Source organism: Ammodytes marinus (genome assembly GCF_949987685.1).
Source record: "Ammodytes marinus genome assembly, chromosome: 9".
Classification (NCBI taxonomy): Eukaryota; Metazoa; Chordata; class Actinopteri; order Uranoscopiformes; family Ammodytidae; genus Ammodytes; species Ammodytes marinus.
This window is the reverse complement of record NC_137213.1, coordinates 20,499,322-20,612,851: the sequence shown is the minus strand read 5'-3', so window position 1 is coordinate 20,612,851 and position 113,530 is coordinate 20,499,322. Positions and strand designations below refer to the sequence as shown.

The following is a 113,530-nucleotide window of genomic DNA, read 5'->3' as shown; positions in this document are numbered from 1 at the left end:
TGGTCCTGATTGAAAACCACTGCACCTAGACTCTTCAAATCTGGACTAGAATATCACAGTGAGGCTATAGATTATAGAAAACATAGTTTCTGATTTGTGAAACTTTTACCCTATCTGTGAAAATGCAATAAAGGCACATGTCAACGCTTTTTTGGGGTCTAGACCGCATTAGAACTGGTCCTGATTGAAAACCACTGCACCTGGACTCTTCAAATCTGGACTACAATATCACAGTGAGGCTATAGATTATAGAAAACATAGTTTCTGATTTGTGAAACTTTTTTTCTATTTGTGAAAATGCAAAGAATGAACATTTTACTGGTTTTTAGGGGTCTAGGCCACATTAGAACTGGTCCTGATTGAAAACCACTGCACCTAGACTCTTCAAATCTGGACTAGAATATCACAGAGAGGCTATACATTATGGAAAACATAGTTTCTGATTTGTGAAACTTTTTTTCTATTTGTGAAAATGCAATAAAGATACATTTCAAGTTTTTTTTGGGGTCCAGACTGCATTAGAACTGGTCCTGATTGAAAACCACTGCACGTAGACTCATCAAATCTGGACTAGAATATCACAGAGAGGCTATACATTCTAGAAAACTTAGTTTCTGATTTGTGAAACTTTTATTCTATTTGTGAAAATGCAAAGAATGCACATTTTAATTGTTTTTAGGGGTCTAGGCCGCATTAGAACTGGTCTTGATTGAAAACCACTTTACCTAGACTCTTCAAATCTGGACTAGAATATCACAGTGAGGCTATAGATTATAGAAAACATAGTTTCTGATTTGTGAAACTTTTTTTCTATCTGTGAAAATGCAATAAAGGCACATGTCAACGCTTTTTTGGGGTCCAGACCGCATTAGAACTGGTCCTGATTGAAAACCACTGCACCTAGACTCTTCAAATCTGGACTAGAATATCACAGTGAGGCTATAGATTATAGAAAACATAGTTTCTGATTTGTGAAACTTTTACCCTATCTGTGAAAATGCAATAAAGGCACATGTCAACGCTTTTTTGGGGTCTAGACCGCATTAGAACTGGTCCTGATTGAAAACCACTGCACCTGGACTCTTCAAATCTGGACTACAATATCACAGTGAGGCTATAGATTATAGAAAACATAGTTTCTGATTTGTGAAACTTTTTTTCTATTTGTGAAAATGCAAAGAATGAACATTTTACTGGTTTTTAGGGGTCTAGGCCACATTAGAACTGGTCCTGATTGAAAACCACTGCACCTAGACTCTTCAAATCTGGACTAGAATATCACAGAGAGGCTATACATTATGGAAAACATAGTTTCTGATTTGTGAAACTTTTTTTCTATTTGTGAAAATGCAATAAAGATACATTTCAAGTTTTTTTTGGGGTCCAGACTGCATTAGAACTGGTCCTGATTGAAAACCACTGCACGTAGACTCTTCAAATCTGGACTAGAATATCACAGAGAGGCTATACATTCTAGAAAACTTAGTTTCTGATTTGTGAAACTTTTATTCTATTTGTGAAAATGCAAAGAATGCACATTTTAATTGTTTTTAGGGGTCTAGGCCGCATTAGAACTGGTCTTGATTGAAAACCACTTTACCTAGACTCTTCAAATCTGGACTAGAATATCACAGTGAGGCTATACATTATAGAAAACATAGTTTCTGATTTGTGAAACTTTTACCCTATCTGTGAAAATGCAATAAAGGCACATGTCAAAGCTTTTTTGGGGTCCAGACCGCATTAGAACTGGTCCTGATTGAAAACCACTGCACCTAGACTCTTCAAATCTGGACTAGAATATCACAGTGAGGCTATAGATTATAGAAAACATAGTTTCTGATTTGTGAAACTTTTTTTCTATTTGTGAAAATGCAAAGAATGAACATTTTAATGGTTTTTAGGGGTCTAGGCCACATTAGAACTGGTCCTGATTGAAAACCACTGCACCTAGACTCTTCAAATCTGGACTAGATTATCACAGTGATGCTATAGATTATAGAACACATAGTTTCTGATTTGTGAAACTTTTTTTCTATTTGTGAAAATGCAATAAAGGCACATGTCAACGCTTTTTTGGGGTCTAGACTGCATTAGAACTGGTCCTGATTGAAAACCACTACACCTAGACTCAACAAGAGAAAGAGCAGGCTGCAGCCTTCACAATCGACAGAGGCATTTGTTTGGATGCCAAATCAGGAACTCTTTTTTTTGACGTCGGCGAGACAGGCCGCCCTCAGGGCGTGCTTGTCCCAGTTTCGTTTGGGGGCCAGAGTGACCTGGAGATTCAGCCTCGACTCTTTGGGTTAATGGCAGCCACGGTGCACATTGTGTCCATGGCCCTTCTGAACATGCGCCCAGTGCAGCGTTGCCTCCTGAGCCTGGGTCTTTGTCCACAGAGAGATCTGCATGCCAGAGTGTTGGTTTCACGCAGACTGCGCATAGCTCTCCGCTGGTGGGAGGAACCAGCCAATTTAGCACGGGGCAATGCACTGGGGCCGGTGTTGCGTCGCCAGGTGGTGTCCGCCGACGCCTCCCTGGTAGGCTGGGGAGCCGTACACAAGGGTCAAGGCATCAGTGGCCAATGGCACGGACCCTGGTTGACACAGCACATCAATCAGTTGGAATTGCAGGCTATCCATTTAGCTCTTTTGTACTTCCTGCCAGAGCTGGAAAACCGCCATATACTGGTAAGAACAGACAGAACAGCAGCAGCGGCATAGCCTACATAAACAGGCAGGGGGGCCTGGGTTCCCCGCGCCTTTGCAGATTGGCTCAGATAATATGGGAGTGGGCGTATCCACGATTCAAGTCCCTCAGGGCGATGCACATCCCGGGTCCAGGGTTTTTCCTGCATAGAGAAATTTTTGGCGCCCCCCAAAGAGGATTTACCGAGCGCCAAAATGATACAATTTGAGAATAAATATAGCCATTTAAAACCTCTCCAAATTCAGACCAATTTAAGTCATCCTTTTGAGGGACTAGGCAATCACTTCAATTTCGATTACTATTACGGCTTCCGTCAATCATGAAAACAAAATAATCATAATTAAACTGTCATTGTTCCGCACGCCGGGGCATGCAGGCTGTTACATGCAGCGAACCCTTTCAGCCTTGCGCTCCGCTCGGCCCCTCCCTCACATGATAGTTTAGCTATCGGCTGGTCCAGAGAGTAGGAGGGAGATGTTGCGCATTGCTGGGTGTTTTGAAAAACTTCGGAGGACGGCAGTAAGTCAGCCTTTGTTCGAGAGGAAAGGTAAAACTAATGGTGTTGTCTGAAAACACTTCAGACTCACAACAGACTAAAATAATGTGCAAGATATGTCACACGCGGACACGTGAGTCACGTGACATACGCGACCGCCAGAGAGAGAGAGACAAGGCATATGCGACCATCTCTGCACCTCAAAACATCCCGACCAATTTGTTAATTCACTTAAAGTCGAATCAAAGTGGTCTATGACCAAGCAATATAAAGGAACAAAAAACACAGGAGTTTAAAGCTCCTTGACTCCTGCCACAACAACAAGGCCCGCCGACACAAATGCCTGGGCCCCTGAAAACCTCCAGTCAATGGGCCCCCCTTACTCATACTTTACGTGTATCAATGTGTGTGTGTGTGTGTGTGTGTGTGTGTGTGTGTGTGTGTGTGTGTGTGTGTGTGTGTGTGTGTGTGTGTGTGTGTGTGTGTGTGCGTGTGTGTGTGTGTGCGCGCTCATCCCTAAATAAACACATACATGTATTTGTAGAGAGACAAACTATCTTATCAACCAGGGACGTGCAGCGAGAGTTTGGGGAGCAGGAGCTCAAGTGAGAAAAAGGACTCTTTTGTGATTATTATACTGTATATGTTTTTAAAAATAGTAGTACATTTCTGACTTACTTACCAATTTATTGTAATACCCTAAAACTCACACAATCGCTTAATATTCAACAGATTTTTACAAAATAACATTGGTTTTCTTGAGTATTCACTATGTTTATCACAGGAGCAGGCAACAACAAAGGACACTATTACAGATATGGCCTATGCCGCGGGCCGCCCCTGAGGTGCAGTAAAGAACAGGTCAGACATCCTTATGGTGTGAGTCGTGACACCTGGGCTTGGTCTATGCAGTATGTTCAGTATGCGACATGAAAGTCATGGAACATTTTTCAAATGGTACCTGGCTGCTGGTGTCAACCTGAAGACATAGGTCAAACACTTTAGGTGTCATTGTCCCCAAAGGGAAATTCTTTAACACAAAAATGTACGTTAAGACATATTTAAACCTGTTTGGAAAACAACAGAGTAATAACCCTGTTTACTTTATAAGAATGAAGAAGAACAACAAAATGAACACCTGTTTTCTGTTTTACCTGAGGGGGCCAAAGACGTTTCACAATTCATAGAATAAAACCCAGACACAAATAGCAGGACCACTCAGGTAAAATAATCCATATGCCAAAACTGTACAACAATATATAAAAACCACCTTTTGTAACCATATGGCACACAAAAAAGGAAAGGAAATTCATGCATAATTGAATTAAAGAACTACACTTATCTGATATGGACACACCTGAATCATCAAGGAAATCATTTTACTGTAACTCAAACTTTAAAAAGCTCTTCAAGACTAGATTATTTTTTGGGAGTTCAAAATGAAGGGCTGAAAGATTCTACAATTCCTGGAAGAACAAATTGATATTCATTTTGTGATGTTATCAGTCAGTAAGCTCCATGGTAACACAGCGATTGACAGGCTAACCTAAATGCTCTGTAGCTGGACAGAAACTGCCCTCTCCCAACCCCACAACCCTCTTAAAATACAATAACGCTTTGCCTTTACTGTTGCACAGTCGCGAACACAAAAAAAGTTGGTCTGCGTACTGTCCCCCCAAAGGCCCATTCTGAGCCAGGAAAAACCCTGGGGTCAGGTGAACCTTGCGGCGGATCGGCTCTCCAGAGGAAAGAGGATTTAACCAGCGCCAAAGGAAAATCACCAGCGCCAAAATGATAAAATTTGAGAATAAATATAGCCATTTAAAACCTCTTTAAATTCAGCCCAATTTAAGTCATCCTTTTGAGGGACTAGTCAATAACTTCAATTTCAATTTCGATTACATTTACGGCCTCCCTCAATCATGAAAACAAAATAATCGTAATTTAACTGTCATTGTTCCGCACACCGGGGCATGCAGGCTTTTAAATGCAGCGAACCCTTTCAGCCGTGAGCTCCGCTCGGCCCTGTCCTCACCTGATAGTTAACTTTCAGCTGGTTCAGAGAGTAGGAGGCGCATTGCCGGGAAAAACTTACTGCCGTCCTTCGAAAAACTTCGAAGGACGGCAGTAAGTCGAGAAGAAAGGTAAAACTAATTGTGTTTTCGGAAAATAGTTCAGACTCACAACAGACTAAAATAATGTGCAAGATATGTCACACGCGGACACTCAACTCACATGACATATAGGCCCAGGGCCGACGGACTGGGGGAAAAAGTGATACAGTCGTGGGGGGGCCCAAGGCAGAGGGGGGCCCATAAAAAAAAATATATGTTTTTTTTTTTTTTTAACAAGCTAAATGTGGGGCCCCGATCTTTGAAGGCCCTGAACAATGCCATTCCAAAAAAAAAAATTGACTGGCTCGTGATAGGCCCCTGACCCTTGCAAGGAGATCAGGGGCCTGCGCATAAGGCATGTATGCGGGAGAGTAAGCAGGAGCAAGCCAACATTGAATTGAACTGGTGGCGAAAATAAACGCAGCGATGTTTCTATGGGGATATTTAGCTGTACAGAAATAAGTGCTGGCACAGTTTAAGACTCCACATCACTGTGGCAACACAAACTATCTATCAGCTCAGACAGCGCAAAGAAAAGTCTGATGAATACATGAGAGTGATGGCCCCTGCAAGTTTCAGTAAGTTTAAAGAAGTGCCACACTGTTACTCTTTGAAATGCATTTAGACATTTTAAGGGGAAAACACATTGTATTTATTATTTCAATTATTGAGTTATTTGTAGAACAGCATGCTAGTGTAGGCCAACAAGATTTTTTTTCTGAATTTTCAAAGCTGCTTTATTTTTATGTTTTAAATTGGGAAAGACATGTTCCAAAACGACCTGTATTTAAAAAGAAATCAAGCAAGTAGGCTAATAATAACCATTAATGAATTATAGGCTATCGCATCACAGTAGGCCTATTGTCCACAATAATCACAGCCCCCCATCCATAAAGGAACTTTAAAAAGTTGAATTTGCACTTGATGTGCCTACACAAGTGGTCTATTATTTGTATTTAGTGTGTCTGCATAGTATTGCACCAAAACAGTAGAAGTTTTCTTTAATTGTGTTTTGTACTGTCTGTAAAATTATACCTGCACATAGCAAACAGAATTGCACAACTGTATTCAAATAAACAGTTGTTCATTTCTATAGTGCACATTGGCATCTTTGCTCTCGGCGCCGCACCTCCTGTGAACCTGGCCAGTGAACCTGGCCAGTGACCACCTTCACTAAGACATGTTCTGGGGTAAACACGGTAAAAGTAATGATTTGGTCATTCATCAGATGAAATATTGTGGAGTTGTCTGGCTCAGAGAGCCATGTGTATTGTAAGACCGCTTTTCAGGGGGCCCATCAGGACTTTTTGTATAGGGGCCCAGAATTTGGTGCTACGCCCCTGTATAGGCCTATGCGACCGCGAGAGAAAGAAAAAAAAATGCATATGCGACCATGTCTGCGCCTCAAAACATCCTGACCAATTTGTTAATTCACTTTTAGTCGAATCAAAGTGGTCTATGACCAAGCAATAAAGGAACAAAAAAACACAGGAGTTTAAAGCTCCTTGACTCCTGCCACCACAACCAGGCCCGCCGACACAAATGCCTGGGCCCCTGAAAACCTCCTGTCAATGGGCCCCCCTAACTCATACTTTACTTGTATTAATGTGTGTGTGTGCGCTCATCCCTAAATAAACACATACATGTATTTGTAGATAGACTAACTATCTTATCAACTAGGGACGTGCAGCGAGAGTTTGGGGAGCAGGAGCTCAAGTGAGAAAAAGGACTCTTTTGTGATTATTATACTGTATATGTTTTTAAAAATAGTAGCACATTTCTGACTTACTTACCAAATTATTTTAATACCCTAAAACTCACGCAATTGCTTAATATTCAACAGATTTTTACAAAATAACATTGGTTTTCTTGAGTATTCACTAGGTTTATCACAGGAGCAGGCAACAACAAAGGACACTATTACAGATATTGCCTATGCTGCGGGCCGCCCCTGAGGTGCAGTAAAGAACAGGTCAGACATCCTTATGGTGTGACACCTGGGTCTGGTTGTCTATGCAGTATGTTCAGTATGTGACATGAAACTCATGGAACATTTTTCAAATTGTACCTGGCTGCTGGCGTCAACCTGAAGACATAGGTCAAAGACTTTGGACCTTATTGTCCCCTAAGGGAAATTCTTTATCTCAAAAATGTACGTTAAGACATTTAAACCTGTTTGTAGACTAAACAACAAAGTAATTACCTTGTCAACTTTATAAGAATGTTTTCTGTTTTACCTGAGGGGTCCAAATACTTTTCACAATTCATAGAATAACACCCAGACACAAGTAGCAGGACGACTCAGGTAAAATAATCCAGACACAACTGTACAACAATATATCAAAACCAAATTTTGTGACCATATGGCACAACAAGTAAAGGAAATTAATGCATAATTGTATTAAAGAACTCCATTTATCTGATATGGAGACACCTGAATTTATCAAAGAAATAATTTTACTGTAACTCAAACTTAAAAAAGCTCTTCAAGACTAGATTATTTTGAGAGCTCAAATTAAATGGATGCTGCGCTGAAAGATTCTACAATTCCTGGGAGAACAAATTGATATGTATTTTGTGATTAACACATTACTACAACTAGGTGGGAAGCCAACAAGGCATATACTGTATAAGGGGTCAAATTATAAGTTATACAAGTTCCCTGGCCAGCCTCCATTCCCCTTCAGCTCAGTTTTGTGGTACCCAGTCCACCTGCCCTGGGTAAGAGTGGGGGAGTACATCATGTTATGATGTTTAAAAGGCATAGCTAATCCCTAGCGAATACTTGGCGAATGTTTGTTTATGTTTATACTAACCACGTTAATATTTGTCTCTCAGAGCCAGTGCCCCGCCTAGCCTGTTCCCCGAAATGTCAAAATCGTAAATATAAACAGCTAATGGCTCTGAGCCAGGCTTTTTAAAATTGGTGTTAGTGACTTTTTTTCAGCGTGCCGTGCACACAGGACGGACATAAAGTGGAGGGTAGCAGAGGAGTAGATATTGGCATTTTACCCAAGTTACAATATTTTAAATGTTTGTTTTGTCGTTATGGTTGTGCAAGTTTTAAATGGTTATAGTGAATATTTCTGTTAAAAATAATTTTAGGCTCAGTTAGGTTCTTGGCCTCTGAAGACCATGGGCCACCCAAGGGTTGGGCCCGAGAAAGCTTTCCCACTTTCTACCCCTTATGGGCGGCCCTGATCACAACAGTCAACACTGTACAATATCCAGCCAGCTCCTTGAGACATAAATAAATGATGCCCTCACATCCCTGATAGCAAAATACGTCCCCTATCAACACCATTTGCAACGGGTTATTTTTAATTTGACATATTTGTTTTATTCAATTATTAAAAATATGTTTCACTTATTTAGCCTATTTCTATGTTCATTGTTTTCAGTTCAACTAGGCCTATGTTTAAAGTCCAAAGTCATGGTGTAAATAGAAACAACCTTGTTAAAAGTTAAATAAATGGACTGAGGTGTCTGCCCCCTTGGTGCCACTTACCCTGCCAGGTGCCATGTGAGATTTGCCCCAGTTTTGTTTTTGCTTTTGTTTTTTATGTATTTGTAGCTTGTTTTCTTGATTATTTTGTCTTGTTTGTTTGTTCTTTATTTTTGTTGTGTGTCTTTCTTGCCTGTTTATGTGAGGGAGGGGGAGGGGGGTGGGGGTTGTGTGGGTATTGTATGTGTCTACTTGTTTGTTTTTTGTCCATATATGTAAAATCGTAAAACCACAAAAAAATAAAAATAAAAAAAGTTAAATAAATGCATGATGTTCTTAAATCAATGATTAACTGTCTTTAATAATCGTGATTACACAATGTCAATCAAAATAATCATGATTATGATTTTTTCATAATCGAGCAGCCCTTCCTTCTTGCAATTTCCATGGTTTAGATCAATTAGAAACAGTCATTATTAGTATTTTGACTTCATATCTACAGGTTCTTTATTGTGATGTTATCAGTCAGTAAGCTCCATGGTAACACAGCGATTGACAGGCTAACCTAAATGCTCTGTAGCTGGACAGAAACTGCCCTCTCCGAACCCCACACCCCTCTTAAAATAAAATAACGTTTTGCCTTTACTGTTGCACATAGTCGCGAACCCCAAAAAAAGTTGGTCCGCATACTGACCCCCCCCAAAGGCCCATTCTGAGCCAGGAAAAACCCTGGTGGTTAGCACTCTACAAGGAGCCCGGGCTCCATCAACGAGGGCGGCATACGCTTATCGTTGGGGAGGGTTTCAATCATAGTGCAATTCGAGACAGGTGGATCCCCTCGCCTGCACGGCCCATGACATTCTCCAGTTCCTCCAGGAAATGTTGGAGGTGGGAAAATCTCCCTTGACATTGAGGGGAATAGTGTCAGCCATAAAGGCAGCCCGTGTTGGACCTCGGAAGCTGGCAGAAGGCTGTTGCAACCTTATTGCTCAGTTTCTTAGAGGCGCTCGTAGGGTTACTCCACATCGCAGAAGGCCAGCTGTCCCCCCATGGGATTTGGAGGTGGTGCTGTCGGCCTTGCAGAATGAGCCATTCGAGCCCCTGGATAGAACTAGGCTACAATGGCTTTCTCTCAAGACTGCGTTTTTGCTCGCAATTGTGTCTGCTAAGAGAATGGAAGAGCTGCATGCTCTTTCAGTGCATGAGGACTGCTGCCGCTTCTTGCCAGGTGGTGCCGGGGTGGTGCTGCGCACGAACCCTGCATTCCACCCTCAAGTCTGGTCTGAGTCCCACGCCGGTCGATCTATTGAGCTGCACCCTTTCCACCCTCCTCAGGAAGGTGAAGCAGGGTGGAGTAGGCGGTCACTACTGTGCCCAGTCAAGGCCCTAACAGTGTATCTGCATCGGACACGTGGCCATAAGACAACGGGCCAGCTCTTTGTCTGTTACAAGCCTAACCGTCTTGGACAGCCAGTCTCCAAGGCCAGGCTTGCCCACTGGGTTATGGATGGTATCCAGCAGGCATATGAGAGGGCAACCAAGCCGACCCCAGTAGGGGTGCGGGCTCACTCCACACGGGGCATTGCTACGTCATGGGCCCTATGGCGAGGGGCCCCTCTATCTGAGATTTGTACGGCGGCCTCTTGGTCGACCCTGTCAACTTTTATCCGGTTCTACTGCATGAATGTGGCAGCCAGCACCCCATTCTCGCAGCGAGTGCTGGGCTCAATGCAGCAGGACGGTGCGCGTTTGGGCTAGGCCGTCTACCCATTCATGGCTGGCTTTAGGGTCTTGCAGGGCCAGCTTAGCCTTGGTAGCGTCTGGCGCCTTGGCGATGGGTGTGTACATAATGTATAATTGTAAATAGTTCCTTTATACTGGGCACATGGGTGAACACTCTGGTGGTGGTGACGTGTCATTCGAACTCAACTGCCTTTTTTTATTTAGGCTCCCGCAGGAGCAGCTGGGTCTGCTTGGTTTCCTCGCGGTGTGCCTTACAGAAGTCCCCATACATATGAAATATGTAGGGTGGAGAGATAGTCTTGACACGATAGAGAACGGTTGGTTACGTTGTAACTCAGGTTCTCTGAGTGGAGAGACTATCTCTCCAGCCAAGATGCCGCTCAGAAACGCGTTCCAATCAAGGTTCAAACCGAAGAGGCCACGCATGCGTGTAGCTTATATAGCCACGGCTGGCCAATCATGCGTGGCCGCCACGGCTGGCCAATCATGCGTGGCCGCCACAAGTGATGTGTCTTAAAGAGTATCCACGTCAACTATGTAAGGTGGAGAGATAGTCTCTCCACTCAGAGAACCTGGGTTACAACGTAACCAACCGTTCTCTGCATGTCACTCCCCTCCCTGCCCCATTTCAACTCTGTCTCTACACTGTCAATAAAGCATAAAAATGCCCAAAAAATATCTTTAAAAAACAAAACAAAAAAAAACAAATATAAAGACATCAGCTTCAATCAGGACCAGTTATAATGCGGTCTGGACCCCTAAACACCATTAAAATGTGCATTATTTGCATTTTCACAGATAGAAAAAAAGTTTCACAAATCAGAAACTATGTTTTCTATAATCTATAGCCTCACTGTGATATTCTAGTACAGATTTGAAGAGTCTAGGTGCAGTGGTTTTCAATCAGGACCAGTTCTAATGCGGTCTAGACCCCAAAAAAGCGTTGACATGTGCCTTTATTGCATTTTCACAGATAGGGTAAAAGTTTCACAAATCAGAAACTATGTTTTCTATAATCTATAGCCTCACTGTGATATTCTAGTCCAGATTTGAAGAGTCTAGGTGCAGTGGTTTTCAATCAGGACCAGTTCTAATGCAGTCTGGACCCCAAAAAAACCTTGAAATGTATCTTTATTGTATTTTCACAAATAGAAAAAAAGTTTCACAAATCAGAAACTATGTTTTCTATAATGTATAGCCTCACTATGATAATCTAGTCGAGATTTGAAGAGTCTAGGTGCAGTGGTTTTCAATCAGGACCAGTTCTAATGCGGTCTGGACCCCAAAAAAACATTAAAATGTGCATTCTTTGCATTTCCCAAATAGAATAAAAGTTTCACAAATCAGAAACTATGTTTTCCATAATGTATAGCCTCTCTGTGATATTCTAGTCCAGATTTGAAGAGTCTAGGTGCAGTGGTTTTCAATCAGGACCAGTTCTAATGCGGTCTAGACCCCAAAAAAGCGTTGACATGTGCCTTTATTTCATCTTCACAAATAGAGAAAAAGTTTCACAAATCAAAAACTATGTTTTCTATAATGTATAGCCTCACTGTGATAATCTAGTCCAGATTTGAAGAGTCTAGGTGCAGTGGTTTTCAATCAGGACTAGTTCTAATGCGGTCTGGACCCCAAAAAAACATTAAAATGTGCATTCTTTGCATTTACCCAAATAGAATATAAGTTTCACAAATCAGAAACTATGTTTTCCATAATGTATAGCCTCTCTGTGATATTCTAGTCCAGATTTGAAGAGTCTAGGTGCAGTGGTTTTCAATCAGGACCAGTTCTAATGCAGTCTGGACCCCAAAAAAACCTTGAAATGTATCTTTATTGTATTTTCACAAATAGAAAAAAGGTTTCACAAATCAGAAACTATGTTTTCTATAATGTATAGCCTCACTATGATAATCTAGTCGAGATTTGAAGAGTCTAGGTGCAGTGGTTTTCAATCAGGACCAGTTCTAATGCGGTCTGGACCCCAAAAAAACATTAAAATGTGCATTCTTTGCATTTACCCAAATAGAATAAAAGTTTCACAAATCAGAAACTATGTTTTCCATAATGTATAGCCTCTCTGTGATATTCTAGTCCAGATTTGAAGAGTCTAGGTGCAGTGGTTTTCAATCAGGACCAGTTCTAATGCGGTCTAGACCCCAAAAAAGCGTTGACATGTGCCTTTATTTCATCTTCACAAATAGAGAAAAAGTTTCACAAATCAAAAACTATGTTTTCTATAATGTATAGCCTCACTGTGATATTCTAGTCCAGATTTGAAGAGTCTAGGTGCAGTGGTTTTCAATCAGGACCAGTTCTAATGCGGTCTGGACCCCAAAAAAACATTAAAATGTGCATTCTTTGCATTTCCCAAATAGAATAAAAGTTTCACAAATCAGAAACTATGTTTTCCATAATGTATAGCCTCTCTGTGATATTTTAGTCCAGATTTGAAGAGTCTAGGTGCAGTGGTTTTCAATCAGGACCAGTTCTAATGCAGTCTGGACCCCAAAAAAACCTTGAAATGTATCTTTATTGTATTTTCACAAATAGAAAAAAAGTTTCACAAATCAGAAACTATGTTTTCTATAATGTATAGCCTCACTATGATAATCTAGTCGAGATTTGAAGAGTCTAGGTGCAGTGGTTTTCAATCAGGACCAGTTCTAATGCGGTCTGGACCCCAAAAAAACATTAAAATGTGCATTCTTTGCATTTACCCAAATAGAATAAAAGTTTCACAAATCAGAAACTATGTTTTCCATAATGTATAGCCTCTCTGTGATATTCTAGTCCAGATTTGAAGAGTCTAGGTGCAGTGGTTTTCAATCAGGACCAGTTCTAATGCGGTCTAGACCCCAAAAAAGCATTGACATGTGCCTTTATTTCATTTTCACAAATAGAAAAAAAGTTTCACAAATCAAAAACTAGGTTTTCCATAATCTGTAGCCTCACTGTGATAATCTAGTCCAGATTTGAAGAGTCTAGGTGCAGTGGTTTTCAATCAGGACCAGTTCTAATGTGGTCTAGACCCCAAAAAAGCGTTGACATGTGCCTTTATTGCATTTTCACAGATAGGGTAAAAGTTTCACAAATCAGAAACTATGTTTTCCATAATGTATAGCCTCTCTGTGATATTCTAGTCCAGATTTGAAGAGTCTAGGTGCAGTGGTTTTCAATCAGGACCAGTTCTAATGCGGTCTAGACCCCAAAAAAGCATTGACATGTGCCTTTATTTCATTTTCACAAATAGAAAAAAAGTTTCACAAGTCGAAAACTAGGTTTTCTATAATCTATAGCCTCACTGTGATATTCTAGTCCCGATTTGAAGAGTCTAGGTGCAATGGTTTTCAATCAGGACCAATTCTAATCCGGCCTAGACCCCTAAAAACAATTAAAATGTGCATTCTTTGCATTTTCACAAATAGAATAAAAGTTTCACAAATCAGAAACTAAATTTTCCATAATCCATAGCCTCACTGTGATAATCTAGTCCAGATTTGAAGAGTCTAGGTGCAGTGGTTTTCAATCAGGACCAGTTCTAATGCGGCATTGACCCCTAAAAACCATTAAAATGTGCATTCTTTGCATTTTCACAAATAGAGAAAAAGTTTCAAAAATCAGAAACTATGTTTTCTATAATCTATAGCCTCACTGTGATATTCTAGTCCAGATTTGAAGAGTCTAGGTGCAGTGGTTTTCAATCAGGACCAGTTCTAATGTGGGCTGGACCCCAAAAAACCATTGCAATGTGCATTCTTTGCATTTTCACAAATAGAAAAAAAGTTTCACAAATCAGAAACTATGTTTTCTATAATGTATAGCCTCTCTGTGATATTCTAGTCCAGATTTGAAGAGTCTAGGTGCAGTGGTTTTCAATCAGGACCAGTTCTAATGTGGTCCAGATGCAAAAAAAAAGCAGTGAAATCTCCCCTCTCTTTCTTTTAAACAAACTTAATAAAGGTTACATCAATTTTAAACTGTTTTTAAAGAATGGTTAGACTCTCTTAGATAATCTAGACTAATTAATGTGGCTTTACCGCGGTGATTTAGGAGGTTAAACAACGGAAAATCAGTCGCTCCGCTGCTCCTTAAGAATCCCTTAACTTTTCCTTAACTGCCGAATCGGCTGCTGCGAATCAGCTGCCAACTTCAGCGTCGTGTAACACGGTGGGTTTATAGCGACATCTACTGGTGGCATGCTTTTTATTCTATTTTATTTATTCTAACAAATAAGTTCCATTGCATGATTAAGAATTTTTCAAATTGCATCAATCTAGCTTTTAATTCGAACACTTAATGTAGCCAACTCTACTGCACTAGTTAGATTTCTTAGCTTACTTTTTACATCTGTAGAAATTGTGTGCATTTAGGCTATGTTTTAAATTGTGGTTGGGATGCACGTAACAGAAAGACTGTTTGTCAATGATATAATGGATAAACAAAGCAAAAAGATTATGAATTAGCAAACTGTAGGCTACATCAAACTTGTATTACTTTCAATTTATATAGGATATCTTGCTTGAAAGTAATGGGCAAAAGGTAAGTGATTTATTTGAACATGCTCTACACCAGCACTCTGTCAAGGTTTACAACACAAGTATGACATTTTCACTAGTTTAAATAGATCTCCATTAGTGAAAACAACACAGATCATTAGTAATTTGCCTCCTGAAAGCCTTCTTTATCAATCGATAAAAGTCGGTTTGGTGCAGTCAGAAGAGTTACAACCATAAAAGGAAAATACTTAAAATGCTTACACAATTGTAAGGAGATCTGCAACTTAACCACAAGAGCTGCCAAAATGTATGTGATATAAAGACTGAGGGCAACACACCATTTGACCTATTACCCAGGTCATTGCCATTTAAAGTGAATCAGTAACCATATTAATCAGAAGGCCAGATGTAAATGTATGTTGAGTTATTGACCTGCATGTCAATTTTTTTTTTACTGGAGAGAATGTCCTGCCATTCCTAAATGGAGCTGCAAAGGAAAATTAAAGTAAAAGAAAGCTATATTTAAATGACAAAAAGCCATCACTTTTGTCACACATCTGAAAGAGCTTAATGTATGTCTTTACAACTTTTTCTTTTATTGATTGCATATTTTCTCCTTGTTTGTTTTTGTAATTTTAAAAACATACTGTGCACAGAACAAACATATTTCACATTCAAGACATGTAGTTTACGGTTAAGGCATCGGAATACATAAACAAACAAACAAACAAACCTTAAGAGGTTGTTGTACCAAACACCGAGGTGTAGAACACTAAAATGTACTTTGGAAACTTTTTTGGACGTATGCTACATAACAAGTAGAGCCACTGTCACTGAACGACAGTCTCAGATGAACATGCTCAGTGCAGTGAAAGCCACACAAATCAGACTTCTAGACTAGATTACATTTTATACATTCTTCAGAAATAATCATAAAAAAAGTAAAAAAAGAAACGAAGACCATCCCTCCTTCTCCCCCACAAACTTTAAGTGGCCATGAGTGTATACTGCTCTTTCACACACTACACCAGATCAGAGGTCAGTATGGGTTTCCACAATGGTTCCATCTGGTATCATTAGTAGGGTGCCATTGCCATCTCTGTGGGTGGATCTTTTTTTGTCCCGGACACTAGGAATGGTTGGGACGACGCTGGTACATGTGGGACATTTGTGAAAGGTGTGAGTTCCTGCGAGTTCGCCTGCGCAGACGCCGCTGATGCATCAAAAACTGCAGGCGCTCGAGCTTGTTGTGCAGTTCTTGGTTCTCCAGTGTGGACGAATGGAGGGGGTGACTCTCCTCACCTACACAGAGAAGGAGAAATTACAACTTGTGTTCATAAAGAACTTCGGTAACTACTGCGGTGTTCCAAGAATAAAATGTTATTTCACAGTTGTGTATAGCTCACCTGGGGTTATACTGCTGTGCTCTGCCCTCTGCGTCACTAATGTTTTGATTTTTGCTTGGCTTTGCTGCTCTGCTGGGTGCAGTGGGTTCAAACCAGGACAACGGAGGGGAGGGGGGGCAGGTGGAGCCCACTGGTGCTGGCAGGCAGCTCTGAGGAGGTCAGTGAGGATTTGGAGAATGATAGAGATGCCGTTTCGGGGATGGCTGATGCTGCTCTGACTGCAAGGGACCAGAGTGCCTGACGGGAAAATGAGAGGGCAGGGGAATAAAGAAGGGGAAGAAACCAAGTCTCTCTCTCCAGTGATATATTGAATATATACATATAATGTATGTACTCTGATATTATGGACCAAAACAAATTACTTTCTACTACTAACTAACCGCAACACGCAACAACCAATATTTGTAAGTTAATTTCCAAAAAAGAACAAGCCCAAAGTTGCTTATAAAAAGCAGACGTGGCAATGCTGGAGGCGAGACCAGACACAATAGATTTGAAACTATCCCAACCCTGTGTGATAGTATCTTGCAGCCGTCTTATAAGAGCCCTTCAATACTTCCTTGAGGTTCAGGAAAGCACCTTAAATATGAAAGACTTCCTCTTCCAATGCCAAAGAAAGGACATCCCAGGGCTTTAAATAACTACAGATCTGCAGCACTTATAGACCATTGAGAGGCTGGTTTTACATCATGAGGACAGTGTTCCCAAATCGCTTTTCATAAGCGACTGTCTTGCTTTTATTCATTGCTCATTTAGGTTTGCCACCTTGTCCAGGGTATCATCCAGATAGAGGAAGTAGAGAGGGTGGACTCATACAGTAACCTTAGTAATAATAATGTTGTTATTGATAATAATCTATAAAAACAGGAGTGGACAGTGACACACAGCACTGTGACCTTCTTCGGGGAGGGACGGAGCACACTGTTCTTCCTAAGGAGACTCAGATTGTTCTATGTGTGCAAAAGGCACCTGCAGAACTATTACCAATGTGTAGTATCCAGTTCTCTGTTCTTTGTAGTGCTGTGCTCCATACTGTAGTTTGCGTCAATGCCGGTGAGACCACCTGACTTAACTCTCTTAGCTCTTATAAAGGCCAGTTCTGTGGTGGCCAGGTCCAGAACTGGACAGTGTGGAGGCAGGTGATGGTGAAGGACAAGATCAAAGCCATCCCTGATGACCCCTGTCACCCTCCCCTGATGAGCTGTGGCAGATAGGTGTATCATCCCACCCAGATGAAAAACAGAGCACCTCAGGCCACAGTCACGTTAAGTTGTAATTTTTAATGCTATGTATAGTGCTCAATTGTACTTATATATATTTTTTTTATAGTTGTTAAATATAATTGATGTTTTTTTTCCATTTCGATAGTGTCTGTACTACTCTGAGGACGAATTAAGTGGTATGAACTATGGTATTCTCACTTACCAGAGAAAGTCCCAGAGATGACCCCTGAAGAGTGGTTTACAAAACTTTCTATGACTGCTCCTTGCTGCTTGCATGGCTCTGTGGTGGATGAGGCATGAACTTTGCTCTGCAAAACAAGAGGGAAAAGACAATCTCAAACAGAAACACAAACACAAACTTCTACGACTATTAAAAACGGAACCTTTTGAAATCTAAACTGGCTTGTTATGCAAAACTATTTTAATAATGCATGCTTATAATACATAGTGGTGGATGGGCTTTTGCACAATATGTGGTGCTAACCTCTTTCGGTTGGAAAGTTGAGGCTGACGCAGGGCTGCAGGGTCCAGGAATGGAGGCTGTGGTAGCATGTGAACAACACACTGGAGTTGCTGCTTGTAGTAGACTGCTGGGATGTGGACATCCAGAAGGCAAAGAAGGAGATGGTAGAATAAGAGAAGAAGAGTGTTTCGAGTTGGGAGGACAGGAGGACTGATGTGGAGACGAGCAGTGATGGCAGTTCACAGCAAGGGCAGTGGTGGATGAGTGGGAGGTGTTCGGAGGAGCTATTGAGTTACAGGAAATCCTTGGTCTATGAGGGCTAAATTGGTTTAAGGATGTAGTGTCAGTAGTATTTGTGGCTGGAGGGGAGGTAGTGGATCCTGCTGTGTTGCTGGAAGACCGGACTGAAGCCGAGTCAGGGTGTCTGACGGCAGTGTTCAGCCCAGTTAAACAGTCACTGCTGCTCCCCGCTGTCTGGTCCCGGTGGTGCTGCTGCAGCTCTGCCACGTTCTGCTCTGACAGCTGGAGCTGCACGTTCATCACGCGACTCATACCCAGTCCCAGGTTTACTGCCAGAGGGGAGCGCCCAGACAGGAAGTCACTGATCTGCAGGATAGCAAGGAAAGAAACACTTCAGGGTTCAATCCTCAAGAATTCAGTCCTAGTCCTAGTGGCTGGCTGAGGGCAAAAAAAAAAAAAAAACTTTGCCACAGTCCAATATTGGTTCTGGTTAATTTTGCAACAGTGGTTTAATACCATAGCGCTCATTGTAACTATGTCGAAATACACCAGTCTAGATACACTAGACGAGCAACAGTTCATAGCACAGTCAAAATAGCTCCTCTGCTGTCAATTTGAATGGTGGGAATGGTGTAGACTACATGGGATACAGTATGAATGTACATGCAGTGAACAGGAATTGCAGACAAAGAGTAAACCATGAAGAGTGTGTATCAAAAGTGTGTGCGATTTCATGAAAATCTTTAGGGTTATGAACTTTGGGTCACGGAACTCTGATTTACTTCCCTCTTCGAGTGAAGCATGTCTGGCTGTTTGAGTGTGACTGTCAGTGATAGGGTATGTGTGGGAAGGACATGATGCAATGATGTTTAGATGTGTATGCATACAAACAAGCATGTGTTGGGTTTTCTTTTACCATACAGCTGTGTAGTGTACAGTACGTCCCTGACAAAGTAAAATCATGTGTCTCCAAATTTAAATCTTTTGAAAATGAACAAGAGGATTAAGTTTATACTTCTTTGAAAGATTAACATAAAAAAAATCATTTGGGGGCACCCTTAGCTCAGTTGGTAGGGCGTCCCCCCCATGGGCCTCGGCCAGCAGCGGACCCGGGTTCGATTCCAGCCCGCGGTCGTTCTCTGCATGTCACTCCCCTCTCTGCCCCATTTCAACTCTGTCTCTACACTATCAATAAAGCATAAAAATGCCAAACAAATATCTTAAAAAAAAAAAATAAAAATAAAAAATAAAATCGTCTGAAAAATGCATTGGCACAAAACTTTAAAAAAAAAAAAGTTGATTTGATATGCTGGAGATTCATGGTTTTCACAGGACGGCTGTGAGATTGAGGACAACTCAGAGGGCATCATTTGAATTCATTTATATTTTCCTCACTTTATTCATGTCCTCATTCGGTGTCCGTTTACTTACAGCGTAAGTTAGAAAGACATTGAAACAAACTCTTACCTGGACTTCTGTCAAACTTTCCAAAACGTCCATCATACTCCTCTCAGTTTTGGCAGTGGAGCACTGAAATAGAACAAAACTGTTCACTATAGGCCTACATGAAGTAAATGTGTGCATGGAAGGTGAACATTGGCTTACTTACTACTTGACCAGCTTCAATGACAGGTACCAGGGTCAGTGTGCTGCCATCTGCTACACCCAGGTCAAACAGTTTTCCTGCAGTCAGCTGTCTGTCACATACACATCATGTAGTCAGTATTTGACTAAATAAAAGGCTACCAATTGAAGATGAAATGTGTTTGTGTTGTGTGTTTGATTCTGCACGGAGCACAGCATCAGTGCGAGACACAACTCACCTGTCTCTATGCAGGAGGACGATTCTGTCTGTTTGCAGTCTGAGTTTTCGGGAGATGTGTGCCCTCAGTCCCTCCACAGTCTCTCCTCGGTGGACAGTCAGCTCCACCGGGTTTCCGGTTGTCGAGGTGATGGACAGACGCATTGTAGGCTATACCGACAGGTTGAAATCCCAACCCCCCGCAGCATGCAGACCTGCCCAGGGTAAAGCTTCTCACTCCTGACTTATTACTTCGTGTGAAAGGTCCGGGTTTAAACTAGATTCTGGTCGCTAGATTGACTGAGCGAACCGCGACAGTAGCTTAGCCTAGTTTTCTTTTCGGTCTTGCTCCTCATTCCTCGGTGAAAATTAAAAATGAAGAATACAGAGCGGTTTAACCACAACAGGCTGCAACAGTTCTCCTTTCTGGTTGTGACACTGACAGACCGACGTAGCACTACTCCACCACCACCGAGCGAGCGTAAAACACCACAACCCTGTCAGCCTACGCCCCGCCCACAAGGACACACAGCCAATCAGCTAGAGCCCAATCAAAACCCACCCTGTTTAGTGCCTCACTCCCTGCTCATTCCCCATTCATAAGTGATGCAATCTGCACATTACTAAAAAAATTATGTACAGGATGTCATGTCAACATTTCCTAAGAAAGACTATATAGTAATGTATTGTATTTCAAACGGTAATTCACAATAATAAAAGGTAGGCAATGACTAGCCAAAGTGAAATGACAATATTTCTATGCAAGTTCTTTAATGACCCATAGTCTACTCTCCACAAAACACCAAAACCACAATAGGCCTATAGGCTATTGTTAGAGTTAACCTTCTGTGATGATCATGATGGCCCTATAATCCTAGGCCTGTGAAATTGTGACATCAACCACTTGGCCTACTCATCTACAGTATATCTGTGTGGCTTACAATCACACACTGTCATCTACTTTGTGTGAAGCCTGAACTTATTGATCATAACACTGCACAACTGTTTATTATCCACGATACTCAACGACGGCACTTAAGTTTAGTCAGCTATCGTCTGCTACCATCTAAAGATAGAGGGAGGTCATAAGTGTGACACATTGTAAAGCCATCAGAGACAAACGTGTGATTTTGTACCACATAAATAAAGTTGAATTGACTTTTAATTACACAACTACCAACTCTAAGGCACATTTGTGTAGCTGCGAATTACAACAGTGTAAAACTACAAGAATACAATGTCTGCAACAAGATGTAGGCTATAGTAAAAGAAAGGTAGTTTTAGTCTTGTACTTTTATATAGGCCTAGTGATTAAAACTACTCAAACACAATAGACATTGGAGCTGCCCAGACATATAATAAAAAGTAGTGAAAAGCTCAAATCACTCATTTAAATTAAATAAATGTGTTTTCAATGTTTTAATTTCAATGAGGTTTTGATCAAATTCACTCTATTTAAAAAGGGGTTTCAATAAATATTGTCTGTCACTCTCCCTTTTTGCCTTATAAAGGTCTGTATGGGTGCTCAAAGCTTTTCCAGCATGCACTGTGCCCCCGGCAGAGAAACACCCTGACTGGTCCATCACATGCACACCAATGGATGCTGTATAATCTCCCTGTTCGGCTGATGGGGAGAGACGCTCACATACAGCAAACCACCCTTTGTGTTCTGCAACCAATTTTCCAGCCTCTGCTGTTTAGTATTCCTGTCCTACCCCCCTGGTCTACGGAAGGGTCTCGGGCTGGACCTGTCACATGGTGCACAGCGGAGAGGAGCAGCTTAGAGTAAAGTGACGTAGGAAAGCTAGGGGTGGGCAGAGAAATGCAGCTCTTATGTGTCTCCTATCGCTGGCTAAAAATAGCAACCACCACAACACCCCCACTTTAGCCAGGCTGCGTCACTCCATTGCTGTATCACCCACCAGCCTCCCTTCCTCGCCCCACACCCACTCCTCTATCCTCTCCACACTCTGCTAAATACAGACGTTGTTGGTTCCCTTTGTTTCTTTTCTGTCTGAAAACCACCCGACGTGTGCAGAATGTGAGATGAAACAGCATCTTCACCTGTTTATTTTCTGTTTTCCTCTGCAAAGCAGTTTACAGTGTTGTGGTGTCTATTTGTTTTGTATTTTTTCTGATTGTATGCCCAATTTATGAAAGCTATCCTGAGATTTCCTGCAGCACATACACACAATGAATCAAATTTAAAAAGTATAACTTCATCTTAATATGTTGCTGAGCTTCACTGGAATTCCACACTGATCCCTTCTTGGTCATTTTGTTGTTTTGCTTTGGAGTAACTAGATTAACTTAATATTTAGAGGGACACCCTGCCCTCCCCGAGCCTCCCCAACATTTCTATGGAAGCAGCGTTTCCCAGAGACAAGCAAGAGGGGAGAGGGAGCTGCTTTACATTCTTCAGACCTCGCTGTGGACAATTCCACAGGATGTCCTGCTCTCCAGAGCATGCACAGACGCAGCTCTGACGTCAAGAAAGACACACACGCAGCATGCATGCACTCTCTCTTTCTCTCTCTCTCTCTCACATACACACACATACACACACACACACACACACACACACGCACACGCACACGCACACACACACACACACACACACACACACACACACACACACACACACACACACACACACACACACACACACACACACACACACACACAGATTCCAAATTGCACATACACAGCTTCTCTTGGCATCATTTCCCAGATGTTTCAATCGCCTGTTACACCTTAGACTCCCTGGATTGTGTGGGGAAAAAAAACATTGGTATGTTAGGAATCCCCACTGCATATTTGAACACGAATCTCATTGAGGAAATCCCAAAATGGCTGTTGAGCTGTCTGAAAATACAAAACACACAGGGGGGAGGGGAGCATTCCGTGGCTGTTCGTTGATCTAATTGCAGTAGTTTACACCCTTAACAGGGATGAAAATCTGATGATAAGATGCTTAGAATTGATTTCTAATAATTGTCTTCAGCCACAGTGAAGCCCAGCAGATGCCACAAATACTACTTATTTATTTAACCAATGCCGTATGGCAGCATGTAGAGCCCAAAATTCCGTCCTTATTTGGGCTTTTAAAAATGCACAAAACTCAACAGAAGAAAACATACATTAATGGCACAATACACAAACAGTGATGCAATAAAGCGTATTATCTCTGATGCTGAGCTTATGATTGTAAACATTACTGAGTCAGTATAGTAGCATTTCTATACATTTTATCAGTTAATAAATTGCTTCAGATGATCTTTGCAAAGATAGTTTTTGGGCGTTTTTTCGCTTTTGCTAGACAGATTTTGAGAGACAGAGTTGAAATGGGGCAAAGAGGGGAGGACATGCAGAGAACCGACCACGGATTCGAACAGGGGCTGCTTCGATGAGGACTGAGCCTTTAGGGGGACGCTCTAACCATACACCACTTTGCAAAAATGACTCTCTTTGTAAAGACGGAACATTTCTTTAGAGTATTAAAGCTGTTATAAATATCCATAGTAAATGTATCTTATTGTTAGAATTATAATGTGGGGGTCTTTTAAATGTACTTTATTATTATATTTATATGCTGCACCTTATCTCTACACTTTTTGTCTGCACTGTATCCTTGAACTACTTTAGTGTTTAGCCTCAGGTGGCTCTCTTCACTTGTTTTTTTTCTTTCTGCTCTATATTGCATTGTTGAGAGGAGCTTGATGCTCGATAATTTAATTGCCAATGAATGCTGCTGTAATTGTTGTGCATATGACAAATATACATCTTGAATCTTGAATCATACATAAAAGCCATTGCCCCACCATATTTAATATTCTGCAGTATAAACAACCATGTGTTTATGTATCAGATGTTTCAAGAGGTCTCTCAGGCTTTTGCTCATAGGAGCTCAAAATGCCCCCTCTTTAAAAAAACAAATGTACGAGATAGCCCTGGCCTAGACATTAACGCAGACATTGCATATGGGACATGTGATCACATTCCTGGACCAACAGCATCTCTTCTGCTTCCATTCGAATAATGTGTCACCTCATTCCCCAAATGGGTTCTGTTGTTTAAGGTAACTTTGGAGGCTCTAAACCGACTCCCCCAGTCCAACCAAAGCAACGAATCATGTGTGCAGTAATTTTTGCAATCAACCAGCTGTTCCAGTTCCACTTTTAAGTGCTAACTCAGCCCCACAGCCGATTATTCTAGAATAGAAGAATTTGTCTTCTAAACAAAGACAAATAGAAACATGATACACATTCGCAAGGCCTACAGTTATAGATAGACTTGCCATGATAGCATAGCTTTTTTCAGAGTGCATTTGAGGTGAAAACAATATTGCTGGGACAAATCCTTCATTACAAATGCTATTGTTATTGTGTCAATCTCTTTGGACAATTTATTATAACCAACTTTGAAGTTACTTATTCAGCTGAGGGTCCTCTGTGAACCGTGGCATGGACCACTGAAGGTCTAGACTGGTTTTGTCTTTGAAAAGAAAAAAATAAGCTTCCATTTTAAGTGAAGGCCCATTTTACCTGAAAACAACAGTAGGCTACAACATTGCCACCATGTGGTGAAACGCGGGATTACGAAGAAATCTACAAAGCCCATCGGTGGAAGGCTACGTAGCAGACTATTGAGCTTCTTGTCTCGCAACAGGGGACTAGCGGCAGAATAAAACGCAGGAAATGGAAAATACGCAATCAAAATATTGATTAGAATGTTTAGGTAGGCTTGGCCTATCAAAAAAGAAAAAGAAAGAATGAAATAGGCAACCAATCATCTACACTGCCCCTGACAGCAGCTGCCATTCATAAGAAATTGCTATGAATGGGGACGGGTTTTTTCCTCCATCTCGCATCATCATCACCACCATCACATCATCACCAGTGTCACGTGGTGCGTCGGGAGCGGGGCGGTGGGAGTGTCCAAACGCGTGTGGTTTCATTCATAAACTACAGTCTTCATTTGAAGCCCAAATTAAAGTATGTTATGCAGACTGTGGACCACTTCAAACGGAGTAGCCTATAGCCAGCCCGGTGAGTCCGACCTGTGTCCTGCTCTCATCAGCACCAGTTAGTGGACCTACAGGCATGTTCACGCTTTAATGTGATACTATAGGCTATCGTTATGTAAGCTTTGGAACAGGTGACACAGCCAGGTCCATCAGAGGTGCCTTTTGACGCGGAGGGACCACGGCAGAGCACAAGAAGGCGCCCGTGCGACTTAATCGTCATTTAGCCTGTTCCTCGCAGGCTGAGAGCAGACAACGCAGAGATGTGGGCCAGCACTGATCGGCGGGGTTTCGCGGGAGAGGGGAAGATGCTGCTGCTGCTGATGCTGAGGCTGCTGCTTCTGAGCGCCGCCGGCTACAGCGGCTCGCTGTAGTCAGCCTGCACAGAGCGGAGGGAGTGAAGCCTCTTGAACACCCGCCTGTATAGACCGTAAGATACCACCGCACATCTGGAGATCATCACACGTCAGGGGAGACATGCAGGGGGTCCCCCAATGCACTAGGCTAAGTAGGCTATAGAAGGTGCTTCTGCAGGCACCATGAACACCTCTACAGAACGCTCATGGAAAGAGAGAGAGAGAGAGAGAGAGAGAGAGAGAGAGAGAGAGAGAGAGAGAGAGAGAGAGAGAGAGAGAGAGAGAGAGTGTGTGTGTGTGTGTGTGTGTGTGTGTGTGTGTGTGTGTGTGTGTGTGTGTGTGTGTGTGTGTGTGTGTGTGTGTGTGTGTGTGTGTGTGTGTGTGTGTGTGTGTGTGTGTGTGTGTGTGTATGTGTGTGTGTGTGTGTGTGTGTGCCTAAGCCGCCTCGTCCATCTGTCTGCCTGCCTGGGGATGGTGTATGTCGTTAGAGCGAGAGATAATGCGAGGATGTAAAGTATAATTGGACCCATACTAAACCAAGTCGCGCGCGCACCCACACATTTATTTAGTTCCCCACCAGTCGGGGTCAGTTTTCAAATTTAAATTTCAATCTTTCCTTTTGTAGCCTATAACAGGCAAGCTAAGAGGTCAATAATTGATAATAAAGCAATTATTCATTTAGGCTACTGAAAATCAATAATTATTATCATAGGCCTATAGACTAGTAGCCTAAGCCATATAATAATAATAATAATAATAATAATAATAATAATAATAATAATAATAATAATAATAATAATAATAATAATAATAATAATAATAATAAATCAAAAGAAGAAGAAGCGGAAGAAGAAGAAGAAGAAGAAGAAGAAGAAGAAGAAGAAGAAGAAGAAGAAGAAGAAGAAGAAGAAGAAGAAGAAGAAGAAGAAGAAGAAGAAGAAGAAGAAGAAGAAGAAGAAGAAGAAGAAGAAGAAGAAAAGAGATTGTAGAGTACAATTTTGATGGAGTTTAAAATAAGACTATTAGGTCAAAGTTATGAATAGATAATTAAATATTAAATAATTACATTCATCATCATAATGTAACAACTATGTTAGGGACATCAATCTACATCAGCATAATGATCCATGTTAAAACCTCCTAAAAATGCATGACTTGATCATCTTATTCCACACACGAAAGTAAAAGACAAATACTTCAGAACATTGTATTCCAATAGGCATATGATGTTTACACCAAGTGAAATATTCAAGACTGTGTTTTTATGGTTGCACATTTTGTAAAAAGAATATTGTAGATGTCACCTATGTTTGAACACAAGTTGGCTTTGAGTTTTTGTCTATAACTGACCCACCGTGGATTAACATAGTTGACATGTTATAAATATATATTTTGCGTCAGAAATATACGAAAGAAACCACAATGGATGGATTGGCGGTATAGGTTATTTTCTGTGTTGTTAGTGTAATAAAAAAGAAAGGTGAAAATATGAGGCCACCAGCAAGTACAGTTTGAGGAACAATGTAATGCATATGACCATGTCATTTAATGCTTCCAAAACCAACCAAAAACTGTTCTTTAGTCTCGTCTTCTATTAATTATTCAGGCAACATTTTTTTATGTTAAATCCCTCCGTTACTCATGTATAATCAGCATATAAACATGCAATATATAGATTAGAACATATAATGTAGTTGTGAGCAATGTGTATTAATGCATTTGTTAATGACTATAACTCCTAGATAATGAATGATAACACAAAGACACAGCTTTAAAAATGAACGGTGACTATAGTACAATTTGTATTTATGTGTGTGGTTCTCTATTGCCCCTGTGTTCTTTGCTATTCAGAGCTTCTTCTATCAGAGTTACCTTGAGCTCTTAGCTGGAAATCTTACATAAAATATGACTCTCACATGGTGAGGGAGTGTGCGGCAGTAAGGTATGCAGTCATGGATTGATGTTACACAAGCTGCACTCTGTGTAAATAATGATGTACTGTCATCTGTCTTTCTCTCACTACCCATCTCCTTCTCTCTGCCTCACAGATTCTAATTTTACAGACACTGTAATGGAGAGACAGTGATGAGGGTTGATAGGAAAGTATTCATGGTTTTTATACAGTAGTTGCCCATCTTCAGGATATTTCAGTACATCTTTAGACACATTGGGGTTAATGCAGAGTAAGGTTTACGTTGCTTCAGTGTGCTAAAGGGGCATTTACCCCAATTGTATCCAAGAAGATCGGTTTACTCATCACATGGAGTACTTACTGTACCGTTCAGCCTGTGAAAGCAGTGCTGTGTAATGTTTCCTGCTATTTCAGAGGAGGGTTTTTTTAAGGTCTGAGGAAATACTCCAAGTGATGTTTTGAGGGCCGTCTTTGCATCTGATGGATGACGTGAGAACTGTAACTGAAAGTCTTCTGGACAAATTGGGACTGTGCTTGGATGTGCGTAATTACTTATCACGCATGACTGGTCTAATGAAAGACACTCTCAAAATGATGTTTGAGATTAAAAGTCAGGATTTCTATCCCATTGCTGAACAAATTTGGGCTTTTTTTTGTATCTGTCTAATGCAGGTCCCCCAATTTTATAGAAATGCAATTCCTGGGGCACCACTAGCTGGTAGAGTATGTACTAGTTAAGGCCAAGTCCTTACCGTAGCGGCCCGGGTTCGGGGGGGCCCTCTGCTGTATGTCTTCCCCGTTTCCTCTATAACTCTCTCATATCATCTGTCTAATGAAGCATAAAAATGCCACAAACAAACATTAGTTATTGCCTATAAGTCCAAGCTTTGTCTGATTTTACTTTCTTTGTCCTCTACAGGGTTGACTCACACTGGCCTGGACCATGAGCAATGATTTCCCTCTTCTGACTAGTCTGACTGAGAACGCCACTGTGAGTATTGCTGTGTCGGATTCCCACACCATCAACACGTACTCTCTATGCATTAACTTCAGCTATCGTCTGTAGTAATGTGGGATAAATAAAATAAAATAAAATAAAATAAAATAAAATAAAATAAAATAAAATAAAATAAAATAAAATAAAATAAAATAAAATAAAATAAAATAAAATAAAATAAAATAAAATAAAATAAAATAAAATAAAATAAAATAAAATACTTAAGAATTGAAACAACAGTGTTCGAGTAACAATTATAATTTCCCAGGTGGGGCAGTAGTGGAGGAAAGACTGGGTGTGTGCTGCTAGTTTTGTGTGCCATGAAGCCTCCAGAATACTGTGGGGGATATCTGAGCCAGCTGCTGTGATTATTGGACAGTTAAAGCTCAAGTCTGCATGGAGGGACAATAGAGAGTCATGTGCCCATACAATCTGTGTTAGAAACATAGCCTGCAGAGGTTTACTGCTCGGGCTGATAGGTCTTGTTTTTCTTCCTGTTTGGCTGCGCTTGTAAAATCAGTAGATGTCATTAAGCTGCAGACGCTCTGAAAAACTGTTTGTGTTCTGCACACACCAACGTGTGTGCACGCTCACACACGCACACAAGCATAACTATGGGTGTATCGATGTGGCAATACAATTATGCAGAGATGGAGCTGTGTATTCTTATACGGACACACAGCTTCTAACATGTTATACTGTATCTCCCCAGAGGCTTGAGCAGAATGTGGGCCACTACAACATCCAATGAAAGTGAAAATGTACAATGTGTGCTGGTGCATGTGAGAAATGGGACTTTGCCTGAAGCAGGTTTCGAGGTTGATTAAAAAGGAAAAAACAGGACGTTTTCATTTGCTCCAATGCACAATATAGTCAACCTCTTCTGGTTTTATAAGTATAAAATGACAGCCCTCTAGTGTTCAGCAGTGCTCTTTCCTCTGTGGAGCAACTAGCTGCTGTTAGATTGAGCTTGTGATTGAAGTTGACACAGACGGATAGATGCTTAGTCTTACCTTTTGCCTTTACAATCAAAGCCGAGTCACCAGAAAATCTGCTGCATTTGCTCTTTATCACACAACCACACACACCCTCCCTTTTCCACATCACCTCCATTAGTCGATCCACAGAAAAATAATTCGGCAAAATGATTGTTTCAGTTTTAGTCTGTAGTGCTTGCTGCTTTCCTTCGTCTTATGTTACTGTTTTTTGTGGGACTGATTGTCAGATCAAATAAGACAAATTAAGAATTAAGAAACGTATAACTGTTTTCTGACAGTTTATATACAAAATTATTAATTGAGGAAGGAACAAGTTGATTAAAAGATAATAAAAGTAATTGTTTTTTGTAGCCCGAGTGCTTTTAGGCATACTGTACATCAGGTCCACAGCAGGCTTAGAGTTTAGGAAATGGAATTAAGGGTCTCACTGACGTTTCATTCTGCATCCCTGGGCTTTCTCAGCCAAGACAGAGTATTAATAAGAGAGAGTAGAGAAGAGGGCAGTTGTGCTGTCTATGGTTGTGTGTGTATGGATAAGAATCGCTGTGAGTAGGCAGGGCCTTAAGAAAGTCTTTCAGTGATATTTCCCCTCCTTATTTAATATTGAGGTGCTTATCTGACAGCGAAATGCAACAAACAGGTTGCCGCGTTGCTCAAAAGGAGAAGAATCAATTACTGTCCCAGCAAGACTAACGCAGACAACTCCCAACCCGACAACAAAAAATGACAACACATAACAGTAGCGCAAAACAGATATGTGAGCTCCTGCCTTATTGTTCCAGTAAAGGAATGAGTTACAGTCTCCAGCATTTTGGGTGCAAGCAATGGAGATTAAATTGATGCTGTGCAAACCCCAGAGGACAGGGAGCAGGCTGATGTTTTTAGTGACACAGATGTCATTTTCTTGGAACATTTTATTTCTCAATTGTATTCTTGTCTGGAGGGACCAGTTTTGAGGTTATGTTTCAACTAATATTTCTGCGTAACTATCTTTTGTTCTGTGACCAGTGTGTGTGTATACATGGAACTTGGTGATGTGGGAAAAGGGGTTGGGATCACTGAGCATTTTGGGTTTGGTATTTGTTTTTTTTAAAGTCACTCTGCCTCAGCTGGTAACAGGCCAAATGACTCTCAGTAAAACTTGCAGAAAATGATGTACAGACATTGGTAAGCTCATGACAGATTGTATGAAGTACTGTAATAGTACACTACTGTATATGAACACATAATAGTAAACGTATAATATATAGTCTTGCATTTTGCTTGTAGATGCACTAATTAATATGCTGAATTAATAGTAGATTCAATGGTAGTGGGTATTATCAAATGGTCATTGTGATGACCCCACAGAGAAAGGCTATAACACGTATTTTCAACGTTGTCCCAAGATGTTCAAAGTGAACTAAACAGTATGTTTGCGCTGCGGTAGACTAAAATGAAAACACTTATGTAGGCTACCTCGGAATTGTATACTCAAGCTCTGCACTTGACTAAATGTACTGGTGCTGTGGTCCTAAAAGCTATTTTATTGGCTGATCTCCGTCAGGATGTGCCTGTGTCTGCGGGCCGGGCGGAGAACTATGTGCTCCTGTTGGTGCTGCTGAGTTCTTTCGCCGGGGGGACGCTGGTCCTGCTCTCCCTCCTCCTCCTCTTCTGTCACCGCTGCTGCAAGGGTGGACGACGCTACTCCAGGTGGGTGCACCCTGCTGTGTGACACTCAGACCTGGGAGCTGGAAGGCCTGGTTTGTCTGCAAACAAACATGGATTGCTGGAGCCACCATGATTGAGTGAAAGTGAATGTGACGGCACAGAGAGTAAAACTTCTTTCCCCCCTTTCAGGGCCAGCGATGACCTTGAGAAGACGAACACCACCTTTGCTGAGGATTCTCAGCCCACCCAAGGTCAGAGTGGTGTATGAAGTTCATGCAGTATGCACTGTACATATTTTCTCGTTCACTGTTGAAACTAACTCAAATATTTCTTTCCCTCGCTTTGTCCTTTTCCTCTTCGTCACTCAGAAATAGTCATTCATCTCGATGAATCAGACGCTCTCTCTGCTTCGAGCTGTCACGATGGAGAGTCAGAGCGATTTGTCTTCACTGGGTCGACTGGCCGCAGAGTCTCCTTCAATGAGTCTGCTCTTTACGAACAGAAGACGACGCAGGAAAAAGGGCGCAGGTACCGTTGAAACGGAGCTAAAGTTTAACACTGTTATAGTTTTGATAAACTGTTGAATGAATTAGATTAAATCGGTGATTCAACCTTTGTCTCAGGTACACTCTGACTGAGGGAGACTTCCACCATCTGAAAAAGGCCCGGTTGACCAACCTTCATCTGCCTCCGGCCCCCTGCAGCCTGAAGATCCTCACCATCATGGAGTGTGACTCAACAGAGAGCAGCACCATCAACATCAGTGAGACTGCAGCTCCCAAACTGCCCCTCACCATCTACCAGGTAACTTGGCAATATGTCTGATTTTATCTCAAAGATTTCACCAAATCATGTGTTTGGTCTCTCAATTCTTTCCTGCATTTAATTTCTCTCTCCAGCCCACTGAGAGAAGAGTCGCCGACTGGATGGGACAGAGCCTGAGTGGAGGTCTGCCAGGAGACCCGCACCACTCTACCATTCTAGACCAGGGCCCCAGACATCTATCATCAGCCATGAAAACACAGCACAAAAGGTCCCAGACGGTGAGTTTCAACCTTTTTTCACTTTGCATTGAGAGTGATCATATTATTAATAAATGATAGTGGTCAATAAGCTTTTCACCATGCTAGCAGCACAACTCTTGAGATCGCAATGTGGGGTTGAAGGTCTGTCTGTCGACCACTTTGGTTCAGAATGAAATATCTCAACATAAACTGGATGGAATACCAATACATTTAGAATATTTAGACAATCAGGATTCATAAACAATGAATCCCTAAATACTCTGATCATCCCTTAAATGTTACTCTAATGCCTCAAAATGAAATGTAACTTTAGTGGTACCTGACTTTTCATCAAGCAACATGATGAGGCCAAGAAGTACTTAATCCAGGATTTTGAATTACCTGCTAAACTAATAAGCCTCTTCAGTACTTAGTGTTTAGTGCTAATTAGCAAATGCCAGCATGCTAACATGTTAGACTGGTGGTAGATGGTTACAATGTTATACATACCTGCTTAAAGGTGCTGTAAGCGGAATGGTTCTTTTAGCTAACTTCCTGTCAGTTACTGCAGTTAGCACTCCCCTCCCTCATCCCTACGTCACCACATTGATGCACTGCGGTCTTCAAGCAGCGAGTTATCTAGCATCATCTCAGATCCATAAGTGTGATAAAACATGATAAAAACCATCAAAACAGACATTGGGAAGGATTTTCACCTGCTCCGCCATTGTATGTGCATAAACATTCACCCATCTGTCGCTCTGGTGTGCACCGGCAGTGAGACCATGAGTGAGATGGGTGTCGGTTTGTAGCGTTGTCTCTTGTGATTGGATATTAATTTTGGGATCCCCGAAACGTTTATTTGCCGATTACATGCAGAGCAACTGACTGAGAGATCGGCTTTATGAAACGTGCACATTTATGGAAGGGATCACTGTATGAGTAAAGAGCGATTTAACACTTATAAATATACCGCTTACTTCACCTTTAACATTAGCATGATAGCATTGTCACAAGCCAAAGCATCTGTGTCCCTGATAAGGCTCACAGAGCTGCTAGCATGGCTGTAGAGTCTTGGTCTTGATTTATAATGTCCTCAAAAAGGGATGAGATGCTGTTTTTTTTTTGTTTTTTTACATTTTTTTTATCATGTTTTTAGAGACAGATCCTCAATCTTTAACTTCAATTAGAATTTTACTTTTTTAAAGTAAACCCAACTAAGTATTTAAGTAAGTAAGTAAGTAAGTAAGTAAGTAAGTAAGTAAGTAAGTAAGTAAGTAAGTAAGTAAGTAAGTAAGTAAGTAAGTAAGTAAGTAAGTAAGTAAGTAAGTAAGTCTGTCTGCATTCTGAGTGTTGCCAGAAACACACTGGCACAGATAGATTCTTTATTGCTGATTGATCCACTTGTATCACACACAAACAGAGCTGTGAACAGCAGACACATCAGAGCTACTGTTACATCAGTCATACCTGCAACTGAGTGACAATATGACAAACTGCAATCCCCCGAGGGCTTTGCCTCCAACCGTCACTATTCATCTGAGCAGGCTTGGTTTGCCTGAACGGCCCCTTAATGTCTCATCACCTCCCTCCATCCTCCTCTCCTTTCTTCTCTTCTGTCAGATGGAGGATGTTATGGACCAAGAGACTGATAGCCAAAGGGTGATGAGAGGAGAGTTGACTCAAGCTCCGGGTCAGGCTTCAGTTCTACATTTCTTGTCTAAACTGCGGCGCCATGCCAGTCTGGAGGGGGCGGGGCCTTACTTCAGGAGGTGGAAGTTTGACAGCAGTCACCGAGCTGCCAGTTTAGATGCCAAAGGTTTGAAATAGTGTCATAAACAGATGAGTGAGCTTCGATTTGTGGAGGAAGTCTAAAGTTGTAAGGGTAAATGTGAAAAACATTAACTAGACCATCTTTTGGTCTGATTTCTACCAGGATCCCCCAAGAGAAGGCCCTTCCAGAGACAGAGAGCAGCAAGTGAAACCACTGATCACGCCGAAGACGACTCTACTCTCGGAGATGAGCTCATTGAATCTTTCCCTCAGACTCCCATCCAGACCAGTGGCCTCCATTCCCTCTCTGCAGAGTCGCTGTCACGTCCTGCCACCACACCCACTTCCTCAATCTTCTTCAGCAGGTACAACTCTTCCCATAATCCCATGACTTGCAACATTGCATTTCATGAGCTGTTGATTAACTGACTTTCTCCATCTGTGCAGGCTAAAACTGGAGGCCATGGTGGAGGTAGGTGGTAGCAGCAACGCCAGAGCAGATGATCTCTGTGTGCTTACAAATGATTGTTATGCCCAGAGGCAAGAGGAAGCCACCGTCAATGGAACAGGAGTAGAAAAAGAAACAATGTTTGGTGCTGTTATAAGAACAGAAGCAGCGAGAGTCGGGCTAGAATTGGTAGAAGATGATAAGTTGTTCGGGGAACAACAAGAAGCCACCATGCCCGAAAGGTCTGAAGACGTAAGGAGAAGCAATGAGGTAGAGGTAGATGACGGAGAGAAGGTTTTATTAGGAGCCGAGGCCAGACAAAGGGCAGACTCAGGCTCGTCTCATTCCTTCATGATTTGCCAGGAGAACTTGGAGGCTCATCCCTCCCTCTACAGAGACATTTGGAGCTTGCGAGCCTCTCTAGAACAATACGCCTCCTCAGACCAAAGCAGCACCGATAGGGAGTCCATCCGCAGCGATGTAGATAGCGTCTCATCCTTTGGTGGTGCAGGAGCTCGCCCCGGCCTAGACAGCAACTTGTCCCAAGACCTGGACGATGAGCCTGAAGCGGAAGGGGAGGGAGCAGTGTTAGATGGAGTAGTCAGAGGGGTGTCAGGTTGGGACAGTGAGATCGGAAATGGAGCTAGTGGGGAGAGTGAGGCAGGGAACCGGAAGCTCCTCCAGATGGACAGTGGCTATGCTTCCATTGAAGCACCATCCAGGGCCTCTGAGGAAATGCGGCTTTTTGGGACTCCAGGAACTCCTAGAGGGAGGACTGCGTCCGAGAGAAGGTGGTTCTTCACCAGCTCCGGGAAGAAAGGTTCCGTCTGCGAGAGCATTGAGGACAAGCTGTTTCAGGAGGAGCTGGAAGATGAGATGCACAGCACAGATACAGAGAAGAGAATAAAGGATATATTTCAAACTGACCACAAGTCTCTTACCATTCAAGAACCATATCAACTTCCGAAATCCCTTCATCCTCAGAAACCTCCAGAATCACAATCACAGCTGATTTCACAGGTCATGAAGCAAACTCCACAGGTCTCTAAACCTCATCCACCTCGTCTCCGCCGCCGCGACTACAGCATCGACGAGAAGACAGATGCTCTTTTCAACGAGTTCCTCCGTCATGATCCACGGTTTGACCAACAGGATTCTCCACTGCGCTCCAGGCACCGATCCAGAGTTCACCTCCGGAAACAGTGGCAGAGACATAAGCAATACAGCGACCCAGGGTCAAGCACTGGCGGTAGATATTCCCCATCTTTGGAGAGGCAGAGGTTCACTCCACTGCGGAGAGGGGACAGCGCCGGTTACCCTTTGGACACCAGGTATCACAGCACACTCTCACGCATTGCGAGTGCTGCCGATGAAGAAGCCAGTGAGGTGGCGGCTTGTGAAGAGGCAGCCAAAGAGAGCACAGAGAACAGAGATCCATTAAATGAGGGAGCTGCGGGGGACGCCACTGGAAGTACAGCTTACACAACCTATGAAGGCACTGACGCAACCAAGAGTTGTGCAGAGTCGACTAGTGAAAGTAAAGGCTGCCAAGTCTCTACTAAAAATGACCCAGAAAGCACAACTAGCCAGGCTTCCACCACAGTCATTCCACAGAGCTACATGGATCCGAGGGTCAACAACAGAAACAACAACAGTAGCCAAGCTATTCTAACAGATGTTACCCTGCAGGCAGAAAGCAGCCTGACAGACAAACTGGTTGTGTCAGTGGAAGAGAGGCTCTACAGTGGCCTGCGCGGTGCAGAGATGCTCGGCCAAGGTGGAACGGAACGCGTGCTTACCGTGTCTCACACAACCTCACATGGCTTCGATCACATATAACCAGTTGACAATCCCATATTCATCAACTTTACTTCAAGTATATTGCCTTCAGAGAACAAGATGTTCTATAGCACTTCAAACGTCATCGTGTGTTTGATTCTTGGTCAATCCTCAAAATAAACATCGAATAACGGATGCTCAAAGCAAATATATTCTAAAAGGACAGAAGAACCTTCTTGATGGCCAGTCTTTTCTTTCATATACACTGTGACATCATGTGACATGTAATGCCACCCCCACCCCCCTTTTTTATTTGTTATTGGTAACCATTCTCAAAATCAAATGCATCACATAGCTTTGAGAAATAGGCCCATCTTTAGAAGAATTCAATATTTTCAGACTTTACTGTGACTTTTCAGCATGCTACTCTATGTCCAAACGATGTGTATTTGAAAACTGTACAGTTTTAACATTAAACAAAAAGCACTTTGATGGGAGGAAAGCTAATGATGAAGTTTCTGTCAGTAATTTCTCTCGTTTTAAAACCATATCCACCTTAAGAGTCCTTCTTGTCTTAATCATCATGAAATCATGTGGTTTCTGTATTTTGGGATAGGAAGAACAGAACTGACCATATAAAGAAATACATTATATTGCTTCGCAGCTTACATCCCTCTGTTATTAACACGTTATCACCAGATTGGAAGTATTCACACACTATATTGTAAAAGTGAAAATGAGTGAGACTACATTGCAGTAACAATATGTGCGTCAAAATTTTTATACTTAAAGTCCCCCTTTTTTAGGGCTTTTGTTAGTAATTTTCACCTGTTATCCAACATAATTAAGAAGGCTATATCAAGGAACTGCCCTTTGGACTGCTGGGGCTGGAACAGGGGGAAACTGACAGATGATACTTAAAGTGACGGTAACCGGAGCCTCTCAGGCTTTTGACAGATGGTCAAGTTAGAATTGAAGCTGTGAAAGCCAAGGTTTAACTAGCAGTGGCAGGTTCCCCGAAACTGCTCCCCAATTCCATCCGAGAGTGATATACTCATACCATATCACAAAATAAAAGTCCTATGATATTCTTCTTATTGTCAACAAGTGCCACAAAATGAAATGACCTAAACAAACAATAAAAACAAATAAATGGTTGATGACCAACACATTCCTTCGAACACGTTCAAATCAATTTACTTTGAGTGAATCCCAAATCCATGGTCCTCCTGCCGTGAAAATGCACTGAACCACAAAATATGTATTCATCTTTTTATAGGTCCATGGAATTAACCCACAGAAGAATATAGTGCACCAAATATGCACTAATTATCCTGTTTGAGTAATGCTTTGGTAACAACAAACGTGCCCTACTGCTTTAGGATATTACTTAAACATTTAAAAAAGAAAAGCATATCATGTAAAAAATATTATATTGAGTAAAAGGCATGGGGCTAAGAACCACATATGGATTGGAGAAGTCAGTAAGTATTTGGAAAAACATCTTTTTTCTTTTTATGACGTGTTGACATCAAGAAAAATATAGACCGACAGCATTAACCTTTCAGTAAATTTGGCACACATAATTTTCTTACTTATTAAACATTGGCCATCTCACAGGCAGAACTGCTCACTTTGCACTCTCTCTATTAAAGTATAGAAGTTTAGTGTAATTATCCTTTCCGCATTTGTCAATTGCATCTCTTCAACATGAAAAATTGATTTATGTCATAATGCGTGAAGAATTTACTGGGAAACTGGAAAGGTACAGGTTGCCCCTTTTCACACACAGTACATGTACTGTATGTGTGCATCTTATGAAACTCAAGTATTTTTCTTTATTCATGGTGAACCATCTGCTTCATTGTCAAACAACAATTTTCAAATGTCTCTCAGCCCTGACAAACACTGGACCTTGTGGGAGCAACTAGGCACATGAAGATGGGTGACATCCCTACCAATGGTTTTATATTGTAATGTGATTCATATTGTAGGATGATCTTTGTTCAACTGTAAAAACAGCCAAATCTTAAAATAAGAGCACAAAGCTAAAAAAAAAAAAAAAAGTGTCCTTGCATACTAATCACCCTGCTGAAATATTGTTCAGCTCGCGACATCACTTCTCGTGCGTCTTTTTGATCGGAGAGCTGCTGTCGAGCTTGCTGACGTGATAAGGGCTGCTCTCTCCCTCCCTCCCTCAGAGCAGTGACTCACCTGCACTCTGATCTATTCCCAGCGAGGGGCTGACAGTGTGTCTGGCTGCGTAAGAGAGGGGCAGTCCTCCAGCTTATGTGATCCACACAATAAAGAGCATTGCAGCAAAACAGGCCACTGGGTAAATGACTGCAGATGGTCTGCAGCTAAGCGCCATCAGCTCTTATTCTAGGATATGACTAGTAGTCGCAGGCACCAGAGAAATACATGTGTAGTATTCCTATTAAAGAATAACTTGGTTAAGGATGTGTACAATTATAATTATAAAAAATAATAAGATAATAATAAAACACTTAGGTATACTGCATAACTAAAATATGCTCAACTCAAAACAAACAGAAATGATCATCCAACAAAACAGGCTGTTTGGGACATATTTTATATAAATAATAATTAAAAAATATTCATTGGAAAAAAGAAAGAAAATAAACCTAAATGGAAATCAAAAATCCCCAACAGGTCAGTGGATCTCAAGGCTTCAGTCTGTCCACAAACCAAACACCTTCCCTTTCTTCCAGCTCTGTACAGCATGCATTTTTTTTTAAATGTTGGTGGTAGTAGAGTACTATCATAATTATTCTCATCATAGATCTAAATATAGAATTATTCATAACTTTTGCCATCTTTTTTTTCCTCTTTAATTTTTTACACATCACAATGTGTCTTTAAAACTGCCATTAGGGTTCTGTAAAACCAATAATAGTCAAAGAAACAGTAGGTTGGGTATGATGGGAAGGTGGGGGTACAGGGGTGATGGCGTTTGTAACGTATGGTGCAACACTTGGCCCTCCTAGGAGGATGAGAGGATGGAGAAGGGAAATGACTAGATCAGGGGTGTCCAAACTTTTTTCACTGAGGGCCACATACAGAAAAATCTACGAAGGCCGGGCCACTTTGCAAAAATAACACATGTATCAGGACATGTAGCTGCTCTGATGTTTAGTTTCATAGTGTCTTCGTAAATTGTAATCCTTCTTCACGGCAACACTTTACTTGCACATTAAAAAGATACATCCCCCCTCTTGTTAAATGCCATTGATACACCCAGTGTTTTCTGCTTTTACGTCTAATGTCCAGCTTGGTGAAAATAGTAGCCAGCTGAGATCCCGCCCCTCCAAGGGGGATCCGGGGGTATGCCCCCCCGGGAGACTTTTTTAAGTTTTTAAAGTGAAATGCATGAATCTGGTGCACTTTGAGAGGGAAATTAAGAGGCTAAAGCTGAAGAATTTTGTATGAAAAAAAATGTAAACACTGTGTCAGATGAATTAGAAGCTATTGGAGAAGGACACATGGATTTTCCATTATAATATTAATTTAAATTAAAATATTATGCAGGGTCCTCTGGGATGGCCTTGGTGCTCTTTTTTTTTTATGGGACATATTTCTCTGTAATATAATGAGTGCATTTAGATTATTTAAAAATTAAAAGGGCCATATTACATTATATTTTTAAAATGTGCCAAGGGCCAATCAATCAGTTTTGACACCCCTGCACTAGTGGGTTAACTAAGAAATGCAAAAAAAAAAAAATCAGCCGCGGGCCAATAAAAAGCGGGCCGCGGGCCGTAGTTTGGACACCCCTGGACTAGATCAAAGAACTGGATGACAAGAGCTAAAAAGAGCCAAAATATGGGAGAGAAAAAGACCCCAGAACAAAACACCATCTTCACAGCCTGTGCCTCAGTCTCAGAGCAAAAAGAACATTTCATGCTGTCCTCCTCCTCCTTCCCATCACTCATTCCGCATCTTCAAAAGACTTTGCAGGCCAGTGGTCCAAGGAGGTATGGGGGCATTAACGTCAGCAGGCTTCCTTCACAACTGTGAGGACTCCGGACACAGAAGGACAGGGACAGATCAACCTGAGAGGAAGAGATGGTGACAGACTATAAACACACATCTGGTGAACTTGCTCTTTTTTTTAAACTTTATTTTATTATTAATTTTATCCCCATAAGGTATTACCGTAGTAACAAGTATTCTTCCTGAGGTCCACGCAAAAGATTACACAAAACATTCAACATTACATTAATACTTCCGTATTGTCAATAAAACAAAGAAATATGTAAAAAAAAGGTTAAAGGCCTACTTCACCGGTTGGAATATGAAGGTGTATTGAACTCGGAGATCCTATGAAGTATAAATGTGCAAAAAAAATTGAAATCGGATCATCCTAGCCTGAGAAAAGGCAGAAAGAGTGTTTTATGGTCTCACTGTCTAACCCTACATTTCTCTTTCTGTGATGTCACTTTTTTTTTTGCACATTTATACTTCATAGGATCTCCGAGTTCAATACACCTTCATATTCCAACCGGTGAAGTAGGCCTTTAAGTACTACTGTTATATTCACATTTCCTTCTTAAAAACGTTTGAGAAAAGCAAACCATGGACACCAGTGTCACTCTAGTGTCCCCACTTAGGTAAACGCCACAAATGTAATCCACATTTACATACAAACTATCATACACAGGTTAATATGATTTATTTGGACTATTTGCAATTTTTAGTTTCTACTTAAGACTGATCTCAATTGTAATCTCTGTGAAATGCATCACATTTAATGACCGAAACCGAGTTAAAAGTGGATAGATAATATACAACAAGAAAGTTATTGGTGCCGTTAACATGGAAAGAGATCGACAGGGGGAGAAAGAGAGACAAACATCCCACAGCCCACTTTAGCTCATCCGGGGTGAGTCATCGCCAGAATAAATGAACACAGCATCTCCTCTGCAATGCACCCAGAACAAACAGCCTCACGCTATGAGTGGTTTGTACGTGCGAGAAGATTGAAAGAGCAAACTGTGGGTGGTAACTGGAGAAAGAGGACAACCTGTTAAATTGGTGGTGTGCACTTGCAGCATAAATCTCACTTCTTTGACTGAAAGAGGGGATGTTAACAAACCCACAGAAGGTTATAATCATGATTACAGAGAATAGATGATGGCTTAAGACCCAACCAATCCAGATCTAGGTTTTGTAACTGTAAAGGAAACCGCCCATGTGTTTGCCTGGGGAATGGTGGTGAGTCATAGTGCTGCTGCTTTATGAATATCAACACAGATTCCCGCTCCCCTCCCTGGTTTCCTCTTCCACTCCTCCTCCTGCCGGACATTCATCTCTAAGTCTTTGTCTGTTTGGACCTTTCTCATCTCATCCCCTTTTATCTTTCCATCTGGATCTGCTCTAGCCCTCTCTTTACTCATTAATCATCATAATCTTGTTCCACTACTCCTGTATTAAAAAGGTGCTCCCTATGCATTTCTGGTGCAACATTCAGTTACATAAGTCCACACTCACCAGGTGGGTTGTTGCAGAGGGAGGAAGGGGAGGGGGTCATTGCTGTTTGCAGGTGGAGAGCTTGCGGATCTTGCTGGCTGTAGAGACTCCTTTACGTGAGGGGTTAGATGAGGAGGAGGATCGGCGCTCAGCCTTGGCCTTGCTGTTCTGTCCCCCGTCCGTCCCGTTCACACAAACTGGCTTGGCCATAGCTGGACTCTGGTCTGCGTGTCCCTCATCCAGATCTTCTTCAGCTATTTGTCCTAAAGAAACACACATTAAGTCAATACAAATCCCTCCCACTTTCGCACAGTGCTGACTCGAGACGCTTCATTGAGCGAGCGGGAAGTAAAAGCTCAAGCGTGCACGCTAAGGGGGTAACATGGATAGAAATAACCGCAGACCTGCTGCTGTAAAAAATAAAATAAAAAGTAAGCATGTTTTTGTTTTGTTTCTAAGAGGGGACGTTTAGAAGGCTAATTTGCCAGCAGCATCAGCAAAAGGTCAGGTCAGGCAACAATGAGGAAAACAAGAGAAATAGAAAGAGCAAATCTTTCAAGTGAAAAATTACACCCCAGCCTCCCACACTGAAAAAAACAACAACAACAACAACAACAAAGAGGGGAATATTAAAGAAGATGAGACGTAGTTGCTGCTGAAGAAAATATCAGGTTAAACCATTTTCATTCATATGAAGCATCTTCTGTGTGACAGTGCTCAGCATGTGTGGGTGTTAACCCTGGAAGACCATTCACACATTCAAAACCATATCAACTGGCTATTTTTAGATCAATCACATTCTGCAGCTCCATTTGGTTTTTATGTGGGACACCAATTCTAGATACACAACATCGACTAAATGCACGTATTATTACCAGATGTTGCCTAGCAACAGATAAAGGACCTGAATTCTGGGGGAATTGGATGAAAGAGTTGGGAAACAAATGAAATCGTATATAAAGATGCAGTCATTGGGTCATACTAAAGTCCTTCAACACTGGTGAAGTCTGACAACAAAGCTAACCACTAGAGACATCTTTCCTAAATGTAAGTTAAACAGGATTCGACATGAGGTGTAGCCTGTTCCTCTGAATCTTTCACTTGTTTATGGATTCCTCATACTGCAGAAAACAGTCAAGCAATCAGAGCTTAGCTTGTGGGATTAAGAATGGGTAAGTCATCTTCTTATATAGCTACCCATCAACCTCCATTATGAGCAGACAAAAAAAACTGAACAAAATGTCAGGCTAAAGGAATTAATGAAGTGAAATGTATTTAAATTCAGTCTGACTGTCATGCTGCATGATGAGACATATTTCTACGAAGCCTTTGGTAACATTATTGTGTAGCAGTTTTTGTGAATCGTGGAAGTGACACTTTCATTTTGTGTTATGTTGGACTGAACATAATTGAACAGGCTATGCAAAAACAAATGGTTTGTTGTTAAAAAAAAACAAAAAAAAACAGACACATCGGAATCCATCTCAAGTTCAAGAGTTAAAAAAGTGGGGACTGACCTGGCACTGTGAAGTCCTGAGTGTATATGATCTCATCCTCTCCATCGTAGAGCTCGTCGTCGTCCTCCTCCGTGTAGCCGTGCAGATCCTCCAGGTAGGGCACCACCGTCATACTCCTCCAAGGATCCCTGCTCTCTGCGCTGGCAGGGATGGGCACAGGGGGCTCAGAGGGAGGGTGTTTCTTACGCACCCAGCTGGTAAAGGGACGAGCATGGAGAAAATGTTATCAAATCAACTGTGAAAGATTTTTTTTCTAAATACCTTTTGTAGCTCAGAAGTCTCAAATATATGTTTAGTTTTTTTATATATACCATTTTGGGATACATGCTCTACAGTAAAAATCGCTCACTTGTGTTGCCTTATGTGCTGTATGGAAAACCTCTTCACAGGGTCGTACTCGAGCATTCCTGAAAAACAAACATAAAAAAAAAAAAACATTAAAAAAGGTCAATTGAATCACAACAATCTTGAACAGTGTCTCCAGCTCATATCTCATTCTGCCAAGTGTCTTAACATTAACACCACAGCAGTGAAGGGTCGGCTAATGGCAGAGAGGCGGTGAACTCATTCAACTAACATTCATTAATGAGTATAATAATCTCATTAATCACTGTGTGCCAAGACATTCTACGAAGCTTAAGGAGTCAATGAGGTACAGTTAGGAATCATCAATATGAGTAGCATAACATCTGTAATAATGTAATTAAGATTTTGTTCTTAAGTGTCCCCAGCTGAGGCTGGGGGAGAAGCAGAATGTCGGTGTGATAAGGCAGCAGTAGAGCAATGCCCATCCGCAGTTGATAATAATGTAATTGACTCCCAGCAGGCAAAAAGGATCAGCATGCACAGTGCTGATAGTCGTGCTGCGACTGCTGAAGGACACCTTTTGTGGCACTGGGCTTATTTTAGACCACGGAATTATGGACCGACTATCTCTTCTTAGGTGCTGCGTCATCACACACGGACGTCACATGCTCACACAAAATGGAGGATGGAGGCTTGGTGAGCTACATCAGCACCACAATGCGTCCGTTTTTTTGTGCCTGTTCTCATTTTAACATTTAATTCACCGTGATAGAAATGTTCATAATACTTCCATGCGAGTCGTTTTAAACATGGAAATAAAATATTTTCTGTTTGCAAAGTAACAGAGGAATTGCAGCATTTAGTATTCAGCTGCTGGCTCCAAATCAATGGTAACTATGACGTCAACAGCTGGAGGGATTTCTACAGTTTGGAGTAAGCCTCATCTGCCAAGTATTCAGTGGATTTCGATGTGGCAGCACCACCTACTGGCCGTACACAGGAAAGACCAGACTGCAGGGAGAAGGGACTTGTTTTTTAGTTGCTACTGCTCTAACGACATCAGTGACCAATTCAATCTCAAGGTGATTACTTTCTAGCGACTAGTTTTCGGTAATGCTGTACAAACTTGCATTTTATCATTTATATTAAAAAAAAATAAAACAGACATTAGAGAATATGCGGCCAGGCCAAGGCCTTGATGATAATGTATGATTTGGTTAAAACCGTTTGCTCAGTGTTACACTCACCTTGCAGCAAGTCCGAGAGAAGGGGTCCACACTCCTCGGGAACAGTGCAGTCTCCTTTTCCAATGTTTTCAAATAGCTTATAGATGTTGTCTCCCTCAAACGGATACAGACTCGTTGTAATGTTGTATCTGAATGGTAGTAGGAGACAGCAAATACTGTTTAAATTACACTGTAAATAGTAACCACATACAGAGATATTTAAAATGACATTAAAACTGAGGATCTGACTACTCACAGTGTTACTCCAGCAGACCAAATGTCCACTTTAAACCCTGAAAAGGTGTCCAGTCCATTGGCTATCTCGGGCGGCTGGAAAGCCGGAGAGCCCTGACTGGTGCGACATGTGTCATCGTCTGCAAATGGGTGAAGGGCCTGAAAAATAAAGTCAGAGTAATATTAGTAAGATTAGTAAAAGGACTGTATGAAATGAGTTGATAATATTTCCTTCAACACTATATACACCAGAACCACAACTGTGATACAAACATAGAACAGACATTGAGGAATAAGTAGGTAAAAAAAATAAAGCTCTTGAAGGGCAAACACCATAACACTGCAGCCTGAGCTCACCTCTGCTACCCCCAGGTCGGAGATTTTAAGAGTCCCGTCTGTGGTCAGCAGCAGATTCCCTGGTTTAATGTCTTTGTGAACTATTCCCTGGCTGTGCAAATATTCAAGGCCATCTAAGAGTTGGCAAAAGTACCTGAAAAAAGAAGCAGAGAGATTGATGGATATTGGATACAATTAAAAGGAGTAAAAAGGTTCCATATGATAAATGGCATATCGAACCATTTATCAATGTGTTCAGTAATTAGTACATTGGCTTCAATGGCTTTTGAGTAGTGACCAGACATTCACACAACTTATGGTCACTTATTGTAACAGTAGAGGCCCTGCAGTCTTCTTGGATCTAAACTTAGGCCTGAAGCAATGGCCGCAGAAAGGCTCAAAACTAAATATAGCTGAGAGGCTGAGAAAAAGAGGGTGCAGGGGGGGAGAGGGAGAATAAAATAAAGAGACTTGCCCGTGAGCTTGAAATACTGGAAACCTTTTTTCTGGGACGCTGTCCAGCATTTCTTGCATCCCACAAACGCAATACTCCATCACCATATACGTAAATCAGGAGTTAAGGTGATTATCCAAACCAAAACAAACAGGTCATTTAATAAAGTGAGCCAATTATGAGGCTAATCACTAGCAGACATATTTAGCAAGAGAAATAACCCTCAAAAACATTTACTGTCAAATCAACACTCAACGTACATGCACACTCATAAGGATATATTTTCTGCTTCTCTTCATTGTAGAGCACGTCCACCAACTGAATCACATTCTTGTGTTGGAGTCTTCTTAGCAGCTGTATCTCCCTATGAATAAACACAAGAACATGCAAAGGATTCATTAAGAAAAATGTACATGAAAAGGAGTGTCATATCATTTCATAATGGCCTTCGTCTGCTGTGAATGCAAGGTAAAGGCTAGGTGTCATACATCAGCACTCTGCACTAATATGGCACTGTAGCACCACCAACACAAGTATATTTAATTACCGGCATTTTAAAAAGCCATTCAACAGGGGCGATAATTGTTGGCGACTCAATTAATTTCATAATTCCGTTGATGCCGTCTTGCGCTTCTCTTTGTATAATAAAATCTAGTATGTGATTCAGTGACAACTAACAGAATTATGTGAAAAGACAAATGAGACTCGACATGAAGAAAGATAGACTGACATCACTTCGCTACCCAGGGAGAAGAGGTTTAAATCACTAGCACGGCAAACCCCCCCAGGAGACTCAACATTCATCAGAGAGCTGTGAGTGGGGGTGCTAATGAATTTGGATCTGGATGGGAAGAGCACAAAGTACAAACCACATTCTTCCCTAGACAGACAGACATACAGAGACATACACACACACACAGGGCCGCCCATAAGGGGTAGAAAGTGTGAAAGCTTTCTAGGGCCCAGCCACTTGGGGGGCCCATGGTCTTTGGAAGCCAAGAAACTACCTAGATAACCTTTATTTTTAGATTTTTAGATATTTATGTCAATATCAAAGTTGGGTGTTTACACAGAGCTGCGGCTCTGCTTAAGGCCATTTAAAAAGCAGTAAAAAAGCAGAAATGTTCAAAATGTTTCAGATTGAGCACAGCGGAGTGTAACTGTTTCAAACATAATCCATCCTATAAACCCTTTGTGTGCCAAATGGTGACAAGATTGGGTTTTGATATTAAACAGTTTTGTCCGGATTATATTTCCCGAGTCGTTCCTGCTCACGGAAAACACATCTAGGCCTACCTGCTACTTGTTTCTGGGTGTGGTTGTGAAAAGTATTTGGACCCCCCCACACACACACACACCATTTTGCAATAATTACATAAACTGTTTTGGGGAGAAAAAGAACGACATGCTTGCGGCTTGCACATACTATTCTCTGTGACGGTTTTAGTCAAATAACATTCAACAAGATCAGTCAGTTAAACCGACAGATATGTCCCATGTGTCTCGTTCTTCAGTTTGAATGCACAGCTCATTAAAATAAGGCCGTGAAAATGGTGCCCCTGGAAGATGGCACACTGTTCGACTCCATTAAGTTCCTTTCTTGGTTCCTTTCTTGACACTGGTTAAAATCATTTCCCTCCTCCATAGCGTCATAGTTCGCAGCTCCACCCCAGCTGTATGTGACATCATGACAGGCAGCTCTATATGATTGCAGCAGAGGTATGCCTTTCCCATTTCATCAACATTGCAGATTTGGAAACCCTGACATTCCTGACGTCGACAACAGACTCAATTAATATTGTGTCTCTTTAAATGCATTTGGAAACGCTAAAATATAAAAATCTTGGTTCTTACTTTGAGATTGTTTACTGCCCCTCCTTCAAACACATAATGTAATGTATCACACAATAACAGGTCAACACTGTAAAGGGTGTGAGTCTTTGCCAAAAATAAATAAAATCCTGACCCCTGCAGTGCTGAAGCGTCTTTTTTTTGTTACTATGGCACCGACAGTTCACGAGTTGTATCAATCCTCTGCCTTATACACATTCTTACTTCTGAGAAATAGATATCCTGAGCCTATAGTCAATATTTTGCTTTTACAGACACACAAGCTGTTACTGCTAGAACACTGCACTATTTCAAAGACACAGCTTCCTCATGCACACATTGAAAACATGGCCGTGATTCAAATATGGCAAGGCATAATGAAAAGTCTCGTTTTCAGCTATTCCTCGTCTCTGCTATTTAACACCTGAACAGCTAACACATGTGACATGTCAGAAATGAAGCAGACCAAGCAGCATCTGTACCACAGCTTTTTTCCATAAAACAAATCATAAAACTGAGGCGGGCTGCAACTGAGGCACAATGACTGCTGCAGTCCAGCCGCAGTATCTCAGTTTAAATCTGTGCCGCGGACGGACCCAGTGTGTGGAGGGCCTGCAGGCTGACAAGCTGAAAGGATTCAGTGATACAGCAACTACTGTTGCAACATCAACAACTTAGAAAGCCCTCCATCTTCACTGTGCTGGAAGAGGTGCACAGTCGGTCTGGTTTGGAGTATAAGCGTGTTAATGTGCGCTTCTGTCATTCCAAACAAGGACACGGCATTCTTGGGAGTGTTGCCGTAGAAACAGGAGTGGCATTGCTTAATCAACGCCAGTAAGAACAGGCCCATCCCTATGTTAACCCCGTAAAAACAGAAAGTGTTTTGCAGACAGGAATGCTTAACAGAGGCTGAATGGGGAGGCTGGGGGATACTATGGCATCCACACAGCGACAGGCCTTTACAGGCTCCAGCTTCCTCAGACTGGGAAACATAAGGCCTCCACCAAGTGATACAGATGTAGAAAGAGAAGAGGCACATGGAACATGTGGTGTTATTAAAGCATGGGTTCAACCACTGTCGTAGGGCTAAAATATAAATATAGACACACATCTGAACATGGCAGTTGTTCATGTACTTCTTTTCAAAACTGCGCATAAACACATACACTTCGGTTTTATTCAATGCAACACTTTACATACAGTAGAATAACTGTGTTTGTCAAAGACTTTAAAGTTACCCGAAGCATTGCTTTAAGTCAATTTCCCGCAAAGTCAGCATGTTAATAAATGGTGCATTAGGCAGTACTATATGGCTGCAGGGATCCAGTGTAGACACTCACGGAGCAGATGATAGGCTGTTTTCAGTATAAACTAAGTGTAAACCCCATATTTTGGGAAAGACTTCAATGAAGTTAGATAGCTGATGAATAAAGCTATTCTTACCAATTATCACTGAGCTTTGATAGTTCTGCTGCCGTTTTGACTGCGGTCTAAAAGCTCGCCATCTTGCAGCTCTTCACTGTGAACTCATTTTGACAGTTTTCTAAAGCTTCCTCTATAATTAGCACAGGCCCACAGCGAAAGGCTGGAGTAATATTTAATAAACCTTGTGTGATTAAAACTTCTGATACCCACCAGGAAACCAGGGATGTATTTTTTTTTAAATATATAGACATGAAAGCCAAATTGCAGAGGCATTTGGACAGAGAATAGGGACAGGGAGAGAGTATGGATGAAATGAAAGACAAAGTCCAACACTGTTAATAGAAAGTATTTCTAATAATTAAAACAAAACTTCTAGAGATTACAATTGCATATCAGCTTGGTTTTGATTTGTATAACCGACTCCACAATGTGCAAATAATAATCCAATTCATTCACCCTGTTTACAGCAACCTCATTTCTTGTCTATATGACGTTTACAAAAGTGCTTTATTGCAAAATGTTGAAGATTACCTAAATTACTTAAGTGTGTTAACTCACTGTGTGAAGCAGAGGTTTACACGTGTTCCCTTCTTTACAATGGACACTTTCTGTGGTGTCCTGCTCTCTATCAGATTTTAATACCGAGCCAGCCAAATTTTTATGAATAGTCCTCAACACTTTTGAGGACTGATGGAATGGTATCTGCTGAAATGGGTGTTGATCGCTGTACGGTTCTACATGTTTGCACTGTATGCTTGATTTTTTTCAAACACAAGCCTAAAGAGCTATTATCTTCCAGTGACTTAAATCCCTAATGTGATGCAGCAATGCAAGTGCGTTTTAGGCAGCACACCCTAAACAGTAACACACTTCGTGGTCGTGCACACTGTGGTCAAGAGTGTTAAGAGCGCATTTCTCACCAAACTCGACAGTGATTCTAGTCAGAGACGCAAAAGACATGGGACCTTCAACAAGAAGAGGTCAGACAAGAATTTAGGTGATTCTATGAAATGTTGATGCATTTGACAGGTTTGACTAGCTTTGATTTTGAGAAAGTAAATCTAAAAATGATTTTTGTATACTGAAAATAAAATATCATGGCTGCTTTTTACTTCAGATTTCATATGTCAGAATAAGAAAAGACAAATGCCCCATCAATGTTGTCTAGTTCAAGGGATATGTGGGAATTTCGGTAGGAGATGCAAGTTGAGAGCTGTGCACAGGCAGTGATGGTTGAGAGAGTGGGACAGGCATTATTAGCGGCTATTATCCAAAATACACTAAACATTAGCATGCAAAAGTCACAGCATGTCACTTGTCACACATGTCAGGGTGCAGAGTAAAGAGGGAGATAGGGGGTAAAAAAAACACTCACTTTTTCACATTGGCTTCTCCATTGGGAATCCTCCTCAGCTTCTTCTTCTTCAGTATTTTGACCGCTCTGCGACAAAGCGTCTCTGAGTCCAGCATCTCTTTCACTTTGCCATAAGATCCCTCCCCTAGAAGATCCCCCATCAAGTACTTCCCTATCAGCTTTGCCCTCTTCCTCCGAGGCTGGTAGATCACCTCCGTGGAGTCAATGCGATGAATGAAAGTATCGATCTCCATCAATTCCGATTCATTTAGATAGTCTAGATGATGCAGCTCGCTGGCACTCATGACTGATAGTTTGGCAGCCTCAAGTTAAGCCTTCTGTGCAAAAATGTTTGCAAATTGTTATGGTAGCTGATGGAGAGTAATCCACTGGTAACCTCCCAGCTCTGAGCTGAGTGTTATAATTCCACAAGATGGAATACAGATAAACTACAAAATACTGAACATGGGAGAGGGAGTAATCAGGCCTGAGAGGAGGTGTGGGATTAATCCCAATTTGTAAACATTAGGGCTCTTTTTCACTTGCCAGGTGAGGACAGAGGTGAAGAAACTGTTGGGTCCAGTGCCTACTTAGTGCTTTATACTGTGCATTTAGTACTACATCGATGACAAGTGCAGTTGAACAGGAAAAAGAAAAGAAAACGAGAGGCTTGATCAAGTCTATATGAATTCAATACCATACAGCCTTAGGTGGAGGCAACCAGTCCTGCTTCAAGGCCATGCAGCATAGCATTTCTGTCAAAGGTCCATTCTTCATAGCATAGTTTTCCTCTGGACACGAATGTGTGTACAACTGGACTGGATCCAAGCAGCAGAACTACAGCCAAACGCATGCAGCAGTATCAGCCCAGTCTCTGGTATCGGCTCCTGGAGGTCGACTCGGCCATCCAATCTGTCCAACCGTCCTCAGATGTCCTCCATGCCACCACGGTTCCTACAGCCTTGTTCCTAGAAGCAACGGGTCATTTAAAATGTAATCGTAAAAGTACACATGGCTTTGGCTCGCTTCTGAGCTAACGTAGCTCTGTATGGTAAACATCCTGTCCAGGCATCAACAATTGACCGGTTAACATTACTGGGTTCCAATTCTACTGCAATGATTTAATTAGAAAGAGATAACAATTTATACATGCACATATTTAGCACCCACGTTAAATACCAGTAGTACGCGAGATACGATGACACTGAAGTAGCTCAGTAAAACTATAAGTATTTTTTTTAATAGCTGACTGATAACTGTTAGCAAGATGATAAGCTAACATAGCACGTCTGCTTGAATGAACTAGCTCTGCAACATGAACTCACACTTTGAGGCTCCTCGATAGGCACATATTCAGCCACCATTGCTGGGTTTAACTCGGAAGCACGTTGAGCTGATTAAATGTAGATGAGGACTGACGGCGGACAACAGGGGAAGATAACCGAAACGTCGTCACACAACTGTAGCTAACGGTGCTTGCTTACGCAGCGAGAGCTAGCCAACTTTGACCAATCGTTAAGATTAGCGTTAGCCAATTTCTCCTCATTTACCGACGAAGTGGCGTTAATATAGGTATCGTGCATTACTCCCTGAATGTTCTGCGTCATGCTCACTTAGTAGAAAAGGCAAAGTATGTTCTGACATCTAAACAGCCCCATTACAAAGGAGAAACAAACCAGACACATTCGAGGCTAACCGGAGTTCAGCCGTTCAGATCCAATGGAAAGTGCTAGCTAGCGTTAATAAGCTAACTAGTTAACTCCTGGTACTGGATCTCACCTAGATCCATGTGAATCTGGTTTCCAGTGAATATTTTTAGATCTTCTTGGTGTGTCCGTCCTTGGTGAAGCAGTGTTATTTTTAAATAAACTCAGGTCCAGCTATATATCAGTAAAATTGTCTGACTCTTCGCGTTACTCTTGCCACTCAGGTTGTCGCCATCTTGTTTACCTCCCCCCACCACCTCGCGCTGACAGCCCGTACTTTAATGCGTCAAATCAAAGTTTTCTCCGCCTTCACACACATGCAGTAGTCTACGTATTTGAGGAACGAGTGTCAAAGCAGTTCTGACAAAAAATATTTTATGCAGGGATCTTTTAGGCCTTTTAAATTGAATTCGATTGTTCAATATATTGCTCGCTCGTAAATTACAATGGATATTCCGTTTGACACCCCATGGCTACTTCTTATGTTCTCGCATTTATAAAATAAAAATGTACATATGTTAATTTGAGGTGGTAACATTACCTTACCTCTGACCCCTCACACTACTTGGAGAACCAACTTGTCAGGGATCCTTGCTTTTCTGTCTTCTAGCCTATTGTTAATGATATTTTTTAGGTTTTGGATTGAGTTTTGTATAAAACAAGCAACGTGGTTTCATCAACACAGGCTCCAGGGAGTTGCAACACATTCCTCAAATTTCTGGCATTTTATAGACCAAAGGATTAATCTATAATGTAAATCTTCCTGCCACTACCCAACACACGCCTTGATTTATTTACATCTTGCAGCGGCTTGAGTTGCCACTGATCGATGCTGTGGCCAACACCAGAGTGGCTTTTGCTTAGCTGGGATTTTGAAGTTATATTTATCTTGAGTCGCCCCCCAGAGAATGGCAAACTGAAGATCTGATTTCACTGATCTGTCACACTAACCACTGGCCACTCGAGCCTGGTCAGCTCTACTTTAATGAGTCACTGATGTCCAGAGCCATACAGAAAGTAATACTGTTGGCATGTGTCAACATGATTGGATGCATATTGCATACCTGCATAAACAAAGCGACTTCATCTTAGCACCTACTTATAATAATAATAAACCGTTAATATACAGATAAGTACAGTAGTTATAAGACATATCAGTGGCAACTCATTTCAGTAAATGGCCATTTAATCTTTTATTGTGAACACTGAACAGTGACATATCACAGGAAGCAAACATTTGTTATAGCACAGTGAGGAAGATACTCAATGCAATAATTATAGAGATGATTGTGTACTAATGCAGTAGTGTGTTATTTGGTTGGGGATGCAAAGTCAAGTCAGGCATTGAAAGTGAACAAATTGTATCAAACTAAAGTTTGAATTCATCATGGAAGTCAGGCCAAGCAGGTCTATGTATTTTAAGTTTTTTCAGTATATAACTGAAATGTAACAAAACAGGTAATCAATTATTCAAAGACATTTTTTCTTTCTTTTACCATTTGAAGGAAACACAAATTAAATGGAAAATCTACTAATCGTTCAACTAATCTCCAACACAAACATACTTCAAATTTAAAAATTTCTCTTGTGCAACAGTTTACATTTCACGACTGGACAGAGGTGTGGTAGCTGCAGAAAACAGCTATTGAGTTATGATAAACCAGAACAAGTAAAAACAAAAAAAGTCCTTTACTTCAGTAATATGGTCTCCGTGGATTATTCTGTGGAAATAAAAACAGACAAACACTAGTTTCAATTCAAATAGTAAAGCAAAGGACACTTGACCATTAAACAATGCGTAAGGATGCTGTTATACATTAGCATTAGCTTATTTTTAATTGGTGTAGGTTGACAGAAAATTGTAACGGCAAACTATAAACACAATGAAAAAGATGTTACCAGTGGATTGGGCCTGAAGCGGTAAGCAAGCATCATCCTCTTTCTAAAAGCATCATATTCATCGTCATTCCTTGTGAGCGTCGCTGGACGCTCAACTCCAAATCCTCCTCCGTTTACAGCGGTAGTTCCCCTAAGAGAGGGATAGAGCGACAATCAGAATCTGTTTACCTTTTCATGTCTGTCTGGTAATTTGAAAGCAAATTAATTTTTAGTATACCCTCTGTCCATCAAGATAAATTAAAACTAGGGCTGTCAAATTAACGCGTTAATTTCGATTAATTAATCACAGAAAAATTAACGCGATTAAAAAAATTAACGCAGATTAATCGCACTTCTATAATGCCCTTTGACCCGGTGCAAAAGTGGTGCGTAGCTGCACCGAGCTGCACCTGAAGCAGACACAGCCCGTGCGGGTGAAAGGGAGAAAAGTAAAGAGAGAAGCAGGGGGCCGAGGGCTCTATAGACGGTTTAATAAGCATGAAGGTAGGAAGACATCTTACTTTATTCTCCGCAGCCAGTGTCTGTGCATTATTGATTTAGTGGGTGCAACAATGTAGGCTAGGTTCAAAACAGTATCTCTCAATCTTTCTCCCCGTGTCTCAATTTTGTTTGCTAGCTGTCTCGTCGTCCGCGTAAACGTGTGTGTGTGTGTGTGTCTGTCTGTCTGTCTGTGTGCGTGCGTGCGTGTGTGTGTGTGCGTGTCTCTCAATATTTTTGCCTTTGAGTACTGCCTATGGTAGTGCAGCGCTGTCTGTTGTGGAGACAGAAGTTACGAGAGACGGAGAGGGAGAGTGAGAGAGAGAGAGAGCGAGAGAGAGAGACTAGCAGGCTATACAGCCGTTTATAAACAGGTATAAAAGTGTCATAAAAGTATGCGATTAATTTAGATTAATTAATCACAGAGCCTGTAATTAATTAGATTAATTTTTTTAATCGCTTGACAGCCCTAATTAAAACATTTCAAATATAAGTGTTTTTCCACAGGAGAGACATTATAAAGTGTCACAATGGACACAGGTCCAAGTAAAATTGTTGGTGGATATAAACCCAGTATTTCCGTGACAATTAATAGAAAAAGAAACATCTACTTTTAACCGTCATGTTGATGACGCATATGACGATAAGTCAGCAAGTTGGAAACCGAAATCTGTCCCGAGTTTCCGAGTTGTTGTTTCGACTTGAGCAGTCTTTTACGTGCATTTTCCAACTTGGAAACTCGTTTGTCTGATGTGTCCGATACCACATAAATGCAGCATTAAGCCGCAAATAATCTTGCTGTTAACTATGCAAATAAATTAGCATGACGACATACACGCATATCCTGCTTCCGTTCGAAGCGTTGGTTGCGCACATCCTCAAAAATAACGTTATGCATCTGTAGGTCCATTAACTATGATAAATACGCGTTGTATGTGCCATACGTAGTCAAGTATGTACACAAATACATTAACTACGACTATGCAAACACAAGGTTGAACAGAAAGTATATTGACGACTTTACTTGGAGTGACATTATTTTTTACTGTTATTAAAAAAAAACTTGTAAACTAGTATACAGTTACTTACATTTAGTAAAGAAAAAAAAATCATGTTTAGAATAGAGATGATGAGTCACAGTGAAAATCATTTAAAAAAGGCAGTTAATTGATGGATGTACTGTTTAAACTGACAGAGAGGAATACAGCTGAATATGAAGGAAGGGGCAGACAGTTGGCATGACATGACATAAAAACTTCATTATTATGACACAAAAGAAAGGCAAATGAGCTGAAGAAGAATGCTCACTTGTTGACAGGAGCCTTGATTCCCTGTCCCTCATTACCGAGACCTTCACCCTCCTTCCAGCCCATCTTCATAAGCATCCGGAAACCAAGATTCTCCACCGTCAACTTAAACTCTTTGTATTCTGAGTAGTCTGGGTCTCGGCCCTCCTGCAAGTCAAGAAGACTAAAGTTGTACATTCAGGCCATTTATCAATTAAGTGTAGAACCACTTCACTGCATTGTCCCTTTCTCCTGACATGCAAAAGTTTAATTTTCCCCAGGAAGGCATTTCTCTTTGATTTGTTTTATTCACCATAAAATCAACTGTGTAATTGCAATCCTGGGTCCTATGTGACTGCTGACTTTCCAATAACTTCCCATGACTCTTGCACAGAACTCACACGAAATTACAAAATCTCTATTAACATACTGTGCTGTTTTTCTAATTTTAAGAAGGGATTAAGAGATTGGTTTCCACAACAGTGCCAAATTGTGTTAAACAGACTTTCACAATAAACAAGCGGTAAAGGCAGTCTCCTTCTGGCAATCCCTCAGGAGGAGCTAAAGGAATTTGCGTCTGGGTTGCTCTGCTGGCTGTTACCATTGTGCCCCCTGACCTGGATAAGCAGCTTGAAAACAGAGGCATGGCTGGCTGATTGCAATCCTGTTTACAGATATTTCCAAATGACCCTGGTCCCACTAAACTGTGTATGGAAGACATTCAATTACTGAAAGCCACTGCTAATTACCCTTCAAATGTATTAGGTGTTTTACAGTATTCATAAGAGATTATGCATTTCATTCCGAGTACACAATACACCTCTTAAAATGAACAATAAATGACCCTCAAGAACAACTATTTTGTTAGTTCGGAAACCTTCTTTCCTCTTTCGTTCAACTCAAAGAAGTTTGCAATCTTCATTTACCTCTGAAATTGAGATCAATGGATAATGACAGTCCTAGCAGTTATACAACAGTATTATCCTGACCAGATTGAGCCATATTTTCTTAAAACTGCTGCGAACTTGATTGCTGGCCCTATCTCCTCCATCTTCAATCTTAGTCTACACTGTGGTTCTATCCCAAAGTCATGGAAATCTGCATTTGTCCTTCCACTTTTAAAAAGCGGAGACCCTTCGGTTTTAGATAATTATCGCCCAATCTCCAGACTGTCTGTCTTGGCCAAACTGCTTGAGTCTTTCATAAATGAGCAACTAAAACATTTCTTATCTGACAACTCTTTTTGAATCCCACTCAGTCTGGCTTTCGACAAGGACATAGTACAATTACTGCTGTAACCTCAGTTACAAATGATATCTTACATACTTTAGATAACAAGAAGTCTTGTGCTGCTTTATTTATTGACCTTTCTAAAGCATTTGACACTGTGGACCATCACCTTCTCCTGCAGAGATTGCAAAGTATAGGCTTTAGTATCACTGTATTAAGCTGGTTCACTAATTACCTGAGTGGTAGAACTCAGTGTGTGGCATTGGATAACTGTACCTCATCTTTGCTGGAAGTAAAAATGGGTGTCCCACAAGGGTCAGTTTTGGGCCCCATTTTATTTTCCATTTATATAAACAATTTAGGTAGGGACTTAAAGGGACACTGTGTAACATTTTAAGTAAGTTATTAGCTAGAATCAATATCCTCATTCATAAATATGTCCTCATTGGTGTAAAATCACCTCTGCCAATAATCTGAATTATCTTCCTGAGTGGAGAATTCCAAATATTAATATTACATTTTGTACATTGAGCAGGCAAGTGTTATGGAGGAATCCATGTTTTTGGAATGTCATCAGGTGCATTGTTTAGAATTTAGAATTATTCTTGTCCTTGAAGGCCACTGTAGCTTCTGTTATTATTCAAAAGGGTTGGGGTTACCCAGGGAGCGTTGCATTCTAGAACTTTCTAGAACTTTCTTGATGATGTCATATTACACAGTGTCCCTTTAAAGCAAACAAAGATTCATCTTTACGCAGATGATACCATTATGTATACATCTGCCACATCAGTCAGTGAAGCAATTACATATTTACAGTCTGCTTTTAGTGTAGTACAAAAATCTCTGGTAAGCTTAAAGTTGGTACTAAATGCTACAAAAACTAAGTAAATTATTTTTACCCGTTCACGCTCTCCAATAAACATCACTTTAACAACTCAGGATGGTACGATAATAGAGAGAGTATCGTCTTATAAATACTTAGGTATCTGGCTTGATGATAAGCTGTCTCTTGGGGTCCATATTGTGAGCCTTTAAAAAAAAATCTTAGACCTAAATTAGGTTTCTTTTTTCGCATGAAAAAGTGTTTTCCTCATTTAGCAAGGAAAAGGTTAGTGCAGAGCACTTTCTTATCAGTATTAGATTATGGTGACCTCATTTATATGCATTCTTCCTCATCGCTATTAAACAAACTAGATGTAATTTACCATTCAGCCCTGCGCTTCATCACAGGTGCCCCAGCTAGAACTCACCACTGCATTCTGTATGAGGCTGTACAATGGCCCTCCCTCTCCCTTAGAAGGAAACTACATGCACTGATTTTTATTGCGAAAGCACTAATGTGTAAACTACCCCTTTACATTTCAAATTTGCTTTCCTTCCATAACAGTGTTTACAAAACAAGGTCATCAGAATATATGTTATTAACCACACCACTAACAAGAACTCTTGCCACAACTGGGTACAACAGCTTTCTCATCATATGCACCAAAGGTCTGGAATGAACTTCAAGGAATGACTGGAATCACTCCCACCACTCAGTAACTGTAAAAACATGTTACAATCAGCTCTAAAAGAACACCGCAACTGTTTTTAACCTGATGCCTTTTTTTTTTTAGCTGTATGTATTAGCTTGTTTTTATATAGCCTGTTATGAAGTGTAATTTTAGCATTATAGTGTCAATTGTGGTGTACTTTGTTTGTGTGTGTGTGTGGCCTTGTGCAAATTCTGCAACTTCTTTTCTACTGCCTGTCTTGGCCAGGACTCCCTGTGAGAAGAGTTACTGTAACTCAATGGGACCTTCCTGGTGAAATAAAGGTTAAATAAAATAAAATAAAAATAAAAATCCTTCCAGATTATGATACAAAACAAGTGAATTCAGAGGAAAAACTGACCTTGAGAGCCTTGAAGGTCTCCATGAACTTTTCCAGCTCCTCAGGGGGCAGGAAGTCACCAATAAAGTGTTTCCCTTTACCCATATCTGTCAGAGATTCTGCCCACTCTGGAAAAGAACAAGCAAGATTTGGTTCTTTTTCCCTTTATCTGGATATGAACTGATTATCAAGAATCGACAGCTGCCAGTGCTGCAGAGGCAAGAACACACTTTCCACACTGATGGTCAGCCTTACCACGGGTCTTCTCCATTTCCATGTGTCTGAGCCGATGCTCCCAGGTGCCCGCCTGCTGGTCCACTTCTTCGTCGCTGTCGTATTCATGTTCGTGTTCCCTCATGGCCTTCTCCCACATAACCTGCATGTCTGCCATGGCACGCTTGTGCTTCATGATCATGTCATACATCTCTTGCATCTATAGTGTGTGACAAACACACAGTGAGCAACACATATATTAGATTACAGGGCAGATAAAGCCTTAAGTTATGGTATGAATCTTCACTTTATACATTTAGTTGGCATTTTCCTACCTCTTGTTGTTCTTTGAGTTGAATCTTCTGTTCCTCAGATAGTTCTGTCACGCCAACCAGTCCATGAGGCTTCCCTTTTTTATAGCCAAGATCTCTCAGCTCAAGGGCTGGAACAAATTTCACCACAAACATACATTAATTATTGGATTAGCTGATATCGTTGTCGACAAGTAATTAAAAAAAATCCATAGGTCGAATTGGTGTAATTTAATTCATATGTATAACGCCAGCAGTACACATTTATGCACAAAAATCACAGTTTCTTCTACGAGTGTCTCCAAAAACATATTGGCAATGCCTTCTAAAATGGTTGCACCAAGTTTAGCTTTTATGTTGATAACTATCCTGCCCCAAGATCAAGAACAAACAAACAAAAGGCATATGTGCACATATTTGTTGTATGTAAAACACAAGATCGCATACCGGAGATAGAGGGTGTTTTAAGGTCTGGAAGATTCATCTCTGGAGGAATAATGACAGGAGGAAGAGGCAATGCCACTTTGTCATCCTCAGACCCCCATCTGCTCTTTCTCTTCCGTTTCACAGGCGGAGTTTCCGCCTCCTGAACGTGGGTAAGCGATGTAGGGTTGGGCGGGGGTGGGATGGCTGTAAATGCCCGTGCAGGCGGTTGCTGAAGCTCAGTCCTCGATTCAACCAATGGAGGTGAAGAGCTCTGGGAGGCCGCAGCTCGATACTCCTGTACTTTCTCTTTGTAGAAGCGGTAGGCCGGACTTTGGTGCTCATATAAAAAACTGACGGATGGACAGCAGAAACTTTTTGTGAGGTGAATGACACAGCTAAAACTAACCAAATAAAACTAGGCTTAAGGAAAAACTGGTCTAAAATAGTAAAAATCTATAAATGATATCAAAGTGGAGTGTCTTAATAAGCGTTTACGAAAAGTTGATAGTCAAATATAAAAAAACATAGTTAAAAAAAACTGCCTTTTTTACGGTCTACACCATTTGATAGGACTGTGTTGGTGTGGCCGTTCCCAACGCTCTCCATGGCAACAGTTATTGTTTATATAGAACTTTCGGGCAGAGAATTGCTGCGATTGGTTCAAAATACTTATTGTGTAATAAGAACCAGAGCCTAGCCCTACTCATCTAATCCAAATTTCTGTAAAGTTTATCAAACTTAAGTGTCAATACCTTTAATTTTTTGGATCGAAACATTTATAAGCCTAACTCTTTCCAGATGCTTACAATCATCACTAACTCCTCAAATTACATAGTTAAAATAATTTTGTGGATATGGATGTACAGGGGCTTTTAAAACCAAACAAAATGGTAAGATGAGTTAACAGACACATAAACAGTGACTGACCTGAAGGCAGGGTTGTCTCGGTTGTGCTCAGCAGCGATGGCTTCCACCTCGGGACCGCCCTCCGCCACAAACCTGGCCAGCTTCTCGGCCACCTGCTGGGTTTCTGCGTCCACTGGGGGGGAGACTTTAAGCAGCCTATCAGTACTGGGACTCAATTTCACACTACTACTGTACCGTACCGTACTCAACTGGCCCTCACACAGCACCAGTCTAGAGCCAATAGGGGATGAGAAGAGGAAGGAGCAAGGGGGACAGGGATTGTGAATGGGGAACTGTTTCGATGTGAGGCTTTTACTGTAACAAATTAAGCCCATATCAAGCCCAGAGGCTACGCTACATACAGTATGCCGACATTGTGAAAATTGTATCTGCCGGTTCAATGTTGTGCATAATTACGAACTAGAAGCTTTGCTTTATCTCTTAATATGATTTAATCATTGCCAAAATAGTGTATATCACAGTTTAGTAGCCACAGTCCAATCAAAAACCCTGACATGTACCAGTATATTTACAGCCAAAAATAAGGAGTAATTTTGATGGTGAACCTCATTAAAACTAGAAACAATTATGTATGATGTTGTTGTCTTGAAAGCAAGTATGCAGATGATTTAATATTCAGAATAATTCTCTCAATACTATAGAGTCACTCAGGTTAGAGACCTCAGAGAACGGTCCCACAGGTATGTTATATTACATTTTAATGAAACAGACAATAAGGGTTTATTCAGCCAATAATATCAGGTAAAAGTGTCTCCAGTTAACAGGGAAAGTGGAATGGGTCCTTTGCTCCAACAGTTGTAGTTTAGTGTAGGGAAATACTATAATAGCTAACTTACTCTAGTTGCTGACACTAACGCGCCCCACACACATCCTGCGTCTACCTCTGGAGCGCGTCGCTTTACCTTACTGCTGCCTCTCTCGGACTTTTCTCGGACACACATGCAACGTCTCAGCAGCTGCTGCTGCAGCGCTGCTTCTAAAAGCCCTATCTTTCTACATAGAGTTTTCATAGATAATTCCCATTAAAAATGAAGTTCTTTCATGTCATCTATGATGCATATGATTTATATTGAGTCTGGACAGTAATCCGTGCGCCCCATTGCCATTTTTTTTCTTTTTTTTTGCCATATTTTCGCTTGTTGGTTTATAAGTTTTATTTTGAAGGGGACACACCAGGAAATGGTGAAACTACAGCGAAAGCTGCCAGTATGAAGTCAATATGACTCTCAGCTGAGTATTTCAAAAATCACTTTACTGATTTATACGGGAGAGAGAGAGGGGGGTGTGGTCGGGGAAGAAGAAGGCCGTAGACACAGATAGAGCAACGGAAAACTGTTGCGCTCATCATGATCTTTTTTATTTCTTCACTATATTGGATCTCTATATGTGTCATTTATCCAAAAATGAAATGCCAGAACTAATTGAAAATTAGGTTTTAAATCCCTCGGATTTTGATTGCACAATTAAATCGTGAAATAAAGGGATTATTCGCGTATACGACTGAGGGATGTTTTATTTTGAAATAAACACACCGGGTAAACGTGTAACTAGAGTGAATGCTGCTGGTATGACTGTCAACAGAGTATTTCTCTATCAGTTAAAGCACAGAGACGCGAGAGAGACGCGCTGCTCTCAGAAAAAAATAGGCGAGCCTCCTGAGGTGAAGGGGAGCGGCGCTGCAGACGTGCCTCCGACGCGCCTCAGCAGTGCGTCTGAGGTTGGATGTGTGCTCGCTCTACGTTGATTTCACAGTCTGTGACCAAAAGTCAGACGCAGACGCGAGGTAGAGGCGCAGTAGAGGTAGGATGTGTGTGGGGCGCGTAAGGCTGGCTAAACAAAAGGGCTTGACAGAAGGCTCCTACCCACTTAAATGCTGGAAAGTATATTTGAAAAGTGACAGTTATATTGACATACTATCTGCCCCTTTTGAAATGTCATTTTAGTTTAATATTTTTGAGGGAAGGTGCGACACAGATAAAAGCAAGATAAAAGAAAGAGTGTGAGGTAATCTTACCATGTTCTGAGGTCTTGTCATCTCCTAGCAAATCCTGTCTTAATTCTGCAACTCTTTTTTTGTAGTAGAGATACTCCAGGCTGCTTTTATCATACAAAAATCTGAAAGGCAAAGAGAAAAGTGGAAGTTTTGGATGAGTTTAAAAGTAGTGTAAGAGCCTATAAATCTGGCCACACTGTCCTTCAAACTTACGAGAAAATGGGATTGTCCTTGTAGTCCTCCTTGGCCTTTCTTTCCAGCTCAGTTCCTCCCTCTGCCACAAAAGAGGCCATCTTGTCGATAATGAGACAGGTGTCTGAATCCTCTGGGGGAGAGACTTTAAGCAAGCAATGAGTACATTTACTCTAAGGGCACCTATGACAAAAATGCCAGTAAGAAGGCAACTGTGCCGCTAAATTACTCAGGAAAGATGCACAGAAATGCCATGGAGTTGTCCAGAGATACACTGGAAAACACAGCAGGCCTTGAATTACCTGTCATCTCTAAGTATCTGGAGTAATCAGGCTCTTCTTCCTCGTCTTCCTCATCTGGAGAAGAAAACACACTCGGTCGCTGGCTGAGAACAGGATTCTTCTTGGACTGCGAATAGCTCTTGAACTGATTAAGCATGCTGCTGACTCCAAGGCCAGGCCTTTTGCCAACAAGGATGCTCTTTTTATGCAGCACATTTCCTCCTGGTGAAGAAGTTGGTGTTGAGGAAGTTTTTGTGTCACTGGTTGAACCTAGAAAGTTATGAAAAAGGACACATTTAAAAAGAATAACTAGTATAAGCATTTAACATGTTTACAAAAAATAATAATCTGTTTGAACTGATGAGAACCATTACCATCTGCTAGATAGCAGGGATTTTTCTTAATCAGAACATTTAGCAGGTGATTAAAACAAACAAACAAGTAATGTAAGCTAACATTCACAGTCCCAATTCTAAACTTGTTTCCTTGCCTTTTCTAAAAACCTCTACTGTACAGCTATCATCTATTATTCTGTGTTCCAGTATTCCTCTTGTTCTGGTAATCTTCACTTTACAACATACTAGTAATATATTATGTGCAACAACAACAAAAATACAAAAACTTGACGGCGACCTGTCGGACAAAACTGTGCAGATCAAGGAACTTACCAGACCCATTGTTAGATTTATCCTTATGCAGCTTCATGAACTGCTGTAAGAAGCTTCCATCGTTTACAAACTTGTTTGATGACGGTCCCTGAGGACTGGGAACAGAATGGGCAGAATATTTGTAGGTCAAAGAAATCAATCACGCATAATAATTCTGACTGGCAGCAGCACCAGTCATTATTGTACTTCAAAAACAGAATCATTTGGGTTGAAGTATTACTGTGCCCCATCAGCAGGTAGAATTAGTTACCTTATAGGAAGGGGTTTGCTTGGGGTCTGAACAGTCATTTTTGCTTTCTCTGCCATTCTGGCCTCAATCTCTTTCTTCTTCTGAGCGATCAGCGTCTCTTGACGGAGAATATTCATGTTCATTTTGTTTTTCTGAGGCTGGATAGGCTTGGACTTCCATCCTCCTCGCCCTAATCAAGGATAGAAGAACAACATCAATAAGTGTGTAGACGGAAGACGGAAGTTAGACTCCTATGAAGATAAGTGTGGCACCCTATCATCATGTAATAATCTGACTGGATTGCAGACCTGCTAACACGAAATCCTATAAAAGACGAACAGACTCTGTGTGTGTGTGTGTGTGTGTGTGTGTGTGTGTGTGTGTGTGTGTGTGTGTGTGTGTGTGTGTGTGTGTGTGTGTGTGTCTGGGGGGTGAGGGGGGGCTTGGACAATCAAGTTGGTGAATGTAAAGGTTGTCATAACTGGTTAATCAAGTTAATAGAATGGAAAAGTTCTTATTTAAATGATTACACCAACTGCCTAGTTTTAGTTTATATTACCCGATAGCTAGTTATTGTTGCGCACTGGTTACGAGATGTCCTACGGATACAAAAGCTAACTGAGCTAGTGAACGTCAGCGGCTACCCCGGCTAACACAACTGTTTACTTAGGAGAGCTGCTACATTTTTAGTGTAAGTACCTCCGTCCGATTGACAGGACATATTTACCTGCATCGCTAGACTCCATATTCGAAGCAAGAGGGAAACAAAGTATGTCGAAGACAGCACTCACAGGCTACAATAAGGCCTTCAGCTGCTACCGTGGTAAAAAAAAAAAAACATTAGGTTTCGCTGGGGGGGAAGCAGTAACAAGACTTCCGGTCGCAATGTTTCCAAAATAAAAGGGCTTGAGTACAATAGAAGTCTCGCACAGCCAGACACCAGACACTAGTACAATAATTCTGCAATGTTTAGGCCTATGAGTGTATCATTATTTATTTTTAGTCTTTGTTGACAGCATCATTGTGGTGGTGGTTGTGTCGTTGTATTGAAATGCATTATACAGAGATATTTCTAACATTCTGGTCCCCATCATAGAACTGGACAGCATTATAGGATATTGAATTGTATCAGATAGCTGCAGCCTATCTAATATACACAGGTAGGCTAATTCAGAGTGAATATATCACTCTGGCGGCTATAATCTTGAGGATACCAGTGATATACTTTCTAGCTTTGGGAACTGTCTTCTGGCTTTGTCTATGGAGGAAAGACAAACCCTGACCTTGGCTGGCATACTGTCTCTACCTAACCAACTTTAGCCTACATGACTGTATTTGCATAAGCGTGATAGGTGCCTATACAACTACCCTCGCAAGACTGGAAGGGGCATATTCCCTTACTGATTAGGAACATTTCTGAACAACAGAGAGTAAAAACAAATCAGTTGCGGCAGATATAGGTCCACCAGTCCAGTAGTCTATTCCAGTTATGTGTGGCATGGCAAGTGAATGCAGCCTTGCTGCGCTTACAATCTTAAACGTTTACTGACCACTGAGGGCATGTTGACCTGAAAGGTCTGGTTGATTCCTATGATGGCAGCGGGCCAGTGATGTACGCTATTTAAGGCCTAAACCATGAAGTGAGACAAGTAGATGTGTAGTTTATTATAGGCTACAGTTCAGTGACCTTATAACTGGTGTATAGGCTAATATATTCAGCTTTGTAGTTGTTTTTTTAAACTCTTGGAACAGGATTTAGGTTTAAGCGGAAGCTTGCCATTTCACAGTATTCTCCACTTATAGCCTATTCAACTTGCATTCTAGCCCAATTGTAGCCTATGCTAGGGGCCTATATGCCTATCTCTAGCCTATTTTAATATTCAATTGCACTATTTTTGTTTGCCTCAGATTTTTCTCTAAATGTGTATGATGCTCTTTAAAAAAAATCATAAAGGGAGTCTGAGAATTAATACGACTAGATCTTTTATCTCAGGTTCAGGCAACGTTCTGAATGAGTAACGAAAGAAAGATTATCACTACATTATATTATTTCAAATAGGCCTATCACACGATCATAGATGATTGGATTTTTTTTTAACGTTGCTTCTTTTATTTTGTAGCCTAAAACTTAAGCCGGAAATATTCCTCTTATTAATTTTCTCCAGCTACCATGCATCATGGACCTAGCCATGCTAGCAGCATGCTAGCCATGCATACGTTACGTTGGTTACGTTTGGTTTACACCATGGTTTACACTCGTATGTTTCCGTTTTCACCGAGTACTTCCGATTGCTGATGTTGGATTTTGTTGTCCCTTGCTGCTTCCCGTCGGTGCCGCACCATGGACCTATAAAGAAATTGCCGCACTAGTCTCCTGCTTAGAAATGGCTGAAGCTCCCACACGGCCCTGCCGGTTTTTCTGTCACCGGTGTTCAGCAGAGATTAGTCCGGTCCGTTTAACGGTAAGTACCGATGAGACATATTTTGCTATTTGAAGAGTGATACATTATATTTCGGCTATTGTGGTTTTATTCGTCTGTGTGTTTGTGGCGCACACCAAGTCACGTCGACTCACTGCTGCTGTTCAGCTACGCTAGTTAGCCAATCCATTAGGCAAAAACGGTCTATTGAGACAGTCAAGGTAGGTAGGTAGGTAGTAATGAAGGTGGCATTATGCTCTTATATTTTACACCTGTACTTTCAGCTATGGCTCGGTATAATTTCTAACAGCTTACTATAGCCCATCCTCCTAACAGATGTATAGGTCTAACAGGGGTGGGCGTTTACCAGCAGCAAGCGAGCTAAACGAAGAAAGCGCAGGTTCACTTTTTTAAGTCAGATTTCAGTTGTGTCAGGGGGCGATTGATAGCGTTTAGCTTTGATGACACGATTAACAGTCAGCTCAAATTAAGCTTTTCCGTCAGGCGGAGTTTGTTGTTGTGATTTTCAAGCTAAGAGAAGTAGAACTTTCACTATCACTTTCATCACAAGCCATTCTCAGTCCGTCAATAAATTGCTGTTGTGGCAACAACCCGCTTGCCTGCCACAGCAGTCTTTTGTCAAGCCATTCATGGGAAGCTTCTTGAATGTTACAGTAACAGACAGTTACTATATTCATAGTCATCCAGCTGCTCCTCTGTGTGACAGTGGTCTCAGGAGGTCATAATAATGACTAATTAGAAGTGCTCACTATGTGGTATTTACAGCATATGACATGTTTTTGTATGTAATGTGTCTACACATCAACATCAGCAAAGTCTGCATTTCAAAGAGTCACGTGTTTAGTGGAAGATATATTTTACAATATTAAACGTCTTATACTCAGTTACCAGTTTGAGTGAAGATTTGAGAGTCTGTGGGGGCCCTAGGCAAAACATCCTAGGGGGCCCTCCAACCAACCTCCATCACCTTTATGTTATTAATAATCTGACCAAAACAGTGTATTGTACAACAACCTTTTATTTTGAAAAACATATATAAAATAACAATCAAATCTTAAATAACTTAAATGTTGTCCTACAAGGCCATACATAAGTCAGGCATGCAAACTCATAAGCCACCGAAGAGGTGACATGAAAACTAAACAAACCCCTGTAGGGGGGTCTTAGGGCACCCCCCCCCCCCCCCCCCCCCCAGAAGAATATGTTGTGATTTGAACATGTAAAAGAAGCAATTTGTTGTATTTTGGTGAAGAGAATTAAGGACAAAGAACTTTTATTTCAGTTCAAATGAATAGTAAAATGAGCAAAACAAGTCAGCCAACTTTCTTAACTTCTCCCTTACAAAGTGTATAGGTATTTACCAAGATTTTCTTTATAAAAAGCTTAGAAAAATGGTAAAATGGCAAAGAAACAGCTGTTGATAGAACTTTTTTTGAAGTGAATGAGAGAGAAAAGACATAAGCTCCTCTTTCTTTTCGCCTCGTAAGGTTTTCTTGCTGTTGCTGATATTTAAAAAAAAAAGGTGGCCGCATCCTATACTGCATTTTCAGCGGATCAGGGTGACAAATTGTGTCCCGGGAGAGATTTATTTTGTCTAAACTTGTCCTGAGAGGGAGCTGCAGTCACTGCAGTTACTAATGAGGCATTAGGTTTGTCAGGTTTGCTCTGTATTGTATATTTGTTGAATAAAATATATTTGTAAAAAAATAATTGGTCGGCCCTTGGGGGCCCTCTGGCGGCTCGGGGCCCCAAGCAGTTGCCTGCCTTGCCTTTTCACAAGCAATGCCTCTGAGTACACCTAGCTAAAACTAATGCATCTTCCAATAAACCCTAGTCTATAAATGTTAAAATATTCAGTTTTTCTTCAAGTTGTTGTTTTAATGTTTACAGTATTTTTGGAGGCTTCAGTTTGTGTTGTTGTTGAACTGTATTGTGTTATATTTGGAAAGACATGTGTACTATTTTGTCCACGGTATTTATGTCTGTGTGATGGTAGACACTTCAACAGTAGCACACAGCCTCCAAAAATCCTTCTAAGACTCTAAACTAAACTTCATTACCCTTATTTCGGTAGGATTATGTCAAGATGTTGTTGCATAAATTGTCATTAGGTGTACCCAAGGAACAGATGTATATGTTAGCTATTGTGTTCATAAGTGTAATATATGAGGTATTCACATTTACATTTTCACTGTAGGACTACACATGTCCACTCTGTGATTCTGGCTTCATTGAGGAACTGTCTGAGGAAAGAAGGTATGTAGGATTATTGTGTCTCATGAATTTCATTATTTTGATGTTCAAGTGGCCTTTGCAATTTTAGCTCTTCAATATCTTTACCATTGTGTTTGTGCAGAAATGAAAATGGCTCAGCGTCCACGTCCTCCACCGGTGATCAGAGCCGCTCAGCCTTTGAGGTCAGTGTGACTTTTTAAATCAGCTGGTAACTGGTTCAGGAAAATGTTTCACACCACAATTATTTGACATTGTCCCTGTCGTCTCTTTACTGCCAGAGCTTGGATCATCAACACTTATTCTCATTTCCCTCTGGCTACGGTCCGTTCGCACTTGGGATTTTTGATGAAAACTTTGACCTCCGAACACAGCTACCCGGAGAGGACAACCGCGAGACAGAGAACAGGAGGGAACGGGAAATGGCGTCACGGCAACGATACAGCGCACGTCAGCCACGGGGTCGTCACGTTCCTCGACGGCAGGGTACGCGCCACGAAGGAGTGCCCACATTAGAGGGGTGAGACTTTTTCCAGTAGCTGTGTGTGTGTGTGTGTGTGTGTGTGTGTGTGTGTGTGTGTGTGTGTGTGTGTGTGTGTGTGTGTGTGTGTGTGTGTGTGTGTGTGTGTGTGTGTGTGTGTGTGTGTGTGTGTGTGTGTGTGTGTGTGTGTGTGTGTGTGTGTGTGTGTGTGTGTGTGTGTGTGTGTGTGTGTGTGTGTGTGTGTGTGTGTGTGTGTGTGTGTGTGTGTGTGGCCGGTTGTTGTGCGACACAAGATGATGATACCAGTCATCATATCCAGGTGACATGATGTGTTGAATGTAGAACTTTGCTTAACCAATAGATCCAGTAAAAATAACATCAAGTGACGTTTTCTCCCACATGCAGAATTATCCAGCAACTAGTAAATGGAATCATAGCACCTACTGCTATGCCGAATATGGGGATGGGATCATGGTAAGTATAAGAATCTGTGACACATGCTTTGTTTACTTGTTTTAATCAAAGTAAAATAATGTATACTGTGTTAACTCTTTCTTTCTTTGTTGACATTTTTCTTGTGTTGCAGGGGTATGCTACATTCCAATCCAATGGACTACGCCTGGGGTGCCAATGGTCTTGATGCAATCATTACACAGGTATAAGAAGTAGAATTTTTTTTTTTTAACATTTTCAAAACTTTTTTTATACATGACATTGGAGATAAACCTGCATATACATTTTTTGACTACAGTGTCCCGATATACTTTCCTCGAGAGCCCCAGAGAAAGTGCTATTCATATCATAACTGATCATCTCCCGTGCTTTCTGCCTTTAAAAAAAATAAAAAATAAAATAGAATCCAGTATACAAATTAAGGTACTCTTGCTGGCAATAAACAAACGGCACCTTTTTTATTTTTGCTAGTATGCATCTCTGTAGCTGCCAAATTAAACTTTGAGAAGGATTTGTCCCTCAGATCAGACATAATAGTTAAGCTAGATAGGGAAAGGAAGTATCATTTATCGAACAACCTTTTTCTCATGCAGATTATCTCACAGCCATTTATGTGGATACTGCTCTTTTTTTCCCCATGTAGTTATTGAACCAGTTTGAAAACACGGGTCCCCCTCCTGCAGACAGAGATAGGATAAAGAGTTTACCCACCATCTCCATCACAGAGGAACATGTGGGTAAGTCCACTTCTCTCTCTCTAACCTCTAAGGTAGGCTAGAGATGTCTCTCACCCATTCTGAGCCAGAAGCAACTCTCCTGCTTTTCCGGCTTCTCTGTAAAAACAGAACAGTAAAAGTCTCCTTTTTTTAAATGTTTCTTTTTACAAATTAGTAGTCATTATAAAGTAGTCAGTTATAAAGAACACAACGTTTTTCCTTTTGTTGTCCAGTGTTGTGCTGTGTAATAGCTTCATACAGACATATTTATAATTACAACCTTAGAAAGCCTATTAAAATAACTAATTTGCATAGTCCTTTTAAGCCAATTCAATAACAGTGTTAGTTTTATCGTATCAAAGACTAATGTGGGAAGATCCCTCATATACTGTATGTGTATTTGAATTTTTAATTGTGTTGTTGTTATTTGTACGAGAGTACTACAGTCCTTGAATTTAATCTTGCACTGCACAAAACCACCTAAAGATAAATAAACAGAATCAGTGTGATCACAATTTTGTGGCCAGCTGACGCATGTGTCCGTGGGTCTCTCTCACACAGACTGAAAGTGTATGGTTTATTTGTTTGCCCAGGTGCTGGTTTAGAGTGTCCTGTGTGCAAAGAAGACTACAGCATCCAGGAGCGTGTTAGACAGCTGCCATGCAATCATCTGTTTCACAATGACTGTATAGTACCATGGCTGGAACAGGTATGTATATCCATCAAGGATTTCCCAAAGAAGTTGATCACCGTATTTGATTGATTGGTATCAGCTACGCCGCGCTTTGGTTTATCTTTGCTTTGATAATGTGTTTATTTTAACCCATTGGGATTTTTAAAATCATTGGAAGCTATTTCTGACGTTCAGAAATGCAAGTGAACTGCAAAATCACACAAAATGAAGAGCGGCCTGCAGTTAAACGTATCGATAGTGACAGTGTCTCAGTAAGCAAAACGCAAAGTGGTGATGCTATGCCTCTGATTTGCTTCTGGAGGTTAACACAGTTCATGTCAACATCAGCATTTTCTTCATGCAGGGAATAAAGAAATGGTATCTTAACCTTCTAAATAAAATAAAAGTGGGTCAGTAAAGGAAAGCTTGGATAAATGACCTTACTTCAGCCTGTTACTGTTTTCAGGTTTACCATTTTCCAAAGCTGCGATATTGGTTTGTTTGCTAGGAGCAGTTAACTTACAGTGATCACATACAGTGTTTCCCCTAGAATTTTTTTTAGGCCCGGTGGTAAGAGCTGATAAAGAGTATGCGTGCCGCGTGCGTACCAAATTTCTAGAAGAGATTGACCAAAACGAACCCCATTTGGGATGAGCCTCTTTTGACAGCCTGTTAAAAATGAGGGCATAGGGTTATACTTTCACATTCAGTACGTTTGTACATGTGGTGTTTCTCACAGGATTTTTAGATCCTGCTGGGTGAGACTGGACCTTCTAGGGGGGTCTGGGGGCATGCCCCTGCAGAAGAAACCTTATCCTTTTTAAAGTTAAATGCATCAATTTGGTGCACTTTGAGAGGCGAAATCTGATTAATTCTGTGCTCTGTAAACAACATATGCCCTGCCTATAACTATTTTCTGTAATAATTTGGAGACACAAGCCACGTAAACTATTGAAGAAAAACACATGGATTTCAATAAAAAAACAATAAACACAAAGATCTAATATAGACAGGTCCTGTTTAGACTCATTTCTGGAATAATCTGAATCACCTCACCTTGAAGCTAGCCTATTGAAAAATGTTCTTTATTTTTTTTTAATGCAAATAGCCTTGTTGAAAATAAATGAATTAACATAGGCTACACATCATGATTAGCCTATCAACATGTGTGCTACATAAGGCAAATTCCCTATTCCGACCATTATATTTCATCTAGCCTATTTCTCAATTTAAAACATACAAATAAAGTAGCATTGAAAATACAAAAACATAAAGCTTGTAGGCCTACAATAGCCTGCTGTTTTCAAGATAACTTGACAGTTAAAACAATAAATAAATTAATATGTCCCTTGAAAATAAATGAATGCTTTTCTGAGAAGAATGTCAAAGGCAGTAGCAGTGTGGCACTTCTGTAAACTTACTGAAACGAGTGCATGCCGTTTTTTTCAGCGCTGTCTCTGCTGTTGATACAGATTGGTTGTGTTGCCACGGCGACGTAGCGATTTTAACTTTCTAAACTTTGCGCAGCACTTTTTCCTGTTCAACGTCCCTGTTACTGAGTCCTTAGTATCTCCATAGAGCAGGCGCTGGTTTTATTTTCGCCACTAGATCAACGTTTGCTTGCTAGTCATGCTCCTGCTCATTGGCTTCCGTGTTTTAACAAGTGCGCACCCGCACCGAATACACACGCGCATCGCGCCGCGCGCAGACACACATACACACACGCAGACACACAGATCAGCTGATGGGATGATCAAACGAGAGGTTGTAAAGACAGGCGCACACGAGGGGTAGACCGACAGTGCCGCGCAGACGCTCGCATATTATTATTACGGAATCAATGAAAAATTGATAATAATTTTTTTTTTTTTTTTATTATTATTTTTTTTTTAAGTTAGGCTGCTGTTGGCCTGGCGGGGGGTCCCGTTGGCCTGGCGGCCCCGCCAGGCCTGTACAATGGTAGGGGAAACACTGACATATGTCGATTTTGATATATTTTTTTCTTTCTTCCCAACTGTGATCTTGTAAATATTTCTGTCGCTATTTATCACAAATGTAAATAGCTAGCAAGCTAAACTATGTAGTAGACTTTGATATCCCCTTTCTTATGTCTGCCTACTAAGCTCTTATTTCTCAGTTCTTTATTTAACAAGAGAAAACTTTCAATGGGCACAACACCAGACCCATATGAGTCGCTTTACAGATCTTAGATTTGGATGGGAATTCAGAGGTCTGGATGCAGGCTACTGTTAGCTCTTCAATCTGTGAATGGGTTTGACTTTTTGAGATTTGACACAAGTCTCTTTTATCCTTGTTTCCAACAGCATGATACGTGTCCTGTGTGCAGGAAGAGTCTCAGTGGACAGAACACAGCCACAGACCCACCCGGTTTATCGGGAATGAACTTCTCTCCCTCCTCTTCATCCTCTTCCTCCCCCAACTCGCCTAACAATGAGAATGCTGCAAGCAACTCATAGATTTTCACCGCCACCTCACATGGGGAAAAAAACTCTCAACACGCGTCAAACCAGTCCCAACGGTTCCTCTCCACAGCTGGGACTAGGACAAGGTCTGTTTCGAATCAAGGGGAAAATATGAGGCGAGGTGGACTCTGAGTCATTTGAAGACCGTTAGTCATCATCCTCCCCCATCCCCCTCCTGTGCTGAACAGACACTGGGTCCAGCTCCTGCTGCTAAAGTGGCCTAGTAGTTGAAGGGGTGAAACTGGACAGATGAAGGCTGTGAATAATAACAAAGATGAGACTGTGACTAGAACCCGAGCAGAGTTTAAGCAAGAGTGGACTGCGTTTTGTTGAGAACAAGTCTTTGCTTTCAGACTGGGACACATTTTATATTTAAAAAGACAAAATGCTGTTTAAAGAAAAATATATATTTCCTGTGGTGATGCCCAGAACATAGATGTGTAGATAGATAATTCATTTTGAACTGCCAGCCACTGTACAGTTCATTGATCAAACTTAACCTTGGTGGAAAGGAGTGACTGCATTAGATTTTTATTATTTGCACCTTTTTATTAAAATTTTGCACACAATTCAGTTTGATATTGGTAATGTGAATTTTAAACTTACGGTGGCCCTGAGAGCTCACAGCACTGCAACTTAAGAAAACACATGCAAAAAGACAAAACACAAGCAAATTAAGAAAATATCTTAATCAATTTGACAACAAATGTGCAGCATTTAGAAAACGCGCTGCAAAGACCTATGTACATGGGAAATACTTCTGTTGTGTTGCGGTCTATTTGCATCGCTCTTTTCTAATGTGTTGTGGTCTTTGCAGTGTGTTTTCTAAATGCTGCGCATTTGTTGTCAAATTGATGAAGATATTTTCTTGTGTTGTGTCTTATTGCATGTGTTTTCTTAAGTTGCAGTGCTGTGAGCACTCAGGGCCACTGGAGAAACTACTGAAAAAAAGGATTTTCACATAATGGCATTGAATAAGTCTTAGATTTTTGCATTGATTAAGTCGACACTTTTATTCCTCAAATGAGAAAATATTCGCAAACCTACTTATTTATTGAACTCTTGCCCAAGACTCGCAATGTAAAAGGAAAAACGGAACATAAAAAAAGGCATGAGACCGTCTTACCTCTATGGAACTGACCAAATGTGTTTCACTAAACAAGTGTTCTTTATTTTATTTACTGATTTTTCATACAGTCACAATAAAGTGCTCAAACCAACAAATTTGAAAGCTTCTGCTGATGATGTGGAGTTTCAAAATACTGGTACGAGTAGGTCTAACCCTACTCGGTTTTTTAATCGGGAGAAATACCACATTTATGGAGAGGGACGGAGAACACTTGTGATAGTTTTTTTTAGTCTTTCATCTTCCACTCTAATCTTTTGAGGCTTCCTTTGCTTAAATGGCAGTAGATCCTAAACGCATGTTAATCATGTTTGTACAAAATGACCCTGTGATATTTCAAAATGTTAAATGATCATGTTGTAAAGTGGTCCATAATTATTTTGCAACAGTGGCACTTGTTTTTCTGCCAGGTCCCAAATTTGACCTTGGTCCAAATAACAACAATGTACAGAATAGTTTGAAAAGAGAGTAACCCACCTTGGAGGTTTTCATGTTTTATTGCTTTTTGACATTGAATCAAAGTACATTTAATGTGGCCTTTTTTGACACTGGACAACATAAAAAGACCCTTTTAAATGTCAAAGTGAAACAAGATGTCTGCTTGAATCGAGATCAAATGTAAAATACTTGTGTGCATAAGTATACACCCTCTTGAATGACAAACCTAAATCATCAATAGTGCAGCCTCATCATGGCCCTTGACTTTAAAAGCAGGAAAACCACTGGTAGAATTGAACACATTAATGGCTGCATTCCATTCAGGGCATTGCTTAATGGGACACTTAATGGCACGGAACCATCATTAATGTTTTAATTCACACCGTTGCTTTCCCTGCTTCAACAGGTCAAAATGTCTGCGGTGAAAAAATGGATATAAATGTCACATAATAAGTAGTTCAGTACGGATCAATTGTGTGAAGTCAGTCAAGAGGTTTGAATTTGGTTGTAGTATAAAAACATGTGTCTGAAACGTCCAATTTCTTCTATTTTTCATCTCATTTGCTTATACTTCAGAGCGTGGGTGTTATGTGGTCTACACTCAATCTTCCCTATAGAAGTTAAAACACAGATGAATTGATAAACTAGTAGTTTCTGACGCATCCATAGCACCACTAACAGTACTTACCCACCTGTTCAACATGTCCTTTAATCGTATTTGCCATTTTAGTGAACTGCTGTGTTTATTTGGTCTCTGTCACTTCTCCTCTGCATTGACGAATGAAGTGGAGGGAGGGAGGATTGCACAGAGAGGGAGAAAGAGGGCAGGTTGAGAGAGAGAGAGATGACGCACGCATATGACTTCCTGGCACTGATGTCAAAAGGTAAGACATTTGCGAGAAGATTGTAGGCTATGCTAAAATGGACACTGGAATTCTATTAGTGTTATGCAGCAGGGATGATATTTAAATTCAGTTATATAAGTCACATTGCTATCATTAGGTAGGCATTTGTGAGTATGTGTGTGCAAGAACGAGCTATATATGTTACCAAAATTAGACCTTGCCAAAACTAGATCAAAGAAAATAGGCTGGCTGCTAAATCTCTTCTCAGGTGACCAAGCAATAGATTGTCATGGCCCACATCTTCAGTGTGTAGCTCTCATCATGCTCTGTAGCTTTGGCACAAACAAGTGTAACTCTTTCAAACAAAGATGCGTATAGAAAATGCATTAACTACTGCAAAAGGCAAGACAAGCAGACCTCCAAACAGCCCATCAGTGATGTTGAACCTGCATCTGAGTCCAACAGCATCCTCCTGTCAGTGTGCAATGTATACATACCCTCTGATGTACGTGCTGACCCTTGTTACAGGCTATATCTGCATTGATTATGCAGTAGCCTATAGCTGACTAAGCTGGACATGGATATCTAATGGATTCTTTATTCTGTGTTTCTCGTCTCTTAAAAATACTAGGGATGCAGGTAGACTGCCAAAGCAGTTCACATTTTTGAAACCTGTGATTGAATGTGTGCTCTGCAAACATCTTTCTGCAGTCATTTGTGCACTTATCATCTGCCCTGACCTGACTCAAGGGGAAAGATATCCAAACAAGCTTTAACAAACTTTTATGAAAAGTGGAAGGTTTGGTGTGTTCAGCTAATAAGAACCATTGAGGTGAGATTTGTGACAAAAAGTTTACCTGTTTTTAGAGAAATTGACCTAGGCTGTAGACCTGTTAGAAACTTATTTGTGTCAGAATCACATTATATTGACCATACACCATCTGTGCTGCCCCCGAGCGGCCGCTAGGATGCACTAAACACCAACTATGGATGACATCTATTCAGGGAGGGTGTCATTGAAAACACCTTCTAAAACCTATGACATCATTTGAGTTCTAGTGGCACGTGGTAATTAAACTTTTGATGTTGCTATGATTGACCACATGTCAAACCTCTATTTCCGTCAGATAATTTGGAAAGAACTTCTCGAGGCAATTCAAACTTAAAAGGCCATGACTGAGAGGCCTGGAGACAGCTTGAGCTTAACGAGGAGCGGCAAAAACTAATAGTTTAATGCTATTTGACGCATGCCGTCAAAGGGCTCAATTAGTCTGACGCTTGAGCATCTTTGACACAATGAAAGTAAAAGCGCAGTAGTTTGCAAAGAAGTCACGTCCACCCCTCCCTCTGTCCCTCTCTCCTTTCTCTCTCCCTTCTCCCTTCTCCCTCCATCTCCCCTCTATCTCTGATTGGTTTTCTCCAAAGATAATTGGAGGCAAAATTTGATATGCTCAATGTCATGGACAGGAATGAGGTTTCACCGGCTTCTGCTGCCACCATGAAAAAGGAGGCGGTGGGCGGCAGTGGACGCAGCCACATCAGCGCATCAAAGTCTGCCGCGTCCAAATGCCCAAGAAGCAGCAGCAGCCAGAACTGTCTGGACGCCGGTTCTCCGGGCGCACCGACCGGTAAGCAGCCCGCTGGGGCCAGTAACGTCGTGATGGACGAGACGGAGGACGGAGAAGAGGAGTCCAAGTTTCAGCATCCGCGGTTGCGCCGAGCCGGGGGGAGCGGTGGCGGCGGAGGTGGAGGAGGAGGAGGAGGAGGCGGCGGCAGTATCAGGATGAAGAACTTTACGCCAGGAGGGGGAGCCGCGTCCTCGGGTTCCAGGAGAAACTCCAACAAGGAGCCCTGCCACACGCACGCAGAGGACGCTGCCACCGCTCCACGGCCCATAACTGCCTCCAGAGCTGCCGAGACCCAGACACCCTGTCCGGGCGATGCTGCCCAGCGCGGCGAGACCAGCAGACCAGCATCTGGGGGGGAGGCGTCGGGATCAACGGTCGCGGTAGAGGTTTTGAACGCGACAGCGGATGATGCTGGTTGCAACAGCGTCGCTCCCATTTTCAGCATGAAATGCAACAAAAACGGAGAATGCAGGAGGGACTCGGGTACCGGGAGCCTGCGCTCAATCATCTCCAACAAGCAGGAGAGGCAGACAGGAGGGTCGGGGAGGGCCGACGACGGAGGGATGAGCGCCAAGCGAGGAGCATGTAACTCGACCACCGCCAGCATGGACGGCTCGATCACACCAGGCGGGTCCCTGACCGGGGGGCACGGGGGAGAGAGCGCAAATCCTGGCACCACCCCCGTGACCAGCGGTCTCCCCGAGAAAAAGGACTCCAAGGTGTCCTTCTCTAACGCACCGAGCCGGAAAGCCTCGTCCTCGCTGCACGGCCCGACCCAGACCCAGCAGCCCAGGAACTCTGTCACTTTCCTGAAGCCAGAGGATGGACCGCCAATTGTGCCCGCTGAGGACGCGGAGCCTGGGGACAGCCAAGCCAGCTTCATGCAGAGGCAGTTTAGTAATATGCTCCAGCCTGGAGTTAACAAATTCTCCTTACGCATGTACGGTAGTCAAAAAGCAGTTGAGAAAGAGCAGGAGAGGGTCAAATCAGCTGGAAATTGGATTATCCACCCTTACAGCGATTTCAGGTAAGAGCTGAGGCTATTGGTTGCACGTTGAAAGTCATGAGGGGGCCGCTTGGGTCCTCATAGTCATCACTTTATAGCAAGGAACCACTTTGACGCTCAACACATGTATGGCCTTTGTGCAAGACTATACTGTTTATTTTTTCAATCCATCCCTTATGATCGAATCTGTAGAGATTTGAATCGACTCATTGCAATACTGGCATTAATCCCCCAAACAACCTGTTGTCAGGCAAATGGACTTCAGCAAAGAGTGTCCTTTCAAGGTTGTAAACAAATCCTATTCCAGTCTGTACACAGTCTGGGATGCTCAACAAGCACCGGCCTGCTATCTTGACTTTTCACTGCGGTGCCCGCGCCTTCATAACAAAGGGGACAGAGCTCCGACGCTCATCCAAGCTCAATTACAATGCCATTATATGAGGTTAATATTCGTAGTAGCCTATAAACTATGCTCTGCGAAAAGAGCCGTGCTGACACGATAGGGATTGCGCGTGAGTCGTGTGTTTGTGTTTGCGTTTGCGTGTGTGTGTGTGTGTGTGTGTGTGTGTGTGTGTGTGTGTGTGTGTGTGTGTGTGTGTGTGTGTGTGTACGCGATGCACTCAGTTATGGAATGTCACCTTGAGCCGAGTGTGCGAAAACATCAAGCATGCTCACTGGAGACATATCTGCCTGTTCGACTCCCCGGTTCCTGCATTTTAACGACGTTTATCACAGCTCAAACACCGATAACACAGCTGGACATCCAGCGCTCTATTTTTGTCATACAAATATTTGAAGGGAATCTGCGTGCCAGGAAGGCTCCTCGCGTCTTGGGCTTGGTGAATCAGCCTGCAAGACCCCCTCCCCTTTGTTTTTGATCCCGACATGCAGCCTACCGTCACTGAATTGAATTTGGGTCAGGGCCAGGCGATCGGTGTTAGCATACGGCTGGGCTGCTTTGTTTCAGCACCACATGGAGTGGACATATCCCGTTTCTCAGTTCGAGTCGGCTCGCGCGTTTGAGCCAGAGCGCCACCTTCAAACCGTCTCCCATCACAGCCACAGCGCCATTCATGTTTGGCCCACTTACATATAACGCCCAGTCAGTTAAACCACTTAAGGCTAAACTTGATACATGTTATCAACAGCACAGTTGTCATTTGACGATAAGCCACTTTGGAGACCTTCAATAACCAGTTCCAACTCCCACACGGTGTGAATCCAGCTGCCACTCCGTGATTGGCCATTCATAGTTAAAGCAGCAAAGTTGCCTCGAACATTATCAGGTTGTTCAGGATCGTGTACCGTAGTGTGGAGGAGGTAGAGCTTGTTGCATAAGTCGCAGTGTAATGACTCAGCGCTGCACCTGTCCTGCAGAGCATCCTCTGACGAGTTCAAACCTCACTCCTTTCACTTTGTCTGTCTTATTTTTTACGCTGCCAAGTGACTATACTGTCTGCTCTGCCATGGGCCTAAATGGCAAAGCAGCCACTTTCTTGGTATCCATGTGTAGCTACTGGAAGGTCACTGAGACCTCCAAAGGCAGTCTAATTGATTTAACCTAATGTTCTGTTTTATGGTCCTTGAGAGACCATGGGTCCTCTTTAACAGCTCAATACACACATTTAACTTGTTTCTATCAGCTTAACACAACATAATCTTTCCTAATTTTAAGAGCATTCATTATACAACAGAAAACACTAGTCTCAGAGACACTGACTGAAAAACCTGATTAATACATTACCCCTAACAATTCCCAAATAAGTCTATTGGAATTTATGTATAGGATCTTATGGGATTTGTAAAACAATTTTTAAAGGGTCTAATTTATTACAAATATAAGTGACGTTACTGTAGGATATGTAACAGATGCGTTTTAAAAAACATGAACTATTTCCTTGTTTTATGGTCATTTTACTATTTGGTCACTTCCATGAAATGTGCACCCTGAATTTGTGGCAATGGGAAGAATCATCACTTCAATACTTTTCAAATTTTTTGGTTTAATTTAGAATCATAATAGAACAAAAATGGATTGATAGTTTGCTGTGAGTATTTTTACTCACACAGCAGTGTGTGTGCTGTAGGTCAAGCCAATGTCAACCAAACAGAAGGGTTAAAAAGGGAAGTTAAATGTTAATTCCGGCTTTTAGTACTTGGTTGAAAATGGCGTCTGATCACAGTAAGAACAGAAAACACAGTATAGAAAAAATCGGCCATCCTTATGAAATTACTTCTTTTGAGCAGAGATTTAATCTATGTTGTTGCTTTAAAGAATATAACAGGATTTGTTAAATTGTTTACTAGTATTGCAATCTTGGAGTAAGTCCAGCATAAGATCTCTCACTCATTCCTTTCTGCATGTTCCGGCAGGACTGCACTTCGTTTACACTTTTCCATCCTCAGTTAAGAAGTCTCTAGTGTCTATTGGCTTTCCACAGCAACTCCCTTTTCTTATCTGACTCTATTTCTGTCTCCTTTCCCTCCCACCTGTTTTCCCACACGCACACACACACACACCAACACACACGTTAACACGCTGTCATGGTCACACGATAACCACACACACACACACACACACACACACACACACACACACACACACACACACACACACACACACACACACACACACACACACACACACACACACACACACACACACACACACACACACACACACACACACCTTCTAGATTCTACTGGGATTTCACAATGCTGCTGTTTATGATGGGCAACCTGATCGTTATCCCCGTGGGCATAACCTTCTTCAAAGACGAGACCACGACCCCCTGGATCATCTTCAATGTGGTTTCCGACACCTTCTTCCTCATGGACCTGATGCTCAACTTTCGCACTGGAATCATTATTGAGGACAACTCGGACATCATTTTGGACCCTGAAACCATTAAGAAGAAGTACCTCAAAACCTGGTTTATTGTGGACTGCATCTCCTCCATCCCAGTGGATTATATATTCCTCATATTGGAGAAAGGGATCGACTCGGAGGTGTACAAGACTGCCCGGGCCCTGAGGATCTTGCGCTTTACCAAGATCCTCAGTCTCCTGAGGCTGCTGAGGCTCTCCAGATTAATACGTTACATTCACCAATGGGAAGAGGTAAGAGCATAACTTTCATGGCTCTGTAAGTATTATTTTAACTTTAATCACACAACTCTCAGTCAGACAAGAAGCAATACTCAGTGCAGTTGGCATGCATAGGTTTCGTTTTAACATTGTGGGAGACACATTGAGCATCTAGTACTTCCTTTCTTGAATTCTGGTGTGTGACTTTTCTGCATCAATTCATGGTGCAATCCAAGGCCTTACGCTGAAAAGCTTAAATCTACATAAAAGCCATGACAGTCAAAATCACAAGAAATCTCATCTTTATCTCTAACAGAAAGAATTAGGCTGCTCTTACAGATGTTAGAGGTGAGGGCTAGGTAAGAAGGATATATCAATGTTTTGATCCCCTGAACTCTTATGTTTTTACCTGGGTTGTCTTTCACATTTTTTTTGAGGGGGAAAGATTTACCTCTTCTAAATATTGAGTGTGACATATCCCCCCCCCCTGTAATCTACGCCTATAATAGTTGGTGATAAAAGGTCACTGATGTGCCTCCCATACTCTGCTATTAGCTTGTGATCAAACCAGCAATCTGCCTCTGTCAGCTCGAAGAACAGGCTCTGTATTAACATTCTCACCTGCCACTTGGTGAGAAATGTAAAATGTCAGCAGGATGTTTGAGCTTTAACATACTTTGCATTCCAATTACTGTCATTATCACACAACCCCACCCCCTCTACAACTATGACCTGGCATCCCACAGGTGGCATCAGGCAGCCTATTAACAGGGCAAACACAGTTAATCAATTAAGGCTCCAGAGGAAGAGCAGGTGGGGCAGAGGGTGTTGATAATATGCAGCACTAGGGGGCTGTTGACTTTGATTATACTGTATATGTCAGTAATTGTTCATTTAAAAGGATCAGTGAGGTTAAGTTTCATTTTGGATGTGAAAATGGTTGGTATTGCTAGGTAGAGTACCCGCTTCCCGCAGACTGAACCTAAATACCCTGTTCTGCCCTCTCTGGCTACTCGGCTTTCATTTACTTTAAGAGGAATGCTGCTCCAGTGTCTCCTCGGGATTCCTTCCTCAAATGAAGGAGGGCAGGCTTGGAGACAGGGGAGTCCAAACATGTCACAAGATCAGTGGACTTTGCGTTTGTGCTAGTATTGGCAGCCTGGTGTTGGCATTTTGTTCAGTGGCTAGTAGCGCAGTGGGGCTTGGCTGCTAACTTGACCTTTGGGTAATTGGATTTCTGAAGATATGATGTGATGCGCACACACATACGCACACAGTGACACAGTGGTGCACGCTTGGAAGTGATACTTGGCATGCATGGAGAATGAGAGTGGATGCCCAGTTTTTATATGCCTGTCTTTTTTAGGTTGTCTGTCTAAAAAAAAATCCAAGAATTGGACTACTTTGAGCTCCTTTTAGTTTGTTGGAGCTGTCCATGGTGCTGAATATCAGCCAGCATCCATCCTCAGTCAAAAAGGATATGTCAAATAAGTAACTCTATTTTGTCAGTTTCTGATTGATACAAACTGACAGTAAAAACTCCATAATGCTTAAAGCAGCAGTTATAAAAATCCACACATGTGATTCATGTCCAGTCTCATTCCTCATCACTCCCATCAGAGAGTATCACTTCTCCCTCAGCTGCACTGAGTAACAAATGACCTAATTCTCAGTCCTTCATTGTAGACTTTATTGGCCATTCCTACATGTCTTACATTGAAAAGCATTGTAATGTCTTAGGACGTAGGCCCTGTAAAGATGATTTTGGTATTAGATGCAGTTATTAAACTGTTAAACACCAACAAGGAGTAGTTTCAAGAAATCTGTTGATATACGTTTGTGACTGTCCAGTGACTGTCCAGTGAGTCAGAATGATTGATGCGTGTCACGACATAGACTATCAGTTGTTAAAGATCATGATGGTCCCTGTCCATCATTCGGTGTGTGTGTGTGTGTGTACGTGTTGGCATGTCTGTCTGTGGTGTCAGTGTGCCCGCGGGCTCGCGTGAGTGTTTTTTGTGCATGTTAGAGCCGCTGATTGATGTCATGTATCTCTGTGTAACAAATGTCTTGCCTGTTCCCTGCTGTTTGATTTGGGAGTGATGGGACCCTGTCTTCCCTTCTCATTAATCATACTTGGTATAATCCACAGGAAACTGTGGGCCTGCCGAGTGTGAAGCAAGCCCTTCCACACTGAGAAATGAATTCTAGTTCTTTAGTAATTGACTTATTTATGAAAGCGCATGTTCACTGAGCTCTTATTCCAAATGTATTTTTTCTTTATCTCCTCTTCAACACCCCTCCCCCTCTTATTGTCTGGCTTTAGATCTTCCATATGACCTATGACCTGGCCAGTGCAGTGATGCGGATCTTTAACCTGATTGGTATGATGCTGCTGCTGTGTCACTGGGACGGCTGCCTACAGTTCCTTGTTCCCATGCTGCAGGACTTCCCCTCGGACTGCTGGGTGTCGCTCAACAAGATGGAGGTTTGTGTCAAGGAGTCATGTCTGCGCATACCAAGTTGCACATATCACCCCTCAACTGGATTTGCATCTTTTAGTCTGTGGTGATAGGGAAAGGGCAGTCGGTGGTCACAGACTATTAATCGAAGTTTCTGAAAGTCAAATGTCAGTCAATATTTTATGATCATGATCAACACTCTTTCTTGTTTACTTAAAGACACGAAAGAGCATTTGAAAGCGCTTAGTTTTTTTTATATAACACTTATATTTTGATATCTTTAATCCCCCAAATAAATGTGTTGTTTAGTGTCTTGTAGTATTCGAGGAACCTTTGTTAAAGATTGAGTCTTCTGTAATAAGGGTAAGCGGTGATAAATATAGGTCAAGGTCAGTGAAACAAGAGTGAGTCTACAGCCACACACTTAGCATGCTAACAAGCTCACAATAATGCCGACAGGCTGATGTTTTGCAGTGTGTTAGAAAAAGTAAAATACCAGACAAATACATTTCAAACCATGATGGCCCTTCATGAAAGCTAGGGGACAACCAAAGTCCATCAAATAGTTGTAGCCATGTTGCTACCTAAGAAGCGTCCTCTTAGTTGAGAGGGTATTGTTATATAAACTGTAATTTGGATCAAAAATTTGACTGCACCTATTCAGGGGAGCATTATTATCCTAAGTAATGTGTTTTGCAATTATGCTACTAGAAAAGTCAGTATTTCTTTCCACAAATCCAAAATATCACTGCTCTCTGCAGATGCATTCAGCCTGGTGTGCCAGCCGTAGAAAACAGCCATAGCAACGAAGGACCTGTGAGAAAATAAAGCAGAGGTTTAAGCACACCTCTAGATCCCTGCGTGCCTCCTCTTAATCACGGTGGGGTGATGACAGGAAAGATAAAAGGGGAAAACAGAGGGATGCGGGGGATATGGCTAGGCAGCTGGTCTCTTTGTTGCCATGTCTCTCTCAAAAAGATAAAAGCTGGTTGTTTATAGGTCTGTCTGTCAGCCCAGGCTTTTACTGAACGAGGGGACACCACACTAACCGAGACATGCGGCACAGGTCCAAATGGGGTTTTAAACAGATTGGGTCCCGCTCCCAGACGCTTTCAGTGCCTGCCATGACTACATGTAAATTCCGATTTGAAGTATTTCTTGGATGACAGCAGTGACTCTTGTTTTTATTGCTGTACAAAAGTAATTCCAGTTAAAACAAGTTAATGGGCAATGAGAATTAATGTCCTCTCCTTCGCGTTGGTGAATGGGAAGGAGGTGTTTAGTTTGACAGACAGGGAAATACTGCAGTTTAACTGCTGCTATTTTATAGAGCTGGACAAAATTGAAAAAATCATGTATTATAATATTGAGTCAGGATCTCAGGATCAATAATGTGGGGGGATTTTAGTTTTGATTAATGTTATGCAGTTCTCCCCTCAATATATTAGTATTTGCTTCCTTTTATGCGAGTATACAATAAAAATTACATAAAACGTGCTGACCTTCTTTATGAAGCACCTGAGCTTCAAGAAAACTTAAATATTTAACTTTTTGTAATAAACTTACCTGACACAAGATGACAACCGTGTGCCGTGTAGAGAGCAGAGTTTGAAATCCAGGATGATGAAGTTTGGGGATGACAGGCCACTGACTCTTCCATTGCTTTCTCTCTGTATAATCTAAGACAGTCAGTCTCCAGAGAGTCGTCACTCTTAAACTAAAAGGACCGCTCTGGCACGTTACAGGCTGCCTAAAGCCAGCTGAGATTGCCCTCCTATTGAGTGACTGACAACGTGTAACATTAGCCATTGTGTTGCAGCCAGGCCATCCATCAAGCCTCGCACCATACAGTGGCTCTGGTGGTGTGGGCCCTACAGGCAGGACCCATGGAGGGCGTTGAGAACACTCTCTAACTCTGGATGACATTCACCAACCAATAATTGGATTCAGTCGAACTTGTAATATCTCAGGGTGTGTAGGTTGCTCTCGCAGTGCACCTCAAACATCAATCCATTCATTTGGTTTTGCTTATAATTAGCATTTGCTTTATGCCGCCTCGTCAGCCACATAGTTCCTTTCCACGGTAGAATGTGGTTTGGTGGTGGAACTTCGCTGCCTCAGTGGGAGTAAAGAGGCAACTGGGTAATAATAGTGACAACAGCACTAACTGACAGACAAAGGGCGTACAGTTTCATCTCTGTAATTACTACTGTGGGTATCCATCCCTTACTGTATCCACATCACATCCTCTTTCCTATTATTCTCCACATTCATCAGCAGGAGTTTTTCCCCCCAGTACAGTGGTCTGCTCTCTTGGTGAAGATAAACCGGGTAATGACTATTTATGGTGTTAAATCACTTAATTTACTCGCTGCACCTTGTTTGACCAAACAGCATTACAAGTCTGCTGCTGGACACTGCAAATCTAGTTTGCACTACTCACCAGGCATGTAACGACATATAAACATGAAAAGAGGAAGCTGTTTTCTAAGCTTTGCAAGTGGACTAGAAAGTAGGTGGTGTTTGTTGCCTTGGCGAGGGGAGACAAGGAGGGGATTATCTCAGTCCCAAGGGAACTCAGGTGTTTTTGTTCTGAAGGATCTCATTGTGCTGATGACAAGCAGTTCAGCTATATCCGACTGATGCAAGATGTACTGTTACTGCACTTAAACATGACTCAAGCAGCAGGAAGCTTACTTAGCAGAAGTGCAAATGTTGCTGTCTTGAAGACTGAGCAACAGGTTACTTTGTTTTGGCCTCTGTGAAAGAGCAAACGTGGCATCGAGTCCATCGTGTCAAGCAGGCCCTCTCCACTTCAGCAATACTCTAGTAGGAGAAATGGAAATTAGAAGATTTTTTTTTCAAAGATTGCCTCAGGAGAAAATACATGTTCTAGGTTATTATGGACTTTCCATATGCAGCCAAATTCCTTCAAGATATTCACAGACTTTTCACATCAAGAAAAAATATGTAGCAAATATAAACATAGTCGTGGTCATTAATACCCAGCTTGTGAAACCTCTAGCTCTAGAGGAGCTTTGTGAAGTCTAACAAATTAAAAAAATTACTAGTTGTTATAGTAGCCTGGCCGACAGTTTCCCTCTTGCTTTGTTAAGCAAGCTGGATAGCTCTATAGCTCCCTACGGACATGTGCTGTCAAGCTTCTCATTTGGTCAAGGAAGGGTTATAAGTGTATTTTCCAAAACGTTGAGCTGAAAACAGCATGCATTTGGGTTTAAATGAATTCACCCAAACTATTTACACCAGTCTAGGAAGCCAAGAGATTTGAAAGTTTATGTTGATGGATAAAATACTGAGAGAAATTTTTACCTCAAAATGAAGTTGGATGGGAGATGCCTTGACAGCATATTTCACCGCCCACCCAACAGATTATGAAGAGACCATGCACACGCACACACACACACACACACACACACACACACACACACACACACACACACACACACACACACACACACACACACACACACACACACACACACACACACACACACACACACACACACACACACACACACACACACACACACACAGAGACAGAGAGAGCAGGAGAAAGAGCTGACTGTACAATAAACTCAGATAAACCAATGTAAACTAAACCGGTGTGTGTGTGTGTGTGTGACAGGGCCAGGCCGGAGGCTCTGTTACATATATGTCGATTATCTTTTGACATTTGTTCAGCTTATCGGGCTCCAGACTGATATATACAGTTGGTCCTCTATTGTGATATCATCTGTTTTCAATTATCTGCTTCATCCTGTCTTTCTTCCATCCCTGGTGGGACTGGCAGCAGTGCACAAGTTCCTCTTTGGTGTAGGGCATCAGTTGTAGTTTTTACCATTTTCATGGTCCCCAGAGGATGAATGTTAATGACTTTGGTGATCCCCTGACTTCTCCTGAAGCGCTGCCATGAGGTTGACATTTGTGTTTCAGAGGTAAATTTCCCAGAAACTATTATATAGATATGCGATGTGGAGCAGATGTCCTACCATTTTCCACAGTTATTTGCGTCTTAACAAATGTGAGCAAAGCATAATGTATGGTATGATTGTTCAGGATAAAATAAGAACTTGTTACAGTAGTTGTATCAAAAAGTTATAGCAAGTGTTTTTCGTACATGATCCTAAGAGAGGTTAACTTTTATAATACTTTATAATACTGCCATGCACATATCCACATACTTGTTCATGACAATCCTTTGATAAACCTAACTTGCCAAATACTTTTAAGATGATCAAAATAATAATAATAAAATAAATACGATGAACCAAGTGCTGACATTTAACCCCTTTTTGAAGGCACAGCACTAACTTCCATGCCGTCATCTGTTGGGCATGTGAAATATACATTTGAGTTATATGTCTGAGATAAACTGTAGGCCTTCTGCACAGCAAGGTCAAAGCTTGAATAAACCAAAAAAGGTCTTTTTAGGACACTGGAAGACACATCTAAAGCCCTTTGTGTTTTCAGCCAACTTCAAACAGACTATCTGCAGTGAATTGAGACTGTGATTACCAACAAAGCAACGGATAATTCGCAAACTCTAATCTCTGGGGAGGGCTGTTAAGACTTACAAGGATATGGCATCTCTCTCTCTCTCTCTCTCTCTCTCTCTCCCCTCTCTCTCTCTCTCCCCTCTCTCTCTCTTGCTAGTGCTATTTCCGAATCCAAGTGCTCATCATTCATCTATTATTCAATCTGTTTCACTCCACTGTTTTTCTTTCTGTTTTCACATACACCATTTAGCCTCAGCCCACTTGGTGGAGCTATATTTATTTTCGGAGTCCTCATTTTCCCCTGCTCATGACGGAGAAGTCCCTCTATCACTGTATGGCTATTTAATTTTAACAACAGGCCCCTGTACAGATGACACTTGCAGTTGTGTTGTAAAAATATACAAACTAGGATTACTTTAATTTAGGATTCACTTTTTCATTGATCAATCCATATTTCGTATTCTATTATTCTATAAATGATCTATTTCTTTCAAAACAATAGTGATACATGCCTGTTATCATTTCCGAGAGCCCAGAATGATGGTCTGACAAAAACTTAAACACCCTGAAAATTGCTAATAGACAATGATATTATAAACAGAAAAACAACATACAGTATCTTTACTATGTTTGAAAGGCTGAAACCAGGCAATATTTGCGTGATAAATAACTTATACTTTTGTCAATTAACTAATTGATTAATCTTTTATTATGTATCAACTATACACGTCATTCGAATAATAAACAGTAGCCTAGTGTGAGAACAATCTCTCATTTCTAATATTTGAATATAACCAAGTATCGCTGAATTTGGTGATTTACGATGTTTCAGATAATCTGAGGGATCAAGTACTACTTTGTGGGTTAAGACAATTCTCATACTTCTTGATCTAAAAAAACTACAAAAAATTGACAATTTGAAGATGTTTATGGCAAATACTCTTTTGAAATTAGCCATGGAAAGAAAAATGTGCCTTATAGCCATCATACTCATAGACTTCTAATGCACTTCTAGAAGTAATAAGGGAAGATAAAGTTGATTGCCTTTGCTTTTTGAGTGCTCGCTTTAACCTCTGTGTACAAGAGTGAGGGCAGAGACGGTAGAGAAGAGGAGAGCAAATGTGTATCTCAGGTATAGGTATGGCAGAACAATTTAAAAATCTTTTCAGAAGTTTTCACAATGGTGTTTTTAAGTTCATATTTCAATGGACTGTGCTTGATTACACAGGGAACTTTATTAAAACTACAATTTTAATAAAAAACAGAAAAACCTTTGATTACTGTCCCGGTTTTTGGCTTTATATTGAATAATTGGCATCAGCGGTCTGTTCAGGGCTGGGGTCACCATTCACCAGAGTCACTACCTGGCGCTAATGAGAGAAAAAAGGGTTACAAAGGGAGCTCAGTGGACACAAGTATCAGGTCATTTGTGCTTGTTCGGCTTGCTATGTCACCCTCCTCTTTTTTGACAAAATGGAGTTCTGGCCTACAGCTACAGTGGAGTAGAGTGAGTCTGTACATTTAGGAAAATAACCGTTTGTTGCAACATAACTAATGCCCCTTGATGTCTTTGTAAGTGACGACCTGAGAATTGCCCCTCCATGAATCTCAACACAAGCAAGTCTGCATGGTGACCGCTGCCTTGTCTGTGACTGCCTGTAGTAGATTCCTATTCACACAGCTCTGAAATGGCATATTTAATGACCTCCCATTACCATTCCTCTCTGAGGAAATCATTTCCAAACCGTCTTTACTTTGCTGATTAGGCCTCTGAGGATTCCCCTGATGTCGTTTCCCTTTCCTCCCTCTTTCTTCCTAATGCAACTCTTGAGTTCTCATTGGTATAAGTGCTATTCCGTGACCTCACTGTCCCAAAAGATTTTTTCTTCTGGTCCCATACTCTCTGTCGCCCAAAACTTGCCTGTTTTTGTTTACCTATTTGTTACCTCCCTTTTTTCTCTCTCTACAGAATGATACCTGGTCAGAGCTGTACTCCTTTGCGGTATTTAAAGCGATGAGCCACATGCTGTGCATCGGTTATGGTCGGCAGGCCCCGGAGAGTCTATCAGATATCTGGCTCACGATGCTGAGTATGATTGTAGGAGCCACGTGCTATGCCGTGTTTATTGGCCATGCAACAGCTCTCATTCAGTCCCTTGACTCTTCTAGACGGCAGTATCAGGAAAAGGTAAGGGCTTTCATTTAATCAACTCTTGTCCTAACCTCTCAACACAGTCTCTGTTTGCTGTTTCCTGTTCTCCAATTAACACCTGGTTTTATTTTCCCCTAAAGGAACAATGATGAACTTTTACATTTTTATGAAACATTCAAATTTTTCATCTATTGATTATCAATGACCTGTTACAACAAACGACATATCAGCTTAAACAATGCTATTTTTACCTTGTTTTATAAATGTCTCTGTTAGTTTACAATGCCCTGCTAAATTAGATAAATCATTTACGGCAGGCAGACATGGGACATCCTGTGTTCCCTCAATGGTACTACATCAAAGTTTACCTTTCTTAAACTTACATATTCACGTATAAATACATCACCTCATTGCGGTGCATCCTGCTCTCTCTCATTCACTTATTTCCAAAGCAAATGCATGCACCACCAGCACGCGCTGGCAAAAATATATAAGATAGCAGGCGTGCTGTCGTAAAAACACTACAGCTTTTGTCCAAAGGTGCTACTAGAATAGAGAAAAGCTAAAAGTTCCTCAAGGTCTCGAAAGGAGAAGTTTGACATTTGACGGTAGTTTGAGTATCAGAATATGTATTAGGGGAGAAACGGATGGATCAGTTTCAGCAGAGCCGGCCCGAGGCATAAGCGAACTAAGCGGTTGCTTGGGGCCCCGTCCAAAAAAATAAATAAATAAATAAAAATGTAGTTTGTGTGTTTGATATTGACATCATATTATGCAAATGTAAGTAATCATACAAAAAAGGAATACAATGTTTTGGTCTAGATAATTAATAGCCTAATAATTTAATCAGTTTATCTGGGAGGTAATCCGAAATTAACTGATCATGTCACGTTCACATCCATGCACAGTGTGTATTGAGTTGATTTAAAAACATTTGGAAATGGGGCTGCCCTCAGTTGCCCATGCACTTTGTATAGTCTATAGCCTATTTCAGCCTCGTCTGTGAAAAAAAGATAGCTGGACACTGCACCTCTCACTGCATTTAAATGCATTCATTATATTACTCCAAGCCCATCCCAGAGGACCCTCCATAATATTTAATTTTAACATAATATTTTTATCAGGGCAGCTGTGGCTACTATCGTAGTTTACCACCACCGGTATGACTGTGTGTGAATGAATGGAACCTGGAACCCTGTAAAGCGCTTTGAGTCACAGAGAAATAAAGCGCTATATAAATCCAATCCATTATTAGGGGGCCAAGCTCGAGTAGGGCCTGGGACCGCGTTTTGCAGAGCAACGCGGTTCCATAGCCCTTCTGGGCAGGGAACCCTATTGTTTTTGCTGGGATTATTCGGGTAGGGACATGCCACTTGCCTGGTACGCAGACAAAAAAAATCAGACATACCGGCCACTAGGTGGCGCTACAAAAAAAGGAAAACGTGTATAACTTCCACACCGAACGTCCGACAGTCAAACACTTTATATCCACAGATGCACACAAGTCAGATGCATCTTTTGAGATAGGCCACGCCCATTTGCGTATATATAGATTTTTCGCTACATCGCAAAAACTGTGTCAGTCACCAAAACATACTCCTCCTACAGTTTTTGCCCGATTTGGACAAAACCAAAAGAATTATTCTCTACCGACTCCCACGAGTAAAAGTTGTATACGATCATCAGAAGACCAAATGGTAGCGCTTTAAAGATTCGATTTTTCGATATGGAACATTTCTTCTTCTTTAAATTCTTCCACACATAAATCTGGAGCTGTAGCCCAAACCGTAAAGGTTTGGGACATGCCACTTGCATGACTAGATCCAGGTCCGTGCCTGGTACGCAGAGAAAAAATTCAGATATGACGACCACTAGGTGGCGCTACAACAAAGGAAAACGGGTTTTGGGCTATAACTCCCACACCGAACGTCCGACAGTCAAAAACTTTATATCCACAGATGCGCCAATATACATTTTTCGCTACGTCGCAAAAACAGTCACCAAAACAGTCACCAAAACATACTCCTCCTACAGTCTTTGCCCGATTTGGATGAAACCAAAAGCATTATGCTCTACCGACTTCCACGAGCAAAAGTTGTATAAGGAATTTTTCTACGACCATCGGAAGACCAAATGGTAACCCAGTATCTCCAAATTATTTGTTCACACAAAATTCCTCAGATTTAGCCTCTTAATTTTCCTCTCAAAGTGCACCAGATTCATGCGTTTCACTTTAAAAACGTAAAAAAAAATCTACCGGGGGCGGGGGGGTGGGGGGGGGGGGCATACCATCAGACCCACCTAGGAGGGTCGGGATCTCGGCTGTTATATATTTCCACCCAGCTGGACATTGGATGCACTAGTGGAAAACACTGGGTGTGTGGAGAAACTTTAATAAGGGGCAATAATTTGGGCAGCGCTACGATTGAAGAGGGGCCCCCTAATCATATTCCTCTTAGGGCCCCATGAAGGCTTGGGCCGGCTCTGAGTTTCAGCTACGTGTGGCTGCACAGTGTGAGTTTCGTACTGACTAAAACACTGCTGGGTCAGTGTGGTTAAAGTTCTGTCAGTGGTCATTTTATAAAAATTCCCTTGGTTAATCGAAACAATGATTCTCCTCATTAATACATGCATCTTGTCTATTTCTCTTTAATAATCATTGGCTGAAGATTTAAATCGTAAAATAGACAATTCTTTTTTGATTTTAACGGTAGGCTATTTAAATGCATTTGTAAAGCAGGGGTCGAAAATGGACAGCTAGGCATCCGTAGTACTTTTCTGCACACACAACTCGAATCGATAGGCTACTGATCCTCCATTATAGTTGGCATAACATTTCATTCTAAGTGGTATTTAAAAGGCCTTAAAAAGTCTTATATTTGATTTGGACAACCCTGATAGAGGAAACAAGGTATTTCCCAACATTTGATCAATTTGCCCTAGAAATGATCGGAAACTCCTCCTGAAACATATTTCACAGGGGCAAAAAAAAGAACCAGGTAAAAAAAAGTTAATTTCCTACCCTTTAACAGCCTCATCAACTCATGTATGCATAATGCAAGATTTAAAACAATGAATCTGTATTTTGAAAAGTGTGGATTGTTTTGTACAATTAGGAGTATCATCAGGTGGCACCTGTTAACTACTCATACTTATGCATTAGGCCTACTGCATATTGTGATTAGATAGTAAATAGTCATTAGATTTTATTTGACGATCTGACATCTTTTGTAACAAAAAATGGGGTTGGGAACGGTGCAGAACAGTGCCGCAGCAGTGGCCTGTAGTGGTAACATCACAGCCTCTCTGTTTCCAAGCAGAGTCTCGCTGGCTGGGGAGCAGGGGGAGTGTTGCTGGCTCTCAGCAGCCAATCAGGGGCTGCGGGTGTGTTCGGCCAGGTAGAGCCACATACCCAGGGGCTGGGCATGTGGATGTGTATGTGTGTATGTGTATGTGGGGGGCTGATATGAGTGAGAGAGAGAGAAATAGAGCAAGACATTGTGTGTGTGTGTGTGTGTGTGTGTGTGTGTGTGTGTGTGTGTGTGTGTGTGTGTGTGTGTGAGAGAGAGAGAGAGAGAGAGAGAGAGAGAGAGAGAGAGAGAGAGAGAGATAGATGTGATGTCCCCTTGGGCAGCAGTAGAATTGATGAGGCAGCAGACCTGTATGTCCTGCCAATGTCATCCTGAAGGTGACGTAAGCAACAATGGCTGCCTCCCTCTCTATCTTTCTCTCTTCCTGATCACTCACTCACTGGCTCTCAGTCTACCTGCACTCGGTATCATCTGTTATGCGTCTGTAACTCTCCCTCTTTACATTGTCTCCCCTCCTCTTTTCTCTTTAATACCTCCACCTGTTTTTCAGCGTTGTCTCGTACTCCACTCTTGTCTTCATCCCACCTCTCCCCTTCATCTTATTTCCTCTCTCTCTCTCTCCTCCTCCTCCCTCTATATCCTCTCTGGTGGTGGTGTCCTTGAGAGGTGCAGTGCTACTGCTAACTGTCGGCTACAGGGAGCAAAGAGAATGGGGGAGGGGAGACCTGTGGGAGACGGAAGGGCCTTGTTGTCGATACGAGTCCTGGTGCACTGTGAGACATTTTAACGTTGTCTATTTCACATCGTTTAGAGTGCTTTTGCCTTGTTTTTCCAGCAAGCAACTCCCCTGTAGGTTTTTTTTCCAGACACTTGGCTAGACTCTTGGGTAAAAATCATGTCCAATAAATGGTTGAGAAGACAACGATTCACCAAGTTAAGTGCTTACTAGTGCTCTTCTCTTGTCATAGTTGTTTCCTCAATGATGGGAGTTAAAATGCCAGAGAGAAATCCATAATATTGTGCGCGAGAAATGGTTTATTCCATAAAAGGAGTCACCAATTGGAGCAACTTGTCCAAGGAAAATGACTTGGCCCTCCTTTCTTCTTGCTGATGGTTGAAAGTTAACATTTTGATATCCAGATCAATTTTCATTCTCAACAACAACAAAAAAACTTCTAGAGGCTCAGTCCTCATTGCAGCAGACCCAGGTTTCGAATCCGGCCCGCGGTCGTTCTCTGCATGTCATCCCCCTCTCCTCCACCCTCTCCACCACCCTTCCATCTCTGTCTCTACAATCCGTCTCATAAAAAGCAAAAAAGGCCAAAAAAAAATGTTCACACATTTAGACATTTTTATTTGTGTCATCCCCCCACCCTAGAATATTAATTTCTTTCTGCTGAGGGAAGGAAAGCGCATTTCTCCAGAACCCTTTCTCTGACCAGTTGTCAGATTTTTATATTAAAAAAAAATTATATACAGTATATATATATTTCTGCTGCTCTGTGAGGATTAGTTTTTGAGCCCAAGAAGTGTTTATAAAAATGTTAAAAAGTGCCAGCCTGATGCTGATGCTGCTGGGTGAATTTGCCATACCTCCGGATAGGACTCTGAGCGACGTTTTTATCATTTGGAGAGTCTTAGCAAAAAGACATCTGCTGGCAGTTTGTTGCAGCCCCAGTGAGGCTCCAGCATGAATTGTGTGGGGGTTTCATTTCCAGCACGGCAGTCATGCGATTTAACCTCACTTAACTTTAGGCAGAATTTGGCTTGTTGGCTTTGGTGACAAAAAGCAGAAGGACAGATAGACCTACTCACAAAGAAACTCATTTTTGCCACCTTTAATTCCCTTCAGAAATGATTCAAATATCAAATGCGGGCATGTGTTTCTGGTGTTGTTGTTGTGTTTTTGGGAAAACTTACACATCATGGTAGGTTGATGGAAACACTTTTTGGTTTATCATATTCTGTGTTTTTTTTTTAAACTTTGTGATCCTGTTTTATGCAGTGCAAAATGCCCAATTAAAAGCACTGCATTCCCCTGGTCCACCCACACAGTTTTTTTTACCTATTATTTCGGATTAGACCTTGTCTCACTCTGCATTCATGCATTACAATGAGAAAGACCTTCTGTTATCTACAGTATCTCACTAACCCACACTGCTACTTGTGTTCTGTAATGTATTTGGGTTTCTTAATACAGCTCCTTTTTAAAACCAGCTGAATCCATTGTATTCGTGTTGTTTTTGGATTTTATTAAAGCCAAGCACCCAAGAATGGTGGTTTTGCAGCCATTTTGCCAGCAGTCTGTTCACACTCCTGTCACTCTTTTCTCGAATTTGGAGATATCGTCACTTTGGGAAATTCCGTCAACAAAGAGGCTGACCATGAGTGGTGTTTTTTTTTCTACTAATAATTTTGGGCAGACAATATGTTGGAAAATACGGCATATACTGCACTGTCCTTGATTAATATCAATCTGACCTTTGTGTTAGTTACAGAGGATGCTACTTTAGAATTGCATTGGTTCATGAAATTAGTTTAATAACCGGAATAAGTCAAAGGACTTGTATGGGTACGCAGGGCTTAATAAAAGCCATTTGTTTTGGTGCTGTCAGACCACAATTTTGCTCCCCATTCATTTGTTTGTGGAATGTGGCGAGACACATTTGCTTGTGGTTGTGAAAAGACCTGAGGGATAGGGAAATATTGTTTGTTTATACAGCTGTTTTATGACGACAAAATAAGGCAAGCAGCAGTAGAGGAAGGATGCTGCTGCCTCGTTGCTGCAGTGAGTGCAAGGACAGTGACAGAGGTTATTGGCTTTAAAACATTTAATAAAATGCAGTGTGATTTACAACTTGTGGACTGCTGTTATTAGCGTGCTAGCAATGCTAGCTTCTGCAGTTCACTTTTACAACCCTAAATGCTCTATTTCCTGTCCCCTGATTTTGCATAATTTGAGAAATATCTTCTCTTGTATGATCAACATCATAACTAATTACGTAATGTAACGTTCATAATGTGCCCGTCTGAAATCACTCAGAAGCCGCTTTACAAAATGAGTCATCAGGTTTTGCTGTGATGTGTGAATCAAATTTGTTTTGATTGAAAGGATGATGTTGATGAAATTAAGATATCTTAAGCATTTTTTCACAGCAGACATTTTGACTTATGAAAGTAGAAAAATCACGGGTGATCAGTTATATGACTCTTTACAGACACACCTTTTGCATCAATAATCAGCTCTTAATGGCCTCACAGAAGGTTTTACATTGAATCAGCTCTCCTGTAGCCGACAAATCTTAGTCAGCAACATGGAGAGCAGACAGCAGTCTGAGCGTGATGTGGAACAAGACAGGATACAAGATTGTTTTCTACTTTCTCCCCCTCGTCTCTCTGCCACCGTCAACAACACAGTGATCAATCTTAGCCAGACTGATCACTCCAATTATCCCTAACCAGGCTGCAGGGTTGGTGGCCAAAAGGGATTCAGCAACTGAAACAAACTTCCCTTCAGTTGTGCCAAATGTTATTTTCACTACCCTAGTCGAGAATAAAGTGTGTCTGACGAACCAATCCTTATCAGACATTCTGTCCTTTAGTCGTCACCCCTTTGACTGAATTATAGGATTTTCAGTGTTTCCTCTGAAACCTCATTTCATTAAATGAGACTTTGTACTTTGTGAAAGCCCACAGTGTGTTGTTCCTCCCTGTGTACACATCTCCAATTTAAAGAAAGTCAAGGCAAGCCCCGACTTATCACTATCTGATTTTATTCGCTTTGGTGAATGTGCTTCAAAATATAATGAGGTGATTTTGAAAGGGGAATTATGTGAATTAATTATACATCCTCATGGCCGTTTGGGGATGATCCCGAATTATATTTTTCCAGTGGAAAGAGGTTGTGGGATGAATTAGGAAAAAGGAAAAGAAAGAATCATAAGGAAACTGTGATGATAGAAGGCTGATAGCTCTGTAAGCTATTAGCTCTCATGCAAACTGTTTCCAAAAACAGCCTTTTAGAAGACAAAATGTCAGTGGAGTGTTTTACTGTTGCATCGTCTGTCATCAAAGTGACACGGGAAAATGGATTGGTCATTTTCACCCTCATTTGGGTGGATGTCAGTCCCCTCTGGGTGCTGTGACGCACCGGCCTAATGCTTGCTCCCTCTACCCGATGTCACCGGAGAGATTTCAGGTTGGCTTGCAGATGATCGATACGTCTCACTGTGACACGGCTGTCAAAGTCAAGTCATTAAATGCCACCATCTAAGTTCAATCAGATAGGCTTGTGGTACCTCATTCATTCAGACTATAGCAGAGTCACAATCAGCTGGCATGAGTCAAACGTCTAACCGTGGTCGCTGTGTCTCTGCAGGGGTTGTGTGAGGTTCCCCCACTGCCCGACTACACCGCACCTAGACTTTGTTCACAATCAGCACTTCTATTCTATGAAAGGGCCAGCAGCTGCAGCGTTAGCTTTGACATGTCGGTTAAAGTGTTGCGACATGAGGTCATTTCTCCAGGCCACTCTACATCTGCACATGTCAGGAAGCAGAGCCACTCATGCAGGTGCGACTTTGCTTTGTTTTACTCCATCAGAGGAGTTGTGCAGCTGCCCAGCAGGAGATTTGTCCTTATAGGTAGATGCTGAATAATTCAAATGGTTGCTTTTTTTAATGTTGTGTTATATGGGCGACTGTGGCTCAGGTGGCAGAGCGGGTCGGCCGATGATCAAAGGGTTGGAGGTTCGATCCCCGCCCTGCCACTTCTGTCATAGTTGTTGTGTCCTTGGGCAAGACACTTCACCCACCTTGCCTCGTGTGAATGTCGATAGTTAGCCTGCTATCGGTGTATGAATGGGTGTGTGAATGGTAACGTGTAAATGGGAACAGGTCTCCCTTGCAAAAGAGTCTTCGGACTCAATGGGATATACCTGTATAAATAAAGGTTAAAAAAAAATATATGGCAGAAGGGAGATGTTTGGTGACGGTATCAGTCAGCATTGCTTTTTCTGGGCAGAGTGACAATAGTTTTCCTCCCTTTGAAGTGTGGAGTCATGATATGCCAGCATCCCCTCCGCACTAACAGCATGTGGTGTGACTCTAGTGGGCTAGCATTAAACCTACAAACAACTCAGAAAGTATTTGATTTCCTTCTTTTGACTGTGTTATCGAAGCACATCAGATTTGAACTAGAACAGGGACTATGAGGCTTTTGGCTTCTGCCACCAACTGTTCATCATGAGAGATAGTAAAAAACATAAAAAAGGAAAAAGAAAAATTCACCTCTTGGCTTTTCAGTCACACAGACAGCTACAGCTGCTTATGCACAACATGCCATATGCTCACAATCATAATCTTAACATGCTGATGTTTAAAAAAAATAGTTGATTTGTTTTTATGGAGGCAGACGTGTGAATGGGGTAAGGTGTTTACTGACAATGCACCTGAAAAATATTCCCAAATACACTCCACATAGTCCAACTGTGTGCCATTGCTTAAAGGTTCAGTTAGCGGAATGGTTCTTTTAGCTAACTTCCATTCAGTTACTGCAGTTAGCAGTCCCCTCGCTCGTCCCTACGTCACCACATTAATGCACTGCAAGTTATCTAGCATCATCTCAGATCCATAAGTGTGATAAAACATGATAAAAACCGTCAAAACAGACATTGGGAAGGATTTTTACCTGCTCCGCCATTGTAGGCGCATAAACATACACCCATCTGTTGCTCTGGCGTGCACCGGCAGTGAGACCATGGAGTGTATATAGTATATATGAGTGAGACGAGTGTCGGTTTGTAGAGTTCTCTCTTCTGATTGGATAAAAATTTCGGGATACTACAATGAGTTTATTTGCCGATTACTTGCAAAGCAGCTGACTGAGAGATCGGCTTTATGAAACGTGCACACTATGTAAGTGATCACTGTATGAATAAATTTTACACTTATATTAACATAAATAAACCTCTTACTTCACCTTTAAAGACCAGACCAAATTTAAAAAGCACCTCAAATAAGCAAGGATTTAAGTACATACGTGACAGAGAATAACCATGGAAGATGCCATGTGTCTGTTTGTCGAGATGAGTCTTTATAGATTTTGAGCCAAAGTATGAAAATATAAAGATTGAATTTCTGACTCCTTACTTTTTCTTAAAATTGAAAGGCTGTGAAAAAAAGTGCACCAACTTTTATACAGGTAATCTGATGTAGATCATGCAATTGCACTCAACACTAACTCTGAAGGTAGTTCACATCAAAATGTAACAGGCTGAAGTACAAATCCAACACTCCTAATACTTTTTGAGTGCACTGTAAATCCTTTGAATTTATTCTGAAGTTGACATAATTGCCTGGTGCTAATGTGACTTTGGTTATGTGAAATGCTACTAGTAGGGTCAGGTCTGTTTAGTTTAGTGTTTCAGGTGCAAAGGTATCATCAGATAAAGAATTTAATTGCAGAAGGGTATCTCTTTTTTTTTTTTGTATAATTCTTTTTATTTTGCTTTTTTTTTGTAACAATAATCAAACAAACAAACAACAACACCAGACAATACATACAAACTAAGAAAAGACAGAAAAAAAATTAAAAAAAGACAAATGTGTATGTTGTTCATTATTGCATGATCACACACACACACACACACACACACACACACACACACACACACACACACACACACACACACACACACACACACACACACACACACACACACACACACACACACACACACACACACACACACACACACACACACACACACGTAACATTTAAAGACACACAAAAAGAAAAATCCATGTCCTGTGATCTCCACCGTAGTTCCCCCCTCCCTTCTCAGCAATGCTACAAGCTTTATTTCTCATAGTGCCTCATAGATGTGTTTCCATACTTCATTAAATTGATTTGTTTTGTTGTTGTCTTCGGATAATGTCTTTTCTATGGTCAGATAATATTTCATAAGTTCTTTCCAGTTCTTTAATGTAGGAGCCTCTGCATCTTTCCAGTATTTTAAAATTAGTTTCTTGTAAACAAGGGAAGAAAACATAATTTGCCATCCCGTAGGGTACCTTACACCCTCAGGGTTCTGAAAAATTCTGAAAAGAATCACCGCGGATATCTCGACACAACTACGCAAGAAAAGGGAGGCGTTTTGGCCGCTGAGAGAACAATTGCACAAGCAGAAGGGTATCTCTATGATGCGTTTTAGCTCAACAGTCATTCATTGCCCTATACTGCAGTACACTCCCTGTGTACACATGTATCCACTTATGTAGCCAACAACTAGAACTCTTTCTTTGTCAAATATGTCTGAATTTGTGTTTTGGAAACAAGTCGGTCCATTCCAGTTGTGGGGCGCCCTCGCAGCTTTGAAAAAAAACCTTTTCAAGACATTGTCAGGAGATTGTTGTGGCATCCCTTTACCAAACAGTATAGTTTATAACCGATGGATGGACAGAGGTGGCTGTATGTACACACAGTATGCACCAGCCCACTGAGCTGTGACACTGCCTCTCATAATTGCGTTTCAGACAGCTTCATAGGCGCAGAGTTTGGCTTGTGTGCGTCTTATGAAGCTTTCCATTTAAGCTGGGTTGAAGTGCACACAGTCTGACATCAAAGAACGAGGATCATTTTCCCTCAAGAGTTTATTGTCTGCTCTCCCCACGTCTTCAGCCGGCCACGTTGGTGTCTCAGTGGACACTGTGGATGGATGCGTTTAGCATATATCAACAATAGAAGCTGATTGTTTTTGTCGTTTGCCATGTTGGACCGTTCACTTTCTATTGATCTATGTTCACTTCAGTCGACAGCTGAAGGACATGTGCTTGATCTGCTTTGTGTGGTTGTTTGCATTGATTTTTGTCGACTCACTGGAAGAAATACCGGTAAAACAGTGTTGCAACATCATCAGAAAGGTATACCTTGTTCATTTTAATTGATGAGCTGCATTCCTCCTTTGGTATGTAGTTTGTGGTTTGTGGTGCTCCTGTTGATTTGTATTGTGTTATCCAGAGAGGTGTTTTTTAAATAATGTCGAAGCTAAAATAAAATGCTATAAAAACCTCTGAGGAAAATGCCATAAAGTTCCACAGTAACATAAACCACAGCCTTCAAAAGGGGCCATACATTTGAGGCAGCAGCACCCTTCCGTAACAGTTTCAATATATAACACTGAACATTATAACCTTCAGGAAGGTAGAATTTACTGCAGGGCTGCTGCATTAGATTGGCAACTGAGTGTATGTAGGTGTCAATGTAGTTCAAGTGACAAATGTGTAACTGCTCTCTAAATGTCACATCAAAGAATATATTTCTCTGTGCTTTAGAGGTGGCTACCTACAAACATATCCAAACATTTTAGTATACTTGCCACAGCTGAATTGTAATTATTGCTGTTAATCATTTTAATATACATTTATTAGCTTATTTAAAGGATACAGATGGAAATAATATATAGTTTTGTTACTGTCAACAAATGCAATGTAATGCACAGTGTGTTTATCAGTTTGAAAAAAAATAATCTTGGCTGCATCTCTTAGCCGAAAAGCTTATTCATTCCTCCTTTTATACAACAGTGGAGCAGAAGAAAGCGCTAAAAGTAGCTCTGACTATACAGACAATACTTATTGGTGGGATCAATTCATTGTTGGTTTTGGACTCTTAATGGGATTTGTGTGACATTAAGAAAAATATAGAATATTACCACACTTTATATACAACAATACAATTAAACATTCTTGCAATAGAGAAATATTTCAAGATGTACTCAAAACTATTATATGCACTGCATTAACAAAACATTGTCTCTGTCTCTGTCCCGCTCCCTCTTAGTACAAACAAGTGGAGCAGTACATGTCATTCCACAAGCTGCCAGCCGACTTCCGACAGAAAATCCACGACTATTATGAGCACAGATACCAGGGCAAGATGTTTGACGAAGAGAGCATTTTGGGAGAACTCAGCGAGCCTCTCAGAGAGGTAAGACTTAACCACACAATAGGATGCACTATTTCCCACATGTAAGTATCAACTTGTCATTTTTTATTGTACAAGACTTTGAAGTTGTACTTTATCTATGCTTTATTTTTGTGTTTGAGATACATAAAAACAAAATAATTTTTTGTGTTCATTGGGATGTACATTATTATTATTTTATCCTTTATTTAACCAGGAGAAACATATTGAGATTAATAATCTCTTTTTCAAGGGTGACCTGGCTAAAACAGGCAGCAGCGTCAAATCAACATAGGCTTACACTTGGCCGCATCATAGTATCTAATTTGCATGTTTTGAAATTTGTCTTATTCTTATAAACACCAAACAATTGGTCTTTTCTTAGGAAATTGTAAACTTCAACTGTCGGAAGCTGGTGGCATCGATGCCACTGTTTGCCAACGCAGAGCCCAACTTTGTGACAGCCATGTTGACCAAGCTGCGGTTTGAGGTATTCCAGCCACACGATTACATCATAAGAGAGGGCACCATTGGTAAGAAAATGTACTTCATCCAGCACGGAGTCTGCAGCGTCATCACTAAGGGCACTCTGGCAATGAAACTCTCTGATGGCTCTTATTTTGGAGGTAGGAATACCGTGTGTGTCTCTTGCAAGTACTTTTTCTCGTGAAGCTCCTTTTAAGCTGCTTCACTTTATCCTTCCTCTTTTCAGAGATCTGTTTATTGACGAGGGGTCGACGAACAGCCAGCGTGCGAGCAGAGACCTACTGTCGACTCTACTCTCTGTCTGTTGACAACTTCAACGAGGTGCTGGAAGAATATCCCATGATGAGACGAGCCTTCGAGACTGTTGCCATAGACCGTCTAGACCGCATAGGTAAAAAGATTATGATAAGCGCAATTAAAACAAACTAAATTAAAATATAAGATCACATTTGAATAAGAGACAAGTTCCTTCAGTGCATTCATACGTAATATTAAAAGCCTGCAGTCAAACATGCAGTACAAAAGCATTTATCACCTTGATGGCATTAGTGTAAGCAAATATACGTATGTCTCTGCATACAGCTCTTTTTGAAATAAAAAAAGAAGCTTAGCATCTCAAATGAACCCCATGTACATAAAACACATATTATTTTGCACATAAAAAGGTTTCCGGAATATAAATGTTGAAATATGCAGTAAAATGAGCTGTTTTGTTCCCTCGGAATGACACGGGCACTGTAACAGTAGAAGTGGGTACAGGGTGTCATGTCCATTTCCCTAGGGGTTTGTTCTGCTAGAGGATGTACCTGGTGTGAAGGGCATCACATGCTATATCTCACTCATATTGTTTTCTCTTTCCAATTCTACTCTTTCCCATTTATGCTTTGTTCTGCTTTTGTGTCTTCCCAGTTGTGTGCTTTCTCATTTGGCTTTGTAGGTCTTTAATAATCATGTCATGTGTTTCTTTCTGCAGGTAAAAAGAACTCCACCCTGTTGCACAAGGTCCAACACGATCTCAACTCTGGTGTCTTAAACAACCAGGAGAACGAGATGATCCAGGAGATTGTCAAGTACGACCGTGAAATGGTAAAGCCGGTGGACCTGCAGCGGCCGCGGGCCATGTCTATGATCCCAACTTTACCCGGCGGTATGTTTGCTCCTCCTGCCCAGGTGCAGTCAGGCTCTGCTATCGCCACTCTTCAGCAGGCTGTGGCCATGAGTTTTTTCCCCCAAATGGGTGGTCCCCTGGCGGGCCCTGGGACTCTGCAGTCCCCTCGTATGGTGCGAAGGTTCCAGGTGATGCAGAATATTGGCAGCCCCGTCTCCATGTCTCCTCTTCAGTCTCAACCTCCTCAGGCGTTCGGAGGGGCATTCGGAGCTGCGATATCCAGCCCGCCTGTCCAAAGCCCGCTCGCAGCTTCAGCACGGACTTTCCAGTACATGGCGAGCGCAGGACCCTCTGGTTCCCAGTTATCCTTAGTACAGCACCATGCACCTAGTCCCACACAGACCCATCAGAGGGCTGCCTCCCACAAGAGCACCCACTCCCTTCATACAGGTAGCTTGAGCCAGGATACCAGGGTCATGTCTGCCTCCCAGCTTTCACTACCCCAGGAGGGAACAACAAAGGCTACCAGTGCAGCCCCCAGCCCTCCACCATCCACCCGCACCTCCAACAACTCCATCGGCCCCTCTCAGCCCCCTCACCCCAGCCTGCCAGGGCCCTCTGGGGTGGGGAGACCGACGGGTGCTCAACCGAGGGTGGCCTTTGCCTCCACACCCCCTCCCAGCGGACCTGCTGGAACGGTGGCAGTAGCAGCAGCAGCAGCTGCTGGATCAGGACCTCCAGACTCTGGAGTTCTCAAGAAAGATTCAATTGTCAGCCTTCCAGAGCTAGACTCTGCCAGATCCCGGCTGTCTTCCAACTTGTGACCCTGGTAGAGTTCAGGAAAGAGGCCTTTTTTGTAGGAGAATCTGTTTGTTTTAGGTCAGTCCAGCTGATCTGTCAGCCTGCTAAATGACCAATCAGCTACGGCCAGCACCACCAGTCATTCGACCTGGATGCACTGTGTGCTGGTGTCAGTAGAAGGAAAAGAGCAACTCAGAGTCTTGAGACACTTTGGCTAGGAGGAGTGGCTACACAAATAAACTAGTATAACTTAAGGTTGAGCTGGTCTTGTCTACTGTGCCAGCAGCTTTAGTCTTAGTATCACCCCTTACACTCTGCTTCCAAACACCTACTGTATATCGCTGTCTTTACTGTAAAGATATGAAGAAAAGTATGATTTATGTAACTATTGCATACTGTGTAGAATCCATGCAATGCAATCTAGCAGGAGCTGGACTTAAAAAGGAAAATCAGGGACATGAGGTCAAAAGACAATGACATTTTAAGCGTTCAAAAAGTGTTTTGAGTGTATTTTTTTTCCGTATAAGCTGTTGTAGCAAAAAGAACACATTGCTCTTCATATTGTTTAAAATAGTAGTAAAAATAGTGATTTAGACCGCTGGTCGATCTTACATCGATGTGTACATAGTTGATGAAAAAAAGTAAGGAGGGATATTATATTCATTGTATCTACCCAAACCAAAGTTGAGCTCGAACACAAAGTCTGGTTGTGTCTGTATCAACTAAAAAAGAATCATTGAAGAAAATGCCATTTATTTAACTGCCTTGATTCAACGTTAGAAGCCATATATTTGGTTTGTGTGTATGTATATATGTGGGTGTAAGTTTGTGTCTCTACGCTGCTTTGCTATTCGGGATTGGTTTGACACGCTGACGGTGGCACTGACCTGTTTTCATGAAACATCTGGGAGGCGGTCAGCTGATTGTAACCCTGAAGGTGGTTAAATAATCTGAGCTTTATCAAAAGGAAACATTTGTGAACAATCCATACTGTATACTTGCTTGTTTTTGTCTAGGTTTTATTGATTAACACATGCAATATAATTCTGCAATACTCTACCCCGCCTATATATATAAATATATATGATTATAAATATCTATACATATGCTGTACAGGAAAGTGAACTTGTTTCTTTTTCCTTTTGTTTTTCTTTTTAATGTAAAACCTTAAAGAATCCAGCAGCTATTGTGGCTTCACTTGAAGTATTGTAATCCAGTGACTATGTTGTTACCTTAACCAAAAATGTTTGAGGGAATGAGAAAACATGCAGTGTAATTTTTTGTAAAAAAGAAGTAAAAAAAGAGAAAAAAAGAAGGGTAAAACTGGTTTAGAGTCACAGGAGGAACCTACACTTTGTGTTCAGCAAGTCAGATGCTCAAAAATGTCACTTTAAAGCCCATTTGAAGATTCTAAATCGTGAGATGAATGGGGGGGAGGCCACATGGCCCTAACCCTAACGCCTCACTTAAAAAAGTGTTTTTGTTCTATATCAAAGTCTCCTTGTGCCCGGTATCACAGAGAAATAAAAACTCCCACGATTGTCTCAACATTTAGACAACATTTGTTCAAATTTTGGGATTGGGTCAAGGCTTTGTTTATATATTGTCTACATTCTGATCCTGCTGAAACTAAAGGCCTTCTCTTGCTGAATGTATGCCATACAAGAAGGAAGACAGCTAATCAGATATAAACTGCCATGTAAATAAAGGGACAGAGATTCAGAGAAGCTTTGATGATGCAAGGGGCTTGTAGGCATTGCTGTATGTGTTGCTGAGTGTCTGTGATATCTTTTTCGGGTCGACTATGCTTCTCTGGGTAGAACGTTGCTGTATTTAACCTGTATGCTACCCACACCCCCCTTACACCCCATCCCTAGATCTAACATGAGAGGATACATTTTCTTTTTGTTTTGTTTATTGAATTGTGCTTGAAGAGCGAGTCGTTAGCACTTTGAACTTCTTGGTCCACAGCCAGCAATGAGGACATTCAGTTAAGCACCTTCTGTTGCACCTCAACCTTGTAATCAAAATAAAAATCGATGCTCTATTCCCTTAAAACGGTTGCAGTACTTCTCCTGGAACCATTATCCGGTTAAAATGTGAGGACGGTGGATTGAATCCAATTGGGATAGCAAATAGGCAGCTGATTCAATGTGTTGAACAAACACGGTCGTCCAACTTTTTCTGAGCATCGATCCAGAGCCAAACTGTAAAATCGATGCGATGGACATTTCACTCAGGTTTGCTACCTTTCCAGAGAGATGTATTGATTGCCGCGGCGTGGCTTACCATTGATTTATGTGGACTCGTCTATTCCCCCATAGTCTACTTGTTGATTTAACCATGTTGAAAGATTTCCCTTGAATTTTGATTGGCTGAGAAAAAGAGTCATAACCCTTAGATTAGCCACTTCCTCTTTTTCTGAGAGCTGTTTCAATCTTGAAACAAGGTGTTGGTGATTGTTTTTTTATCCAAGGGCTTCATTATATGGCTTAACCCTGGCTTATTGTTTCTGTGAGGCATTTTCACTTTCTGTTTGATCAGTAACATGCACTAAACCTTGTTATCTGTCATACCTGGGTCACAGTGCTGCAACACCAGAACTTTCTATTGCTTTTTTTCCTATGGGAAAGGTACATGCCAAAATGCCAATGTGATGGTGAATGAACTAGTCCATTTGAGTCAGTAGCCGTTGTGTGCTTCAATACTGTTCCAGTGCAATCAATTGGTCCTATTCCTTCCCTGTTCCTTTGTGCTAATACCAGTTTGCCCTATTACGCTGCTATCAGGACTGTGCTGATATTATTTGAATGAGTCCACAGTCAGTGAGAGCAAGATGGAAGGACAGTCAAAGAGCTAATGTTTCAGGCAATATCAGGCACCGTCTCTATTCCATTGCATCCATCCAGTAAGATACTGTAGTGTGTAATTCACTCCCACTCAAAGGATGGCTCCTCAGACACTTTGATCAGTTCCACTCTGTTTCAACGCTCAGCCATGAGGCTGATACAGCCCTGGAAACGCACATACTTCTGTCAGTTATCTGTTTTGTGTCTGTGTCACTGTCGACGTGTGTGTGATGTGGCGCTGTATTTGCCTGATGACGGGAAGGTTCAAAGTGCATTTGTTTAATGGTTCTTCTTCTGGACCTTGCTGTGAAGTGGGATTGAAATCCCTCGTACATGTCTGACACTGACTGACAATTATTGAGAGTCTCTAAGTTTCAAACCTCTCATTCTTGCTGTACCAGATAGTAAGGGTACTGAATGCCTTGGTGTTGATACGTTAGCCAATCAGGGTATTATTTGTGTTTGTAAAAGTGTCTTTGATTTGTTGGTATATTTTGTTTGGTTATTGATTTTGCAATGTGCCCCATGCACATGGACTGTATTTACCTTGTGCCTAGTATATATAGTTTCCACATAGTCTATTTTTGTGGTATGTATGTGCCTGTAAAAATGCAAATATGTGTTTTTATTTTCAACTTGCAATATATGTAAAAAAACTAAACAAAAAAACATTAGATGAATACTTGTATTGCTGATTTAAAATGACAATGTCAGTATTTATAATTTTCCCTGATTTGGGAAACACAAAATTGCACATTTTTGTTGGTTTGAGCCTTCCAACACCATGCGCGCTGTACTCTGTACTTTCATGTTCTGTACGTATGGTATACACAGAGGTGTGGGACACATTGTTGTGTTTTACCACAACCTGCTGTATAAGAAACATTTTCTACAGTGAGAGGGTGAGCTCTGACAGGCTTCTGGTGGATATTGGCAGTCTAGACGTTAGCTTAGATGTCCTGCTTTGCCAAAAGTGACAAAGAGAATAACAAATATAACGACGGAGATGCCTGCACAATATCAATACACAACTAAGCTGTGCACATGCTGGAAAATATCTCTCTTACCATACTGTTGCACAGGTCTTTAAACTCTTATGCTGGTTTAACACTCATTTGGTAATTGCCATTAAGATAAAAATGAATAAAAAAGATCTCTCCAAGTCTGATGTTGGCTCACGAGTCACAACAGTCACAGCTCCACTCCCAGTTGAGCTACCGTTACAAATAATAATAACAGAGTGCATGCTTGTATTTTTCTTATCTTAGCAGAGTTTTGTGTATGATTCTTAGTGGGACCTTCAAATCTAGACACTGTCGTGAACCAACTACTGTACAATGATTTTATTTAGTCTAAAAGTTAAACCTTTGTGTCGTAGCTACTGTAGCCTGCTTAACTTACCTAAGCCTTCTCACTGCTTCAGGACTCTGTGAATCGTGTGCTTGAGTTTATGTGTGCGTGTGTGTTCCTGTGCCTTTCCTTCTATAATGTTGGTCCCACTTGAGAATATGATGCCATTTAGGGGTTTGAAGCCCATGTGAAACTGAGAGACGCCAGCACAAGCTGGAAAGTGTTACACGTTCACAACTCCACTTGTTAAAAAAAAAAGGCCCAACACGGTACTGCTCCTAGACATGACTCTAGCACATCCCTAGACTTAGTAGCATTCCACAGCATGCACTAGCAGCTCAGTGTGGGCATACAGACACACTTTACCAGCACCATGTAGACAACAGCACAGATATCTGACACAGCACGTGTCCTGTCTCTCTCCCTCTCTCTGGAGGCCAATCTGCAACCATCTCAGGCTGTGCTCAGCTTCTGCTCTTAACAAAAAGGTTCAATTAATTCTGAACTCCAGCTCTGTCTAAGCTGATGTCTACATCTAGGGACAAATCAGCTCCTAGCCCGAGCCGCAGCACTTCCAAACCGATCTCAGGATGGCGTGGAAACTTGGAATGCTGGTGATATTTGTCGCCGTCCAGTCCTTTCAGACTGAGATGCACAGCTAGCGGCAAGGGCGCTGGGCTGATTTGAGCCTGTGTACAAAGGCTGTCCTGTCCACCACCTCTACTGGCCGAGAACACAGAGCCACACCCTGGTCTCTCTCAATAAGCTGGTCTGTCAGTCAGTGGCAATGTCGTTTAAGCGTTCGTAAAAAGACGATACATTGTTGTGCAATAAAAAGATGAGCGCATTGGCATACTTATCTTTGTGTGGACTTTTATTCATTGGTGTGTCTTTATTGGCCGGCATGCCGTGTGAATGAAGTGTGTGTGGACAGTTAAGGTACACCTTAGAGTTACGTTGGTAGCTGCAAACATGTGCAAGCATATATACCTCCACCCTTGTTCTACCCTATATGAGATTTATCTCTCTCTCACTCTCTCTCTCTCTCTCTCTCTCTCTCTCTCTCTCTCTATTTCTTTCTCTCCTGCAGACAGAGGCTCTGCTGCATCCCTGATGAGACGTCTGAGCTCTCTATGAGTCTAAGCCCTTTCACTGTGTGTGTGTGTGTGTGTGTGTGTGTGTGTGTGTGTGTGTGTGTGTGTGTGTGTGTGTGTGTGTGTGTGTGTGTGTGTGTGTGTGTGTGTGTGTGTGTGTGTGTGTGTGTGTGTGTGTGTACGAACACAGCAGGGCAGCAGGAGTATTTATTCTTGTACCTAGGAGCGTGTGCACGCACATGCAAGCCCTAGTTTTGTATTTGTCTGAAACGGAGAGAGAGAGAGTAAATGAACCAGTGGCAGTAGTATGTGTGGGTGTGTGCGTCAGAGATGAGGGCAGTCCAAGGACACACTCCTCTGGCAGCCTGGGAGCAGCACCCACCCATTCCCTCTTTTGTCTACTTCCCTTCCTTTTCCCTCTCTCGCTCTCTCTCTCTCACTCTCTCTCACTCTGCCTGTATCTCTTTCTCTCTTTTCACACACACACACACACACACACACACACACACACACACACACACACACACAAACATACTCACTGCTGTCTGGATCCTCAGTGAACATGCATGGCACACTGAGAAAGATTAGAAATACATGCAAGGTGAGGTTTCGATACAGAGCTCCACATGAAGTTGCCTCCCCACATCTACATGCAGCCGGTACAAATGTGGCTGAGTCCATCCGCATTGTGTGTATGTAGTTTTACCTTGACGTGACATAATGTCCTCTCTTCAGCTCTATTGACACACACGGACACTCTCCCTCTCTCTATCCATTTCATTGTAATTCAATGAGGAAGCAATGTACTGATAGTGGCAGCAGGTAGATACTACACCAAGTTGTGAAGCTATATGTCGTCTGAGTATATAGTTTCCTCCTGTATTTGGCAGAGGATTGTCCTCTACCTAATTTTCTCTGCAGTGCAGGTCCTCTGCTGTGTCCCTGGCTGTCCTACTTCAATTAATCATATCAGCATCTCCTCCACTACCCCCCAGGCAGTTTACCTCTAGAGGGCAATTTGCTTATTTAGCTGCTTACTATATCCCGGGCCCCTCCTATCCATCTCAATGCAGTTTCCCCGCACAACGCTCCCTGACTGGCCCTCGTAAGAACTTTCCCTTTTGTCCATTTTTAGTAAGTGAAACATTATGTGTCGAGTGTGTCCCCCTGGGTCTTCCCAGCAAAGAGCTGCATTTTCAGCAATTCTTAAGGACAGGTGCAGTTTGTTGTGGTTTTAGTAACATTTTAGCAGGTGTTTTTCTTGTGAATGTGCACAGAAGACTTTGTGTGTGTATGTGTATTATTGCTATTTTTGTGAGAACCAATTAGAATTTTAGACCTTAGCAGTGATGATATTTTTGGAAAGTGTGGACAATTTAGCTTGTTCTCATTTTGGGACAGACCTTTAAAGGGCTGTTTGAGGGTTAAAACTAGGTTTTAAGGTTCAGGTTAGAATGATCAGCTTAGGGTTAGTGCGAGGGTTTCGGTTAGCCAATTAGTTTTGATGGTTAGGGTTTGGATAAAGGACTAGTGAATGCATAATGTCAATGAGAGTTCTCACAAGTACAGCCGAACAAATGTGTGTGTGTGTGTGTGTGTGTGTGTGTGTGTGTGTGTGTGTGTGTGTGTGTGTGTGTGTGTGTGTTTGTGCGTGTGTGTGTGTGTGTGTGTGTGTGTGTGTGTGTGTGTGTGTGTGTGTGTGTGTGTGTGTGTGTGTGTGTGTCAGGAAAGAAGGCACACACACATACACACAAATGCTCACCCTTCACCTTGACCCCATCACATTTCCGCCTTTATTGAAGCTGCTTGTATGTCACTTTTCAGTGGGCAGCATCTAGAGAAACACAGCTTATATCTGAATGCCAGGATTAGCATTTGGTCTGATCTCTGAGTCCATGAATGAGTCAGTGACTGAGACAGAGGGAGAGAAAGAGAGATTGTGGCTGTGTCTTGATTCAGAGACCACGCACTTGGTAGGACGCAGTCTCGCGGTCTATGAAGGCTATAGCCTATGAAGGCCGATTTTAAGGCCGGTTTTAAGGCCAACGAGCCTTGTTAAACGAGACGGTCTCCGCAGGTCTCCGTTTACAAGCATTTCCGGTTTACGTAACCTTGCGTGACGACTCGCCGCTCCTGTGCTGCCTAGCAACCCTGATTGCTGCCAACGGAGACAGCCCTGTCAGCGGAGGAAAAAAGAAAAATAAGTTGTCTACCAGACGAAAAGAAAAAAAAGTACAAGAAAAAAAGAAAGGATGATAAAAGTTAAGAAGATGGAGCAACACGTTGCTGTTTTGTTATTTTTTATTTTATTTTATGCAATCTCTGAAAAAAACGCAATGAATCTTGGGATATGTTGGGCCACGAAGGATACATCTGATGCAGCCTTCAAAACTGCTTCAAAACCGTGAAACGAAGGCTGCATTTCACGACCGCATATGAGGAGCCTTGCAAGGAGCCTTGCAAATGGGACAGCCTTTGCGCGCCGCTATGACGCAATCGGTCTTCAAATGCAGCCTACGAGGCCGGTTCCAAGACCGCAACCCCTGAATCAAGACACAGCCAGAGAGAGAGAGAGAATGATACAGTAAATCATCCTTCAGCCGCAGGCCGCCTAAGTAACATCACAGCTGCCGGACAGTGGGCTGGGGAAGAACTGAGATGTGCGTCAAGCCGAAATGATCAAGAGAAAAGCATATAGTAAGAGACAGGAGGGAAGGGTCACACGTGTCTTATACAAGCTATATATCATCTTAATTGAAAAGAAAAATGTTAAAATGTTTTCAATTTAATTTGTTGGACCTCTTATCTTCGGTCCCCAAGCGGGTTTGTTTTACTTTGTTTTATTCCCGCACATAAAGAGATATTTCCCTTT

At 41.6% G+C, this 113,530-nt stretch overlaps 6 protein-coding genes across 6 annotated transcripts; 3 read left to right on the top strand and 3 right to left on the bottom strand.

Annotated features, from left to right (window-relative positions):
• Positions 1 to 15,767: 15,767 nt before the first annotated feature.
• Positions 15,768 to 20,521, bottom strand: LOC307255385 (midnolin). The gene is made up of 7 exons (XM_080034068.1): positions 20,159 to 20,521; positions 19,945 to 20,032; positions 19,803 to 19,865; positions 18,117 to 18,701; positions 17,835 to 17,940; positions 16,410 to 16,646; positions 15,768 to 16,305 (listed from the first exon to the last, which is right to left on the bottom strand). Exons 1-7 carry the CDS (start codon positions 20,299 to 20,301, stop codon positions 16,133 to 16,135), a joined length of 1,395 nt encoding a protein of 464 aa, XP_079890194.1. The 5' UTR covers positions 20,302 to 20,521; the 3' UTR covers positions 15,768 to 16,132.
• Positions 20,522 to 28,370: 7,849 nt separating this feature from the next.
• cbarpa (CACN subunit beta associated regulatory protein a) lies at positions 28,371 to 36,136 on the top strand (the record flags this gene model as incomplete). The annotated part of the gene is made up of 9 exons (XM_080034067.1): positions 28,371 to 28,418; positions 30,969 to 31,114; positions 31,262 to 31,323; positions 31,441 to 31,600; positions 31,696 to 31,876; positions 31,972 to 32,115; positions 33,700 to 33,895; positions 34,013 to 34,214; positions 34,297 to 36,136. 9 exons carry the CDS (start codon positions 28,371 to 28,373, stop codon positions 36,134 to 36,136), a joined length of 2,979 nt encoding a protein of 992 aa, XP_079890193.1.
• Positions 36,137 to 38,653: 2,517 nt separating this feature from the next.
• Positions 38,654 to 52,199, bottom strand: stk11 (serine/threonine kinase 11). The gene is made up of 11 exons (XM_080033662.1): positions 52,028 to 52,199; positions 50,270 to 51,216; positions 45,920 to 46,003; positions 45,661 to 45,750; positions 45,207 to 45,339; positions 44,872 to 45,008; positions 44,637 to 44,764; positions 43,433 to 43,490; positions 43,084 to 43,277; positions 41,588 to 41,829; positions 38,654 to 40,149 (listed from the first exon to the last, which is right to left on the bottom strand). The coding sequence occupies exons 2-10, from the start codon at positions 50,551 to 50,553 to the stop codon at positions 41,624 to 41,626; spliced, it is 1,314 nt and encodes a 437-aa protein (XP_079889788.1). The 5' UTR covers positions 50,554 to 51,216; positions 52,028 to 52,199; the 3' UTR covers positions 38,654 to 40,149; positions 41,588 to 41,623.
• Positions 52,200 to 53,138: 939 nt separating this feature from the next.
• On the bottom strand, positions 53,139 to 64,815 carry sugp1 (SURP and G patch domain containing 1). The gene is made up of 14 exons (XM_080034672.1): positions 64,686 to 64,815; positions 63,980 to 64,148; positions 63,730 to 63,824; positions 63,083 to 63,331; positions 62,802 to 62,925; positions 62,610 to 62,710; positions 60,596 to 60,719; positions 59,690 to 60,018; positions 59,267 to 59,373; positions 58,974 to 59,151; positions 58,740 to 58,846; positions 55,639 to 55,784; positions 53,854 to 53,983; positions 53,139 to 53,675 (listed from the first exon to the last, which is right to left on the bottom strand). Exons 1-14 carry the CDS (start codon positions 64,702 to 64,704, stop codon positions 53,649 to 53,651), a joined length of 1,905 nt encoding a protein of 634 aa, XP_079890798.1. The 5' UTR covers positions 64,705 to 64,815; the 3' UTR covers positions 53,139 to 53,648.
• A 1,321-nt stretch (positions 64,816 to 66,136) lies between these two features.
• Positions 66,137 to 75,181, top strand: rnf126 (ring finger protein 126). Its single transcript, XM_080034607.1, has 9 exons — positions 66,137 to 66,420; positions 68,597 to 68,655; positions 68,756 to 68,816; positions 68,913 to 69,151; positions 69,518 to 69,586; positions 69,699 to 69,768; positions 70,209 to 70,302; positions 70,875 to 70,990; positions 73,279 to 75,181. Exons 1-9 carry the CDS (start codon positions 66,343 to 66,345, stop codon positions 73,429 to 73,431), a joined length of 939 nt encoding a protein of 312 aa, XP_079890733.1. The 5' UTR covers positions 66,137 to 66,342; the 3' UTR covers positions 73,432 to 75,181.
• A 2,112-nt stretch (positions 75,182 to 77,293) lies between these two features.
• LOC307254946 (potassium/sodium hyperpolarization-activated cyclic nucleotide-gated channel 2) lies at positions 77,294 to 105,388 on the top strand (the record flags this gene model as incomplete). The annotated part of the gene is made up of 8 exons (XM_080033518.1): positions 77,294 to 78,501; positions 81,177 to 81,600; positions 83,894 to 84,055; positions 90,516 to 90,734; positions 102,848 to 102,994; positions 103,356 to 103,596; positions 103,683 to 103,847; positions 104,430 to 105,388. The coding sequence occupies 8 exons, from the start codon at positions 77,294 to 77,296 to the stop codon at positions 105,386 to 105,388; spliced, it is 3,525 nt and encodes a 1,174-aa protein (XP_079889644.1).
• Positions 105,389 to 113,530: the final 8,142 nt, after the last annotated feature.

Coding starts and splice junctions, on each gene's coding strand:
- rnf126 (XM_080034607.1), top strand. CDS start 66,343: ATGGCTGAAGCTCCCACACGGCCCTGCCGGTTTTTCTGTCACCGGTGT. Junction 69,587..69,698: donor AATATGGGGATGGGATCATG/GTAAGTATAAGA, acceptor CTTGTGTTGCAG/GGGTATGCTACATTCCAATC. Junction 69,769..70,208: donor TTGATGCAATCATTACACAG/GTATAAGAAGTA, acceptor TTCCCCATGTAG/TTATTGAACCAGTTTGAAAA.
- sugp1 (XM_080034672.1), bottom strand. Junction 62,711..62,801: donor AAGGACAATCCCATTTTCTC/GTAAGTTTGAAG, acceptor TTTGCCTTTCAG/ATTTTTGTATGATAAAAGCA. Junction 60,720..62,609: donor TGACAAGACCTCAGAACATG/GTAAGATTACCT, acceptor GGCTGCTTAAAG/TCTCCCCCCCAGTGGACGCA.
- LOC307255385 (XM_080034068.1), bottom strand. CDS start 20,301: ATGCGTCTGTCCATCACCTCGACAACCGGAAACCCGGTGGAGCTGACT. Junction 20,033..20,158: donor GTCCTCCTGCATAGAGACAG/GTGAGTTGTGTC, acceptor TGTATGTGACAG/ACAGCTGACTGCAGGAAAAC. Junction 18,702..19,802: donor AAAGTTTGACAGAAGTCCAG/GTAAGAGTTTGT, acceptor GCTATCCTGCAG/ATCAGTGACTTCCTGTCTGG.
- stk11 (XM_080033662.1), bottom strand. CDS start 50,553: ATGAGTGCCAGCGAGCTGCATCATCTAGACTATCTAAATGAATCGGAA. Junction 45,340..45,660: donor CCAGTATTTCAAGCTCACGG/GCAAGTCTCTTT, acceptor TTCTTTTTTCAG/GTACTTTTGCCAACTCTTAG. Junction 41,830..43,083: donor TCAGGACTTCACAGTGCCAG/GTCAGTCCCCAC, acceptor GTGTTTCTTTAG/GACAAATAGCTGAAGAAGAT.